At 56.4% G+C, this 116,684-nt stretch overlaps 13 protein-coding genes across 19 annotated transcripts in view; 6 read left to right on the forward strand and 7 right to left on the reverse strand.

Annotated features, from left to right (window-relative positions):
* Positions 1 to 4,130, forward strand: part of LOC141954091 (uncharacterized) — a 9,720-nt gene extending 5,590 nt beyond the window's left edge. The window contains exons 10-14 of one of the 3 annotated variants that reach the window (XM_074893255.1): positions 382 to 491; positions 558 to 815; positions 1,137 to 1,926; positions 2,008 to 2,098; positions 2,220 to 4,130. In XM_074893255.1, the coding sequence (XP_074749356.1) occupies positions 382 to 491; positions 558 to 584 (137 nt within the window). In that variant the 3' untranslated portion in view covers positions 585 to 815; positions 1,137 to 1,926; positions 2,008 to 2,098; positions 2,220 to 4,130. Of the gene's footprint in view, positions 1 to 381; positions 492 to 557; positions 816 to 1,136 lie in introns of all 3 variants that reach the window. The other 2 variants (XM_074893253.1, XM_074893254.1) reach the window with 2 other exon arrangements.
* A 1,842-nt stretch (positions 4,131 to 5,972) lies between these two features.
* Positions 5,973 to 13,341, reverse strand: LOC141954094 (uncharacterized). Its single transcript, XM_074893262.1, has 10 exons — positions 12,726 to 13,341; positions 12,377 to 12,537; positions 11,852 to 11,940; positions 11,124 to 11,615; positions 10,274 to 10,426; positions 9,181 to 9,357; positions 8,596 to 8,828; positions 7,850 to 7,956; positions 7,251 to 7,391; positions 5,973 to 7,184 (listed from the first exon to the last, which is right to left on the reverse strand). Exons 1-9 carry the CDS (start codon positions 12,971 to 12,973, stop codon positions 7,255 to 7,257), a joined length of 1,797 nt encoding a protein of 598 aa, XP_074749363.1. The 5' UTR covers positions 12,974 to 13,341; the 3' UTR covers positions 5,973 to 7,184; positions 7,251 to 7,254.
* A 27-nt stretch (positions 13,342 to 13,368) lies between these two features.
* On the reverse strand, positions 13,369 to 18,835 carry LOC141953925 (uncharacterized). Its single transcript, XM_074892871.1, has 7 exons — positions 18,811 to 18,835; positions 18,101 to 18,486; positions 17,578 to 17,642; positions 16,926 to 16,949; positions 16,375 to 16,419; positions 15,894 to 15,936; positions 13,369 to 13,581 (listed from the first exon to the last, which is right to left on the reverse strand). The coding sequence occupies exons 1-7, from the start codon at positions 18,833 to 18,835 to the stop codon at positions 13,369 to 13,371; spliced, it is 801 nt and encodes a 266-aa protein (XP_074748972.1).
* Positions 18,836 to 20,894: 2,059 nt separating this feature from the next.
* LOC141953926 (uncharacterized) lies at positions 20,895 to 27,564 on the forward strand. The gene is made up of 9 exons (XM_074892872.1): positions 20,895 to 22,098; positions 22,287 to 22,447; positions 22,884 to 22,972; positions 23,209 to 23,700; positions 24,398 to 24,550; positions 25,467 to 25,643; positions 25,996 to 26,228; positions 26,863 to 26,969; positions 27,428 to 27,564. Exons 1-9 carry the CDS (start codon positions 21,851 to 21,853, stop codon positions 27,562 to 27,564), a joined length of 1,797 nt encoding a protein of 598 aa, XP_074748973.1. The 5' UTR covers positions 20,895 to 21,850.
* Positions 27,565 to 32,532: 4,968 nt separating this feature from the next.
* On the reverse strand, positions 32,533 to 40,304 carry LOC141954093 (uncharacterized). The gene is made up of 10 exons (XM_074893261.1): positions 39,903 to 40,304; positions 39,554 to 39,714; positions 39,029 to 39,117; positions 38,301 to 38,792; positions 37,451 to 37,603; positions 36,358 to 36,534; positions 35,773 to 36,005; positions 35,027 to 35,133; positions 34,428 to 34,568; positions 32,533 to 34,196 (listed from the first exon to the last, which is right to left on the reverse strand). The coding sequence occupies exons 1-9, from the start codon at positions 40,148 to 40,150 to the stop codon at positions 34,432 to 34,434; spliced, it is 1,797 nt and encodes a 598-aa protein (XP_074749362.1). The 5' UTR covers positions 40,151 to 40,304; the 3' UTR covers positions 32,533 to 34,196; positions 34,428 to 34,431.
* A 238-nt stretch (positions 40,305 to 40,542) lies between these two features.
* On the reverse strand, positions 40,543 to 45,993 carry LOC141953928 (uncharacterized). Its single transcript, XM_074892873.1, has 7 exons — positions 45,969 to 45,993; positions 45,277 to 45,644; positions 44,753 to 44,817; positions 44,101 to 44,124; positions 43,550 to 43,594; positions 43,069 to 43,111; positions 40,543 to 40,755 (listed from the first exon to the last, which is right to left on the reverse strand). The coding sequence occupies exons 1-7, from the start codon at positions 45,991 to 45,993 to the stop codon at positions 40,543 to 40,545; spliced, it is 783 nt and encodes a 260-aa protein (XP_074748974.1).
* A 7-nt stretch (positions 45,994 to 46,000) lies between these two features.
* Positions 46,001 to 54,698, forward strand: LOC141953929 (uncharacterized). The gene is made up of 12 exons (XM_074892874.1): positions 46,001 to 46,228; positions 46,431 to 46,626; positions 48,367 to 48,432; positions 48,610 to 49,204; positions 49,393 to 49,553; positions 49,990 to 50,078; positions 50,315 to 50,806; positions 51,504 to 51,656; positions 52,555 to 52,731; positions 53,084 to 53,316; positions 53,950 to 54,056; positions 54,515 to 54,698. The coding sequence occupies exons 1-12, from the start codon at positions 46,001 to 46,003 to the stop codon at positions 54,649 to 54,651; spliced, it is 2,634 nt and encodes an 877-aa protein (XP_074748975.1). The 3' UTR covers positions 54,652 to 54,698.
* Positions 54,699 to 61,273: 6,575 nt separating this feature from the next.
* LOC141954111 (uncharacterized) lies at positions 61,274 to 67,375 on the reverse strand. The gene is made up of 9 exons (XM_074893304.1): positions 66,768 to 67,375; positions 66,419 to 66,579; positions 65,894 to 65,982; positions 65,166 to 65,657; positions 64,316 to 64,468; positions 63,241 to 63,417; positions 62,656 to 62,888; positions 61,916 to 62,022; positions 61,274 to 61,457 (listed from the first exon to the last, which is right to left on the reverse strand). Exons 1-9 carry the CDS (start codon positions 67,013 to 67,015, stop codon positions 61,321 to 61,323), a joined length of 1,797 nt encoding a protein of 598 aa, XP_074749405.1. The 5' UTR covers positions 67,016 to 67,375; the 3' UTR covers positions 61,274 to 61,320.
* LOC141954025 (uncharacterized) lies at positions 67,356 to 72,851 on the reverse strand. The gene is made up of 7 exons (XM_074893097.1): positions 72,827 to 72,851; positions 72,135 to 72,502; positions 71,613 to 71,677; positions 70,961 to 70,984; positions 70,410 to 70,454; positions 69,929 to 69,971; positions 67,356 to 67,620 (listed from the first exon to the last, which is right to left on the reverse strand). The coding sequence occupies exons 1-7, from the start codon at positions 72,849 to 72,851 to the stop codon at positions 67,408 to 67,410; spliced, it is 783 nt and encodes a 260-aa protein (XP_074749198.1). The 3' UTR covers positions 67,356 to 67,407.
* A 1,971-nt stretch (positions 72,852 to 74,822) lies between these two features.
* On the forward strand, positions 74,823 to 81,544 carry LOC141954112 (uncharacterized). Its single transcript, XM_074893305.1, has 9 exons — positions 74,823 to 76,050; positions 76,239 to 76,399; positions 76,836 to 76,924; positions 77,161 to 77,652; positions 78,350 to 78,502; positions 79,401 to 79,577; positions 79,930 to 80,162; positions 80,796 to 80,902; positions 81,361 to 81,544. The coding sequence occupies exons 1-9, from the start codon at positions 75,803 to 75,805 to the stop codon at positions 81,495 to 81,497; spliced, it is 1,797 nt and encodes a 598-aa protein (XP_074749406.1). The 5' UTR covers positions 74,823 to 75,802; the 3' UTR covers positions 81,498 to 81,544.
* Positions 81,545 to 84,587: 3,043 nt separating this feature from the next.
* LOC141953803 (uncharacterized) lies at positions 84,588 to 94,889 on the reverse strand. Of its 5 annotated transcripts, none has more exons than XM_074892642.1 (11): positions 93,638 to 94,889; positions 93,289 to 93,449; positions 92,764 to 92,852; positions 92,036 to 92,527; positions 91,186 to 91,338; positions 90,093 to 90,269; positions 89,508 to 89,740; positions 88,762 to 88,868; positions 86,792 to 88,303; positions 85,805 to 85,872; positions 84,588 to 85,134 (listed from the first exon to the last, which is right to left on the reverse strand). In XM_074892642.1, exons 1-9 carry the CDS (start codon positions 93,883 to 93,885, stop codon positions 88,167 to 88,169), a joined length of 1,797 nt encoding a protein of 598 aa, XP_074748743.1. In that variant the 5' UTR covers positions 93,886 to 94,889; the 3' UTR covers positions 84,588 to 85,134; positions 85,805 to 85,872; positions 86,792 to 88,166. The 5 variants fall into 5 exon arrangements, with proteins under 5 accessions (XP_074748743.1, XP_074748744.1, XP_074748742.1 ...); XM_074892643.1 differs by having other exon boundaries at positions 85,436 to 85,872; XM_074892641.1 differs by having other exon boundaries at positions 85,369 to 85,872.
* Positions 94,890 to 97,506: 2,617 nt separating this feature from the next.
* LOC141953857 (peptidyl-prolyl cis-trans isomerase H-like) lies at positions 97,507 to 102,325 on the forward strand. Its single transcript, XM_074892747.1, has 6 exons — positions 97,507 to 97,605; positions 98,057 to 98,121; positions 98,750 to 98,773; positions 99,280 to 99,324; positions 99,763 to 99,805; positions 102,113 to 102,325. The coding sequence occupies exons 1-6, from the start codon at positions 97,540 to 97,542 to the stop codon at positions 102,323 to 102,325; spliced, it is 456 nt and encodes a 151-aa protein (XP_074748848.1). The 5' UTR covers positions 97,507 to 97,539.
* A 31-nt stretch (positions 102,326 to 102,356) lies between these two features.
* On the forward strand, positions 102,357 to 108,468 carry LOC141953856 (uncharacterized). The gene is made up of 9 exons (XM_074892746.1): positions 102,357 to 102,968; positions 103,157 to 103,317; positions 103,754 to 103,842; positions 104,079 to 104,570; positions 105,268 to 105,420; positions 106,319 to 106,495; positions 106,848 to 107,080; positions 107,720 to 107,826; positions 108,285 to 108,468. Exons 1-9 carry the CDS (start codon positions 102,721 to 102,723, stop codon positions 108,419 to 108,421), a joined length of 1,797 nt encoding a protein of 598 aa, XP_074748847.1. The 5' UTR covers positions 102,357 to 102,720; the 3' UTR covers positions 108,422 to 108,468.
* The last annotated feature ends 8,216 nt before the right edge of the window (positions 108,469 to 116,684 follow it).

Raw genomic sequence — 116,684 nt, forward strand, 5'->3', positions numbered from 1 at the left:
AGAGCGGAAGCCTTTTCCATGTAATTCCTGGTGACGTGGAACCAGGAGAGAGAAGTTGCTTGCTTATCCCGCCGAGCATAAAGCAGGTCTTGTTAGGTGGAAACCCAAAACAGGGAGCGGGCTCTCCAGAGAAGAATTTCATAACAATGGTTCCTCTGGAGTTTCTTTTGCGGGCTTTAGAAAGCTAGTTGCCTGATGGTCAGGCATGGAAAATCTTATTTCCTCCGTTGCGTGTGTCCCTTTCATTCTTTCTGGTTTCCTCTGTGGGCTTAAATCTCTCCAGACCTTCACAGCGTCCTGTCGCAGTTGATAGTTGTCCATTGACTTTGTGGGCTCGCTCTGCTCTAGAACTAACATTGGATCTTGCTTTCTCTCTCCCAGCCACCAGCGAACGTAAAACCAGATCTGGTGGGGATTGTCCCCAGACATCTGCTCTTCCGCCAAATGTCAGCGAAGCCTGGGATATCCCTTCTGGGGCAACTCCGCCCGACAGCGACATTTTGACGGAGAGTTATTAAAGTGATAGCGACATTTTGACGGAGAGTTATTAAAGTGATAGCGACATTTTGACGGAGAGTTATTAAAGTGGTGGAAAACACTCAGGAAAGTTGGTGAAAATTCTTTGCCTACCCCGTTCTGGAGAGTGAAAGCAGCCATGGAGGCCTGTAGAAAAAAGGGTTCTGCCACAGGCGGCGCCCGGAACAGCCGCCTCTCCAGGAATGGCTTTGGCAGCTCCGTCGCCCGTGGAGCCCTTGCGGGTGAGCGGTGCGGAGGAGCCCTGGAGTGCAGCTCTGTCGACCTTGCTCCCGCCTCCGGTCAGTGGCATTGTGCGAAGCTCTGCAGGCTCGGGTGAGCCTGACTGCCAAAGCTGCAGCGATGAGGTGCCAGCTGCGACAGGGAGGGGACGGCTCAGGGCTGTGCCCACCGCCTGTGACAGGGCTCTGCTCCCCTCCCGCTAGTGCAGGTACCACTGGGGCAGGAGGCAAGGCGTGATGGGTGCCCCAGCTGCCAAGATATGCAATTGGAACATGTGGAGAAATGACTAAATGGGGGAGCACGGAGATAGATACAAATACGTCCTCTTTAGAAATGACACCCAGGGACAGGATGTTTAATCCGTACCTCCTGCTCTCTAGGTCTACGGAGCTGCCGGCTGGAAGGGAGCAGATGTTAACCCCGACTAGGAGAGGCCCCGCACCACAAGGGCCGGGGGAATACACCGGTGTTCCCCGTGCACAGTCTCCCCTCCCTCGGGCAGAGGGAAAGGACCGCGGGCTCCCTGTGGCACCCGAGGGGCCGTCCGGTCCCACCTCAGGGTGTCCCATTCTCACAGGGTGTGTGTTTCAGGGCATCTCCGGAGCCCTGGATGTGCCTTTCTGGTGACCCACCCCTGCACCCTTCCAGAGACCCCTGACAAGCTCAGCCCTGAGGCGTGGCTTTCTGGAAGCAGGAGGGCAGGCCCAGCCCCAAGTCCCGAGGAAAAACTGAACAAGGCCACGGCTTTGACCTGGCTGCAAAGGAGCTAGAGGGAGCACTGAAAACGTACCAAACGTCCCTGGAGAAAAGCATTAGCCAGGATCCCTGTCTGATCCCATCTCGCAGCGGGTCTTCTGAGAACCTCCAGACCACTCTCCTTCCTCGGCACAGCAGGATGTTGATGTTCTTGAATAAAAGGGCCGAGTCGTTGCCTTCGGTCAAGGGCTGCACAGGGACTTTGATGGCCACTGCAGCTGAAAAGGAAAATGCTCCTTTGAGAACGTAGCGTGGCTGGAAGGAAAATAACTTGTGCTTTGTCTGTGTAACGTGCTCAGAGCGAAGATCGTGGATGAGCAGAGCGTGCAGCTACACGAGAGCAAACTCCAGCTCCCCGGCCACGTGCCCACCTCGCCGCGCACGCCGAGGAGCATCCACGCTCCCAGCACGGAGGTGAGGCTCTGAGAGGGCTCGGGCTCAGCAGACAGCTTGCAGGAGCTGATGTCTCCTGCGAGCGCGGGGTGGTGTTTGTAGCTGCAGCTGAGGGTGCCGGAGAAGAGCTGAATCGATCCTTGGGTTGGGATGGAAAGGGGCAGCAAACACCCCGAGTGCGACGGCTTTATGGGTGAGGAGGGACTCTGGGGAGCTGCAGCTCGGTGCCCTTGGCACACTGCTCCACCCCCGAGCTGCTGTCTGATGAGATCCTGTGACACAAGGACAGAAATTGCACTTTGGCTCTTTTGCAGATTTAAGAGGTGTTAAAAGACCTGAGTTTTAAGTTCGGTTTAAAATTAGGAGAAGTAACACAGAGCAGTGTGCTTGGGCAAGTTACTTCTGTCAGCCAAAAAAGGTCAGAGCAAGCTGACGGATAATGTCGACTAAATTGCACTGAATGGAGATCTGCCTTCCCCAAAACCTCGGGTTGGGATTGACCAAGTTGATGAAGAACTCTGGGGGAAGAAATGAAGGAAAATCCAGGAAAGTCCAAGATTGTGTTCCGACAGCTCCTCAAATAAAAGAGGTGGATTTGGAAGTTTGTTGGTACATTTTGAAATTTGGAGGGAACCCAGTTTGGTTGGAAATGAGCTCTTAAGGGTGAAAGCGCCGTTTGGGGCCTGGCAGAAAGAGCTGTTTGTGTGTTCCACTCTGTTTTATTTCTTTCTGTTTGTTTCACCTGGGCTAGTTCGGTGGGGTTTTTCAGTTTACATTCAGACCCAAAGGACAAAGCTGTGATTTAGAACCTCAGTGGGGCTGGAGTTCATGGGGAGAACTGTCAGTGGAGCCGGGGGAACTGTAAAGACCAAGACTGTACGTTGAAATTCGGGGTCTGACACGCACCTCCTCCTTTGAAAGTCTCTGTTCCTCCTTCCAGGGCTTGAAGAGCGTGAACTTCTCTGAACGCCAGCTCCAGAGTAAGGTGTTGCCATCTGCCCGTAGCAGGTACCGTGGGGCAAACGGAGGAGGCAGGGAATGCCTCTCTGCATGTGGTGAGGGAGAGGTTGAGCACTTTGGCTGCTCCCCCCTGTGCTTTCACCTCCAAGGGTCTTTCTTCTCTCTTGGTTTGGTTTTGGTCAAATTATAGGAAAATGGTATTAAAAAGACTCTGGAACTAGTGGGATGGAGAAGTAAACTCTTCAAAATATGTGGGGGAACGCTGTGGGTTTAGAAATCATCTTGGTGCCCAGTGGTTTTGGAGGAGTGTCTTTACACAGGAGGTGATGAGACTTCGAGGGCCAGTGCTGCCTGGCGCGGTGTGACCGACGTCGCAGGCTGTGCTCAGGAGGGAGCCTGAGCTGCTCCTCCGCTGGTGTAAGCCAGGAGCACCGTGATCTGTGCCAAAGGGGCGAGGGGAAGGCAGAGACACTCTGCGCCTCTGGTCTGTGCGCGTGGCAGGCTTGGTGACAGCCTTGGGGTGCTGTGGAGGGTGCTGGCCGGTCTGGGGGGTGCTGGGGTGGGTGAGGGCCATCAGCTCCTTGGCTGGTGGAAGCGTATTGGAGCCTTATCCCTGCGCTGCCTGCCAGGGATGCTGGGAGGGACGTTGGGGCCGTGCAGGTGGTGGAGGGTCAGGTAGAGTTTGCAGAATGACTTGAGAGAGGAAATTTGTTTTCAGCTTCCCATCACGAGAACCGCCAGACTCGCTCAGCCCCCCGAAGGCCGCGCAAGACACGAAGCCTGCAGGAGGAGCTGAAAGCCAAGACTCCTCCTCCTGCTTATCCCCCTCTCAACCTTCTGAGATCGGCTACTTAAATGTAGCTTCGCCTGGAGACACCACAGCCTCCCAGCTGCAGGAGGAGAGTCAGAGCATCAGCTCCGAGAACTTCTAAAGGGGAAGGGTGTTTGTAAAATGTTAGCTGGACTGCAGGGTTTTGGGCTTCTCTTGCTGGGGGATGACGAGGACTGCAGGGGAGAATTGCCACATTGACCGAGTTGGTAATTTCTGGTTCAGCTGTAGTATTCAACAGCTTTATTTTCAATTTACCCAACTGTAAATGTGTGTGTATGTGTGTGTGAGATCCCACACGGAGGCTGGAATTTGTAGATAAACTCAGGAAAATGGAAGAGGGGTGGGGTGAAGCGTATCTTCCCCTGAACCCTAATTCCTGGTCCAGTCCAAAACTACCAGTTTTGTAAATAAAACTCGGAGAAGTTCCCTTTCACCACGTGCCTGCTTTCCTCCATTCCCCTCGATCTGTGCTCAGAGGCCGGTCATTCCTCTTTTTGCACGCCCTTACCCCTGCATTTTGCTTTGTGCAAGCCTGGGGAGGGGAGCGCGGGGTGTCTGAGCACTGAGGGAGGGGATGAGAAGGTGTGGAGAAGGAGGATTGGGGGAGGGAAAGGAGGGGCTCTGAGAGCGGGGATGGTGGGCAGAGGGGCCAGGAGGCAGATGAAGGGAGATGGAGGGGACGAGGGAAATGGAATAGGAGCAGGAGAAGGGAGGGGAGCTGAGCATGCGGAGAAGGAGAGAGGGTGGGTCTTGAGTGCTCCCTGACAGTGCTGGAGGCTCTGTGAGGATGCTTGGGAGGGGGTGGAAGGAGTCAGCTCATGCGGAAAAGGGGTGTAGCAGGGATCTGTGCATGCAGAGAGGGAAGCAGAAAGGCTCAGAGTGTGAGCTGTGGGGAAGAGGAGGGGTCTGACCGCACGAGTGGGATTGGAAGGTCTGTGCCTACTCAGGAGGGCAGGGGATGAATCGGAATCACAGTTTGCACGAGGGGGAACCAAGGAGATGGCAGTGCTCGGAAGGGGAGAGGTGCTCAGAAAAAATGCATTGGCCTGGAGGGCGTCTGAGCATGCCTGGTGGGGGCTGGAGGGGACCTGATCGGGCACAGAGGGCCACAGTGGGGATAAGAGCGGTCCCCAAGGGAAGAGAGCAGGTCTGCCCCGGGAGGGAACAGCGGATCTCTGAGGAGAGTGACGGGATCTGCGCACACGTAAGATGAGGTTTATTCAAAACCTACTTGGCTCCAACCACAATTACAACAAAATTTTTTTTCCAATCTGCCCTGCTCTTTTGCAGCTGTGCTGACAGCACAGTTAAAGATACTCGCTTGGAATCTGTCATCTTGTTCTCCACTCGGGCTCCTCTGTACAAAACCCATCTCAAAACAATTTCAAATAAGCTTTGCCCAAGGCAGATGGTCCCCTGCAGCTGGAGATTCTCCACTGGTGTGACTTTTCAGCAAGGACTCCTGAAACTTAAGTTATCTTTGAGGGGTTTTTTATTTTCAACTTGACTTTTTTCACCCTGCCAGTCTCCTAATCTTGTGTCTCTGTCAAGGAAGACACCATGTTTGTGTCTGCTCAGGTGAGGTTCAGTGTTGCTTGTCTGTGACTCTTTGGGTCTCGCTGGGGAGAGGGCAGTGGGTGGGAGGAGACAGCTCTGACACGGGCTGTGGGCACCTGGAGGAGGCGCCGGGGAGACCTTATTGCAGCCTTTCAATACTTATGGGGGCTTGTAAGAAAGATGGGGACAAACATTTTAGCAGGGCCTGTAGCAATCGCACAAGGGGTAATGGTTTTAAACGAAAGGAGGGTAGATTCAGACTAGATAGAAGGAAGAAATTCTTTATGATGAGGGTAGTGAACCACTGGCACAGGTTGCCCGGAGAGGCCGTGGATGCCCCGTCCCTGGAAACAGTCAAGGTCAGGCTGGACGGGGCTCTGAGCAACCTGATTGAGTTGAAGATGTCCCAGCTCATTGCAGAGGGGTTGGATTAAGTGACCTTTAAAAGTCCATTCCAAACAGTTCTGTGATTCGAGGATCCCCCCAGAGCCCCCAGCATGTCTTGGGGTGCACAGAAAGACACATCCAGGGGGTTGTGGGTGCCCCACTGAGCGGTCCGGGCTGTCCCCAACAGCACATCGTGGTGACCAGGGTGCCCCTAAAGGTGCACGAAGGAGTCCAGCTTTTCAATCTATCCTAAACAGACAGAGGGACCTCAGGAAAAAGTTCAGGAGTCAGGAGTCCTTGAGAAACAAATACAGAAAAACACAAGCAAAGCTTTTATACATCCATCACAGTTTACTCTTCATAACTGTCAGAAATTCGTTTGTTTGAGCCCTTGCATTCCCTTTCAGTGGCCATCAAAGTCCCTGTGCAGCCCTTGACCCAAGGCAAGGACTCGGCCCTTTTATTCAAGAACATCAACATCCTGCTGTGCCGAGGAAGGAGAGTGGTCTGGAGGTTCTCAGAAGACCCGCTGCGAGATGGGATCAGACAGGGATCCTGGCTAATGCTTTTCTCCAGGGACGTTTGGTACGTTTTCAGTGCTCCCTCTAGCTCCTTTGCAGCCAGGTCAAAGCCGTGGCCTTGTTCAGTTTTTCCTCGGGACTTGGGGCTGGGCCTGCCCTCCTGCTTCCAGAAAGCCACGCCTCAGGGCTGAGCTTGTCAGGGGTCTCTGGAAGGGTGCAGGGGTGGGTCACCAGAAAGGCACATCCAGGGCTCCGGAGATGCCCTGAAACACACACCCTGTGAGAATGGGACACCCTGAGGTGGGGCCGGACGGCCCCTCGGGTGCCACAGGGAGCCCGCGGTCCTTTCCCTCTGCCCGAGGGAGGGGAGACTGTGCACGGGGAACACCGGTGTATTCCCCCGGCCCTTGTGGTGCGGGGCCTCTCCTAGTCGGGGTTAACATCTGCTCCCTTCCAGCCGGCAGCTCCGTAGACCTAGAGAGCAGGAGGTACGGATTAAACATCCTGTCCCTGGGTGTCATTTCTAAAGAGGACGTATTTGTATCTATCTCCGTGCTCCCCCATTTAGTCATTTCTCCACATGTTCCAATTGCATATCTTGGCAGCTGGGGCACCCATCACGCCTTGCCTCCTGCCCCAGTGGTACCTGCACTAGCGGGAGGGGAGCAGAGCCCTGTCACAGGCGGTGGGCACAGCCCTGAGCCGTCCCCTCCCTGTCGCAGCTGGCACCTCCTCGCTGCAGCTTTGGCAGTCAGGCTCACCCGAGCCTGCAGAGCTTCGCACAAGGCCACTGACCGGAGGCGGGAGCAAGGTCGACAGAGCTGCACTCCAGGGCTCCTCCGCACCGCTCACCCGCAAGGGCTCCACGGGCGACGGAGCTGCCAAAGCCATTCCTGGAGAGGCGGCTGTTCCGGGCGCCGCCTGTGGCAGAACCCTTTTTTCTACAGGCCTCCATGGCTGCTTTCACTCTCCAGAACGGGGTAGGCAAAGAATTTTCACCAACTTTCCTGAGTGTTTTCCACCACTTTAATAACTCTCTGTCAAAATGTCGCTATCACTTTAATAACTCTCCGTCAAAATGTCGCTATCACTTTAATAACTCTCCGTCAAAATGTCGCTGTCGGGCGGAGTTGCCCCAGAAGGGATATCCCAGGCTTCGCTGACATTTGGCGGAAGAGCAGATGTCTGGGGACAATCCCCACCAGATCTGGTTTTACGTTCGCTGGTGGCTGGGAGAGAGAAAGCAAGATCCAATGTTAGTTCTAGAGCAGAGCGAGCCCACAAAGTCAATGGACAACTATCAACTGCGACAGGACGCTGTGAAGGTCTGGAGAGATTTAAGCCCACAGAGGAAACCAGAAAGAATGAAAGGGACACACGCAACGGAGGAAATAAGATTTTCCATGCCTGACCATCAGGCAACTAGCTTTCTAAAGCCCGCAAAAGAAACTCCAGAGGAACCATTGTTATGAAATTCTTCTCTGGAGAGCCCGCTCCCTGTTTTGGGTTTCCACCTAACAAGACCTGCTTTATGCTCGGCGGGATAAGCAAGCAACTTCTCTCTCCTGGTTCCACGTCACCAGGAATTACATGGAAAAGGCTTCCGCTCTTTCAGTATCCCAAGCAAAACCCAACCGTAATCCCTAACCCACCCGAGCACTGAAGAATCACACCTGGAGCTGCTTACCTGAGCCCGATGGGTTTACGCTCGGTCCCCTGGTCCCCTGGTCTTGCTCACACTCCGCTTTCTGACTGCCGTTGCTCCTCCTGGCTTCTGCTAGCCTCTCATTAGCCCTGTGAGAAATGCAGGAGCGTGCAAGAACGGCTGTTGCTCATAGTGGCACCAAGTGGTTCCCCAGGTGTGACACTGCACTGCTGGGCTGAGGAACACAGACTTCCGAGCCACCCACACGTGCTGCTGCTCAGGCTTCCAAGCAGTCTGTGCTAGGTCTTTGTCAGACCTTTCCCAGAAGGTAGTAAGGACTCGGGGCTCTTTCCCTCCTCCCACGGTAAACACACACTGAAGGTGCACCGTTATAACGGACAGCAAATAGATTATTTTTGCCTCACAGGCTCCTCTTCTGTCCCCTCTGCCTTTCCCCGTGTGTCTCTCCTCAGCTGGAGGGTAACAGCAGAAGGGGAAGGGAGCTCCTCTTTTGCACCGTATGTGTAGGAAGGGGAGGTGGCTACAGAAAACTGTTAAAAGAAAACTAACTAGAACACCCTCCGGACAGGCCTGGTCAGCTTGGTTACTTCAGGGTCCGTCAAGAGAAACAAAACCAGGCCTCTGCCATGGGAGAGCCCACGGCGGGCTCTGGAGAAGTGCGCACATCATGCTGACCAGATCCAAGAAAGGGACGTGGGTTGGGAAAGCCACGATGAAAAGGGTCCTATTGTACTACGTGGGGAAAAAAAGAAAACGTTGGGACTTACTTATTTAATTTGATTCTGAGAACTCTTGCGATGTCCTCCATCACCCAGAAACGCTTGTCGGAGCTCTTTAATTCTGCCTGTGCACAGGCCAGGAGCAGGGCGGTCGACTCCTGCTTGTCCTTTGCTCTCTCCAGCTCGAGAGCCTGAGCTCTAATGATCTGCTCCAGGTCGTTTCTCCAAGAGGCGACAGCGGTCTTGATCTCTTCTACTCTGGCTTCAGCGGCTGCCTGTACCTACAAGAGAAGATGCAACTTCAAGAAACAGGAAGACAGAGACAATGCCCACCCCTCTCAACAAACCTGCTCTTTCCGCCGCTTTTACAGAAAAGCTCTTAAACAGCCTAAACGCTGTCTGCACGAGGAGCAGCAAAACGGCTGCGTGTTTTTCACGCGCACTGGTGCCACGACACACGACACACAGACTCTGGCGCAGCCTTTTGCAGCTCCCCGGCTTCCCTACGGGAAAGCCAAACCCACAGCACTAACAAAGAGAACCATGTGCCCAAGACAAAACACCTAAAAGTCGTGACCGCAACCACAGATGGACGCAACGCCGACCACAGATACAAATGGAACATGAACTGACCTCCAAAAGTAGACTCAGATATTGCTTCTCTTCCGGCGCTGTTGTGGTGTGACCCGCGCCAGGAGTCGCCAAGCGAGCTGACAGACTTGTCACCGTCTGTCCCATCTCCTTATTTAGAGCTTCGAGCTGCAGAGATTTTTGGGACTGCAGCTCCAGCTGTGCGGAGAGTTCGCACGCCTGTATGTGGGGAAAAACAATCTGCCTTGAGCAGAGGGGTCTCAAATCTCGGTGAAACTCCATCCAACGGATGCATCGAGATCATGGCTGTCAGTGCCCTGAGTTTGTATTTCAACCCAGGGAAAAGGCGCTTGGATTCCTGAAAGTAAGTGCGCCTTTCAAGCCCTTGCCAACAAGACTGCTCCAGCTTCCACCCGTCCCTCCTTTCCAGAAAGGCTCCGTGGCAAAGGCGCTCCACTCCTCCTGCAGCATCATAGCACGTCCGTGCCTCTGGAGATGCTCTTTGGCATTTCACCGCGGTCGCTGCCTTTCATTTGGCTTCCACCACGCTCCTGTCGTGCCCCGTCCCTTCTCCCACGCACACCCCTGTGCTAATGGCTGGGGAGGACAGTGCGGGCGGAGGGACAAGAGCTTCAAGGCCTTCCTTAGAGGGAGGGCGAAGCCTGGCTTATGAGACAATGGCAAACCAAGGTCACTTTCCTTGCCCCCAACCACCACTGCCAGGGAACTAGACACCATCTTTGTGCAGAGATCGACAGAGGAAAAACCTTGCAGGGAGAACAACCAAGGCCAGAGACATCAGGGGGCACGTGGCTTGTGGTTTCATCTCACGGCCACAACGTTTGGACGGTGTGGGAACAGAAGCGAGACTCGGAAGAGCACAGCTGCTTTGTTCTTCCCCACCCACATGCTGCCCCCAAGCCACTGCTTTGCCCCTCAGCCTCGAAACAAGCCCCCTGAAGAGCCGCATCAGCTTTGCAAGGCGAGAGGGCAGCAGAAAGGAGCTAAAAGCACCCTCTAGTCTGACGCTCGTGACGTCCGCAGACAAATCTCTCCTGGATTTGATCCCAGAATATTGTCTGCTGAAGGAAAAGAACACTTCAAAGACATGAACGTGTTGACAGCCTTTGCATACCTTGGCCTTAGCCTTGTCCAGGTCCTCCTGCAAGCGGGAGTTCTCTGCCTTCAGGCGACCGTACTGGTTCGTCAAAGCCTTCAGCGCAGTTTCTGCTGTGTGCTGCTTTCTGACAGCATCAGCGAGCTCTCCTTGCAGCTGTGCCTCTCTTCTCTAGGGAAACAACGGCACAGGAGTACAAATTAAAAGAAGCCCAAGTGCGTAGTTTTACTTCCAGTTACTAGTTCACAGGCCGAGATCACTTTTCTAAGTGCATCGCAAAGCAAAGCCATCGCATCCACGGGCAGAAGAGGGCATCTGCACAGCTGATGGTCTCCAGCCACCCCTGGCGAGTGAAGACAGCTACAGAAATGTCATCTCTTGGGGAAGATTTCTGTCTCCCAGCACGTTCTCCTCAGAAGATGCCGAGACTGTGCCTTTGTGGGGTTTGGCTTGTTCCTTAAGTTAATGCTAAAATCTAACGGGATGCCAACGCGGGAGCTGTCGTTGGACTGCAGCCCTTTCTCCAGCGACCCGAGCCAAGGCTTCCTAGAGCCAGCTCTGTGTATCATCCTTCCCGCCATTGTTCTGCTCCACAAACGAAACCCAACGCGGGCCTCAGCGTTTCTACGTACGTCTGTGTCTATAAACATCTCAAGGCTTGTCAGAACCTTCCGCGATTCCAACAAACCCAGCGCAAAACAGAACCAAGCCGAGCGAAGGACTCCCGCGCACGGACCGTACACCTGCTGACTTTTAGAAGCGCCAGACAGCCTTGGGAACTGCTCTCCTTTAAGTCAGTCTTGGTCAGCGCTCACCTCACCTCTTTCTCTACCTTGTCGGCCTCGCATGTAGAGGCACCACCACTCACCATTTGTTCCAGGCAGCTGTTGTTCTGCGCGTCTCCCAGCTGCTGACGCAGCAAAACGTTTTCACTTTGGAGCTGGGCCAGTTGGTGCTGCAGCTCTTCTGCCTTCTTGATGGCATCTTCTCTCTTCTGCTCTTTAAGAAGGCATGCACCATACCAGTCCAGTGTCTGCCTCTTGCTCTCTTGTAATTCTCTTTCTGTCCAGTCTAAAGCCGATGTCTGTTCCAAGAGGGCATTTTTCAGTTGCTCCACTTCCTTTTCCAGCCCATCAGCTTTTCTTTCGGCTTTGCTCAGCTGCCGAGACAAGCTCTCGTTTTCTTCTCGCATCTCAGCCATGTCCTCATGGAGCTTTCCTTGCACGCGAAGGCATTGGTGACATTCTCTCAGAAACACTTGCCCATCGACCCTTTCAGATGGCTGATGTGTCCCAGGGCTCAGGTGGGAAGGGGATGAATCTGACCCCACCGTCGGTATTTGGGCTCTGGCATCTTCTGCCTGTTCAAAGTTGAAGAACACAAATGGACAGCACTTAGGAAATCAGCTCAAACCAGGAGGAAGCAGCAGCATTTCATACAACCAGGCGAGGACTGTCAGCAGCTTGACAGCAGATTATCAAAGAGTTTTCAATAACTCTGCCTTAGACATTATTCCTGGAAAAGTCTTGCTTTGCAGTAGCATGGAACGTAATCCTAAAAGGAGGACTCGAATTGAAAATCTTTGGTTTGGCATACCTCCTGCCCAAAGCTCTTGCTCTCCTTGACGCCTTCTTCATCTGATGGCGACGTACGGACGGCCGACTCCAAGCAGGCGGCAGGCTCATCTACATTAAAAACACACGTTTTTGAAACCAGAGTGAGCTAACACAGCTCCTTGATGCCTACAGTGCTTTCCCAATCATCGTGCTTGCAGAGACAATCCTAGCACAGCCACACACCCCAAACCCAGGGGGACTTGTCAAAATGCAGATTCCAGACACGTCTCTTCTCCTGCTGGGGAATTCGTCTCCTCTAGCGCACACGCCTTTTCCGTGTGCCAGGGGGATGACGGCATGGCTCAAAGTGATCAGAAATGAGCCCCGAAGGAATGAGCGTCTCGAGAATTCTGCTTTCCAGGGACAAGGCCTGGCAGTGCACTTTTTCCTGGATCATCAGCCACACCACATCATCCTTTCCAAACGGCCCGTCTCCACGGCAAGCCGCCAGAAGGGCAGGCGACAGGCCTTCTCCCCATCCCTCCTCCACACCGGAGAGTCCTACCTGCTCTCCGCAGGGCGGGTGCACGCCGCCTCGCTGCAGCAGCTGCTGCCCCACGGGGAGCGCTGGATGCTGACACCCCTTTGCCTTGGCCTGGAGCAGCTTCTCCCTTCTTCTCCCGCTTGCTGGGGTCCACAGGCCGCGCGCTGCCACTGCGCCTGCGCCTGGAGAGACAAAGAGCAGAGCCAGTCGTAGGCACAGCTCACGGCAAGGAGAAGGGCCTGTTGTTGCCCGCCCTTTCCGTAGTGACCTCCCTCGAGGACGAACACCCACAGGCACAAAGCTAAGCCCCAGGGGAGGAAAAGAGCCCCGGAGCTTCCCAGGCAGCGCCCGCCTGCCTGCGCCCCGTTACCTGTCGGCCTTGTCCCGGCAGTCGGTGTCGCGCTCCTCCACCAGCGGCCGCGCTGGGGCCAAGTTGCCGCTGGTGGCTGCACGGTGCAGCTCGTCCCGGCCCTCCGGCTGGAGCTCATGGCCACCGCTGCTCCTGGAGGACTCGGGACCCTCCCCTGCCCCCATGCTCCTGGCCCTCCCGCACAGCCACCGCCAGATCCTCCTCATGGCCCGGCGGGGATGGGCACTGAACCGCCTCCCCTCGCTCATCCCTGGGGAGCGCTGCCAGGCAGGACTTAGTGGGCACTGCCGGGTGCCGGCTGCCAACAGAGGAGCCAACCCCAAGGAGTGGCAGGGCACGGGCAGCTGCCTGCGGGCTGAGCCACCACCAGCAGCGATGGCAGCACCGGCACCACCAGCACCAGCTCCACCAGCGCTGCCACAAGCACCAGCTCCACTGGCAGCTCCACCAGCACCTGCACCAGCAGCACCAGCTCCACTCGCAGCACCAGCTCCACCAGTGCCACCAGCACCAGCCCACTGGCACAGCACTGGCAGCACCACCAGGTACTGTGTGTGCAGGGCCTGGGACAGAACCCCTTGTTCTGGGGGCCGTGCGCTGACATCATAAAGGGCTCAATGGGGGCTGGGAGTGTCCCGGGTGCTCAGAACCTCTCTGCGTGTACACAGGCCACGTTGCCAAGGGAAACAGCCCCTGGCGCACTGTCTCCAGGGGCACAGGGTTGCCCAAGGCCACCTCTCCAAGGCTCCCACCTCCCTGCACGCTCTGTGGACCCCTCTCCTCCTCTTGCCTGCAAGGCTCGCCGGCGTGGGAGACAGACGGGCTCGGCAGAGCAGGCTCTCGCCAGCAAGGCTCCCTGCAAGCACAAGAGGCGGTGGCTGGACACCCCCATGTCCCTTTTCGTGCTTCCTGGGTTCTCAGCCTGACTTTTGGGACACCCTGGACCCCTTGGTGTGCCTCTCTCTGCATTCCTGGAGCCCTGGCTGTCGCTTTAAGGGCACCCCAAGTCCCCAGGCTCCATTTTGGGAAGGAGAAGTGCAGTGAAGACAGGCTGGAGTGTCTTTGTGTTAGAATCAGGGGGAAGGCCAACAGGGCAGATGTTGTAGTAGGAGTCTACTATAGGCCACCCACCCAGGACAGAGAGGTGGATGAAATATTCTATAGGCACTTGGGTGAAATCTCACGATCGCTTGCCCTTGTTCTCGTGGGGGACTTCAACTTCCCAGACATCTGCTGGAAATACAACACAGCAGAGCGGGACCAGTCCCGAACATTCCTGGAACGTGTGGGGGACAACTTCCTAACACAGCTGGTGAGAGAACCAACCAGAGAAGGTGCCCTGCTGGATCTCCTCCTTGTGAACAGAGAAGGACTGGTGGATGATGTGGCGGCTGGAGGACGACTAGGGCACAGCGATCATGCAATAATAGAGTTCTCTATTCTTAGAGAGACCAGGAAAGGGCTAAGCAGGACTGACATCCTGGACTTCCAAAGGGCTGACTTTGTCTTGTTTAGGCACCAGCTTGACAGGATCCCTTGGGAGATGGTCCTGAAGGGTATAGGGGTCCAGGAAGGCTGGGCGCTCTTTAAGAAGGAAGTGTTTATGGCTCAGGAGCAGGCAGTCCCCAGGTGCTCTAAGAGGAGCAGGCGGCAGAGAAGACCACCCTGGCTGAACAGGGAGCTTTGGCTGCAACTCAAGGAGAAAAGGAGAGTTTACAGCCTTTGGAGGAAGGGACTGGCCACTCACAGTGATTACAAAGAGGCTGTGAGGCTATGCAGGGCAGAAATCAGGAGGTCCAAAGCCCAGCTGGAAATTAATCTGGCTTCAGCAATCAAAGATAACAAGAAATGTTTCTATAAGTATGTCAATAGCAAAAGAAAGACCAGGGAGAGTCTCCACCCCCTGCTGGATGCTGAAGGAAACTTGGTAGCAAGTGATGAGGGGAAGGCTGAGGTCCTTAATGCCTTCTTTGCCTCAGTCTTTAATAACAAGACTAGTTGTATTGAGGGAATCCAGCCCCCTCAGCCAGATGATAGAGACTGGGAGAACGACCCCCCCGCAATCCAGGAGAGAGTCAGTGACCTGCTACATCACATGGACACACACAAGTCTGTGGGACCGGACGGGATACACCCGAGGGTGCTGAAGGAGCTGGCTGGGTGCTCGGCCAACTGGGGGAGCTTCAATAAGGCCAAATGCTGGGTGCTGCCCTTGGGCCACAACAACCCCCAGCAGCGCTACAGGCTTGGGGAGGAGTGGCTGGAGAGCTGCCAGTCAGAGAGGGACCGGGGGGGGGGGTGTTGATTGACAGCCGGCTGAGCAGGAGCCAGCAGTGTGCCCAGGTGGCCAAGAAGGCCAGTGGCATCCTGGCTTGTATCAGCAATAGCGTGGCCAGCAGGGACAGGGAAGGGATCTCACCCCTGTGCTCGGCACTGGTGAGGCCGCCCCTCGATGAGTGGGTTCAGTTTTGGGCCCCTCACTCCAAAAAGGCCATTGAATGACTCGAGCGTGTCCAGAGAAGGGCAACGGAGCTGGTGCAGGGTCTGGAGCACAGGTCTGATGGGGAGCGGCTGAGGGAACTGGGGGGGTTTAGTCTGGAGAAGAGGAGGCTGAGGGGAGACCTCATGGCCCTCTCCAACTCCCTGAAAGGAGGGTGCGGAGAGGGGGGATGAGTCTCTTTAACCAAGTAACAAGCGATAGGACAAGAGGGAATGGCCTCAAGCTGCGCCAGGGAAGGTTTAGACTGGATGTCAGGAAGTATTTCTTTACAGAACGGGTTATTAGGCAGTGGAATGGATTGCCCAGGGAGGTGGTAGAGTCCCCACCCCTGGAGGTGTTTAAGAGTAGGGTTGACATAGCGCTGAGAGATATGGTGTAGATGGGAACTGGCAGTGTTAGGTTAATGGTTGGACTAGATGATCTTCAAGGTCCTTTCCAACCTAGTTGATTCTGTGATTCTGTGAGAAGCTATGCTCACCCAAGATTTGGTTTCAAGTACGTTATAGTCTGTGGCAGTAAGACAGCAGCAATTGTAGGAGGAATCCTCCAGTGACTACTGAGTACCGCAAAAGAGAGCCAACAGATCCCACAGAGCAGCACGGACCCTTGGAAACAGCTGCTTAATGTACCACGTAGGAAAAGCACAAAAGGAATAGAGCAGTACTTACGTTTACAAAGTCACCTCCTTGGATCATGAAATCCTTTATTACCCTAAAGAAGTAAAACAATACTCAGTTCTCAGTAGACAAATGTCTCAAGAAGCTTCGCACGGGGCAAACAGGAGTTCTGCCTCGCTGCACAGCGACAGTTATCAGCCTCTGTGAATGCTACAGTCTAAAATCTGCAACAAAGCTTAACTACTCGTTGCTGTTGGGTAATTTGGGACCCATTGCTGCTCGAGCAGGGATAGTGATTAGAGGACAGATGCCAGAACGTGATCTCTGACCTGACACCCCAGGCACGGGGGATCCCTCCCAGTGACCCCAGCGTACACACCTGACAGACCCCCAAATGCCCCAGAGCTACACAAGGACGGTATCAGCCAAGACCTACAGATGCCTCCCGGACCAATAATGCCCGAGGCAGCTCTCCAAACCACATCTAGCTCAGGCTGCTACTGCAGTGCCTAAACAAAAGCAGAGGAATTACCTGTGGAAAGTGCTTCCTTTATAACCTATAGGGACACCATCCTTCCTGCAAGGAAAGGAAAAGGAAAATCATTGCAACTTACTGCACATCCCAACACAAAACCCTCCCAGGAATTCAGAGTCCCAAAGGCTTGTCCTACACGTTACTACTGCCTTGATATACCACCCCGTGCTGCAGCCTGGCTCCCCGCTGCTGCTACCAGAGGCAAAGGCAAACCTCGAGTGGCCTCTGCCCGCTAAGTGACACGGTTCCCTACAACACCCACACCAGCACCTTTAGGGGATCCCACTGCCATCTGCAGCACGAGCAGGCGGGATTTGCAGACAGGGCTTTTCAGAGCACCCTGAGCACGAACAAAGTCATGCCCAAAGGGAACAATCTGCCACCCCTGCGACGCACCGAGCTCATCACAACTTCGTCAGAGCGGTTTTCTGCAACTCCTTCATGTTGTCCTGGCAGAGTAAGAAACGCTTCCAAGTGAGCCTTCCTCCTGCTCACCCAGCCCTGTTTCTCTGAGTAGGCTACTTTAAAGGACCCCGTAACCCGCTTACCTGAATTCACCCGTACAAAACTGCCTGCAAGACAAAAAAGAGAGCAGAGCGTGAGGCACATCTGCCCCCGGAGGACACAGAGGGCTGCATTCAGCCAACATGCACTGACTGGTGTGCAGGAGTGCCCTTGCTGCACCGGGGATGACCCCAGTGCCACGGAACCGGCAGCAACTCCTCCCTACTGCCATTTTAAAACAGACTGCTCTGCTGCCTGCAGTTGAGGAGCGCAGATATTTAACACCGAGGCCGTGAGGGGCAGTGAACGTGGAGCAGACCCCGTGTTTCACAGAGAACAGGGTACATCCATCTCTGCCGTGGCAGCGGGACGCCCGAGCGGTGCATCCTTCAGTCAGCGCCAAGAGACCTGCGTGGCCCTGCCGTTAAGGTGCGGCCTTTTCCAAGGGCACCGAGCGCTCGAGAAGCTCCGCAGAGGGAGCAGAGCGGGACCGCAGCCCTTCCCCTTCCAGCCAGGTGCCCTTCCCCAGGGGATCGGGGTGCTCACGGCCGCATCTCTCTGGGAACGCAGAGAGGAGCAAAGCAGTGCAGCGCCTCTGGGGGGACTGGCCACTCTGCCACCTGAGCCATTCCTGCGCCCAAAAGTCTTCACAGCCCCCACCCGGGCCGAGCTGCACAAACGCCGCCTGCTCCTCACCTGAAGTTCTCTGCTGTTTTGGGTACGACGTCGGCGAACAGCTCGATCTTCATGCGGCCGACCTCCTGGGGAGACGGGGCCGCATGAGCCCCCTGGGCCCCTCACACACACACACACACACACCCCCCCCCCCAGCCTCCCCCCGCCGCACCCCCCACCCCCTGCCCTGCAGCCCTGCTGCCAGCCCTTCCCCCCGCGCCCCTGCAGCCCCACAGCCCCCGACTGCCCCGCACCTCCCTCCCGCTGCTCCCCTCCGAGCGCTTTCGGTCGCCCCCCGCCAACCCCACGACCAACACTCGACCCCCCCCGCACCCCCCCACGTCGCTCCTACACCCCCAGGGAACCCCGGCACGTCCCCCCGCCCGCCACCCCCCTCCCGGAGCCCCCCCGCGAGCCCCCCCGCTCCGGGCCCCCCCGGCTGCCCCCCGGCCCCTGCGAGCCCCGCACCCCCGCCCCCCCCAGCGAGCCCCCGCAGCCCCTCCCGCTGCCGCCCCCGGCCCCGCCGCGCAGCGCCCGAGCCCACCTGCCCGCCGATGGTGACATCGAAGAAGACCACGGGGTTGGTGGGGTTGGACGCCAGCACCGCCATGGCACGCGCCGCTCCCGGAAGCGGAAGTGCCGCCGGAAGCGGAAGTGCCGCCGGAAGCGGCGGCGGCAGCGGCTCCGGCCCCGGAAGTGCCGGCGGGGCCGGGCGGGGCTGAGGCCTCCCCTGGGCGCGGAGCCCGGCGCTGCCGCGGAGGGCGGGCGGCGGCAGCGGGCAGCGCGGCCCCTCGGCCGGCATCGCAGGGGGCTGGGGGCCCAGCAGCGCGTTCCCTGCGGGCCCAGGCGGCCCCGGCGCCGGCCCTGCGGCCGTTCCTGCCCCGAGGCGCCGGAGGCCGCCGGGAGGGTGTCGGGAGACGTGGCGGAGGGCTTGGAGCAGCGGGGTCCGCGGGCTGGGCCGGGCTGTCCTTCAGCCCTCGCGGGCAGCTCGAAGCTTCCCAGAAGCAAAGCCCTTCTTGGCAGGGCCCCCTCCGTCCCTTGGTGCCCGCCCCGCCGGGGAGAGCCCTGCCTGCGCCCGCCGGGACGGGTCCTGCCGCGGGGACTTGCCCGGGACGCTCGGCAGGGCCGGGCCTCAGCAGGGCCTGGTTCTCCAGCCCCGTGCTGGGCTGGGGCGGCCGCAGGGCGGTGCACGGAGGGCACAGAGGGGTCTCCAGTGCCCAGCGGGAGATGGCCGTGGGCTCTGGCAAGCGGCACCTGAGGAGGAGGTGTTGGCGTGCATCAGGGGGATGAGACAAGGAGACGAACGGGCAGAGTCCAACAGAACTGCTCAGCAGGAATTCTTGGATGAGCAGCGCTGGGGGCGCCCTGGGGATTCTCCGCCATACGGGCTCCCAGGAATTAGCGAGGGACAGCAGTTTACATCCACGCAAATCACACGCATCCATGGGATTTCCTGGAAAGGGGTTTCTCATGACAATGAGTTCCTGGAATTCATTTACATAGTCTGGGCACGCGTAGAGAAAACAGGGTGCGGGTCTTTGGTGGTCGAGGGAAGAAGTAAGCAGTCTTCTTCACGGCGTTCACTAGTTGACCTTCTTTCCAGCGCGTGCGCTGTGAAGTAAAGTCCAGGTGCCGCCTTCCTAAATCAGCAAAATCATTTTCCCTGTAACGGGGTCTCTGTGCGTCTTTGTTCGAGCTCCCCTTATCTCATTCTAGGGGTTGCCCAAGTGTCCGCTGAAGGCCTTGAGTCTGCTCTCGGGGATTTCCGTGGGGAGCCTGACGAGCGTTTCAATCTTACCTAAACAGGCAAAGGGACATCAGGAAAGAGTTGAGGACTCGGGAGTCCTTGAGAAAGAAATGAAGGAAAACACATGCAAAGCTTGTAGACCAGCTGTATTGAGGGAATCCAGCTGTACTGAGGGAATCCAGCCTCCTCAGCCAGAAGACAGAGACTGGGAGAAGGACCCCCCCACAATCCGGGAGGAGACAGTCGGTGACCTACTGCATCACATGGACACACACAAGTCTGTGGGACCGGGCGGGATACACCCGAGGGTGCTGAAGGAGCTGGCTGGGTGCTCGCCAAGCCGCCTTCCATCATTTCCCAGCAGTCCTGGCTGAGCGGGGAGGTCCCGACAGATTGGAGATTGGCCAATGTGACGCCCATCTATAAGAAGGGTCGGAAGGATGATCCGGGAAATTACAGGCCTGTCAGCTTGACTTCGGTGCCCGGGAAGCTGACGGAGCAGCTCATCCTGAGTGCCATCACACAGCACGTGCGGGACAGCCAGATGATCAGGCCCAGTCAGCGGGTGTAGGAAAGGCAGGTCCTGCCTGACAAACCTGATCTCCTCCTACGACAGGGCGACCTGCTTATTGGGTGAGGGAAAGGCTGTGGGTGTTGTCTGCCTTGACTTTAGCGAGGCCTTTGACACCGTTTCCCACAGCATTCTCCTGGCAAAACTGGCTGCTCGAGGCTTGGATGGGCACACGCTGTGCTGGGTAAAAAACTGGCTGGATGGCCGGGCCCAAAGAGTGGTGGTGAACGGAGGTAAATCCAGTTGGCGGCCGGTCACGAGTGGTGTCCCCCAGGGCTGGGTTTTGGGGCCACTCCTGTTTAACATCTTTATTAATGATCTAGACGAGGGGATCGAGTGCACCCTCAGTCAGTTTGCAGACGACACCCAGTTGGGTGGGAGTGTTGATCTGCTCGAGGGTAGGGAGGCTCTGCAGAGAGACCTGGGCAGGCTGGAGCGATGGGCTGAGGCCAACTGGGGGAGTTTCAATAAGGCCAAATGCCGGGTGCTGCCCTTGGGCCACAACAACCCCCAGCAGCTCTACAGGCTTGGGGAGGAGTGGCTGGAGAGCTGCCAGTCAGAGAGGGACCCGGGGCGGGGGGGGGGATGGACAGCTGGCTGAACAGGAGCCAGCAGTGTGCCCAGGTGGCCAAGAAGGCCAGTGGCATCCTGGCTTGTATCAACAATAGCGTGGCCAGCAGGGACAGGGAAGGGATCTCACCCCTGTGCTCGGCACTGGTGAGGCCGCCCCTCGATTTCTGGGTTCAGTTTTGGGCCCCTCACTCCAAAAAGGCCATTGAATGACTCGAGCGTGTCCAGAGAAGGGCAACGGAGCTGGTGCAGGGTCTGGAGCACAGGTCTGATGGGGAGCGGCTGAGGGAACTGGGGGGGTTTAGTCTGGAGAAGAGGAGGCTGAGGGGAGACCTCATGGCCCTCTACAGCTGTAGGAAAGGAGGGTGCAGAGAGGGGGGATGAGTCTCTTGAGCCAAGGAACAAGCGATAGGACAAGAGGGAATGGCCTCAAGCTGCGCCAGGGCAGGGTCAGACTGGCTCTTAGGAAGGATTTCTTTGTAGAAGGGGTTGTTGGGTGTTGGAAGGGGCTGCCCAGGGCAGGGGGAGAGTCCCCATCCCTGGAGGCACGTGCAGGGGGACTGGGCACACCAGAAAGCAAAGCGAGGTGTAGGGGCATCCTGAAATGGAGCCCGGGGACTTGGGGTGCCTTAAAGCGACAGCCAGGGCTCCAGGAATGCAGAGAGAGGCACACCAAGGGGTCCAGGGTGTCCCAAAAGTCAGGCTGAGAACCCAGGAAGCACAAAAAGGGACATGGGGGTGTCCAGCCACCGCCTCTTGTGCTTGCAGGGAGCCTTGCTGGCGAGAGCCTGCTCTGCCGAGCCCGTCTGTCTCCCACGCCGGCGAGCCTTGCAGGCAAGAGGAGGAGAGGGGTCCACAGAGCGTGCAGGGAGGTGGGAGCCTTGGAGAGGTGGCCTTGGGCAACCCTGTGCCCCTGGAGACAGTGCGCCAGGGGCTGTTTCCCTTGGCAACGTGGCCTGTGTACACGCAGAGAGGTTCTGAGCACCCGGGACACTCCCAGCCCCCATTGAGCCCTTTATGATGTCAGCGCACGGCCCCCAGAACAAGGGGTTCTGTCCCAGGCCCTGCACACACATTACCTGGTGGTGCTGCCAGTGCTGTGCCAGTGGGCTGGTGCTGGTGGCACTGGTGGAGCTGGTGCTGCGAGTGGAGCTGGTGCTGCTGGTGCAGGTGCTGGTGGAGCTGCCAGTGGAGCTGGTGCTTGTGGCAGCGCTGGTGGAGCTGGTGCTGCTGGTGCAGGTGCTGGTGGAGCTGGTGCTGGTGGTGCCGGTGCTGCCATCGCTGCTGGTGGTGGCTCAGCCCGCAGGCAGCTGCCCGTGCCCTGCCACTCCTTGGGGTTGGCTCCTCTGTTGGCAGCCGGCACCCGGCAGTGCCCACTAAGTCCTGCCTGGCAGCGCTCCCCAGGGATGAGCGAGGGGAGGCGGTTCAGTGCCCATCCCCGCCGGGCCATGAGGAGGATCTGGCGGTGGCTGTGCGGGAGGGCCAGGAGCATGGGGGCAGGGGAGGGTCCCGAGTCCTCCAGGAGCAGCGGTGGCCATGAGCTCCAGCCGGAGGGCCGGGACGAGCTGCACCGTGCAGCCACCAGCGGCAACTTGGCCCCAGCGCGGCCGCTGGTGGAGGAGCGCGACACCGACTGCCGGGACAAGGCCGACAGGTAACGGGGCGCAGGCAGGCGGGCGCTGCCTGGGAAGCTCCGGGGCTCTTTTCCTCCCCTGGGGCTTAGCTTTGTGCCTGTGGGTGTTCGTCCTCGAGGGAGGTCACTACGGAAAGGGCGGGCAACAACAGGCCCTTCTCCTTGCCGTGAGCTGTGCCTACGACTGGCTCTGCTCTTTGTCTCTCCAGGCGCAGGCGCAGTGGCAGCGCGCGGCCTGTGGACCCCAGCAAGCGGGAGAAGAAGGGAGAAGCTGCTCCAGGCCAAGGCAAAGGGGTGTCAGCATCCAGCGCTCCCCGTGGGGCAGCAGCTGCTGCAGCGAGGCGGCGTGCACCCGCCCTGCGGAGAGCAGGTAGGACTCTCCGGTGTGGAGGAGGGATGGGGAGAAGGCCTGTCGCCTGCCCTTCTGGCGGCTTGCCGTGGAGACGGGCCGTTTGGAAAGGATGATGTGGTGTGGCTGATGATCCAGGAAAAAGTGCACTGCCAGGCCTTGTCCCTGGAAAGCAGAATTCTCGAGACGCTCATTCCTTCGGGGCTCATTTCTGATCACTTTGAGCCATGCCGTCATCCCCCTGGCACACGGAAAAGGCGTGTGCGCTAGAGGAGACGAATTCCCCAGCAGGAGAAGAGACGTGTCTGGAATCTGCATTTTGACAAGTCCCCCTGGGTTTGGGGTGTGTGGCTGTGCTAGGATTGTCTCTGCAAGCACGATGATTGGGAAAGCACTGTAGGCATCAAGGAGCTGTGTTAGCTCACTCTGGTTTCAAAAACGTGTGTTTTTAATGTAGATGAGCCTGCCGCCTGCTTGGAGTCGGCCGTCCGTACGTCGCCATCAGATGAAGAAGGCGTCAAGGAGAGCAAGAGCTTTGGGCAGGAGGTATGCCAAACCAAAGATTTTCAATTCGAGTCCTCCTTTTAGGATTACGTTCCATGCTACTGCAAAGCAAGACTTTTCCAGGAATAATGTCTAAGGCAGAGTTATTGAAAACTCTTTGATAATCTGCTGTCAAGCTGCTGACAGTCCTCGCCTGGTTGTATGAAATGCTGCTGCTTCCTCCTGGTTTGAGCTGATTTCCTAAGTGCTGTCCATTTGTGTTCTTCAACTTTGAACAGGCAGAAGATGCCAGAGCCCAAATACCGACGGTGGGGTCAGATTCATCCCCTTCCCACCTGAGCCCTGGGACACATCAGCCATCTGAAAGGGTCGATGGGCAAGTGTTTCTGAGAGAATGTCACCAATGCCTTCGCGTGCAAGGAAAGCTCCATGAGGACATGGCTGAGATGCGAGAAGAAAACGAGAGCTTGTCTCGGCAGCTGAGCAAAGCCGAAAGAAAAGCTGATGGGCTGGAAAAGGAAGTGGAGCAACTGAAAAATGCCCTCTTGGAACAGACATCGGCTTTAGACTGGACAGAAAGAGAATTACAAGAGAGCAAGAGGCAGACACTGGACTGGTATGGTGCATGCCTTCTTAAAGAGCAGAAGAGAGAAGATGCCATCAAGAAGGCAGAAGAGCTGCAGCACCAACTGGCCCAGCTCCAAAGTGAAAACGTTTTGCTGCGTCAGCAGCTGGGAGACGCGCAGAACAACAGCTGCCTGGAACAAATGGTGAGTGGTGGTGCCTCTACATGCGAGGCCGACAAGGTAGAGAAAGAGGTGAGGTGAGCGCTGACCAAGACTGACTTAAAGGAGAGCAGTTCCCAAGGCTGTCTGGCGCTTCTAAAAGTCAGCAGGTGTACGGTCCGTGCGCGGGAGTCCTTCGCTCGGCTTGGTTCTGTTTTGCGCTGGGTTTGTTGGAATCGCGGAAGGTTCTGACAAGCCTTGAGATGTTTATAGACACAGACGTACGTAGAAACGCTGAGGCCCGCGTTGGGTTTCGTTTGTGGAGCAGAACAATGGCGGGAAGGATGATACACAGAGCTGGCTCTAGGAAGCCTTGGCTCGGGTCGCTGGAGAAAGGGCTGCAGTCCAACGACAGCTCCCGCGTTGGCATCCCGTTAGATTTTAGCATTAACTTAAGGAACAAGCCAAACCCCACAAAGGCACAGTCTCGGCATCTTCCGAGGAGAACGTGCTGGGAGACAGAAATCTTCCCCAAGAGATGACATTTCTGGAGCTGTCTTCACTCGCCAGGGGTGGCTGGAGACCATCAGCTGTGCAGATGCCCTCTTCTGCCCGTGGATGCGATGGCTTTGCTTTGCGATGCACTTAGAAAAGTGATCTCGGCCTGTGAACTAGTAACTGGAAGTAAAACTACGCACTTGGGCTTCTTTTAATTTGTACTCCTGTGCCGTTGTTTCCCTAGAGAAGAGAGGCACAGCTGCAAGGAGAGCTCGCTGATGCTGTCAGAAAGCAGCACACAGCAGAAACTGCGCTGAAGGCTTTGACGAACCAGTACGGTCGCCTGAAGGCAGAGAACTCCCGCTTGCAGGAGGACCTGGACAAGGCTAAGGCCAAGGTATGCAAAGGCTGTCAACACGTTCATGTCTTTGAAGTGTTCTTTTCCTTCAGCAGACAATATCCTGGGAACAAATCCAGGAGAGATTTGTCTGCGGACGTCACGAGCGTCAGACTAGAGGGTGCTTTTAGCTCCTTTCTGCTGCCCTCTCGCCTTGCAAAGCTGATGCGGCTCTTCAGGGGGCTTGTTTCGAGGCTGAGGGGCAAAGCAGTGGCTTGGGGGCAGCATGTGGGTGGGGAAGAACAAAGCAGCTGTGCTCTTCCGAGTCTCGCTTCTGTTCCCACACCGTCCAAACGTTGTGGCCGTGAGATGAAACCACAAGCCACGTGCCCCCTGATGTCTCTGGCCTTGGTTGTTCTCCCTGCAAGGTTTTTCCTCTGTCGATCTCTGCACAAAGATGGTGTCTAGTTCCCTGGCAGTGGTGGTTGGGGGCAAGGAAAGTGACCTTGGTTTGCCGTTGTCTCATAAGCCAGGCTTCGCCCTCCCTCTAAGGAAGGCCTTGAAGCTCTTGTCCCTCCGCCCGCACTGTCCTCCCCAGCCATTAGCACAGGGGTGTGCGTGGGAGAAGGGACGGGGCACGACAGGAGCGTGGTGGAAGCCAAATGAAAGGCAGCGACCGCGGTGAAATGCCAAAGAGCATCTCCAGAGGCACGGACGTGCTATGATGCTGCAGGAGGAGTGGAGCGCCTTTGCCACGGAGCCTTTCTGGAAAGGAGGGACGGGTGGAAGCTGGAGCAGTCTTGTTGGCAAGGGCTTGAAAGGCGCACTTACTTTCAGGAATCCAAGCGCCTTTTCCCTGGGTTGAAATACAAACTCAGGGCACTGACAGCCATGATCTCGATGCATCCGTTGGATGGAGTTTCACCGAGATTTGAGACCCCTCTGCTCAAGGCAGATTGTTTTTCCCCACATACAGGCGTGCGAACTCTCCGCACAGCTGGAGCTGCAGTCCCAAAAATCTCTGCAGCTCGAAGCTCTAAATAAGGAGATGGGACGGATCGAGACAACTCTGTCAGCTCGCTTGGCGACTCCTGGCGCGGGTCACACCACAACAGCGCCGGAAGAGAAGCAATATCTGAGTCTACTTTTGGAGGTCAGTTCATGTTCCATTTGTATCTGTGGTCGGCATTGCGTCCATTTGTGGCTGCGGTCACGACTTTTAGGTGTTTTGTCTCGGGCACGTGGTTCTCTTTGTTAGTGCTGTGGGTTTGGCTTTCCCGTAGGGAAGCCGGGGAGCTGCAAAAGGCTGCGCCAGAGTCTGTGTGTCGTGTGTCGTGGCACCAGTGCGCGTGAAAAACACGCAGCCGTTTTGCTGCTCCTCGTGCAGACAGCGTTTAGGCTGTTTAAGAGCTTTTCTGTAAAAGCGGCGGAAAGAGCAGGTTTGTTGAGAGGGGTGGGCATTGTCTCTGTCTTCCTGTTTCTTGAAGTTGCATCTTCTCTTGTAGGTACAGGCAGCCGCTGAAGCCAGAGTAGAAGAGATCAAGACCGCTGTCGCCTCTTGGAGAAACAACCTGGAGCAGATCATTAGAGCTCAGGCTCTCGAGCTGGAGAGAGCAAAGGACAAGCAGGAGTCGACCGCCCTGCTCCTGGCCTGTGCACAGGCAGAATTAAAGAGCTCTGACAAGCGTTTCTGGGTGATGGAGGACATCGCAAGAGTTCTCAGAATCAAATTAAATAAGTAAGTCCCAACGTTTTCTTTTTTTTCCCCACGTAGTACAATAGGACCCTTTTCATCGTGGCTTTCCCAACCCACGTCCCTTTCTTGGATCTGGTCAGCATGATGTGCGCACTTCTCCAGAGCCCGCCGTGGGCTCTCCCATGGCAGAGGCCTGGTTTTGTTTCTCTTGACGGACCCTGAAGTAACCAAGCTGACCAGGCCTGTCCGGAGGGTGTTCTAGTTAGTTTTCTTTTAACAGTTTTCTGTAGCCACCTCCCCTTCCTACACGTACGGTGCAAAAGAGGAGCTCCCTTCCCCTTCTGCTGTTACCCTCCAGCTGAGGAGAGACACACGGGGAAAGGCAGAGGGGACAGAAGAGGAGCCTGTGAGGCAAAAATAATCTATTTGCTGTCCGTTATAACGGTGCAGTGTGTGTTTACTGTGGGAGGAGGGAAAGAGCCCCGAGTCCTTACTACCTTCTGGGAAAGGTCTGACAAAGACCTAACACAGACTGCTTGGAAGCCCGAGCAGCAGCACGTGTGGGTGGCTCGGAAGTCTGTGTTCCTCAGCCCAACAGTGCAGTGTCACACCTGGGGAACCACTTGGTGCCACTATGAGCAACAGCCGTTCTTGCACGCTCCTGCATTTCTCACAGGGCTAATGAGAGGCTAGCAGAAGCCAGGAGGAGCAACGGCAGTCAGAAAGCGGAGTGTGAGCAAGACCAGGGGACCAGGGGACCGAGCGTAAACCCATTGGGCTCAGGTAAGCAGCTCCAGGTGTGATTCTTCAGTGCTCGGGTGGGTTAGGGATTACGGTTGGGTTTTGCTTGGGATACTGAAAGAGCGGAAGCCTTTTCCATGTAATTCCTGGTGACGTGGAACCAGGAGAGAGAAGTTGCTTGCTTATCCCGCCGAGCATAAAGCAGGTCTTGTTAGGTGGAAACCCAAAACAGGGAGCGGGCTCTCCAGAGAAGAATTTCATAACAATGGTTCCTCTGGAGTTTCTTTCGCGGGCTTTAGAAAGCTAGTTGCCTGATGGTCAGGCATGGAAAATCTTATTTCCTCCGTTGCGTGTGTCCCTTTCATTCTTTCTGGTTTCCTCTGTGGGCTTAAATCTCTCCAGACCTTCACAGCGTCCTGTCGCAGTTGATAGTTGTCCATTGACTTTGTGGGCTCGCTCTGCTCTAGAACTAACATTGGATCTTGCTTTCTCTCTCCCAGCCACCAGCGAACGTAAAACCAGATCTGGTGGGGATTGTCCCCAGACATCTGCTCTTCCGCCAAATGTCAGCGAAGCCTGGGATATCCCTTCTGGGGCAACTCCGCCCGACAGCGACATTTTGACGGAGAGTTATTAAAGTGATAGCGACATTTTGACGGAGAGTTATTAAAGTGGTAGAAAACACTCAGGAAAGTTGGTGAATATTCTTTGCCTACCCCGTTCTGGAGAGTGAAAGCAGCCATGGAGGCCTGTAGAAAAAAGGGTTCTGCCACAGGCGGCGCCCGGAACAGCCGCCTCTCCAGGAATGGCTTTGGCAGCTCCGTCGCCCGTGGAGCCCTTGCGGGTGAGCGGTGCGGAGGAGCCCTGGAGTGCAGCTCTGTCGACCTTGCTCCCGCCTCCGGTCAGTGGCCTTGTGCGAAGCTCTGCAGGCTCGGGTGAGCCTGACTGCCAAAGCTGCAGCGAGGAGGTGCCAGCTGCGACAGGGAGGGGACGGCTCAGGGCTGTGCCCACCGCCTGTGACAGGGCTCTGCTCCCCTCCCGCTAGTGCAGGTACCACTGGGGCAGGAGGCAAGGCGTGATGGGTGCCCCAGCTGCCAAGATATGCAATTGGAACATGTGGAGAAATGACTAAATGGGGGAGCACGGAGATAGATACAAATACGTCCTCTTTAGAAATGACACCCAGGGACAGGACGTTTAATCCGTACCTCCTGCTCTCTAGGTCTACGGAGCTGCCGGGTGGAAAGGAGCAGATGTTAACCCCGACTAGGAGAGGCCCCGCACCACAAGGGCCGGGGGAATACACCGGTGTTCCCCGTGCACAGTCTCCCCTCCCTCGGGCAGAGGGAAAGGACCGCGGGCTCCCTGTGGCACCCGAGGGGCCGTCCGGCCCCACCTCAGGGTGTCCCATTCTCACAGGGTGTGTGTTTCAGGGCATCTCCGGAGCCCTGGATGTGCCTTTCTGGTGACCCACCCCTGCACCCTTCCAGAGACCCCTGACAAGCTCAGCCCTGAGGCGTGGCTTTCTGGAAGCAGGAGGGCAGGCCCAGCCCCAAGTCCCGAGGAAAAACTGAACAAGGCCACGGCTTTGACCTGGCTGCAAAGGAGCTAGAGGGAGCACTGAAAACGTACCAAACGTCCCTGGAGAAAAGCATTAGCCAGGATCCCTGTCTGATCCCATCTCGCAGCGGGTCTTCTGAGAACCTCCAGACCACTCTCCTTCCTCGGCACAGCAGGATGTTGATGTTCTTGAATAAAAGGGCCGAGTCGTTGCCTTCGGTCAAGGGCTGCACAGGGACTTTGATGGCCACTGCAGCTGAAAAGGAAAATGCTCCTTTGAGAACGTAGCGTGGCTGGAAGGAAAATAACTTGTGCTTTGTCTGTGTAACGTGCTCAGAGCGAAGATCGTGGATGAGCAGAGCGTGCGGCTACACGAGAGCAAACTCCAGCTCCCCGGCCACGTGCCCACCTCGCCGCGCACGCCGAGGAGCATCCACGCTCCCAGCACGGAGGTGAGGCTCTGAGAGGGCTCGGGCTCAGCAGACAGCTTGCAGGAGCTGATGTCTCCTGCGAGCGCGGGGTGGTGTTTGTAGTTGCAGCTGAGGGTGCCGGAGAAGAGCTGAATCGATCCTTGGGTTGGGATGGAAAGGGGCAGCAAACACCCCGAGTGCGACGGCTTTATGGGTGAGGAGGGACTCTGGGGAGCTGCAGCTCGGTGCCCTTGGCACACTGCTCCACCCCCGAGCTGCTGTCTGATGAGATCCTGTGACACAAGGACAGAAATTGCACTTTGGCTCTTTTGCAGATTTGAGAGGTGTTAAAAGACCTGAGTTTTAAGTTCGCTTTAAAATTAGGAGAAGTAACACAGAGCAGTGTGCTTGGGCAAGTTACTTCTGTCAGCCAAAAAAGGTCAGAGCAAGCTGACGGATAATGTCGACTAAATTGCACTGAATGGAGATCTGCCTTCCCCAAAACCTCGGGTTGGGATTGACCAAGTTGATGAAGAACTCTGGGGGAAGAAATGAAGGAAAATCCAGGAAAGTCCAAGATTGTGTTCCGACAGCTCCTCAAATAAAAGAGGTGGATTTGGAAGTTTGTTGGTACATTTTGAAATTTGGAGGGAACCCAGTTTGGTTGGAAATGAGCTCTTAAGGGTGAAAGCGCCGTTTGGGGCCTGGCAGAAAGAGCTGTTTGTGTGTTCCACTCTGTTTTATTTCTTTCTGTTTGTTTCACCTGGGCTAGTTCGGTGGGGTTTTTCAGTTTACATTCAGACCCAAAGGACAAAGCTGTGATTTAGAACCTCAGTGGGGCTGGAGTTCATGGGGAGAACTGTCAGTGGAGCCGGGGGAACTGTAAAGACCAAGACTGTACGTTGAAATTCGGGGTCTGACACGCACCTCCTCCTTTGAAAGTCTCTGTTCCTCCTTCCAGGGCTTGAAGAGCGTGAACTTCTCTGAACGCCAGCTCCAGAGTAAGGTGTTGCCATCTGCCCGTAGCAGGTACCGTGGGGCAAACGGAGGAGGCAGGGAATGCCTCTCTGCATGTGGTGAGGGAGAGGTTGAGCACTTTGGCTGCTCCCCCCTGTGCTTTCACCTCCAAGGGTCTTTCTTCTCTCTTGGTTTGGTTTTGGTCAAATTATAGGAAAATGGTATTAAAAAGACTCTGGAACTAGTGGGATGGAGAAGTAAACTCTTCAAAATATGTGGGGGAACGCTGTGGGTTTAGAAATCATCTTGGTGCCCAGTGGTTTTGGAGGAGTGTCTTTACACAGGAGGTGATGAGACTTCGAGGGCCAGTGCTGCCTGGCGCGGTGTGACCCACGTCGCAGGCTGTGCTCAGGAGGGAGCCTGAGCTGCTCCTCCGCTGGTGTAAGCCAGGAGCACCGTGATCTGTGCCAAAGGGGCGAGGGGAAGGCAGAGACACTCTGCGCCTCTGGTCTGTGCGCGTGGCAGGCTTGGTGACAGCCTTGGGGTGCTGTGGAGGGTGCTGGCCGGTCTGGGGGGTGCTGGGGTGGGTGAGGGCCATCAGCTCCTTGGCTGGTGGAAGCGTATTGGAGCCTTATCCCTGCGCTGCCTGCCAGGGATGCTGGGAGGGACGTTGGGGCCGTGCAGGTGGTGGAGGGTCAGGTAGAGTTTGCAGAATGACTTGAGAGAGGAAATTTGTTTTCAGCTTCCCATCACGAGAACCGCCAGACTCGCTCAGCCCCCCGAAGGCCGCGCAAGACACGAAGCCTGCAGGAGGAGCTGAAAGCCAAGACTCCTGCTCCTGCTTATCCCCCTCTCAACCTTCTGAGATCGGCTACTTAAATGTAGCTTCGCCTGGAGACACCACAGCCTCCCAGCTGCAGGAGGAGAGTCAGAGCATCAGCTCCGAGAACTTCTAAAGGGGAAGGGTGTTTGTAAAATGTTAGCTGGACTGCAGGGTTTTGGGCTTCTCTTGCTGGGGGATGACGAGGACTGCAGGGGAGAATTGCCACATTGACCGAGTTGGTAATTTCTGGTTCAGCTGTAGTATTCAACAGCTTTATTTTCAATTTACCCAACTGTAAATGTGTGTGTATGTGTGTGTGAGATCCCACACGGAGGCTGGAATTTGTAGATAAACTCAGGAAAATGGAAGAGGGGTGGGGTGAAGCGTATCTTCCCCTGAACCCTAATTCCTGGTCCAGTCCAAAACTACCAGTTTTGTAAATAAAACTCGGAGAAGTTCCCTTTCACCACGTGCCTGCTTTCCTCCATTCCCCTCGATCTGTGCTCAGAGGCCGGTCATTCCTCTTTTTGCACGCCCTTACCCCTGCATTTTGCTTTGTGCAAGCCTGGGGAGGGGAGCGCGGGGTGTCTGAGCACTGAGGGAGGGGATGAGAAGGTGTGGAGAAGGAGGATTGGGGGAGGGAAAGGAGGGGCTCTGAGAGCGGGGATGGTGGGCAGAGGGGCCAGGAGGCAGATGAAGGGAGATGGAGGGGACGAGGGAAATGGAATAGGAGCAGGAGAAGGGAGGGGAGCTGAGCATGCGGAGAAGGAGAGAGGGTGGGTCTTGAGTGCTCCCTGACAGTGCTGGAGGCTCTGTGAGGATGCTTGGGAGGGGGTGGAAGGAGTCAGCTCATGCGGAAAAGGGGTGTAGCAGGGATCTGTGCATGCAGAGAGGGAAGCAGAAAGGCTCAGAGTGTGAGCTGTGGGGAAGAGGAGGGGTCTGACCGCACGAGTGGGATTGGAAGGTCTGTGCCTACTCAGGAGGGCAGGGGATGAATCGGAATCACAGTTTGCACGAGGGGGAACCAAGGAGATGGCAGTGCTCGGAAGGGGAGAGGTGCTCAGAAAAAATGCATTGGCCTGGAGGGCGTCTGAGCATGCCTGGTGGGGGCTGGAGGGGACCTGATCGGGCACAGAGGGCCACAGTGGGGATAAGAGCGGTCCCCAAGGGAAGAGAGCAGGTCTGCCCCGGGAGGGAACAGCGGATCTCTGAGGAGAGTGACGGGATCTGCGCACACGTAAGATGAGGTTTATTCAAAACCTACTTGGCTCCAACCACAATTACAACAAAATTTTTTTTCCAATCTGCCCTGCTCTTTTGCAGCTGTGCTGACGGCACAGTTAAAGATACTCGCTTGGAATCTGTCATCTTGTTCTCCACTCGGGCTCCTCTGTACAAAACCCATCTCAAAACAATTTCAAATAAGCTTTGCCCAAGGCAGATGGTCCCCTGCAGCTGGAGATTCTCCACTGGTGTGACTTTTCAGCAAGGACTCCTGAAACTTAAGTTATCTTTGAGGGGTTTTTTATTTTCAACTTGACTTTTTTCACCCTGCCAGTCTCCTAATCTTGTGTCTCTGTCAAGGAAGACACCATGTTTGTGTCTGCTCAGGTGAGGTTCAGTGTTGCTTGTCTGTGACTCTTTGGGTCTCGCTGGGGAGAGGGCAGTGGGTGGGAGGAGACAGCTCTGACACGGGCTGTGGGCACCTGGAGGAGGCGCCGGGGAGACCTTATTGCAGCCTTTCAATACTTATGGGGGCTTGTAAGAAAGATGGGGACAAACATTTTAGCAGGGCCTGTAGCAATCGCACAAGGGGTAATGGTTTTAAACGAAAGGAGGGTAGATTCAGACTAGATAGAAGGAAGAAATTCTTTATGATGAGGGTAGTGAACCACTGGCACAGGTTGCCCGGAGAGGCCGTGGATGCCCCGTCCCTGGAAACAGTCAAGGTCAGGCTGGACGGGGCTCTGAGCAACCTGATTGAGTTGAAGATGTCCCAGCTCATTGCAGAGGGGTTGGATTAAGTGACCTTTAAAAGTCCATTCCAAACCGTTCTGTGATTCGAGGATCCCCCCAGAGCCCCCAGCATGTCTTGGGGTGCACAGAAAGACACATCCAGGGGGTTGTGGGTGCCCCACTGAGCGGTCCGGGCTGTCCCCAACAGCACATCGTGGTGACCAGGGTGCCCCTAAGGTGCACGAAGGAGTCCAGCTTTTCAATCTATCCTAAACAGACAGAGGGACCTCAGGAAAAAGTTCAGGAGTCAGGAGTCCTTGAGAAACAAATACAGAAAAACACAAGCAAAGCTTTCATACATCCATCACAGTTTACTCTTCATAACTGTCAGAAATTCGTTTGTTTGAGCCCTTGCATTCCCTTTCAGTGGCCATCAAAGTCCCTGTGCAGCCCTTGACCGAAGGCAACGACTCGGCCCTTTTATTCAAGAACATCAACATCCTGCTGTGCCGAGGAAGGAGAGTGGTCTGGAGGTTCTCAGAAGACCCGCTGCGAGATGGGATCAGACAGGGATCCTGGCTAATGCTTTTCTCCAGGGACGTTTGGTACGTTTTCAGTGCTCCCTCTAGCTCCTTTGCAGCCAGGTCAAAGCCGTGGCCTTGTTCAGTTTTTCCTCGGGACTTGGGGCTGGGCCTGCCCTCCTGCTTCCAGAAAGCCACGCCTCAGGGCTGAGCTTGTCAGGGGTCTCTGGAAGGGTGCAGGGGTGGGTCACCAGAAAGGCACATCCAGGGCTCCGGAGATGCCCTGAAACACACACCCTGTGAGAATGGGACACCCTGAGGTGGGGCCGGACGGCCCCTCGGGTGCCACAGGGAGCCCGCGGTCCTTTCCCTCTGCCCGAGGGAGGGGAGACTGTGCACGGGGAACACCGGTGTATTCCCCCGGCCCTTGTGGTGCGGGGCCTCTCCTAGTCGGGGTTAACATCTGCTCCCTTCCAGCCGGCAGCTCCGTAGACCTAGAGAGCAGGAGGTACGGATTAAACATCCTGTCCCTGGGTGTCATTTCTAAAGAGGACGTATTTGTATCTATCTCCGTGCTCCCCCATTTAGTCATTTCTCCACATGTTCCAATTGCATATCTTGGCAGCTGGGGCACCCATCACGCCTTGCCTCCTGCCCCAGTGGTACCTGCACTAGCGGGAGGGGAGCAGAGCCCTGTCACAGGCGGTGGGCACAGCCCTGAGCCGTCCCCTCCCTGTCGCAGCTGGCACCTCCTCGCTGCAGCTTTGGCAGTCAGGCTCACCCGAGCCTGCAGAGCTTCGCACAAGGCCACTGACCGGAGGCGGGAGCAAGGTCGACAGAGCTGCACTCCAGGGCTCCTCCGCACCGCTCACCCGCAAGGGCTCCACGGGCGACGGAGCTGCCAAAGCCATTCCTGGAGAGGCGGCTGTTCCAGGCGCCGCCTGTGGCAGAACCCTTTTTTCTACAGGCCTCCATGGCTGCTTTCACTCTCCAGAACGGGGTAGGCAAAGAATTTTCACCAACTTTCCTGAGTGTTTTCCACCACTTTAATAACTCTCCGTCAAAATGTCGCTATCACTTTAATAACTCTCCGTCAAAATGTCGCTATCACTTTAATAACTCTCCGTCAAAATGTCGCTATCACTTTAATAACTCTCTGTCAAAATGTCGCTATCACTTTAATAACTCTCTGTCAAAATGTCGCTATCACTTTAATAACTCTCCGTCAAAATGTCGCTATCACTTTAATAACTCTCCGTCAAAATGTCGCTATCACTTTAATAACTCTCCGTCAAAATGTCGCTGTCGGGCGGAGTTGCCCCAGAAGGGATATCCCAGGCTTCGCTGACATTTGGCGGAAGAGCAGATGTCTGGGGACAATCCCCACCAGATCTGGTTTTACGTTCGCTGGTGGCTGGGAGAGAGAAAGCAAGATCCAATGTTAGTTCTAGAGCAGAGCGAGCCCACAAAGTCAATGGACAACTATCAACTGCGACAGGACGCTGTGAAGGTCTGGAGAGATTTAAGCCCACAGAGGAAACCAGAAAGAATGAAAGGGACACACGCAACGGAGGAAATAAGATTTTCCATGCCTGACCATCAGGCAACTAGCTTTCTAAAGCCCGCGAAAGAAACTCCAGAGGAACCATTGTTATGAAATTCTTCTCTGGAGAGCCCGCTCCCTGTTTTGGGTTTCCACCTAACAAGACCTGCTTTATGCTCGGCGGGATAAGCAAGCAACTTCTCTCTCCTGGTTCCACGTCACCAGGAATTACATGGAAAAGGCTTCCGCTCTTTCAGTATCCCAAGCAAAACCCAACCGTAATCCCTAACCCACCCGAGCACTGAAGAATCACACCTGGAGCTGCTTACCTGAGCCCGATGGGTTTACGCTCGGTCCCCTGGTCCCCTGGTCTTGCTCACACTCCGCTTTCTGACTGCCGTTGCTCCTCCTGGCTTCTGCTAGCCTCTCATTAGCCCTGTGAGAAATGCAGGAGCGTGCAAGAACGGCTGTTGCTCATAGTGGCACCAAGTGGTTCCCCAGGTGTGACACTGCACTGCTGGGCTGAGGAACACAGACTTCCGAGCCACCCACACGTGCTGCTGCTCAGGCTTCCAAGCAGTCTGTGTTAGGTCTTTGTCAGACCTTTCCCAGAAGGTAGTAAGGACTCGGGGCTCTTTCCCTCCTCCCACGGTAAACACACACTGAAGGTGCACCGTTATAACGGACAGCAAATAGATTATTTTTGCCTCACAGGCTCCTCTTCTGTCCCCTCTGCCTTTCCCCGTGTGTCTCTCCTCAGCTGGAGGGTAACAGCAGAAGGGGAAGGGAGCTCCTCTTTTGCACCGTACGTGTAGGAAGGGGAGGTGGCTACAGAAAACTGTTAAAAGAAAACTAACTAGAACACCCTCCGGACAGGCCTGGTCAGCTTGGTTACTTCAGGGTCCGTCAAGAGAAACAAAACCAGGCCTCTGCCATGGGAGAGCCCACGGCGGGCTCTGGAGAAGTGCGCACATCATGCTGACCAGATCCAAGAAAGGGACGTGGGTTGGGAAAGCCACGATGAAAAGGGTCCTATTGTACTACGTGGGGAAAAAAAGAAAACGTTGGGACTTACTTATTTAATTTGATTCTGAGAACTCTTGCGATGTCCTCCATCACCCAGAAACGCTTGTCGGAGCTCTTTAATTCTGCCTGTGCACAGGCCAGGAGCAGGGCGGTCGACTCCTGCTTGTCCTTTGCTCTCTCCAGCTCGAGAGCCTGAGCTCTAATGATCTGCTCCAGGTTGTTTCTCCAAGAGGCGACAGCGGTCTTGATCTCTTCTACTCTGGCTTCAGCGGCTGCCTGTACCTACAAGAGAAGATGCAACTTCAAGAAACAGGAAGACAGAGACAATGCCCACCCCTCTCAACAAACCTGCTCTTTCCGCCGCTTTTACAGAAAAGCTCTTAAACAGCCTAAACGCTGTCTGCACGAGGAGCAGCAAAACGGCTGCGTGTTTTTCACGCGCACTGGTGCCACGACACACGACACACAGACTCTGGCGCAGCCTTTTGCAGCTCCCCGGCTTCCCTACGGGAAAGCCAAACCCACAGCACTAACAAAGAGAACCACGTGCCCGAGACAAAACACCTAAAAGTCGTGACCGCAGCCACAAATGGACACAATGCCGACCACAGATACAAATGGAACATGAACTGACCTCCAAACGTAGACTCAGATATTGCTTCTCTTCCGGCGCTGTTGTGGTGTGACCCGCGCCAGGAGTCGCCAAGCGAGCTGACAGACTTGTCACCGTCTGTCCCATCTCCTTATTTAGAGCTTCGAGCTGCAGAGATTTTTGGGACTGCAGCTCCAGCTGTGCGGAGAGTTCGCACGCCTGTATGTGGGGAAAAACAATCTGCCTTGAGCAGAGGGGTCTCAAATCTCGGTGAAACTCCATCCAACGGATGCATCGAGATCATGGCTGTCAGTGCCCTGAGTTTGTATTTCAACCCAGGGAAAAGGCGCTTGGATTCCTGAAAGTAAGTGCGCCTTTCAAGCCCTTGCCAACAAGACTGCTCCAGCTTCCACCCGTCCCTCCTTTCCAGAAAGGCTCCGTGGCAAAGGCGCTCCACTCCTCCTGCAGCATCATAGCACGTCCGTGCCTCTGGAGATGCTCTTTGGCATTTCACCGCGGTCGCTGCCTTTCATTTGGCTTCCACCACGCTCCTGTCGTGCCCCGTCCCTTCTCCCACGCACACCCCTGTGCTAATGGCTGGGGAGGACAGTGCGGGCGGAGGGACAAGAGCTTCAAGGCCTTCCTTAGAGGGAGGGCGAAGCCTGGCTTATGAGACAACGGCAAACCAAGGTCACTTTCCTTGCCCCCAACCACCACTGCCAGGGAACTAGACACCATCTTTGTGCAGAGATCGACAGAGGAAAAACCTTGCAGGGAGAACAACCAAGGCCAGAGACATCAGGGGGCACGTGGCTTGTGGTTTCATCTCACGGCCACAACGTTTGGACGGTGTGGGAACAGAAGCGAGACTCGGAAGAGCACAGCTGCTTTGTTCTTCCCCACCCACATGCTGCCCCCAAGCCACTGCTTTGCCCCTCAGCCTCGAAACAAGCCCCCTGAAGAGCCGCATCAGCTTTGCAAGGCGAGAGGGCAGCAGAAAGGAGCTAAAAGCACCCTCTAGTCTGACGCTCGTGACGTCCGCAGACAAATCTCTCCTGGATTTGTTCCCAGAATATTGTCTGCTGAAGGAAAAGAACACTTCAAAGACATGAACATGTTGACAGCCTTTGCATACCTTGGCCTTGGCCTTGTCCAGGTCCTCCTGCAAGCGGGAGTTCTCTGCCTTCAGGCGACCGTACTGGTTCGTCAAAGCCTTCAGCGCAGTTTCTGCTGTGTGCTGCTTTCTGACAGCATCAGCGAGCTCTCCTTGCAGCTGTGCCTCTCTTCTCTAGGGAAACAACGGCACAGGAGTACAAATTAAAAGAAGCCCAAGTGCGTAGTTTTACTTCCAGTTACTAGTTCACAGGCCGAGATCACTTTTCTAAGTGCATCGCAAAGCAAAGCCATCGCATCCACGGGCAGAAGAGGGCATCTGCACAGCTGATGGTCTCCAGCCACCCCTGGCGAGTGAAGACAGCTCCAGAAATGTCATCTCTTGGGGAAGATTTCTGTCTCCCAGCACGTTCTCCTCGGAAGATGCCGAGACTGTGCCTTTGTGGGGTTTGGCTTGTTCCTTAAGTTAATGCTAAAATCTAACGGGATGCCAACGCGGGAGCTGTCGTTGGACTGCAGCCCTTTCTCCAGCGACCCGAGCCAAGGCTTCCTAGAGCCAGCTCTGTGTATCATCCTTCCCGCCATTGTTCTGCTCCACAAACGAAACCCAACGCGGGCCTCAGCGTTTCTACGTACGTCTGTGTCTATAAACATCTCAAGGCTTGTCAGAACCTTCCGCGATTCCAACAAACCCAGCGCAAAACAGAACCAAGCCGAGCGAAGGACTCCCGCGCACGGACCGTACACCTGCTGACTTTTAGAAGCGCCAGACAGCCTTGGGAACTGCTCTCCTTTAAGTCAGTCTTGGTCAGCGCTCACCTCACCTCTTTCTCTACCTTGTCGGCCTCGCATGTAGAGGCACCACCACTCACCATTTGTTCCAGGCAGCTGTTGTTCTGCGCGTCTCCCAGCTGCTGACGCAGCAAAACGTTTTCACTTTGGAGCTGGGCCAGTTGCTGCTGCAGCTCTTCTGCCTTCTTGATGGCATCTTCTCTCTTCTGCTCTTTAAGAAGGCATGCACCATACCAGTCCAGTGTCTGCCTCTTGCTCTCTTGTAATTCTCTTTCTGTCCAGTCTAAAGCCGATGTCTGTTCCAAGAGGGCATTTTTCAGTTGCTCCACTTCCTTTTCCAGCCCATCAGCTTTTCTTTCGGCTTTGCTCAGCTGCCGAGACAAGCTCTCGTTTTCTTCTCGCATCTCAGCCATGTCCTCATGGAGCTTTCCTTGCACGTGAAGGCATTGGTGACATTCTCTCAGAAACACTTGCCCATCGACCCTTTCAGATGGCTGATGTGTCCCAGGGCTCAGGTGGGAAGGGGATGAATCTGACCCCACCGTCGGTATTTGGGCTCTGGCATCTTCTGCCTGTTCAAAATTGAAGAACACAAATGGACAGCACTTAGGAAATCAGCTCAAACCAGGAGGAAGCAGCAGCATTTCATACAACCAGGCGAGGACTGTCAGCAGCTTGACAGCAGATTATCAAAGAGTTTTCAATAACTCTGCCTTAGACATTATTCCTGGAAAAGTCTTGCTTTGCAGTAGCATGGAACGTAATCCTAAAAGGAGGACTCGAATTGAAAATCTTTGGTTTGGCATACCTCCTGCCCAAAGCTCTTGCTCTCCTTGACGCCTTCTTCATCTGATGGCGACGTACGGACGGCCGACTCCAAGCAGGCGGCAGGCTCATCTACATTAAAAACACACGTTTTTGAAACCAGAGTGAGCTAACACAGCTCCTTGATGCCTACAGTGCTTTCCCAATCATCGTGCTTGCAGAGACAATCCTAGCACAGCCACACACCCCAAACCCAGGGGGACTTGTCAAAATGCAGATTCCAGACACGTCTCTTCTCCTGCTGGGGAATTCGTCTCCTCTAGCGCACACGCCTTTTCCGCGTGCCAGGGGGATGACGGCATGGCTCAAAGTGATCAGAAATGAGCCCCGAAGGAATGAGCGTCTCGAGAATTCTGCTTTCCAGGGACAAGGCCTGGCAGTGCACTTTTTCCTGGATCATCAGCCACACCACATCATCCTTTCCAAACGGCCCGTCTCCACGGCAAGCCGCCAGAAGGGCAGGCGACAGGCCTTCTCCCCATCCCTCCTCCACACCGGAGAGTCCTACCTGCTCTCCGCAGGGCGGGTGCACGCCGCCTCGCTGCAGCAGCTGCTGCCCCACGGGGAGCGCTGGATGCTGACACCCCTTTGCCTTGGCCTGGAGCAGCTTCTCCCTTCTTCTCCCGCTTGCTGGGGTCCACAGGCCGCGCGCTGCCACTGCGCCTGCGCCTGGAGAGACAAAGAGCAGAGCCAGTCGTAGGCACAGCTCACGGCAAGGAGAAGGGCCTGTTGTTGCCCGCCCTTTCCGTAGTGACCTCCCTCGAGGACGAACACCCACAGGCACAAAGCTAAGCCCCAGGGGAGGAAAAGAGCCCCGGAGCTTCCCAGGCAGCGCCCGCCTGCCTGCGCCCCGTTACCTGTCGGCCTTGTCCCGGCAGTCGGTGTCGCGCTCCTCCACCAGCGGCCGCGCTGGGGCCAAGTTGCCGCTGGTGGCTGCACGGTGCAGCTCGTCCCGGCCCTCCGGCTGGAGCTCATGGCCACCGCTGCTCCTGGAGGACTCGGGACCCTCCCCTGCCCCCATGCTCCTGGCCCTCCCGCACAGCCACCGCCAGATCCTCCTCATGGCCCGGCGGGGATGGGCACTGAACCGCCTCCCCTCGCTCATCCCTGGGGAGCGCTGCCAGGCAGGACTTAGTGGGCACTGCCGGGTGCCGGCTGCCAACAGAGGAGCCAACCCCAAGGAGTGGCAGGGCACGGGCAGCTGCCTGCGGGCTGAGCCACCACCAGCAGCGATGGCAGCACCGGCACCACCAGCACCAGCTCCACCAGCACCTGCACCAGCAGCACCAGCTCCACCAGCGCTGCCACAAGCACCAGCTCCACTGGCAGCTCCACCAGCACCTGCACCAGCAGCACCAGCTCCACTCGCAGCACCAGCTCCACCAGTGCCACCAGCACCAGCCCACTGGCACAGCACTGGCAGCACCACCCCTTGTTCTGGGGGCCGTGCGCTGACATCATAAAGGGCTCAATGGGGGCTGGGAGTGTCCCGGGTGCTCAGAACCTCTCTGCGTGTACACAGGCCACGTTGCCAAGGGAAACAGCCCCTGGCGCACTGTCTCCAGGGGCACAGGGTTGCCCAAGGCCACCTCTCCAAGGCTCCCACCTCCCTGCACGCTCTGTGGACCCCTGTCCTCCTCTTGCCTGCAAGGCTCGCCGGCGTGGGAGACAGACGGGCTCGGCAGAGCAGGCTCTCGCCAGCAAGGCTCCCTGCAAGCACAAGAGGCGGTGGCTGGACACCCCCATGTCCCTTTTCGTGCTTCCTGGGTTCTCAGCCTGACTTTTGGGACACCCTGGACCCCTTGGTGTGCCTCTCTCTGCATTCCTGGAGCCCTGGCTGTCGCTTTAAGGGCACCCCAAGTCCCCAGGCTCCATTTTGGGAAGGAGAAGTGCAGTGAAGACAGGCTGGAGTGTCTTTGTGTTAGAATCAGGGGGAAGGCCAACAGGGCAGATGTTGTAGTAGGAGTCTACTATAGGCCACCCACCCAGGACAGAGAGGTGGATGAAATATTCTATAGGCACTTGGGTGAAATCTCACGATCGCTTGCCCTTGTTCTCGTGGGGGACTTCAACTTCCCAGACATCTGCTGGAAATACAACACAGCAGAGCGGGACCAGTCCCGAAGATTCCTGGAACGTGTGGGGGACAACTTCCTAACACAGCTGGTGAGAGAACCAACCAGAGAAGGTGCCCTGCTGGATCTCCTCCTTGTGAACAGAGAAGGACTGGTGGATGATGTGGCGGCTGGAGGACGACTAGGGCACAGCGATCATGCAATAATAGAGTTCTCTATTCTTAGAGAGACCAGGAAAGGGCTAAGCAGGACTGACATCCTGGACTTCCAAAGGGCTGACTTTGTCTTGTTTAGGCACCAGCTTGACAGGATCCCTTGGGAGATGGTCCTGAAGGGTATAGGGGTCCAGGAAGGCTGGGCGCTCTTTAAGAAGGAAGTGTTTATGGCTCAGGAGCAGGCAGTCCCCAGGTGCTCTAAGAGGAGCAGGCGGCAGAGAAGACCACCCTGGCTGAACAGGGAGCTTTGGCTGCAACTCAAGGAGAAAAGGAGAGTTTACAGCCTTTGGAGGAAGGGACTGGCCACTCACAGTGATTACAAAGAGGCTGTGAGGCTATGCAGGGCAGAAATCAGGAGGTCCAAAGCCCAGCTGGAAATTAATCTGGCTTCAGCAATCAAAGATAACAAGAAATGTTTCTATAAGTATGTCAATAGCAAAAGAAAGACCAGGGAGAGTCTCCACCCCCTGCTGGATGCTGAAGGAAACTTGGTAGCAAGTGATGAGGGGAAGGCTGAGGTCCTTAATGCCTTCTTTGCCTCAGTCTTTAATAACAAGACTAGTTGTATTGAGGGAATCCAGCCCCCTCAGCCAGATGATAGAGACTGGGAGAACGACCCCCCCGCAATCCAGGAGAGAGTCAGTGACCTGCTACATCACATGGACACACACAAGTCTGTGGGACCGGACGGGATACACCCGAGGGTGCTGAAGGAGCTGGCTGGGTGCTCGGCCAACTGGGGGAGCTTCAATAAGGCCAAATGCTGGGTGCTGCCCTTGGGCCACAACAACCCCCAGCAGCGCTACAGGCTTGGGGAGGAGTGGCTGGAGAGCTGCCAGTCAGAGAGGGACCGGGGTGGGGGGGTGTTGATTGACAGCCGGCTGAGCAGGAGCCAGCAGTGTGCCCAGGTGGCCAAGAAGGCCAGTGGCATCCTGGCTTGTATCAGCAATAGCGTGGCCAGCAGGGACAGGGAAGGGATCTCACCCCTGTGCTCGGCACTGGTGAGGCCGCCCCTCGATGAGTGGGTTCAGTTTTGGGCCCCTCACTCCAAAAAGGCCATTGAATGACTCGAGCGTGTCCAGAGAAGGGCAACGGAGCTGGTGCAGGGTCTGGAGCACAGGTCTGATGGGGAGCGGCTGAGGGAACTGGGGGGGTTTAGTCTGGAGAAGAGGAGGCTGAGGGGAGACCTCATGGCCCTCTCCAACTCCCTGAAAGGAGGGTGCGGAGAGGGGGGATGAGTCTCTTTAACCAAGTAACAAGCGATAGGACAAGAGGGAATGGCCTCAAGCTGCGCCAGGGAAGGTTTAGACTGGATGTCAGGAAGTATTTCTTTACAGAACGGGTTATTAGGCAGTGGAATGGATTGCCCAGGGAGGTGGTAGAGTCCCCACCCCTGGAGGTGTTTAAGAGTAGGGTTGACATAGCGCTGAGAGATATGGTGTAGATGGGAACTGGCAGTGTTAGGTTAATGGTTGGACTAGATGATCTTCAAGGTCCTTTCCAACCTAGTTGATTCTGTGATTCTCTGAGAAGCTATGCTCACCCAAGATTTGGTTTCAAGTACGTTATAGTCTGTGGCAGTAAGACAGCAGCAATTGTAGGAGGAATCCTCCAGTGACTACTGAGTACCGCAAAAGAGAGCCAACAGATCCCACAGAGCAGCACGGACCCTTGGAAACAGCTGCTTAATGTACCACGTAGGAAAAGCACAAAAGGAATAGAGCAGTACTTACGTTTACAAAGTCACCTCCTTGGATCATGAAATCCTTTATTACCCTAAAGAAGTAAAACAATACTCAGTTCTCAGTAGACAAATGTCTCAAGAAGCTTCGCACGGGGCAAACAGGAGTTCTGCCTCGCTGCACAGCGACAGTTATCAGCCTCTGTGAATGCTACAGTCTAAAATCTGCAACAAAGCTTAACTACTCGTTGCTGTTGGGTAATTTGGGACCCATTGCTGCTCGAGCAGGGATAGTGATTAGAGGACAGATGCCAGAACGTGATCTCTGACCTGACACCCCAGGCACGGGGGATCCCTCCCAGTGACCCCAGCGTACACACCTGACAGACCCCCAAATGCCCCAGAGCTACACAAGGACGGTATCAGCCAAGACCTACAGATGCCTCCCGGACCAATAATGCCCGAGGCAGCTCTCCAAACCACATCTAGCTCAGGCTGCTACTGCAGTGCCTAAACAAAAGCAGAGGAATTACCTGTGGAAAGTGCTTCCTTTATAACCTATAGGGACACCATCCTTCCTGCAAGGAAAGGAAAAGGAAAATCATTGCAACTTACTGCACATCCCAACACAAAACCCTCCCAGGAATTCAGAGTCCCAAAGGCTTGTCCTACACGTTACTACTGCCTTGATATACCACCCCGTGCTGCAGCCTGGCTCCCCGCTGCTGCTACCAGAGGCAAAGGCAAACCTCGAGTGGCCTCTGCCCGCTAAGTGACACGGTTCCCTACAACACCCACACCAGCACCTTTAGGGGATCCCACTGCCATCTGCAGCACGAGCAGGCGGGATTTGCAGACAGGGCTTTTCAGAGCACCCTGAGCACGAACAAAGTCATGCCCAAAGGGAACAATCTGCCACCCCTGCGACGCACCGAGCTCATCACAACTTCGTCAGAGCGGTTTTCTGCAACTCCTTCATGTTGTCCTGGCAGAGTAAGAAACGCTTCCAAGTGAGCCTTCCTCCTGCTCACCCAGCCCTGTTTCTCTGAGTAGGCTACTTTAAAGGACCCCGTAACCCGCTTACCTGAATTCACCCGTACAAAACTGCCTGCAAGACAAAAAAGAGAGCAGAGCGTGAGGCACATCTGCCCCCGGAGGACACAGAGGGCTGCATTCAGCCAACATGCACTGACTGGTGTGCAGGAGTGCCCTTGCTGCACCGGGGATGACCCCAGTGCCACGGAACCGGCAGCAACTCCTCCCTACTGCCATTTTAAAACAGACTGCTCTGCTGCCTGCAGTTGAGGAGCGCAGATATTTAACACCGAGGCCGTGAGGGGCAGTGAACGTGGAGCAGACCCCGTGTTTCACAGAGAACAGGGTACATCCATCTCTGCCGTGGCAGCGGGACGCCCGAGCGGTGCATCCTTCAGTCAGCGCCAAGAGACCTGCGTGGCCCTGCCGTTAAGGTGCGGCCTTTTCCAAGGGCACCGAGCGCTCGAGAAGCTCCGCAGAGGGAGCAGAGCGGGACCGCAGCCCTTCCCCTTCCAGCCAGGTGCCCTTCCCCAGGGGATCGGGGTGCTCACGGCCGCATCTCTCTGGGAACGCAGAGAGGAGCAAAGCAGTGCAGCGCCTCTGGGGGGACTGGCCACTCTGCCACCTGAGCCATTCCTGCGCCCAAAAGTCTTCACAGCCCCCACCCGGGCCGAGCTGCACAAACGCCGCCTGCTCCTCACCTGAAGTTCTCTGCTGTTTTGGGTACGACGTCGGCGAACAGCTCGATCTTCATGCGGCCGACCTCCTGGGGAGACGGGGCCGCATGAGCCCCCTGGGCCCCTCACACACACACACACACACACACCCCCCCCCCAGCCTCCCCCCGCCGCACCCCCCACCCCCTGCCCTGCAGCCCTGCTGCCAGCCCTTCCCCCCGCGCCCCTGCAGCCCCACAGCCCCCGACTGCCCCGCACCTCCCTCCCGCTGCTCCCCTCCGAGCGCTTTCGGTCGCCCCCCGCCAACCCCACGACCAACACTCGACCCCCCCCGCACCCCCCCACGTCGCTCCTACACCCCCAGGGAACCCCGGCACGTCCCCCCGCCCGCCACCCCCCTCCCGGAGCCCCCCCGCGAGCCCCCCCGCTCCGGGCCCCCCCGGCTGCCCCCCGGCCCCTGCGAGCCCCGCACCCCCGCCCCCCCCAGCGAGCCCCCGCAGCCCCTCCCGCTGCCGCCCCCGGCCCCGCCGCGCAGCGCCCGAGCCCACCTGCCCGCCGATGGTGACATCGAAGAAGACCACGGGGTTGGTGGGGTTGGACGCCAGCACCGCCATGGCACGCGCCGCTCCCGGAAGCGGAAGTGCCGCCGGAAGCGGCGGCGGCAGCGGCTCCGGCCCCGGAAGTGCCGGCGGGGCCGGGCGGGGCTGAGGCCTCCCCTGGGCGCGGAGCCCGGCGCTGCCGCGGAGGGCGGGCGGCGGCAGCGGGCAGCGCGGCCCCTCGGCCGGCATCGCAGGGGGCTGGGGGCCCAGCAGCGCGTTCCCTGCGGGCCCAGGCGGCCCCGGCGCCGGCCCTGCGGCCGTTCCTGCCCCGAGGCGCCGGAGGCCGCCGGGAGGGTGTCGGGAGACGTGGCGGAGGGCTTGGAGCAGCGGGGTCCGCGGGCTGGGCCGGGCTGTCCTTCAGCCCTCGCGGGCAGCTCGAAGCTTCCCAGAAGCAAAGCCCTTCTTGGCAGGGCCCCCTCCGTCCCTTGGTGCCCGCCCCGCCGGGGAGAGCCCTGCCTGCGCCCGCCGGGACGGGTCCTGCCGCGGGGACTTGCCCGGGACGCTCGGCAGGGCCGGGCCTCAGCAGGGCCTGGTTCTCCAGCCCCGTGCTGGGCTGGGGCGGCCGCAGGGCGGTGCACGGAGGGCACAGAGGGGTCTCCAGTGCCCAGCGGGAGATGGCCGTGGGCTCTGGCAAGCGGCACCTGAGGAGGAGGTGTTGGCGTGCATCAGGGGGATGAGACAAGGAGACGAACGGGCAGAGTCCAACAGAACTGCTCAGCAGGAATTCTTGGATGAGCAGCGCTGGGGGCGCCCTGGGGATTCTCCGCCATACGGGCTCCCAGGAATTAGCGAGGGACAGCAGTTTACATCCACGCAAATCACACGCATCCATGGGATTTCCTGGAAAGGGGTTTCTCATGACAATGAGTTCCTGGAATTCATTTACATAGTCTGGGCACGCGTAGAGAAAACAGGGTGCGGGTCTTTGGTGGTCGAGGGAAGAAGTAAGCAGTCTTCTTCACGGCGTTCACTAGTTGACCTTCTTTCCAGCGCGTGCGCTGTGAAGTAAAGTCCAGGTGCCGCCTTCCTAAATCAGCAAAATCATTTTCCCTGTAACGGGGTCTCTGTGCGTCTTTGTTCGAGCTCCCCTTATCTCATTCTAGGGGTTGCCCAAGTGTCCGCTGAAGGCCTTGAGTCTGCTCTCGGGGATTTCCGTGGGGAGCCTGACGAGCGTTTCAATCTTACCTAAACAGGCAAAGGGACATCAGGAAAGAGTTGAGGACTCGGGAGTCCTTGAGAAAGAAATGAAGGAAAACACATGCAAAGCTTGTAGACCAGCTGTATTGAGGGAATCCAGCTGTACTGAGGGAATCCAGCCTCCTCAGCCAGAAGACAGAGACTGGGAGAAGGACCCCCCCACAATCCGGGAGGAGACAGTCGGTGACCTACTGCATCACATGGACACACACAAGTCTGTGGGACCGGGCGGGATACACCCGAGGGTGCTGAAGGAGCTGGCTGGGTGCTCGCCAAGCCGCCTTCCATCATTTCCCAGCAGTCCTGGCTGAGCGGGGAGGTCCCGACAGATTGGAGATTGGCCAATGTGACGCCCATCTATAAGAAGGGTCGGAAGGATGATCCGGGAAATTACAGGCCTGTCAGCTTGACTTCGGTGCCCGGGAAGCTGACGGAGCAGCTCATCCAGAGTGCCATCACACAGCACGTGCGGGACAGCCAGATGATCAGGCCCAGTCAGCGGGTGTAGGAAAGGCAGGTCCTGCCTGACAAACCTGATCTCCTCCTACGACAGGGCGACCTGCTTATTGGGTGAGGGAAAGGCTGTGGGTGTTGTCTGCCTTGACTTTAGCGAGGCCTTTGACACCGTTTCCCACAGCATTCTCCTGGCAAAACTGGCTGCTCGAGGCTTGGATGGGCACACGCTGTGCTGGGTAAAAAACTGGCTGGATGGCCGGGCCCAAAGAGTGGTGGTGAACGGAGGTAAATCCAGTTGGCGGCCGGTCACGAGTGGTGTCCCCCAGGGCTGGGTTTTGGGGCCACTCCTGTTTAACATCTTTATTAATGATCTAGACGAGGGGATCGAGTGCACCCTCAGTCAGTTTGCAGACGACACCCAGTTGGGTGGGAGTGTTGATCTGCTCGAGGGTAGGGAGGCTCTGCAGAGAGACCTGGCCAGGCTGGAGCGATGGGCTGAGGCCAACTGGGGGAGTTTCAATAAGGCCAGATGCCGGGTGCTGCCCTTCGGCCACAACAACCCCCAGCAGCTCTACAGGCTTGGGGAGGAGTGGCTGGAGAGCTGCCAGTCAGAGAGGGACCGGGGGGGGGGGGATGGACAGCCGTCTGAACAGGAGCCAGCAGTGTGCCCAGGTGGCCAAGAAGGCCAATGGCATCCTGGCTTGTATCAACAATAGCGTGGCCAGCAGGGACAGGGAAGGGATCTCACCCCTGTGCTCGGCACTGGTGAGGCCGCCCCTCGATGAGTGGGTTCAGTTTTGGGCCCCTCACTCCAAAAAGGCCATTGAATGACTCGAGCGTGTCCAGAGAAGGGCAACGGAGCTGGTGCAGGGTCTGGAGCACAGGTCTGATGGGGAGCGGCTGAGGGAACTGGGGGGGTTTAGTCTGGAGAAGAGGAGGCTGAGGGGAGACCTCATGGCCCTCTACAGCTGTAGGAAATGAGGGTGCAGAGACGGGGGATGAGTCTCTTTAACCAAGTAACAAGCGATAGGACAAGAGGGAATGGCCTCAAGCTGCGCCAGGGCAGGGTCAGACTGGCTCTTAGGAAGGATTTCTTTGTAGAAGGGGTTGTTGGGTGTTGGAAGGGGCTGCCCAGGGCAGGGGGAGAGTCCCCATCCCTGGAGGCACGTGCAGGGGGACTGGGCACACCAGAAAGCAAAGCGAGGTGTAGGGGCATCCTGAAATGGAGCCCAGGGACTTGGGGTGCCTTAAAGCGACAGCCAGGGCTCCAGGAATGCAGAGAGAGGCACACCAAGGGGTCCAGGGTGTCCCAAAAGTCAGGCTGAGAACCCAGGAAGCACAAAAAGGGACATGGGGGTGTCCAGCCACCGCCTCTTGTGCTTGCAGGGAGCCTTGCTGGCGAGAGCCTGCTCTGCCGAGCCCGTCTGTCTCCCACGCCGGCGAGCCTTGCAGGCAAGAGGAGGACAGGGGTCCACAGAGCGTGCAGGGAGGTGGGAGCCTTGGAGAGGTGGCCTTGGGCAACCCTGTGCCCCTGGAGACAGTGCGCCAGGGGCCGTTTCCCTTGGCAACGTGGCCTGTGTACACGCAGAGAGGTTCTGAGCACCCGGGACACTCCCAGCCCCCATTGAGCCCTTTATGATGTCAGCGCACGGCCCCCAGAACAAGGGGTTCTGTCCCAGGCCCTGCACACACAGTACCTGGTGGTGCTGCCAGTGCTGTGCCAGTGGGCTGGTGCTGGTGGCACTGGTGGAGCTGGTGCTGCTGGTGCAGGTGCTGGTGGAGCTGCCAGTGGAGCTGGTGCTTGTGGCAGCGCTGGTGGAGCTGGTGCTGGTGGTGCCGGTGCTGCCATCGCTGCTGGTGGTGGCTCAGCCCGCAGGCAGCTGCCCGTGCCCTGCCACTCCTTGGGGTTGGCTCCTCTGTTGGCAGCCGGCACCCGGCAGTGCCCACTAAGTCCTGCCTGGCAGCGCTCCCCAGGGATGAGCGAGGGGAGGCGGTTCAGTGCCCATCCCCGCCGGGCCATGAGGAGGATCTGGCGGTGGCTGTGCGGGAGGGCCAGGAGCATGGGGGCAGGGGAGGGTCCCGAGTCCTCCAGGAGCAGCGGTGGCCATGAGCTCCAGCCGGAGGGCCGGGACGAGCTGCACCGTGCAGCCACCAGCGGCAACTTGGCCCCAGCGCGGCCGCTGGTGGAGGAGCGCGACACCGACTGCCGGGACAAGGCCGACAGGTAACGGGGCGCAGGCAGGCGGGCGCTGCCTGGGAAGCTCCGGGGCTCTTTTCCTCCCCTGGGGCTTAGCTTTGTGCCTGTGGGTGTTCGTCCTCGAGGGAGGTCACTACGGAAAGGGCGGGCAACAACAGGCCCTTCTCCTTGCCGTGAGCTGTGCCTACGACTGGCTCTGCTCTTTGTCTCTCCAGGCGCAGGCGCAGTGGCAGCGCGCGGCCTGTGGACCCCAGCAAGCGGGAGAAGAAGGGAGAAGCTGCTCCAGGCCAAGGCAAAGGGGTGTTAGCATCCAGCGCTCCCCGTGGGGCAGCAGCTGCTGCAGCGAGGCGGCGTGCACCCGCCCTGCGGAGAGCAGGTAGGACTCTCCGGTGTGGAGGAGGGATGGGGAGAAGGCCTGTCGCCTGCCCTTCTGGCGGCTTGCCGTGGAGACGGGCCGTTTGGAAAGGATGATGTGGTGTGGCTGATGGTCCAGGAAAAAGTGCACTGCCAGGCCTTGTCCCTGGAAAGCAGAATTCTCGAGACGCTCATTCCTTCGGGGCTCATTTCTGATCACTTTGAGCCATGCCGTCATCCCCCTGGCACACGGAAAAGGCGTGTGCGCTAGAGGAGACGAATTCCCCAGCAGGAGAAGAGACGTGTCTGGAATCTGCATTTTGACAAGTCCCCCTGGGTTTGGGGTGTGTGGCTGTGCTAGGATTGTCTCTGCAAGCACGATGATTGGGAAAGCACTGTAGGCATCAAGGAGCTGTGTTAGCTCACTCTGGTTTCAAAAACGTGTGTTTTTAATGTAGATGAGCCTGCCGCCTGCTTGGAGTCGGCCGTCCGTACGTCGCCATCAGATGAAGAAGGCGTCAAGGAGAGCAAGAGCTTTGGGCAGGAGGTATGCCAAACCAAAGATTTTCAATTCGAGTCCTCCTTTTAGGATTACGTTCCATGCTACTGCAAAGCAAGACTTTTCCAGGAATAATGTCTAAGGCAGAGTTATTGAAAACTCTTTGATAATCTGCTGTCAAGCTGCTGACAGTCCTCGCCTGGTTGTATGAAATGCTGCTGCTTCCTCCTGGTTTGAGCTGATTTCCTAAGTGCTGTCCATTTGTGTTCTTCAACTTTGAACAGGCAGAAGATGCCAGAGCCCAAATACCGACGGTGGGGTCAGATTCATCCCCTTCCCACCTGAGCCCTGGGACACATCAGCCATCTGAAAGGGTCGATGGGCAAGTGTTTCTGAGAGAATGTCACCAATGCCTTCGCGTGCAAGGAAAGCTCCATGAGGACATGGCTGAGATGCGAGAAGAAAACGAGAGCTTGTCTCGGCAGCTGAGCAAAGCCGAAAGAAAAGCTGATGGGCTGGAAAAGGAAGTGGAGCAACTGAAAAATGCCCTCTTGGAACAGACATCGGCTTTAGACTGGACAGAAAGAGAATTACAAGAGAGCAAGAGGCAGACACTGGACTGGTATGGTGCATGCCTTCTTAAAGAGCAGAAGAGAGAAGATGCCATCAAGAAGGCAGAAGAGCTGCAGCACCAACTGGCCCAGCTCCAAAGTGAAAACGTTTTGCTGCGTCAGCAGCTGGGAGACGCGCAGAACAACAGCTGCCTGGAACAAATGGTGAGTGGTGGTGCCTCTACATGCGAGGCCGACAAGGTAGAGAAAGAGGTGAGGTGAGCGCTGACCAAGACTGACTTAAAGGAGAGCAGTTCCCAAGGCTGTCTGGCGCTTCTAAAAGTCAGCAGGTGTACGGTCCGTGCGCGGGAGTCCTTCGCTCGGCTTGGTTCTGTTTTGCGCTGGGTTTGTTGGAATCGCGGAAGGTTCTGACAAGCCTTGAGATGTTTATAGACACAGACGTACGTAGAAACGCTGAGGCCCGCGTTGGGTTTCGTTTGTGGAGCAGAACAATGGCGGGAAGGATGATACACAGAGCTGGCTCTAGGAAGCCTTGGCTCGGGTCGCTGGAGAAAGGGCTGCAGTCCAACGACAGCTCCCGCGTTGGCATCCCGTTAGATTTTAGCATTAACTTAAGGAACAAGCCAAACCCCACAAAGGCACAGTCTCGGCATCTTCCGAGGAGAACGTGCTGGGAGACAGAAATCTTCCCCAAGAGATGACATTTCTGGAGCTGTCTTCACTCGCCAGGGGTGGCTGGAGACCATCAGCTGTGCAGATGCCCTCTTCTGCCCGTGGATGCGATGGCTTTGCTTTGCGATGCACTTAGAAAAGTGATCTCGGCCTGTGAACTAGTAACTGGAAGTAAAACTACGCACTTGGGCTTCTTTTAATTTGTACTCCTGTGCCGTTGTTTCCCTAGAGAAGAGAGGCACAGCTGCAAGGAGAGCTCGCTGATGCTGTCAGAAAGCAGCACACAGCAGAAACTGCGCTGAAGGCTTTGACGAACCAGTACGGTCGCCTGAAGGCAGAGAACTCCCGCTTGCAGGAGGACCTGGACAAGGCTAAGGCCAAGGTATGCAAAGTCTTTGAAATGTTCTTTTCCTTCAGCAGACAATATTCTGGGAACAAATCCAGGAGAGATTTGTCTGCGGACGTCACGAGCGTCAGACTAGAGGGTGCTTTTAGCTCCTTTCTGCTGCCCTCTCGCCTTGCAAAGCTGATGCGGCTCTTCAGGGGGCTTGTTTCGAGGCTGAGGGGCAAAGCAGTGGCTTGGGGGCAGCATGTGGGTGGGGAAGAACAAAGCAGCTGTGCTCTTCCGAGTCTCGCTTCTGTTCCCACACCGTCCAAACGTTGTGGCCGTGAGATGAAACCACAAGCCACGTGCCCCCTGATGTCTCTGGCCTTGGTTGTTCTCCCTGCAAGGTTTTTCCTCTGTCGATCTCTGCACAAAGATGGTGTCTAGTTCCCTGGCAGTGGTGGTTGGGGGCAAGGAAAGTGACCTTGGTTTGCCGTTGTCTCATAAGCCAGGCTTCGCCCTCCCTCTAAGGAAGGCCTTGAAGCTCTTGTCCCTCCGCCCGCACTGTCCTCCCCAGCCATTAGCACAGGGGTGTGCGTGGGAGAAGGGACGGGGCACGACAGGAGCGTGGTGGAAGCCAAATGAAAGGCAGCGACCGCGGTGAAATGCCAAAGAGCATCTCCAGAGGCACGGACGTGCTATGATGCTGCAGGAGGAGTGGAGCGCCTTTGCCACGGAGCCTTTCTGGAAAGGAGGGACGGGTGGAAGCTGGAGCAGTCTTGTTGGCAAGGGCTTGAAAGGCGCACTTACTTTCAGGAATCCAAGCGCCTTTTCCCTGGGTTGAAATACAAACTCAGGGCACTGACAGCCATGATCTCGATGCATCCGTTGGATGGAGTTTCACCGAGATTTGAGACCCCTCTGCTCAAGGCAGATTGTTTTTCCCCACATACAGGCGTGCGAACTCTCCGCACAGCTGGAGCTGCAGTCCCAAAAATCTCTGCAGCTCGAAGCTCTAAATAAGGAGATGGGACAGACGGTGACAAGTCTGTCAGCTCGCTTGGCGACTCCTGGCGCGGGTCACACCACAACAGCGCCGGAAGAGAAGCAATATCTGAGTCTACGTTTGGAGGTCAGTTCATGTTCCATTTGTATCTGTGGTCGGCGTTGCGTCCATTTGTGGCTGCGGTCACGACTTTTAGGTGTTTTGTCTCGGGCACGTGGTTCTCTTTGTTAGTGCTGTGGGTTTGGCTTTCCCGTAGGGAAGCCGGGGAGCTGCAAAAGGCTGCGCCAGAGTCTGTGTGTCGTGTGTCGTGGCACCAGTGCGCGTGAAAAACACGCAGCCGTTTTGCTGCTCCTCGTGCAGACAGCGTTTAGGCTGTTTAAGAGCTTTTCTGTAAAAGCGGCGGAAAGAGCAGGTTTGTTGAGAGGGGTGGGCATTGTCTCTGTCTTCCTGTTTCTTGAAGTTGCATCTTCTCTTGTAGGTACAGGCAGCCGCTGAAGCCAGAGTAGAAGAGATCAAGACCGCTGTCGCCTCTTGGAGAAACAACCTGGAGCAGATCATTAGAGCTCAGGCTCTCGAGCTGGAGAGAGCAAAGGACAAGCAGGAGTCGACCGCCCTGCTCCTGGCCTGTGCACAGGCAGAATTAAAGAGCTCTGACAAGCGTTTCTGGGTGATGGAGGACATCGCAAGAGTTCTCAGAATCAAATTAAATAAGTAAGTCCCAACGTTTTCTTTTTTTCCCCACGTAGTACAATAGGACCCTTTTCATCGCGGCTTTCCCAACCCACGTCCCTTTCTTGGATCTGGTCAGCATGATGTGCGCACTTCTCCAGAGCCCGCCGTGGGCTCTCCCATGGCAGAGGCCTGGTTTTGTTTCTCTTGACGGACCCTGAAGTAACCAAGCTGACCAGGCCTGTCCGGAGGGTGTTCTAGTTAGTTTTCTTTTAACAGTTTTCTGTAGCCACCTCCCCTTCCTACACGTACGGTGCAAAAGAGGAGCTCCCTTCCCCTTCTGCTGTTACCCTCCAGCTGAGGAGAGACACACGGGGAAAGGCAGAGGGGACAGAAGAGGAGCCTGTGAGGCAAAAATAATCTATTTGCTGTCCGTTATAACGGTGCAGTGTGTGTTTACTGTGGGAGGAGGGAAAGAGCCCCGAGTCCTTACTACCTTCTGGGAAAGGTCTGACAAAGACCTAACACAGACTGCTTGGAAGCCCGAGCAGCAGCACGTGTGGGTGGCTCGGAAGTCTGTGTTCCTCAGCCCAACAGTGCAGTGTCACACCTGGGGAACCACTTGGTGCCACTATGAGCAACAGCCGTTCTTGCACGCTCCTGCATTTCTCACAGGGCTAATGAGAGGCTAGCAGAAGCCAGGAGGAGCAACGGCAGTCAGAAAGCGGAGTGTGAGCAAGACCAGGGGACCAGGGGACCGAGCGTAAACCCATCGGGCTCAGGTAAGCAGCTCCAGGTGTGATTCTTCAGTGCTCGGGTGGGTTAGGGATTACGGTTGGGTTTTGCTTGGGATACTGAAAGAGCGGAAGCCTTTTCCATGTAATTCCTGGTCACGTGGAACCAGGAGAGAGAAGTTGCTTGCTTATCCCGCCGAGCATAAAGCAGGTCTTGTTAGGTGGAAACCCAAAACAGGGAGCGGGCTCTCCAGAGAAGAATTTCATAACAATGGTTCCTCTGGAGTTTCTTTCGCGGGCTTTAGAAAGCTAGTTGCCTGATGGTCAGGCATGGAAAATCTTATTTCCTCCGTTGCGTGTGTCCCTTTCATTCTTTCTGGTTTCCTCTGTGGGCTTAAATCTCTCCAGACCTTCACAGCGTCCTGTCGCAGTTGATAGTTGTCCATTGACTTTGTGGGCTCGCTCTGCTCTAGAACTAACATTGGATCTTGCTTTCTCTCTCCCAGCCACCAGCGAACGTAAAACCAGATCTGGTGGGGATTGTCCCCGGACATCTGCTCTTCCGCCAAATGTCAGCGAAGCCTGGGATATCCCTTCTGGGGCAACTCCGCCCGACAGCGACATTTTGACGGAGAGTTATTAAAGTGATAGCGACATTTTGACGGAGAGTTATTAAAGTGGTAGAAAACACTCAGGAAAGTTGGTGAATATTCTTTGCCTACCCCGTTCTGGAGAGTGAAAGCAGCCATGGAGGCCTGTAGAAAAAAGGGTTCTGCCACAGGCGGCGCCCGGAACAGCCGCCTCTCCAGGAATGGCTTTGGCAGCTCCGTCGCCCGTGGAGCCCTTGCGGGTGAGCGGTGCGGAGGAGCCCTGGAGTGCAGCTCTGTCGACCTTGCTCCCGCCTCCGGTCAGTGGCCTTGTGCGAAGCTCTGCAGGCTCGGGTGAGCCTGACTGCCAAAGCTGCAGCGAGGAGGTGCCAGCTGCGACAGGGAGGGGACGGCTCAGGGCTGTGCCCACCGCCTGTGACAGGGCTCTGCTCCCCTCCCGCTAGTGCAGGTACCACTGGGGCAGGAGGCAAGGCGTGATGGGTGCCCCAGCTGCCAAGATATGCAATTGGAACATGTGGAGAAATGACTAAATGGGGGAGCACGGAGATAGATACAAATACGTCCTCTTTAGAAATGACACCCAGGGACAGGATGTTTAATCCGTACCTCCTGCTCTCTAGGTCTACGGAGCTGCCGGCTGGAAGGGAGCAGATGTTAACCCCGACTAGGAGAGGCCCCGCACCACAAGGGCCGGGGGAATACACCGGTGTTCCCCGTGCACAGTCTCCCCTCCCTCGGGCAGAGGGAAAGGACCGCGGGCTCCCTGTGGCACCCGAGGGGCCGTCCGGCCCCACCTCAGGGTGTCCCATTCTCACAGGGTGTGTGTTTCAGGGCATCTCCGGAGCCCTGGATGTGCCTTTCTGGTGACCCACCCCTGCACCCTTCCAGAGACCCCTGACAAGCTCAGCCCTGAGGCGTGGCTTTCTGGAAGCAGGAGGGCAGGCCCAGCCCCAAGTCCCGAGGAAAAACTGAACAAGGCCACGGCTTTGACCTGGCTGCAAAGGAGCTAGAGGGAGCACTGAAAACGTACCAAACGTCCCTGGAGAAAAGCATTAGCCAGGATCCCTGTCTGATCCCATCTCGCAGCGGGTCTTCTGAGAACCTCCAGACCACTCTCCTTCCTCGGCACAGCAGGATGTTGATGTTCTTGAATAAAAGGGCCGAGTCCTTGCCTTGGGTCAAGGGCTGCACAGGGACTTTGATGGCCACTGCAGCTGAAAAGGAAAATGCTCCTTTGAGAACGTAGCGTGGCTGGAAGGAAAATAACTTGTGCTTTGTCTGTGTAACGTGCTCAGAGCGAAGATCGTGGATGAGCAGAGCGTGCGGCTACACGAGAGCAAACTCCAGCTCCCCGGCCACGTGCCCACCTCGCCGCGCACGCCGAGGAGCATCCACGCTCCCAGCACGGAGGTGAGGCTCTGAGAGGGCTCGGGCTCAGCAGACAGCTTGCAGGAGCTGATGTCTCCTGCGAGCGCGGGGTGGTGTTTGTAGCTGCAGCTGAGGGTGCCGGAGAAGAGCTGAATCGATCCTTGGGTTGGGATGGAAAGGGGCAGCAAACACCCCGAGTGCGACGGCTTTATGGGTGAGGAGGGACTCTGGGGAGCTGCAGCTCGGTGCCCTTGGCACACTGCTCCACCCCCGAGCTGCTGTCTGATGAGATCCTGTGACACAAGGACAGAAATTGCACTTTGGCTCTTTTGCAGATTTGAGAGGTGTTAAAAGACCTGAGTTTTAAGTTCGCTTTAAAATTAGGAGAAGTAACACAGAGCAGTGTGCTTGGGCAAGTTACTTCTGTCAGCCAAAAAAGGTCAGAGCAAGCTGACGGATAATGTCGACTAAATTGCACTGAATGGAGATCTGCCTTCCCCAAAACCTCGGGTTGGGATTGACCAAGTTGATGAAGAACTCTGGGGGAAGAAATGAAGGAAAATCCAGGAAAGTCCAAGATTGTGTTCCGACAGCTCCTCAAATAAAAGAGGTGGATTTGGAAGTTTGTTGGTACATTTTGAAATTTGGAGGGAACCCAGTTTGGTTGGAAATGAGCTCTTAAGGGTGAAAGCGCCGTTTGGGGCCTGGCAGAAAGAGCTGTTTGTGTGTTCCACTCTGTTTTATTTCTTTCTGTTTGTTTCACCTGGGCTAGTTCGGTGGGGTTTTTCAGTTTACATTCAGACCCAAAGGACAAAGCTGTGATTTAGAACCTCAGTGGGGCTGGAGTTCATGGGGAGAACTGTCAGTGGAGCCGGGGGAACTGTAAAGACCAAGACTGTACGTTGAAATTCGGGGTCTGACACGCACCTCCTCCTTTGAAAGTCTCTGTTCCTCCTTCCAGGGCTTGAAGAGCGTGAACTTCTCTGAACGCCAGCTCCAGAGTAAGGTGTTGCCATCTGCCCGTAGCAGGTACCGTGGGGCAAACGGAGGAGGCAGGGAATGCCTCTCTGCATGTGGTGAGGGAGAGGTTGAGCACTTTGGCTGCTCCCCCCTGTGCTTTCACCTCCAAGGGTCTTTCTTCTCTCTTGGTTTGGTTTTGGTCAAATTATAGGAAAATGGTATTAAAAAGACTCTGGAACTAGTGGGATGGAGAAGTAAACTCTTCAAAATATGTGGGGGAACGCTGTGGGTTTAGAAATCATCTTGGTGCCCAGTGGTTTTGGAGGAGTGTCTTTACACAGGAGGTGATGAGACTTCGAGGGCCAGTGCTGCCTGGCGCGGTGTGACCGACGTCGCAGGCTGTGCTCAGGAGGGAGCCTGAGCTGCTCCTCCGCTGGTGTAAGCCAGGAGCACCGTGATCTGTGCCAAAGGGGCGAGGGGAAGGCAGAGACACTCTGCGCCTCTGGTCTGTGCGCGTGGCAGGCTTGGTGACAGCCTTGGGGTGCTGTGGAGGGTGCTGGCCGGTCTGGGGGGTGCTGGGGTGGGTGAGGGCCATCAGCTCCTTGGCTGGTGGAAGCGTATTGGAGCCTTATCCCTGCGCTGCCTGCCAGGGATGCTGGGAGGGACGTTGGGGCCGTGCAGGTGGTGGAGGGTCAGGTAGAGTTTGCAGAATGACTTGAGAGAGGAAATTTGTTTTCAGCTTCCCATCACGAGAACCGCCAGACTCGCTCAGCCCCCCGAAGGCCGCGCAAGACACGAAGCCTGCAGGAGGAGCTGAAAGCCAAGACTCCTCCTCCTGCTTATCCCCCTCTCAACCTTCTGAGATCGGCTACTTAAATGTAGCTTCGCCTGGAGACACCACAGCCTCCCAGCTGCAGGAGGAGAGTCAGAGCATCAGCTCCGAGAACTTCTAAAGGGGAAGGGTGTTTGTAAAATGTTAGCTGGACTGCAGGGTTTTGGGCTTCTCTTGCTGGGGGATGACGAGGACTGCAGGGGAGAATTGCCACATTGACTGAGTTGGTAATTTCTGGTTCAGCTGTAGTATTCAACAGCTTTATTTTCAATTTACCCAACTGTAAATGTGTGTGTATGTGTGTGTGAGATCCCACACGGAGGCTGGAATTTGTAGATAAACTCAGGAAAATGGAAGAGGGGTGGGGTGAAGCGTATCTTCCCCTGAACCCTAATTCCTGGTCCAGTCCAAAACTACCAGTTTTGTAAATAAAACTCGGAGAAGTTCCCTTTCACCACGTGCCTGCTTTCCTCCATTCCCCTCGATCTGTGCTCAGAGGCCGGTCATTCCTCTTTTTGCACGCCCTTACCCCTGCATTTTGCTTTGTGCAAGCCTGGGGAGGGGAGCGCGGGGTGTCTGAGCACTGAGGGAGGGGATGAGAAGGTGTGGAGAAGGAGGATTGGGGGAGGGAAAGGAGGGGCTCTGAGAGCGGGGATGGTGGGCAGAGGGGCCAGGAGGCAGATGAAGGGAGATGGAGGGGACGAGGGAAATGGAATAGGAGCAGGAGAAGGGAGGGGAGCTGAGCATGCGGAGAAGGAGAGAGGGTGGGTCTTGAGTGCTCCCTGACAGTGCTGGAGGCTCTGTGAGGATGCTTGGGAGGGGGTGGAAGGAGTCAGCTCATGCGGAAAAGGGGTGTAGCAGGGATCTGTGCATGCAGAGAGGGAAGCAGAAAGGCTCAGAGTGTGAGCTGTGGGGAAGAGGAGGGGTCTGACCGCACGAGTGGGATTGGAAGGTCTGTGCCTACTCAGGAGGGCAGGGGATGAATCGGAATCACAGTTTGCACGAGGGGGAACCAAGGAGATGGCAGTGCTCGGAAGGGGAGAGGTGCTCAGAAAAAATGCATTGGCCTGGAGGGCGTCTGAGCATGCCTGGTGGGGGCTGGAGGGGACCTGATCGGGCACAGAGGGCCACAGTGGGGATAAGAGCGGTCCCCAAGGGAAGAGAGCAGGTCTGCCCCGGGAGGGAACAGCGGATCTCTGAGGAGAGTGACGGGATCTGCGCACACGTAAGATGAGGTTTATTCAAAACCTACTTGGCTCCAACCACAATTACAACAAAATTTTTTTTCCAATCTGCCCTGCTCTTTTGCAGCTGTGCTGACGGCACAGTTAAAGATACTCGCTTGGAATCTGTCATCTTGTTCTCCACTCGGGCTCCTCTGTACAAAACCCATCTCAAAACAATTTCAAATAAGCTTTGCCCAAGGCAGATGGTCCCCTGCAGCTGGAGATTCTCCACTGGTGTGACTTTTCAGCAAGGACTCCTGAAACTTAAGTTATCTTTGAGGGGTTTTTTATTTTCAACTTGACTTTTTTCACCCTGCCAGTCTCCTAATCTTGTGTCTCTGTCAAGGAAGACACCATGTTTGTGTCTGCTCAGGTGAGGTTCAGTGTTGCTTGTCTGTGACTCTTTGGGTCTCGCTGGGGAGAGGGCAGTGGGTGGGAGGAGACAGCTCTGACACGGGCTGTGGGCACCTGGAGGAGGCGCCGGGGAGACCTTATTGCAGCCTTTCAATACTTATGGGGGCTTGTAAGAAAGATGGGGACAAACATTTTAGCAGGGCCTGTAGCAATCGCACAAGGGGTAATGGTTTTAAACGAAAGGAGGGTAGATTCAGACTAGATAGAAGGAAGAAATTCTTTATGATGAGGGTAGTGAACCACTGGCACAGGTTGCCCGGAGAGGCCGTGGATGCCCCGTCCCTGGAAACAGTCAAGGTCAGGCTGGACGGGGCTCTGAGCAACCTGATTGAGTTGAAGATGTCCCAGCTCATTGCAGAGGGGTTGGATTAAGTGACCTTTAAAAGTCCATTCCAAACAGTTCTGTGATTCGAGGATCCCCCCAGAGCCCCCAGCATGTCTTGGGGTGCACAGAAAGACACATCCAGGGGGTTGTGGGTGCCCTACTGAGCGGTCCGGGCTGTCCCCAACAGCACATCGTGGTGACCAGGGTGCCCCTAAGGTGCACGAAGGAGTCCAGCTTTTCAATCTATCCTAAACAGACAGAGGGACCTCAGGAAAAAGTTCAGGAGTCAGGAGTCCTTGAGAAACAAATACAGAAAAACACAAGCAAAGCTTTCATACATCCATCACAGTTTACTCTTCATAACTGTCAGAAATTCGTTTGTTTGAGCCCTTGCATTCCCTTTCAGTGGCCATCAAAGTCCCTGTGCAGCCCTTGACCCAAGGCAAGGACTCGGCCCTTTTATTCAAGAACATCAACATCCTGCTGTGCCGAGGAAGGAGAGTGGTCTGGAGGTTCTCAGAAGACCCGCTGCGAGATGGGATCAGACAGGGATCCTGGCTAATGCTTTTCTCCAGGGACGTTTGGTACGTTTTCAGTGCTCCCTCTAGCTCCTTTGCAGCCAGGTCAAAGTCGTGGCCTTGTTCAGTTTTCCCTCGGGACTTGGGGCTGGGCCTGCCCTCCTGCTTCCAGAAAGCCACGCCTCAGGGCTGAGCTTGTCAGGGGTCTCTGGAAGGGTGCAGGGGTGGGTCACCAGAAAGGCACATCCAGGGCTCCGGAGATGCCCTGAAACACACACCCTGTGAGAATGGGACACCCTGAGGTGGGGCCGGACGGCCCCTCGGGTGCCACAGGGAGCCCGCGGTCCTTTCCCTCTGCCCGAGGGAGGGGAGACTGTGCACGGGGAACACCGGTGTATTCCCCCGGCCCTTGTGGTGCGGGGCCTCTCCTAGTCGGGGTTAACATCTGCTCCCTTCCAGCCGGCAGCTCCGTAGACCTAGAGAGCAGGAGGTACGGATTAAACATCCTGTCCCTGGGTGTCATTTCTAAAGAGGACGTATTTGTATCTATCTCCGTGCTCCCCCATTTAGTCATTTCTCCACATGTTCCAATTGCATATCTTGGCAGCTGGGGCACCCATCACGCCTTGCCTCCTGCCCCAGTGGTACCTGCACTAGCGGGAGGGGAGCAGAGCCCTGTCACAGGCGGTGGGCACAGCCCTGAGCCGTCCCCTCCCTGTCGCAGCTGGCACCTCCTCGCTGCAGCTTTGGCAGTCAGGCTCACCCGAGCCTGCAGAGCTTCGCACAAGGCCACTGACCGGAGGCGGGAGCAAGGTCGACAGAGCTGCACTCCAGGGCTCCTCCGCACCGCTCACCCGCAAGGGCTCCACGGGCGACGGAGCTGCCAAAGCCATTCCTGGAGAGGCGGCTGTTCCGGGCGCCGCCTGTGGCAGAACCCTTTTTTCTACAGGCCTCCATGGCTGCTTTCACTCTCCAGAACGGGGTAGGCAAAGAATATTCACCAACTTTCCTGAGTGTTTTCTACCACTTTAATAACTCTCCGTCAAAATGTCGCTATCACTTTAATAACTCTCCGTCAAAATGTCGCTGTCGGGCGGAGTTGCCCCAGAAGGGATATCCCAGGCTTCGCTGACATTTGGCGGAAGAGCAGATGTCCGGGGACAATCCCCACCAGATCTGGTTTTACGTTCGCTGGTGGCTGGGAGAGAGAAAGCAAGATCCAATGTTAGTTCTAGAGCAGAGCGAGCCCACAAAGTCAATGGACAACTATCAACTGCGACAGGACGCTGTGAAGGTCTGGAGAGATTTAAGCCCACAGAGGAAACCAGAAAGAATGAAAGGGACACACGCAACGGAGGAAATAAGATTTTCCATGCCTGACCATCAGGCAACTAGCTTTCTAAAGCCCGCGAAAGAAACTCCAGAGGAACCATTGTTATGAAATTCTTCTCTGGAGAGCCCGCTCCCTGTTTTGGGTTTCCACCTAACAAGACCTGCTTTATGCTCGGCGGGATAAGCAAGCAACTTCTCTCTCCTGGTTCCACGTCACCAGGAATTACATGGAAAAGGCTTCCGCTCTTTCAGTATCCCAAGCAAAACCCAACCGTAATCCCTAACCCACCCGAGCACTGAAGAATCACACCTGGAGCTGCTTACCTGAGCCCGATGGGTTTACGCTCGGTCCCCTGGTCCCCTGGTCTTGCTCACACTCCGCTTTCTGACTGCCGTTGCTCCTCCTGGCTTCTGCTAGCCTCTCATTAGCCCTGTGAGAAATGCAGGAGCGTGCAAGAACGGCTGTTGCTCATAGTGGCACCAAGTGGTTCCCCAGGTGTGACACTGCACTGTTGGGCTGAGGAACACAGACTTCCGAGCCACCCACACGTGCTGCTGCTCGGGCTTCCAAGCAGTCTGTGTTAGGTCTTTGTCAGACCTTTCCCAGAAGGTAGTAAGGACTCGGGGCTCTTTCCCTCCTCCCACAGTAAACACACACTGCACCGTTATAACGGACAGCAAATAGATTATTTTTGCCTCACAGGCTCCTCTTCTGTCCCCTCTGCCTTTCCCCGTGTGTCTCTCCTCAGCTGGAGGGTAACAGCAGAAGGGGAAGGGAGCTCCTCTTTTGCACCGTACGTGTAGGAAGGGGAGGTGGCTACAGAAAACTGTTAAAAGAAAACTAACTAGAACACCCTCCGGACAGGCCTGGTCAGCTTGGTTACTTCAGGGTCCGTCAAGAGAAACAAAACCAGGCCTCTGCCATGGGAGAGCCCACGGCGGGCTCTGGAGAAGTGCGCACATCATGCTGACCAGATCCAAGAAAGGGACGTGGGTTGGGAAAGCCACGATGAAAAGGGTCCTATTGTACTACGTGGGGAAAAAAAGAAAACGTTGGGACTTACTTATTTAATTTGATTCTGAGAACTCTTGCGATGTCCTCCATCACCCAGAAACGCTTGTCAGAGCTCTTTAATTCTGCCTGTGCACAGGCCAGGAGCAGGGCGGTCGACTCCTGCTTGTCCTTTGCTCTCTCCAGCTCGAGAGCCTGAGCTCTAATGATCTGCTCCAGGTCGTTTCTCCAAGAGGCGACAGCGGTCTTGATCTCTTCTACTCTGGCTTCAGCGGCTGCCTGTACCTACAAGAGAAGATGCAACTTCAAGAAACAGGAAGACAGAGACAATGCCCACCCCTCTCAACAAACCTGCTCTTTCCGCCGCTTTTACAGAAAAGCTCTTAAACAGCCTAAACGCTGTCTGCACGAGGAGCAGCAAAACGGCTGCGTGTTTTTCACGCGCACTGGTGCCACGACACACGACACACAGACTCTGGCGCAGCCTTTTGCAGCTCCCCGGCTTCCCTACGGGAAAGCCAAACCCACAGCACTAACAAAGAGAACCACGTGCCCGAGACAAAACACCTAAAAGTCGTGACCGCAGCCACAAATGGACGCAACGCCGACCACAGATACAAATGGAACATGAACTGACCTCCAAACGTAGACTCAGATATTGCTTCTCTTCCGGCGCTGTTGTGGTGTGACCCGCGCCAGGAGTCGCCAAGCGAGCTGACAGACTTGTCACCGTCTGTCCCATCTCCTTATTTAGAGCTTCGAGCTGCAGAGATTTTTGGGACTGCAGCTCCAGCTGTGCGGAGAGTTCGCACGCCTGTATGTGGGGAAAAACAATCTGCCTTGAGCAGAGGGGTCTCAAATCTCGGTGAAACTCCATCCAACGGATGCATCGAGATCATGGCTGTCAGTGCCCTGAGTTTGTATTTCAACCCAGGGAAAAGGCGCTTGGATTCCTGAAAGTAAGTGCGCCTTTCAAGCCCTTGCCAACAAGACTGCTCCAGCTTCCACCCGTCCCTCCTTTCCAGAAAGGCTCCGTGGCAAAGGCGCTCCACTCCTCCTGCAGCATCATAGCACGTCCGTGCCTCTGGAGATGCTCTTTGGCATTTCACCGCGGTCGCTGCCTTTCATTTGGCTTCCACCACGCTCCTGTCGTGCCCCGTCCCTTCTCCCACGCACACCCCTGTGCTAATGGCTGGGGAGGACAGTGCGGGCGGAGGGACAAGAGCTTCAAGGCCTTCCTTAGAGGGAGGGCGAAGCCTGGCTTATGAGACAACGGCAAACCAAGGTCACTTTCCTTGCCCCCAACCACCACTGCCAGGGAACTAGACACCATCTTTGTGCAGAGATCGACAGAGGAAAAACCTTGCAGGGAGAACAACCAAGGCCAGAGACATCAGGGGGCACGTGGCTTGTGGTTTCATCTCACGGCCACAACGTTTGGACGGTGTGGGAACAGAAGCGAGACTCGGAAGAGCACAGCTGCTTTGTTCTTCCCCACCCACATGCTGCCCCCAAGCCACTGCTTTGCCCCTCAGCCTCGAAACAAGCCCCCTGAAGAGCCGCATCAGCTTTGCAAGGCGAGAGGGCAGCAGAAAGGAGCTAAAAGCACCCTCTAGTCTGACGCTCGTGACGTCCGCAGACAAATCTCTCCTGGATTTGTTCCCAGAATATTGTCTGCTGAAGGAAAAGAACATTTCAAAGACTTTGCATACCTTGGCCTTAGCCTTGTCCAGGTCCTCCTGCAAGCGGGAGTTCTCTGCCTTCAGGCGACCGTACTGGTTCGTCAAAGCCTTCAGCGCAGTTTCTGCTGTGTGCTGCTTTCTGACAGCATCAGCGAGCTCTCCTTGCAGCTGTGCCTCTCTTCTCTAGGGAAACAACGGCACAGGAGTACAAATTAAAAGAAGCCCAAGTCTGTAGTTTTACTTCCAGTTACTAGTTCACAGGCCGAGATCACTTTTCTAAGTGCATCGCAAAGCAAAGCCATCGCATCCACGGGCAGAAGAGGGCATCTGCACAGCTGATGGTCTCCAGCCACCCCTGGCGAGTGAAGACAGCTCCAGAAATGTCATCTCTTGGGGAAGATTTCTGTCTCCCAGCACGTTCTCCTCGGAAGATGCCGAGACTGTGCCTTTGTGGGGTTTGGCTTGTTCCTTAAGTTAATGCTAAAATCTAACGGGATGCCAACGCGGGAGCTGTCGTTGGACTGCAGCCCTTTCTCCAGCGACCCGAGCCAAGGCTTCCTAGAGCCAGCTCTGTGTATCATCCTTCCCGCCATTGTTCTGCTCCACAAACGAAACCCAACGCGGGCCTCAGCGTTTCTACGTACGTGTGTGTCTATAAACATCTCAAGGCTTGTCAGAACCTTCCGCGATTCCAACAAACCCAGCGCAAAACAGAACCAAGCCGAGCGAAGGACTCCCGCGCACGGACCGTACACCTGCTGACTTTTAGAAGCGCCAGACAGCCTTGGGAACTGCTCTCCTTTAAGTCAGTCTTGGTCAGCGCTCACCTCACCTCTTTTTCTACCTTGTCGGCCTCGCATGTAGAGGCACCACCACTCACCATTTGTTCCAGGCAGCTGTTGTTCTGCGCGTCTCCCAGCTGCTGACGCAGCAAAACGTTTTCACTTTGGAGCTGGGCCAGTTGGTGCTGCAGCTCTTCTGCCTTCTTGATGGCATCTTCTCTCTTCTGCTCTTTAAGAAGGCATGCACCATACCAGTCCAGTGTCTGCCTCTTGCTCTCTTGTAATTCTCTTTCTGTCCAGTCTAAAGCCGATGTCTGTTCCAAGAGGGCATTTTTCAGTTGCTCCACTTCCTTTTCCAGCCCATCAGCTTTTCTTTCGGCTTTGCTCAGCTGCCGAGACAAGCTCTCATTTTCTTCTCGCATCTCAGCCATGTCCTCATGGAGCTTTCCTTGCACGTGAAGGCATTGGTGACATTCTCTCAGAAACACTTGCCCATCGACCCTTTCAGATGGCTGATGTCTCCCAGGGCTCAGGTGGGAAGGGGATGAATCTGACCCCACCGTCGGTATTTGGGCTCTGGCATCTTCTGCCTGTTCAAAGTTGAAGAACACAAATGGACAGCACTTAGGAAATCAGCTCAAACCAGGAGGAAGCAGCAGCATTTCATACAACCAGGCGAGGACTGTCAGCAGCTTGACAGCAGATTATCAAAGAGTTTTCAATAACTCTGCCTTAGACATTATTCCTGGAAAAGTCTTGCTTTGCAGTAGCATGGAACGTAATCCTAAAAGGAGGACTCGAATTGAAAATCTTTGGTTTGGCATACCTCCTGCCCAAAGCTCTTGCTCTCCTTGACGCCTTCTTCATCTGATGGCGACGTACGGACGGCCGACTCCAAGCAGGCGGCAGGCTCATCTACATTAAAAACACACGTTTTTGAAACCAGAGTGAGCTAACACAGCTCCTTGATGCCTACAGTGCTTTCCCAATCATCGTGCTTGCAGAGACAATCCTAGCACAGCCACACACCCCAAACCCAGGGGGACTTGTCAAAATGCAGATTCCAGACACGTCTCTTCTCCTGCTGGGGAATTCGTCTCCTCTAGCGCACACGCCTTTTCCGTGTGCCAGGGGGATGACGGCATGGCTCAAAGTGATCAGAAATGAGCCCCGAAGGAATGAGCGTCTCGAGAATTCTGCTTTCCAGGGACAAGGCCTGGCAGTGCACTTTTTCCTGGATCATCAGCCACACCACATCATCCTTTCCAAACGGCCCGTCTCCACGGCAAGCCGCCAGAAGGGCAGGCGACAGGCCTTCTCCCCATCCCTCCTCCACACCGGAGAGTCCTACCTGCTCTCCGCAGGGCGGGTGCACGCCGCCTCGCTGCAGCAGCTGCTGCCCCACGGGGAGCGCTGGATGCTGACACCCCTTTGCCTTGGCCTGGAGCAGCTTCTCCCTTCTTCTCCCGCTTGCTGGGGTCCACAGGCCGCGCGCTGCCACTGCGCCTGCGCCTGGAGAGACAAAGAGCAGAGCCAGTCGTAGGCACAGCTCACGGCAAGGAGAAGGGCCTGTTGTTGCCCGCCCTTTCCGTAGTGACCTCCCTCGAGGACGAACACCCACAGGCACAAAGCTAAGCCCCAGGGGAGGAAAAGAGCCCCGGAGCTTCCCAGGCAGCGCCCGCCTGCCTGCGCCCCGTTACCTGTCGGCCTTGTCCCGGCAGTCGGTGTCGCGCTCCTCCACCAGCGGCCGCGCTGGGGCCAAGTTGCCGCTGGTGGCTGCACGGTGCAGCTCGTCCCGGCCCTCCGGCTGGAGCTCATGGCCACCGCTGCTCCTGGAGGACTCGGGACCCTCCCCTGCCCCCATGCTCCTGGCCCTCCCGCACAGCCACCGCCAGATCCTCCTCATGGCCCGGCGGGGATGGGCACTGAACCGCCTCCCCTCGCTCATCCCTGGGGAGCGCTGCCAGGCAGGACTTAGTGGGCACTGCCGGGTGCCGGCTGCCAACAGAGGAGCCAACCCCAAGGAGTGGCAGGGCACGGGCAGCTGCCTGCGGGCTGAGCCACCACCAGCAGCGATGGCAGCACCGGCACCACCAGCACCAGCTCCACCAGCACCTGCACCAGCAGCACCAGCTCCACCAGCGCTGCCACAAGCACCAGCTCCACTGGCAGCTCCACCAGCACCTGCACCAGCAGCATCAGCTCCACTCGCAGCACCAGCTCCACCAGTGCCACCAGCACCAGCCCACTGGCACAGCACTGGCAGCACCACCCCTTGTTCTGGGGGCCGTGTGCTGACATCATAAAGGGCTCAATGGGGGCTGGGAGTGTCCCGGGTGCTCAGAACCTCTCTGCGTGTACACAGGCCACGTTGCCAAGGGAAACGGCCCCTGGCGCACTGTCTCCAGGGGCACAGGGTTGCCCAAGGCCACCTCTCCAAGGCTCCCACCTCCCTGCACGCTCTGTGGACCCCTGTCCTCCTCTTGCCTGCAAGGCTCGCCGGCGTGGGAGACAGACGGGCTCGGCAGAGCAGGCTCTCGCCAGCAAGGCTCCCTGCAAGCACAAGAGGCGGTGGCTGGACACCCCCATGTCCCTTTTCGTGCTTCCTGGGTTCTCAGCCTGACTTTTGGGACACCCTGGACCCCTTGGTGTGCCTCTCTCTGCATTCCTGGAGCCCTGGCTGTCGCTTTAAGGGCACCCCAAGTCCCCAGGCTCCATTTTGGGAAGGAGAAGTGCAGTGAAGACAGGCTGGAGTGTCTTTGTGTTAGAATCAGGGGGAAGGCCAACAGGGCAGATGTTGTAGTAGGAGTCTACTATAGGCCACCCACCCAGGACAGAGAGGTGGATGAAATATTCTATAGGCACTTGGGTGAAATCTCACGATCGCTTGCCCTTGTTCTCGTGGGGGACTTCAACTTCCCAGACATCTGCTGGAAATACAACACAGCAGAGCGGGACCAGTCCCGAAGATTCCTGGAACGTGTGGGGGACAACTTCCTAACACAGCTGGTGAGAGAACCAACCAGAGAAGGTGCCCTGCTGGATCTCCTCCTTGTGAACAGAGGAGGACTGGTGGATGATGTGGCGGCTGGAGGACGACTAGGGCACAGCGATCATGCAATAATAGAGTTCTCTATTCTTAGAGAGACCAGGAAAGGGCTAAGCAGGACTGACATCCTGGACTTCCAAAGGGCTGACTTTGTCTTGTTTAGGCACCAGCTTGACAGGATCCCTTGGGAGATGGTCCTGAAGGGTATAGGGGTCCAGGAAGGCTGGGCGCTCTTTAAGAAGGAAGTGTTTATGGCTCAGGAGCAGGCAGTCCCCAGGTGCTCTAAGAGGAGCAGGCGGCAGAGAAGACCACCCTGGCTGAACAGGGAGCTTTGGCTGCAACTCAAGGAGAAAAGGAGAGTTTACAGCCTTTGGAGGAAGGGACTGGCCACTCACAGTGATTACAAAGAGGCTGTGAGGCTATGCAGGGCAGAAATCAGGAGGTCCAAAGCCCAGCTGGAAATTAATCTGGCTTCAGCAATCAAAGATAACAAGAAATGTTTCTATAAGTATGTCAATAGCAAAAGAAAGACCAGGGAGAGTCTCCACCCCCTGCTGGATGCTGAAGGAAACTTGGTAGCAAGTGATGAGGGGAAGGCTGAGGTCCTTAATGCCTTCTTTGCCTCAGTCTTTAATAACAAGACTAGTTGTATTGAGGGAATCCAGCCCCCTCAGCCAGATGATAGAGACTGGGAGAACGACCCCCCCGCAATCCAGGAGAGAGTCAGTGACCTGCTACATCACATGGACACACACAAGTCTGTGGGACCGGACGGGATACACCCGAGGGTGCTGAAGGAGCTGGCTGGGTGCTCGGCCAACTGGGGGAGCTTCAATAAGGCCAAATGCTGGGTGCTGCCCTTGGGCCACAACAACCCCCAGCAGCGCTACAGGCTTGGGGAGGAGTGGCTGGAGAGCTGCCAGTCAGAGAGGGACCGGGGGGGTGTTGATTGACAGCCGGCTGAGCAGGAGCCAGCAGTGTGCCCAGGTGGCCAAGAAGGCCAGTGGCATCCTGGCTTGTATCAGCAATAGCGTGGCCAGCAGGGACAGGGAAGGGATCTCACCCCTGTGCTCGGCACTGGTGAGGCCGCCCCTCGATGAGTGGGTTCAGTTTTGGGCCCCTCACTCCAAAAAGGCCATTGAATGACTCGAGCGTGTCCAGAGAAGGGCAACGGAGCTGGTGCAGGGTCTGGAGCACAGGTCTGATGGGGAGCGGCTGAGGGAACTGGGGGGGTTTAGTCTGGAGAAGAGGAGGCTGAGGGGAGACCTCATGGCCCTCTGCAACTCCCTGAAAGGAGGGTGCGGAGAGGGGGGATGAGTCTCTTTAACCAAGTAACAAGCGATAGGACAAGAGGGAATGGCCTCAAGCTGCGCCAGGGAAGGTTTAGACTGGATGTCAGGAAGTATTTCTTTACAGAACGGGTTATTAGGCAGTGGAATGGATTGCCCAGGGAGGTGGTAGAGTCCCCACCCCTGGAGGTGTTTAAGAGTAGGGTTGACATAGCGCTGAGAGATATGGTGTAGATGGGAACTGGCAGTGTTAGGTTAATGGTTGGACTAGATGATCTTCAAGGTCCTTTCCAACCTAGTTGATTCTGTGATTCTCTGAGAAGCTATGCTCACCCAAGATTTGGTTTCAAGTACGTTATAGTCTGTGGCAGTAAGACAGCAGCAATTGTAGGAGGAATCCTCCAGTGACTACTGAGTACCGCAAAAGAGAGCCAACAGATCCCACAGAGCAGCACGGACCCTTGGAAACAGCTGCTTAATGTACCACGTAGGAAAAGCACAAAAGGAATAGAGCAGTACTTACGTTTACAAAGTCACCTCCTTGGATCATGAAATCCTTTATTACCCTAAAGAAGTAAAACAATACTCAGTTCTCAGTAGACAAATGTCTCAAGAAGCTTCGCACGGGGCAAACAGGAGTTCTGCCTCGCTGCACAGCGACAGTTATCAGCCTCTGTGAATGCTACAGTCTAAAATCTGCAACAAAGCTTAACTACTCGTTGCTGTTGGGTAATTTGGGACCCATTGCTGCTCGAGCAGGGATAGTGATTAGAGGACAGATGCCAGAACGTGATCTCTGACCTGACACCCCAGGCACGGGGGATCCCTCCCAGTGACCCCAGCGTACACACCTGACAGACCCCCAAATGCCCCAGAGCTACACAAGGACGGTATCAGCCAAGACCTACAGATGCCTCCCGGACCAATAATGCCCGAGGCAGCTCTCCAAACCACATCTAGCTCAGGCTGCTACTGCAGTGCCTAAACAAAAGCAGAGGAATTACCTGTGGAAAGTGCTTCCTTTATAACCTATAGGGACACCATCCTTCCTGCAAGGAAAGGAAAAGGAAAATCATTGCAACTTACTGCACATCCCAACACAAAACCCTCCCAGGAATTCAGAGTCCCAAAGGCTTGTCCTACACGTTACTACTGCCTTGATATACCACCCCGTGCTGCAGCCTGGCTCCCCGCTGCTGCTACCAGAGGCAAAGGCAAACCTCGAGTGGCCTCTGCCCGCTAAGTGACACGGTTCCCTACAACACCCACACCAGCACCTTTAGGGGATCCCACTGCCATCTGCAGCACGAGCAGGCGGGATTTGCAGACAGGGCTTTTCAGAGCACCCTGAGCACGAACAAAGTCATGCCCAAAGGGAACAATCTGCCACCCCTGCGACGCACCGAGCTCATCACAACTTCGTCAGAGCGGTGTTCTGCAACTCCTTCATGTTGTCCTGGCAGAGTAAGAAACGCTTCCAAGTGAGCCTTCCTCCTGCTCACCCAGCCCTGTTTCTCTGAGTAGGCTACTTTAAAGGACCCCGTAACCCGCTTACCTGAATTCACCCGTACAAAACTGCCTGCAAGACAAAAAAGAGAGCAGAGCGTGAGGCACATCTGCCCCCGGAGGACACAGAGGGCTGCATTCAGCCAACATGCACTGACTGGTGTGCAGGAGTGCCCTTGCTGCACCGGGGATGACCCCAGTGCCACGGAACCGGCAGCAACTCCTCCCTACTGCCATTTTAAAACAGACTGCTCTGCTGCCTGCAGTTGAGGAGCGCAGATATTTAACACCGAGGCCGTGAGGGGCAGTGAACGTGGAGCAGACCCCGTGTTTCACAGAGAACAGGGTACATCCATCTCTGCCGTGGCAGCGGGACGCCCGAGCGGTGCATCCTTCAGTCAGCGCCAAGAGACCTGCGTGGCCCTGCCGTTAAGGTGCGGCCTTTTCCAAGGGCACCGAGCGCTCGAGAAGCTCCGCAGAGGGAGCAGAGCGGGACCGCAGCCCTTCCCCTTCCAGCCAGGTGCCCTTCCCCAGGGGATCGGGGTGCTCACGGCCGCATCTCTCTGGGAACGCAGAGAGGAGCAAAGCAGTGCAGCGCCTCTGGGGGGACTGGCCACTCTGCCACCTGAGCCATTCCTGCGCCCAAAAGTCTTCACAGCCCCCACCCGGGCCGAGCTGCACAAACGCCGCCTGCTCCTCACCTGAAGTTCTCTGCTGTTTTGGGTACGACGTCGGCGAACAGCTCGATCTTCATGCGGCCGACCTCCTGGGGAGACGGGGCCGCATGAGCCCCCTGGGCCCCTCACACACACACACACACACACCCCCCCCCCAGCCTCCCCCCGCCGCACCCCCCACCCCCTGCCCTGCAGCCCTGCTGCCAGCCCTTCCCCCCGCGCCCCTGCAGCCCCACAGCCCCCGACTGCCCCGCACCTCCCTCCCGCTGCTCCCCTCCGAGCGCTTTCGGTCGCCCCCCGCCAACCCCACGACCAACACTCGACCCCCCCCGCACCCCCCCACGTCGCTCCTACACCCCCAGGGAACCCCGGCACGTCCCCCCGCCCGCCACCCCCCTCCCGGAGCCCCCCCGCGAGCCCCCCCGCTCCGGGCCCCCCCGGCTGCCCCCCGGCCCCTGCGAGCCCCGCACCCCCGCCCCCCCCAGCGAGCCCCCGCAGCCCCTCCCGCTGCCGCCCCCGGCCCCGCCGCGCAGCGCCCGAGCCCACCTGCCCGCCGATGGTGACATCGAAGAAGACCACGGGGTTGGTGGGGTTGGACGCCAGCACCGCCATGGCACGCGCCGCTCCCGGAAGCGGAAGTGCCGCCGGAAGCGGCGGCGGCAGCGGCTCCGGCCCCGGAAGTGCCGGCGGGGCCGGGCGGGGCTGAGGCCTCCCCTGGGCGCGGAGCCCGGCGCTGCCGCGGAGGGCGGGCGGCGGCAGCGGGCAGCGCGGCCCCTCGGCCGGCATCGCAGGGGGCTGGGGGCCCAGCAGCGCGTTCCCTGCGGGCCCAGGCGGCCCCGGCGCCGGCCCTGCGGCCGTTCCTGCCCCGAGGCGCCGGAGGCCGCCGGGAGGGTGTCGGGAGACGTGGCGGAGGGCTTGGAGCAGCGGGGTCCGCGGGCTGGGCCGGGCTGTCCTTCAGCCCTCGCGGGCAGCTCGAAGCTTCCCAGAAGCAAAGCCCTTCTTGGCAGGGCCCCCTCCGTCCCTTGGTGCCCGCCCCGCCGGGGAGAGCCCTGCCTGCGCCCGCCGGGACGGGTCCTGCCGCGGGGACTTGCCCGGGACGCTCGGCAGGGCCGGGCCTCAGCAGGGCCTGGTTCTCCAGCCCCGTGCTGGGCTGGGGCGGCCGCAGGGCGGTGCACGGAGGGCACAGAGGGGTCTCCAGTGCCCAGCGGGAGATGGCCGTGGGCTCTGGCAAGCGGCACCTGAGGAGGAGGTGTTGGCGTGCATCAGGGGGATGAGACAAGGAGACGAACGGGCAGAGTCCAACAGAACTGCTCAGCAGGAATTCTTGGATGAGCAGCGCTGGGGGCGCCCTGGGGATTCTCCGCCATACGGGCTCCCAGGAATTAGCGAGGGACAGCAGTTTACATCCACGCAAATCACACGCATCCATGGGATTTCCTGGAAAGGGGTTTCTCATGACAATGAGTTCCTGGAATTCATTTACATAGTCTGGGCACGCGTAGAGAAAACAGGGTGCGGGTCTTTGGTGGTCGAGGGAAGAAGTAAGCAGTCTTCTTCACGGCGTTCACTAGTTGACCTTCTTTCCAGCGCGTGCGCTGTGAAGTAAAGTCCAGGTGCCGCCTTCCTAAATCAGCAAAATCATTTTCCCTGTAACGGGGTCTCTGTGCGTCTTTGTTCGAGCTCCCCTTATCTCATTCTAGGGGTTGCCCAAGTGTCCGCTGAAGGCCTTGAGTCTGCTCTCGGGGATTTCCGTGGGAGCCTGACGAGCGTTTCAATCTTACCTAAACAGGCAAAGGGACATCAGGAAAGAGTTGAGGACTCGGGAGTCCTTGAGAAAGAAATGAAGGAAAACACATGCAAAGCTTGTAGACCAGCTGTATTGAGGGAATCCAGCTGTACTGAGGGAATCCAGCCTCCTCAGCCAGAAGACAGAGACTGGGAGAAGGACCCCCCCACAATCCGGGAGGAGACAGTCGGTGACCTACTGCATCACATGGACACACACAAGTCTGTGGGACCGGGCGGGATACACCCGAGGGTGCTGAAGGAGCTGGCTGGGTGCTCGCCAAGCCGCCTTCCATCATTTCCCAGCAGTCCTGGCTGAGCGGGGAGGTCCCGACAGATTGGAGATTGGCCAATGTGACGCCCATCTATAAGAAGGGTCGGAAGGATGATCCGGGAAATTACAGGCCTGTCAGCTTGACTTCGGTGCCCGGGAAGCTGACGGAGCAGCTCATCCAGAGTGCCATCACACAGCACGTGCGGGACAGCCAGATGATCAGGCCCAGTCAGCGGGTGTAGGAAAGGCAGGTCCTGCCTGACAAACCTGATCTCCTCCTACGACAGGGCGACCTGCTTATTGGGTGAGGGAAAGGCTGTGGGTGTTGTCTGCCTTGACTTTAGCGAGGCCTTTGACACCGTTTCCCACAGCATTCTCCTGGCGAAACTGGCTGCTCGAGGCTTGGATGGGCACACGCTGTGCTGGGTAAAAAACTGGCTGGATGGCCGGGCCCAAAGAGTGGTGGTGAACGGAGGTAAATCCAGTTGGCGGCCGGTCACGAGTGGTGTCCCCCAGGGCTGGGTTTTGGGGCCACTCCTGTTTAACATCTTTATTAATGATCTAGACGAGGGGATCGAGTGCACCCTCAGTCAGTTTGCAGATGACACCCAGTTGGGTGGGAGTGTTGATCTGCTCGAGGGTAGGGAGGCTCTGCAGAGAGACCTGGCCAGGCTGGAGCGATGGGCTGAGGCCAACTGGGGGAGTTTCAATAAGGCCAAATGCCGGGTGCTGCCCTTGGGCCACAACAACCCCCAGCAGCTCTACAGGCTTGGGGAGGAGTGGCTGGAGAGCTGCCAGTCAGAGAGGGACCCGGGGCGGGGGGGGGGATGGACAGCTGGCTGAACAGGAGCCAGCAGTGTGCCCAGGTGGCCAAGAAGGCCAGTGGCATCCTGGCTTGTATCAACAATAGCGTGGCCAGCAGGGACAGGGAAGGGATCTCACCCCTGTGCTCGGCACTGGTGAGGCCGCCCCTCGATGAGTGGGTTCAGTTTTGGGCCCCTCACTCCAAAAAGGCCATTGAATGACTCGAGCGTGTCCAGAGAAGGGCAACGGAGCTGGTGCAGGGTCTGGAGCACAGGTCTGATGGGGAGCGGCTGAGGGAACTGGGGGGGTTTAGTCTGGAGAAGAGGAGGCTGAGGGGAGACCTCATGGCCCTCTACAGCTGTCGGAAAGGAGGGTGCAGAGACGGGGGATGAGTCTCTTGAGCCAAGGAACAAGCGCCAGGCCAAGAGGGAATGGCCTCAAGCTGCGCCAGGGCAGGGTCAGACTGGCTCTTAGGAAGGATTTCTTTGCAGAAGGGGTTGTTGGGTGTTGGAAGGGGCTGCCCAGGGCAGGGGGAGAGTCCCCATCCCTGGAGGCACGTGCAGGGGGACTGGGCACACCAGAAAGCAAAGCGAGGTGTAGGGGCATCCTGAAATGGAGCCCAGGGACTTGGGGTGCCTTAAAGCGACAGCCAGGGCTCCAGGAATGCAGAGAGAGGCACACCAAGGGGTCCAGGGTGTCCCAAAAGTCAGGCTGAGAACCCAGGAAGCACAAAAAGGGACATGGGGGTGTCCAGCCACCGCCTCTTGTGCTTGCAGGGAGCCTTGCTGGCGAGAGCCTGCTCTGCCGAGCCCGTCTGTCTCCCACGCCGGCGAGCCTTGCAGGCAAGAGGAGGACAGGGGTCCACAGAGCGTGCAGGGAGGTGGGAGCCTTGGAGAGGTGGCCTTGGGCAACCCTGTGCCCCTGGAGACAGTGCGCCAGGGGCCGTTTCCCTTGGCAACGTGGCCTGTGTACACGCAGAGAGGTTCTGAGCACCCGGGACACTCCCAGCCCCCATTGAGCCCTTTATGATGTCAGCGCACGGCCCCCAGAACAAGGGGTGGTGCTGCCAGTGCTGTGCCAGTGGGCTGGTGCTGGTGGCACTGGTGGAGCTGGTGCTGCGAGTGGAGCTGGTGCTGCTGGTGCAGGTGCTGGTGGAGCTGCCAGTGGAGCTGGTGCTTGTGGCAGCGCTGGTGGAGCTGGTGCTGGTGGTGCCGGTGCTGCCATCGCTGCTGGTGGTGGCTCAGCCCGCAGGCAGCTGCCCGTGCCCTGCCACTCCTTGGGGTTGGCTCCTCTGTTGGCAGCCGGCACCCGGCAGTGCCCACTAAGTCCTGCCTGGCAGCGCTCCCCAGGGATGAGCGAGGGGAGGCGGTTCAGTGCCCATCCCCACCGGGCCATGAGGAGGATCTGGCGGTGGCTGTGCGGGAGGGCCAGGAGCATGGGGGCAGGGGAGGGTCCCAAGTCCTCCAGGAGCAGCGGTGGCCATGAGCTCCAGCCGGAGGGCCGGGACGAGCTGCACCGTGCAGCCACCAGCGGCAACTTGGCCCCAGCGCGGCCGCTGGTGGAGGAGCGCGACACCGACTGCCGGGACAAGGCCGACAGGTAACGGGGCGCAGGCAGGCGGGCGCTGCCTGGGAAGCTCCGGGGCTCTTTTCCTCCCCTGGGGCTTAGCTTTGTGCCTGTGGGTGTTCGTCCTCGAGGGAGGTCACTACGGAAAGGGCGGGCAACAACAGGCCCTTCTCCTTGCCGTGAGCTGTGCCTACGACTGGCTCTGCTCTTTGTCTCTCCAGGCGCAGGCGCAGTGGCAGCGCGCGGCCTGTGGACCCCAGCAAGCGGGAGAAGAAGGGAGAAGCTGCTCCAGGCCAAGGCAAAGGGGTGTCAGCATCCAGCGCTCCCCGTGGGGCAGCAGCTGCTGCAGCGAGGCGGCGTGCACCCGCCCTGCGGAGAGCAGGTAGGACTCTCCGGTGTGGAGGAGGGATGGGGAGAAGGCCTGTCGCCTGCCCTTCTGGCGGCTTGCCGTGGAGACGGGCCGTTTGGAAAGGATGATGTGGTGTGGCTGATGATCCAGGAAAAAGTGCACTGCCAGGCCTTGTCCCTGGAAAGCAGAATTCTCGAGACGCTCATTCCTTCGGGGCTCATTTCTGATCACTTTGAGCCATGCCGTCATCCCCCTGGCACACGGAAAAGGCGTGTGCGCTAGAGGAGACGAATTCCCCAGCAGGAGAAGAGACGTGTCTGGAATCTGCATTTTGACAAGTCCCCCTGGGTTTGGGGTGTGTGGCTGTGCTAGGATTGTCTCTGCAAGCACGATGATTGGGAAAGCACTGTAGGCATCAAGGAGCTGTGTTAGCTCACTCTGGTTTCAAAAACGTGTGTTTTTAATGTAGATGAGCCTGCCGCCTGCTTGGAGTCGGCCGTCCGTACGTCGCCATCAGATGAAGAAGGCGTCAAGGAGAGCAAGAGCTTTGGGCAGGAGGTATGCCAAACCAAAGATTTTCAATTCGAGTCCTCCTTTTAGGATTACGTTCCATGCTACTGCAAAGCAAGACTTTTCCAGGAATAATGTCTAAGGCAGAGTTATTGAAAACTCTTTGATAATCTGCTGTCAAGCTGCTGACAGTCCTCGCCTGGTTGTATGAAATGCTGCTGCTTCCTCCTGGTTTGAGCTGATTTCCTAAGTGCTGTCCATTTGTGTTCTTCAACTTTGAACAGGCAGAAGATGCCAGAGCCCAAATACCGACGGTGGGGTCAGATTCATCCCCTTCCCACCTGAGCCCTGGGACACATCAGCCATCTGAAAGGGTCGATGGGCAAGTGTTTCTGAGAGAATGTCACCAATGCCTTCACGTGCAAGGAAAGCTCCATGAGGACATGGCTGAGATGCGAGAAGAAAACGAGAGCTTGTCTCGGCAGCTGAGCAAAGCCGAAAGAAAAGCTGATGGGCTGGAAAAGGAAGTGGAGCAACTGAAAAATGCCCTCTTGGAACAGACATCGGCTTTAGACTGGACAGAAAGAGAATTACAAGAGAGCAAGAGGCAGACACTGGACTGGTATGGTGCATGCCTTCTTAAAGAGCAGAAGAGAGAAGATGCCATCAAGAAGGCAGAAGAGCTGCAGCACCAACTGGCCCAGCTCCAAAGTGAAAACGTTTTGCTGCGTCAGCAGCTGGGAGACGCGCAGAACAACAGCTGCCTGGAACAAATGGTGAGTGGTGGTGCCTCTACATGCGAGGCCGACAAGGTAGAAAAAGAGGTGAGGTGAGCGCTGACCAAGACTGACTTAAAGGAGAGCAGTTCCCAAGGCTGTCTGGCGCTTCTAAAAGTCAGCAGGTGTACGGTCCGTGCGCGGGAGTCCTTCGCTCGGCTTGGTTCTGTTTTGCGCTGGGTTTGTTGGAATCGCGGAAGGTTCTGACAAGCCTTGAGATGTTTATAGACACAGACGTACGTAGAAACGCTGAGGCCCGCGTTGGGTTTCGTTTGTGGAGCAGAACAATGGCGGGAAGGATGATACACAGAGCTGGCTCTAGGAAGCCTTGGCTCGGGTCGCTGGAGAAAGGGCTGCAGTCCAACGACAGCTCCCGCGTTGGCATCCCGTTAGATTTTAGCATTAACTTAAGGAACAAGCCAAACCCCACAAAGGCACAGTCTCGGCATCTTCCGAGGAGAACGTGCTGGGAGACAGAAATCTTCCCCAAGAGATGACATTTCTGGAGCTGTCTTCACTCGCCAGGGGTGGCTGGAGACCATCAGCTGTGCAGATGCCCTCTTCTGCCCGTGGATGCGATGGCTTTGCTTTGTGATGCACTTAGAAAAGTGATCTCGGCCTGTGAACTAGTAACTGGAAGTAAAACTACGCACTTGGGCTTCTTTTAATTTGTACTCCTGTGCCGTTGTTTCCCTAGAGAAGAGAGGCACAGCTGCAAGGAGAGCTCGCTGATGCTGTCAGAAAGCAGCACACAGCAGAAACTGCGCTGAAGGCTTTGACGAACCAGTACGGTCGCCTGAAGGCAGAGAACTCCCGCTTGCAGGAGGACCTGGACAAGGCTAAGGCCAAGGTATGCAAAGTCTTTGAAATGTTCTTTTCCTTCAGCAGACAATATTCTGGGAACAAATCCAGGAGAGATTTGTCTGCGGACGTCACGAGCGTCAGACTAGAGGGTGCTTTTAGCTCCTTTCTGCTGCCCTCTCGCCTTGCAAAGCTGATGCGGCTCTTCAGGGGGCTTGTTTCGAGGCTGAGGGGCAAAGCAGTGGCTTGGGGGCAGCATGTGGGTGGGGAAGAACAAAGCAGCTGTGCTCTTCCGAGTCTCGCTTCTGTTCCCACACCGTCCAAACGTTGTGGCCGTGAGATGAAACCACAAGCCACGTGCCCCCTGATGTCTCTGGCCTTGGTTGTTCTCCCTGCAAGGTTTTTCCTCTGTCGATCTCTGCACAAAGATGGTGTCTAGTTCCCTGGCAGTGGTGGTTGGGGGCAAGGAAAGTGACCTTGGTTTGCCGTTGTCTCATAAGCCAGGCTTCGCCCTCCCTCTAAGGAAGGCCTTGAAGCTCTTGTCCCTCCGCCCGCACTGTCCTCCCCAGCCATTAGCACAGGGGTGTGCGTGGGAGAAGGGACGGGGCACGACAGGAGCGTGGTGGAAGCCAAATGAAAGGCAGCGACCGCGGTGAAATGCCAAAGAGCATCTCCAGAGGCACGGACGTGCTATGATGCTGCAGGAGGAGTGGAGCGCCTTTGCCACGGAGCCTTTCTGGAAAGGAGGGACGGGTGGAAGCTGGAGCAGTCTTGTTGGCAAGGGCTTGAAAGGCGCACTTACTTTCAGGAATCCAAGCGCCTTTTCCCTGGGTTGAAATACAAACTCAGGGCACTGACAGCCATGATCTCGATGCATCCGTTGGATGGAGTTTCACCGAGATTTGAGACCCCTCTGCTCAAGGCAGATTGTTTTTCCCCACATACAGGCGTGCGAACTCTCCGCACAGCTGGAGCTGCAGTCCCAAAAATCTCTGCAGCTCGAAGCTCTAAATAAGGAGATGGGACAGACGGTGACAAGTCTGTCAGCTCGCTTGGCGACTCCTGGCGCGGGTCACACCACAACAGCGCCGGAAGAGAAGCAATATCTGAGTCTACGTTTGGAGGTCAGTTCATGTTCCATTTGTATCTGTGGTCGGCGTTGCGTCCATTTGTGGCTGCGGTCACGACTTTTAGGTGTTTTGTCTCGGGCACGTGGTTCTCTTTGTTAGTGCTGTGGGTTTGGCTTTCCCGTAGGGAAGCCGGGGAGCTGCAAAAGGCTGCGCCAGAGTCTGTGTGTCGTGTGTCGTGGCACCAGTGCGCGTGAAAAACACGCAGCCGTTTTGCTGCTCCTCGTGCAGACAGCGTTTAGGCTGTTTAAGAGCTTTTCTGTAAAAGCGGCGGAAAGAGCAGGTTTGTTGAGAGGGGTGGGCATTGTCTCTGTCTTCCTGTTTCTTGAAGTTGCATCTTCTCTTGTAGGTACAGGCAGCCGCTGAAGCCAGAGTAGAAGAGATCAAGACCGCTGTCGCCTCTTGGAGAAACAACCTGGAGCAGATCATTAGAGCTCAGGCTCTCGAGCTGGAGAGAGCAAAGGACAAGCAGGAGTCGACCGCCCTGCTCCTGGCCTGTGCACAGGCAGAATTAAAGAGCTCTGACAAGCGTTTCTGGGTGATGGAGGACATCGCAAGAGTTCTCAGAATCAAATTAAATAAGTAAGTCCCAACGTTTTCTTTTTTTCCCCACGTAGTACAATAGGACCCTTTTCATCGTGGCTTTCCCAACCCACGTCCCTTTCTTGGATCTGGTCAGCATGATGTGCGCACTTCTCCAGAGCCCGCCGTGGGCTCTCCCATGGCAGAGGCCTGGTTTTGTTTCTCTTGACGGACCCTGAAGTAACCAAGCTGACCAGGCCTGTCCGGAGGGTGTTCTAGTTAGTTTTCTTTTAACAGTTTTCTGTAGCCACCTCCCCTTCCTACACGTACGGTGCAAAAGAGGAGCTCCCTTCCCCTTCTGCTGTTACCCTCCAGCTGAGGAGAGACACACGGGGAAAGGCAGAGGGGACAGAAGAGGAGCCTGTGAGGCAAAAATAATCTATTTGCTGTCCATTATAACGGTGCAGTGTGTGTTTACCGTGGGAGGAGGGAAAGAGCCCCGAGTCCTTACTACCTTCTGGGAAAGGTCTGACAAAGACCTAACACAGACTGCTTGGAAGCCCGAGCAGCAGCACGTGTGGGTGGCTCGGAAGTCTGTGTTCCTCAGCCCAACAGTGCAGTGTCACACCTGGGGAACCACTTGGTGCCACTATGAGCAACAGCCGTTCTTGCACGCTCCTGCATTTCTCACAGGGCTAATGAGAGGCTAGCAGAAGCCAGGAGGAGCAACGGCAGTCAGAAAGCGGAGTGTGAGCAAGACCAGGGGACCAGGGGACCGAGCGTAAACCCATCGGGCTCAGGTAAGCAGCTCCAGGTGTGATTCTTCAGTGCTCGGGTGGGTTAGGGATTACGGTTGGGTTTTGCTTGGGATACTGAAAGAGCGGAAGCCTTTTCCATGTAATTCCTGGTGACGTGGAACCAGGAGAGAGAAGTTGCTTGCTTATCCCGCCGAGCATAAAGCAGGTCTTGTTAGGTGGAAACCCAAAACAGGGAGCGGGCTCTCCAGAGAAGAATTTCATAACAATGGTTCCTCTGGAGTTTCTTTCGCGGGCTTTAGAAAGCTAGTTGCCTGATGGTCAGGCATGGAAAATCTTATTTCCTCCGTTGCGTGTGTCCCTTTCATTCTTTCTGGTTTCCTCTGTGGGCTTAAATCTCTCCAGACCTTCACAGCGTCCTGTCGCAGTTGATAGTTGTCCATTGACTTTGTGGGCTCGCTCTGCTCTAGAACTAACATTGGATCTTGCTTTCTCTCTCCCAGCCACCAGCGAACGTAAAACCAGATCTGGTGGGGATTGTCCCCGGACATCTGCTCTTCCGCCAAATGTCAGCGAAGCCTGGGATATCCCTTCTGGGGCAACTCCGCCCGACAGCGACATTTTGACGGAGAGTTATTAAAGTGATAGCGACATTTTGACGGAGAGTTATTAAAGTGGTAGAAAACACTCAGGAAAGTTGGTGAATATTCTTTGCCTACCCCGTTCTGGAGAGTGAAAGCAGCCATGGAGGCCTGTAGAAAAAAGGGTTCTGCCACAGGCGGCGCCCGGAACAGCCGCCTCTCCAGGAATGGCTTTGGCAGCTCCATCGCCCGTGGAGCCCTTGCGGGTGAGCGGTGCGGAGGAGCCCTGGAGTGCAGCTCTGTCGACCTTGCTCCCGCCTCCGGTCAGTGGCCTTGTGCGAAGCTCTGCAGGCTCGGGTGAGCCTGACTGCCAAAGCTGCAGCGAGGAGGTGCCAGCTGCGACAGGGAGGGGACGGCTCAGGGCTGTGCCCACCGCCTGTGACAGGGCTCTGCTCCCCTCCCGCTAGTGCAGGTACCACTGGGGCAGGAGGCAAGGCGTGATGGGTGCCCCAGCTGCCAAGATATGCAATTGGAACATGTGGAGAAATGACTAAATGGGGGAGCACGGAGATAGATACAAATATGTCCTCTTTAGAAATGACACCCAGGGACAGGATGTTTAATCCGTACCTCCTGCTCTCTAGGTCTACGGAGCTGCCGGCTGGAAGGGAGCAGATGTTAACCCCGACTAGGAGAGGCCCCGCACCACAAGGGCCGGGGGAATACACCGGTGTTCCCCGTGCACAGTCTCCCCTCCCTCGGGCAGAGGGAAAGGACCGCGGGCTCCCTGTGGCACCCGAGGGGCCGTCCGGCCCCACCTCAGGGTGTCCCATTCTCACAGGGTGTGTGTTTCAGGGCATCTCCGGAGCCCTGGATGTGCCTTTCTGGTGACCCACCCCTGCACCCTTCCAGAGACCCCTGACAAGCTCAGCCCTGAGGCGTGGCTTTCTGGAAGCAGGAGGGCAGGCCCAGCCCCAAGTCCCGAGGAAAAACTGAACAAGGCCACGGCTTTGACCTGGCTGCAAAGGAGCTAGAGGGAGCACTGAAAACGTACCAAACGTCCCTGGAGAAAAGCATTAGCCAGGATCCCTGTCTGATCCCATCTCGCAGCGGGTCTTCTGAGAACCTCCAGACCACTCTCCTTCCTCGGCACAGCAGGATGTTGATGTTCTTGAATAAAAGGGCCGAGTCCTTGCCTTGGGTCAAGGGCTGCACAGGGACTTTGATGGCCACTGAAAGGGAATGCAAGGGCTCAAACAAACGAATTTCTGACAGTTATGAAGAGTAAACTGTGATGGATGTATGAAAGCTTTGCTTGTGTTTTTCTGTATTTGTTTCTCAAGGACTCCTGACTCCTGAACTTTTTCCTGAGGTCCCTCTGTCTGTTTAGGATAGATTGAAAAGCTGGACTCCTTCGTGCACCTTAGGGGCACCCTGGTCACCACGATGTGCTGTTGGGGACAGCCCGGACCGCTCAGTGGGGCACCCACAACCCCCTGGATGTGTCTTTCTGTGCACCCCAAGACATGCTGGGGGCTCTGGGGGGATCCTCGAATCACAGAACGGTTTGGAATGGACTTTTAAAGGTCACTTAATCCAACCCCTCTGCAATGAGCTGGGACATCTTCAACTCAATCAGGTTGCTCAGAGCCCCGTCCAGCCTGACCTTGACTGTTTCCAGGGACGGGGCATCCACGGCCTCTCCGGGCAACCTGTGCCAGTGGTTCACTACCCTCATCATAAAGAATTTCTTCCTTCTATCTAGTCTGAATCTACCCTCCTTTCGTTTAAAACCATTACCCCTTGTGCGATTGCTACAGGCCCTGCTAAAATGTTTGTCCCCATCTTTCTTACAAGCCCCCATAAGTATTGAAAGGCTGCAATAAGGTCTCCCCGGCGCCTCCTCCAGGTGCCCACAGCCCGTGTCAGAGCTGTCTCCTCCCACCCACTGCCCTCTCCCCAGCGAGACCCAAAGAGTCACAGACAAGCAACACTGAACCTCACCTGAGCAGACACAAACATGGTGTCTTCCTTGACAGAGACACAAGATTAGGAGACTGGCAGGGTGAAAAAAGTCAAGTTGAAAATAAAAAACCCCTCAAAGATAACTTAAGTTTCAGGAGTCCTTGCTGAAAAGTCACACCAGTGGAGAATCTCCAGCTGCAGGGGACCATCTGCCTTGGGCAAAGCTTATTTGAAATTGTTTTGAGATGGGTTTTGTACAGAGGAGCCCGAGTGGAGAACAAGATGACAGATTCCAAGCGAGTATCTTTAACTGTGCCGTCAGCACAGCTGCAAAAGAGCAGGGCAGATTGGAAAAAAAATTTTGTTGTAATTGTGGTTGGAGCCAAGTAGGTTTTGAATAAACCTCATCTTACGTGTGCGCAGATCCCGTCACTCTCCTCAGAGATCCGCTGTTCCCTCCCGGGGCAGACCTGCTCTCTTCCCTTGGGGACCGCTCTTATCCCCACTGTGGCCCTCTGTGCCCGATCAGGTCCCCTCCAGCCCCCACCAGGCATGCTCAGACGCCCTCCAGGCCAATGCATTTTTTCTGAGCACCTCTCCCCTTCCGAGCACTGCCATCTCCTTGGTTCCCCCTCGTGCAAACTGTGATTCCGATTCATCCCCTGCCCTCCTGAGTAGGCACAGACCTTCCAATCCCACTCGTGCGGTCAGACCCCTCCTCTTCCCCACAGCTCACACTCTGAGCCTTTCTGCTTCCCTCTCTGCATGCACAGATCCCTGCTACACCCCTTTTCCGCATGAGCTGACTCCTTCCACCCCCTCCCAAGCATCCTCACAGAGCCTCCAGCACTGTCAGGGAGCACTCAAGACCCACCCTCTCTCCTTCTCCGCATGCTCAGCTCCCCTCCCTTCTCCTGCTCCTATTCCATTTCCCTCGTCCCCTCCATCTCCCTTCATCTGCCTCCTGGCCCCTCTGCCCACCATCCCCGCTCTCAGAGCCCCTCCTTTCCCTCCCCCAATCCTCCTTCTCCACACCTTCTCATCCCCTCCCTCAGTGCTCAGACACCCCGCGCTCCCCTCCCCAGGCTTGCACAAAGCAAAATGCAGGGGTAAGGGCGTGCAAAAAGAGGAATGACCGGCCTCTGAGCACAGATCGAGGGGAATGGAGGAAAGCAGGCACGTGGTGAAAGGGAACTTCTCCGAGTTTTATTTACAAAACTGGTAGTTTTGGACTGGACCAGGAATTAGGGTTCAGGGGAAGATACGCTTCACCCCACCCCTCTTCCATTTTCCTGAGTTTATCTACAAATTCCAGCCTCCGTGTGGGATCTCACACACACATACACACACATTTACAGTTGGGTAAATTGAAAATAAAGCTGTTGAATACTACAGCTGAACCAGAAATTACCAACTCAGTCAATGTGGCAATTCTCCCCTGCAGTCCTCGTCATCCCCCAGCAAGAGAAGCCCAAAACCCTGCAGTCCAGCTAACATTTTACAAACACCCTTCCCCTTTAGAAGTTCTCGGAGCTGATGCTCTGACTCTCCTCCTGCAGCTGGGAGGCTGTGGTGTCTCCAGGCGAAGCTACATTTAAGTAGCCGATCTCAGAAGGTTGAGAGGGGGATAAGCAGGAGGAGGAGTCTTGGCTTTCAGCTCCTCCTGCAGGCTTCGTGTCTTGCGCGGCCTTCGGGGGGCTGAGCGAGTCTGGCGGTTCTCGTGATGGGAAGCTGAAAACAAATTTCCTCTCTCAAGTCATTCTGCAAACTCTACCTGACCCTCCACCACCTGCACGGCCCCAACGTCCCTCCCAGCATCCCTGGCAGGCAGCGCAGGGATAAGGCTCCAATACGCTTCCACCAGCCAAGGAGCTGATGGCCCTCACCCACCCCAGCACCCCCCAGACCGGCCAGCACCCTCCACAGCACCCCAAGGCTGTCACCAAGCCTGCCACGCGCACAGACCAGAGGCGCAGAGTGTCTCTGCCTTCCCCTCGCCCCTTTGGCACAGATCACGGTGCTCCTGGCTTACACCAGCGGAGGAGCAGCTCAGGCTCCCTCCTGAGCACAGCCTGCGACGTCGGTCACACCGCGCCAGGCAGCACTGGCCCTCGAAGTCTCATCACCTCCTGTGTAAAGACACTCCTCCAAAACCACTGGGCACCAAGATGATTTCTAAACCCACAGCGTTCCCCCACATATTTTGAAGAGTTTACTTCTCCATCCCACTAGTTCCAGAGTCTTTTTAATACCATTTTCCTATAATTTGACCAAAACCAAACCAAGAGAGAAGAAAGACCCTTGGAGGTGAAAGCACAGGGGGGAGCAGCCAAAGTGCTCAACCTCTCCCTCACCACATGCAGAGAGGCATTCCCTGCCTCCTCCGTTTGCCCCACGGTACCTGCTACGGGCAGATGGCAACACCTTACTCTGGAGCTGGCGTTCAGAGAAGTTCACGCTCTTCAAGCCCTGGAAGGAGGAACAGAGACTTTCAAAGGAGGAGGTGCGTGTCAGACCCCGAATTTCAACGTACAGTCTTGGTCTTTACAGTTCCCCCGGCTCCACTGACAGTTCTCCCCATGAACGCCAGCCCCACTGAGGTTCTAAATCATAGCTTTGTCCTTTGGGTCTGAATGTAAACTGAAAAACCCCACCGAACTAGCCCAGGTGAAACAAACAGAAAGAAATAAAACAGAGTGGAACACACAAACAGCTCTTTCTGCCAGGCCCCAAACGGCGCTTTCACCCTTAAGAGCTCATTTCCAACCAAACTGGGTTCCCTCCAAATTTCAAAATGTACCAACAAACTTCCAAATCCACCTCTTTTATTTGAGGAGCTGTCGGAACACAATCTTGGACTTTCCTGGATTTTCCTTCATTTCTTCCCCCAGAGTTCTTCATCAACTTGGTCAATCCCAACCTGAGGTTTTGGGGAAGGCAGATCTCCATTCAGTGCAATTTAGTCGACATTATCCGTCAGCTTGCTCTGACCTTTTTTGGCTGACAGAAGTAACTTGCCCAAGCACACTGCTCTGTGTTACTTCTCCTAATTTTAAAGCGAACTTAAAACTCAGGTCTTTTAACACCTCTCAAATCTGCAAAAGAGCCAAAGTGCAATTTCTGTCCTTGTGTCACAGGATCTCATCAGACAGCAGCTCGGGGGTGGAGCAGTGTGCCAAGGGCACCGAGCTGCAGCTCCCCAGAGTCCCTCCTCACCCATAAAGCCGTCGCACTCGGGGTGTTTGCTGCCCCTTTCCATCCCAACCCAAGGATCGATTCAGCTCTTCTCCGGCACCCTCAGCTGCAACTACAAACACCACCCCGCGCTCGCAGGAGACATCAGCTCCTGCAAGCTGTCTGCTGAGCCCGAGCCCTCTCAGAGCCTCACCTCCGTGCTGGGAGCGTGGATGCTCCTCGGCGTGCGCGGCGAGGTGGGCACGTGGCCGGGGAGCTGGAGTTTGCTCTCGTGTAGCCGCACGCTCTGCTCATCCACGATCTTCGCTCTGAGCACGTTACACAGACAAAGCACAAGTTATTTTCCTTCCAGCCACGCTACGTTCTCAAAGGAGCATTTTCCTTTTCAGCTGCAGTGGCCATCAAAGTCCCTGTGCAGCCCTTGACCCAAGGCAACGACTCGGCCCTTTTATTCAAGAACATCAACATCCTGCTGTGCCGAGGAAGGAGAGTGGTCTGGAGGTTCTCAGAAGACCCGCTGCGAGATGGGATCAGACAGGGATCCTGGCTAATGCTTTTCTCCAGGGACGTTTGGTACGTTTTCAGTGCTCCCTCTAGCTCCTTTGCAGCCAGGTCAAAGCCGTGGCCTTGTTCAGTTTTCCCTCGGGACTTGGGGCTGGGCCTGCCCTCCTGCTTCCAGAAAGCCACGCCTCAGGGCTCAGCTTGTCAGGGGTCTCTGGAAGGGTGCAGGGGTGGGTCACCAGAAAGGCACATCCAGGGCTCCGGAGATGCCCTGAAACACACACCCTGTGAGAATGGGACACCCTGAGGTGGGGCCGGACGGCCCCTCGGGTGCCACAGGGAGCCCGCGGTCCTTTCCCTCTGCCCGAGGGAGGGGAGACTGTGCACGGGGAACACCGGTGTATTCCCCCGGCCCTTGTGGTGCGGGGCCTCTCCTAGTCGGGGTTAACATCTGCTCCCTTCCAGCCGGCAGCTCCGTAGACCTAGAGAGCAGGAGGTACGGATTAAACATCCTGTCCCTGGGTGTCATTTCTAAAGAGGACGTATTTGTATCTATCTCCGTGCTCCCCCATTTAGTCATTTCTCCACATGTTCCAATTGCATATCTTGGCAGCTGGGGCACCCATCACGCCTTGCCTCCTGCCCCAGTGGTACCTGCACTAGCGGGAGGGGAGCAGAGCCCTGTCACAGGCGGTGGGCACAGCCCTGAGCCGTCCCCTCCCTGTCGCAGCTGGCACCTCCTCGCTGCAGCTTTGGCAGTCAGGCTCACCCGAGCCTGCAGAGCTTCGCACAAGGCCACTGACCGGAGGCGGGAGCAAGGTCGACAGAGCTGCACTCCAGGGCTCCTCCGCACCGCTCACCCGCAAGGGCTCCACGGGCGACGGAGCTGCCAAAGCCATTCCTGGAGAGGCGGCTGTTCCGGGCGCCGCCTGTGGCAGAACCCTTTTTTCTACAGGCCTCCATGGCTGCTTTCACTCTCCAGAACGGGGTAGGCAAAGAATATTCACCAACTTTCCTGAGTGTTTTCTACCACTTTAATAACTCTCCGTCAAAATGTCGCTATCACTTTAATAACTCTCCGTCAAAATGTCGCTGTCGGGCGGAGTTGCCCCAGAAGGGATATCCCAGGCTTCGCTGACATTTGGCGGAAGAGCAGATGTCCGGGGACAATCCCCACCAGATCTGGTTTTACGTTCGCTGGTGGCTGGGAGAGAGAAAGCAAGATCCAATGTTAGTTCTAGAGCAGAGCGAGCCCACAAAGTCAATGGACAACTATCAACTGCGACAGGACGCTGTGAAGGTCTGGAGAGATTTAAGCCCACAGAGGAAACCAGAAAGAATGAAAGGGACACACGCAACGGAGGAAATAAGATTTTCCATGCCTGACCATCAGGCAACTAGCTTTCTAAAGCCCGCGAAAGAAACTCCAAAGGAACCATTGTTATGAAATTCTTCTCTGGAGAGCCCGCTCCCTGTTTTGGGTTTCCACCTAACAAGACCTGCTTTATGCTCGGCGGGATAAGCAAGCAACTTCTCTCTCCTGGTTCCACGTCACCAGGAATTACATGGAAAAGGCTTCCGCTCTTTCAGTATCCCAAGCAAAACCCAACCGTAATCCCTAACCCACCCGAGCACTGAAGAATCACACCTGGAGCTGCTTACCTGAGCCCGATGGGTTTACGCTCGGTCCCCTGGTCCCCTGGTCTTGCTCACACTCCGCTTTCTGACTGCCGTTGCTCCTCCTGGCTTCTGCTAGCCTCTCATTAGCCCTGTGAGAAATGCAGGAGCGTGCAAGAACGGCTGTTGCTCATAGTGGCACCAAGTGGTTCCCCAGGTGTGACACTGCACTGTTGGGCTGAGGAACACAGACTTCCGAGCCACCCACACGTGCTGCTGCTCGGGCTTCCAAGCAGTCTGTGTTAGGTCTTTGTCAGACCTTTCCCAGAAGGTAGTAAGGACTCGGGGCTCTTTCCCTCCTCCCACAGTAAACACACACTGAAGGTGCACCGTTATAACGGACAGCAAATAGATTATTTTTGCCTCACAGGCTCCTCTTCTGTCCCCTCTGCCTTTCCCCGTGTGTCTCTCCTCAGCTGGAGGGTAACAGCAGAAGGGGAAGGGAGCTCCTCTTTTGCACCGTACGTGTAGGAAGGGGAGGTGGCTACAGAAAACTGTTAAAAGAAAACTAACTAGAACACCCTCCGGACAGGCCTGGTCAGCTTGGTTACTTCAGGGTCCGTCAAGAGAAACAAAACCAGGCCTCTGCCATGGGAGAGCCCACGGCGGGCTCTGGAGAAGTGCGCACATCATGCTGACCAGATCCAAGAAAGGGACGTGGGTTGGGAAAGCCGCGATGAAAAGGGTCCTATTGTACTACGTGGGGAAAAAAAGAAAACGTTGGGACTTACTTATTTAATTTGATTCTGAGAACTCTTGCGATGTCCTCCATCACCCAGAAACGCTTGTCAGAGCTCTTTAATTCTGCCTGTGCACAGGCCAGGAGCAGGGCGGTCGACTCCTGCTTGTCCTTTGCTCTCTCCAGCTCGAGAGCCTGAGCTCTAATGATCTGCTCCAGGTTGTTTCTCCAAGAGGCGACAGCGGTCTTGATCTCTTCTACTCTGGCTTCAGCGGCTGCCTGTACCTACAAGAGAAGATGCAACTTCAAGAAACAGGAAGACAGAGACAATGCCCACCCCTCTCAACAAACCTGCTCTTTCCGCCGCTTTTACAGAAAAGCTCTTAAACAGCCTAAACGCTGTCTGCACGAGGAGCAGCAAAACGGCTGCGTGTTTTTCACGCGCACTGGTGCCACGACACACGACACACAGACTCTGGCGCAGCCTTTTGCAGCTCCCCGGCTTCCCTACGGGAAAGCCAAACCCACAGCACTAACAAAGAGAACCACGTGCCCGAGACAAAACACCTAAAAGTCGTGACCGCAGCCACAAATGGACGCAACGCCGACCACAGATACAAATGGAACATGAACTGACCTCCAAACGTAGACTCAGATATTGCTTCTCTTCCGGCGCTGTTGTGGTGTGACCCGCGCCAGGAGTCGCCAAGCGAGCTGACAGACTTGTCACCGTCTGTCCCATCTCCTTATTTAGAGCTTCGAGCTGCAGAGATTTTTGGGACTGCAGCTCCAGCTGTGCGGAGAGTTCGCACGCCTGTATGTGGGGAAAAACAATCTGCCTTGAGCAGAGGGGTCTCAAATCTCGGTGAAACTCCATCCAACGGATGCATCGAGATCATGGCTTTCAGTGCCCTGAGTTTGTATTTCAACCCAGGGAAAAGGCGCTTGGATTCCTGAAAGTAAGTGCGCCTTTCAAGCCCTTGCCAACAAGACTGCTCCAGCTTCCACCCGTCCCTCCTTTCCAGAAAGGCTCCGTGGCAAAGGCGCTCCACTCCTCCTGCAGCATCATAGCACATCCGTGCCTCTGGAGATGCTCTTTGGCATTTCACCGCGGTCGCTGCCTTTCATTTGGCTTCCACCACGCTCCTGTCGTGCCCCGTCCCTTCTCCCACGCACACCCCTGTGCTAATGGCTGGGGAGGACAGTGCGGGCGGAGGGACAAGAGCTTCAAGGCCTTCCTTAGAGGGAGGGCGAAGCCTGGCTTATGAGACAACGGCAAACCAAGGTCACTTTCCTTGCCCCCAACCACCACTGCCAGGGAACTAGACACCATCTTTGTGCAGAGATCGACAGAGGAAAAACCTTGCAGGGAGAACAACCAAGGCCAGAGACATCAGGGGGCACGTGGCTTGTGGTTTCATCTCACGGCCACAACGTTTGGACGGTGTGGGAACAGAAGCGAGACTCGGAAGAGCACAGCTGCTTTGTTCTTCCCCACCCACATGCTGCCCCCAAGCCACTGCTTTGCCCCTCAGCCTCGAAACAAGCCCCCTGAAGAGCCGCATCAGCTTTGCAAGGCGAGAGGGCAGCAGAAAGGAGCTAAAAGCACCCTCTAGTCTGACGCTCGTGACGTCCGCAGACAAATCTCTCCTGGATTTGATCCCAGAATATTGTCTGCTGAAGGAAAAGAACACTTCAAAGACATGAACATGTTGACAGCCTTTGCATACCTTGGCCTTAGCCTTGTCCAGGTCCTCCTGCAAGCGGGAGTTCTCTGCCTTCAGGCGACCGTACTGGTTCGTCAAAGCCTTCAGCGCAGTTTCTGCTGTGTGCTGCTTTCTGACAGCATCAGCGAGCTCTCCTTGCAGCTGTGCCTCTCTTCTCTAGGGAAACAACGGCACAGGAGTACAAATTAAAAGAAGCCCAAGTGCGTAGTTTTACTTCCAGTTACTAGTTCACAGGCCGAGATCACTTTTCTAAGTGCATCGCAAAGCAAAGCCATCGCATCCACGGGCAGAAGAGGGCATCTGCACAGCTGATGGTCTCCAGCCACCCCTGGCGAGTGAAGACAGCTACAGAAATGTCATCTCTTGGGGAAGATTTCTGTCTCCCAGCACGTTCTCCTCGGAAGATGCCGAGACTGTGCCTTTGTGGGGTTTGGCTTGTTCCTTAAGTTAATGCTAAAATCTAACGGGATGCCAACGCGGGAGCTGTCGTTGGACTGCAGCCCTTTCTCCAGCGACCCGAGCCAAGGCTTCCTAGAGCCAGCTCTGTGTATCATCCTTCCCGCCATTGTTCTGCTCCACAAACGAAACCCAACGCGGGCCTCAGCGTTTCTACGTACGTCTGTGTCTATAAACATCTCAAGGCTTGTCAGAACCTTCCGCGATTCCAACAAACCCAGCGCAAAACAGAACCAAGCCGAGCGAAGGACTCCCGCGCACGGACCGTACACCTGCTGACTTTTAGAAGCGCCAGACAGCCTTGGGAACTGCTCTCCTTTAAGTCAGTCTTGGTCAGCGCTCACCTCACCTCTTTCTCTACCTTGTCGGCCTCGCATGTAGAGGCACCACCACTCACCATTTGTTCCAGGCAGCTGTTGTTCTGCGCGTCTCCCAGCTGCTGACGCAGCAAAACGTTTTCACTTTGGAGCTGGGCCAGTTGGTGCTGCAGCTCTTCTGCCTTCTTGATGGCATCTTCTCTCTTCTGCTCTTTAAGAAGGCATGCACCATACCAGTCCAGTGTCTGCCTCTTGCTCTCTTGTAATTCTCTTTCTGTCCAGTCTAAAGCCGATGTCTGTTCCAAGAGGGCATTTTTCAGTTGCTCCACTTCCTTTTCCAGCCCATCAGCTTTTCTTTCGGCTTTGCTCAGCTGCCGAGACAAGCTCTCGTTTTCTTCTCGCATCTCAGCCATGTCCTCATGGAGCTTTCCTTGCACGTGAAGGCATTGGTGACATTCTCTCAGAAACACTTGCCCATCGACCCTTTCAGATGGCTGATGTCTCCCAGGGCTCAGGTGGGAAGGGGATGAATCTGACCCCACCGTCGGTATTTGGGCTCTGGCATCTTCTGCCTGTTCAAAGTTGAAGAACACAAATGGACAGCACTTAGGAAATCAGCTCAAACCAGGAGGAAGCAGCAGCATTTCATACAACCAGGCGAGGACTGTCAGCAGCTTGACAGCAGATTATCAAAGAGTTTTCAATAACTCTGCCTTAGACATTATTCCTGGAAAAGTCTTGCTTTGCAGTAGCATGGAACGTAATCCTAAAAGGAGGACTCGAATTGAAAATCTTTGGTTTGGCATACCTCCTGCCCAAAGCTCTTGCTCTCCTTGACGCCTTCTTCATCTGATGGCGACGTACGGACGGCCGACTCCAAGCAGGCGGCAGGCTCATCTACATTAAAAACACACGTTTTTGAAACCAGAGTGAGCTAACACAGCTCCTTGATGCCTACAGTGCTTTCCCAATCATCGTGCTTGCAGAGACAATCCTAGCACAGCCACACACCCCAAACCCAGGGGGACTTGTCAAAATGCAGATTCCAGACACGTCTCTTCTCCTGCTGGGGAATTCGTCTCCTCTAGCGCACACGCCTTTTCCGTGTGCCAGGGGGATGACGGCATGGCTCAAAGTGATCAGAAATGAGCCCCGAAGGAATGAGCGTCTCGAGAATTCTGCTTTCCAGGGACAAGGCCTGGCAGTGCACTTTTTCCTGGATCATCAGCCACACCACATCATCCTTTCCAAACGGCCCGTCTCCACGGCAAGCCGCCAGAAGGGCAGGCGACAGGCCTTCTCCCCATCCCTCCTCCACACCGGAGAGTCCTACCTGCTCTCCGCAGGGCGGGTGCACGCCGCCTCGCTGCAGCAGCTGCTGCCCCACGGGGAGCGCTGGATGCTGACACCCCTTTGCCTTGGCCTGGAGCAGCTTCTCCCTTCTTCTCCCGCTTGCTGGGGTCCACAGGCCGCGCGCTGCCACTGCGCCTGCGCCTGGAGAGACAAAGAGCAGAGCCAGTCGTAGGCACAGCTCACGGCAAGGAGAAGGGCCTGTTGTTGCCCGCCCTTTCCGTAGTGACCTCCCTCGAGGACGAACACCCACAGGCACAAAGCTAAGCCCCAGGGGAGGAAAAGAGCCCCGGAGCTTCCCAGGCAGCGCCCGCCTGCCTGCGCCCCGTTACCTGTCGGCCTTGTCCCGGCAGTCGGTGTCGCGCTCCTCCACCAGCGGCCGCGCTGGGGCCAAGTTGCCGCTGGTGGCTGCACGGTGCAGCTCGTCCCGGCCCTCCGGCTGGAGCTCATGGCCACCGCTGCTCCTGGAGGACTCGGGACCCTCCCCTGCCCCCATGCTCCTGGCCCTCCCGCACAGCCACCGCCAGATCCTCCTCATGGCCCGGCGGGGATGGGCACTGAACCGCCTCCCCTCGCTCATCCCTGGGGAGCGCTGCCAGGCAGGACTTAGTGGGCACTGCCGGGTGCCGGCTGCCAACAGAGGAGCCAACCCCAAGGAGTGGCAGGGCACGGGCAGCTGCCTGCAGGCTGAGCCACCACCAGCAGCGATGGCAGCACCGGCACCACCAGCACCAGCTCCACCAGCGCTGCCACAAGCACCAGCTCCACTGGCAGCTCCACCAGCACCTGCACCAGCAGCACCAGCTCCACTCGCAGCACCAGCTCCACCAGTGCCACCAGCACCAGCCCACTGGCACAGCACTGGCAGCACCACCAGGTACTGTGTGTGCAGGGCCTGGGACAGAACCCCTTGTTCTGGGGGCCGTGCGCTGACATCATAAAGGGCTCAATGGGGGCTGGGAGTGTCCCGGGTGCTCAGAACCTCTCTGCGTGTACACAGGCCACGTTGCCAAGGGAAACGGCCCCTGGCGCACTGTCTCCAGGGGCACAGGGTTGCCCAAGGCCACCTCTCCAAGGCTCCCACCTCCCTGCACGCTCTGTGGACCCCTGTCCTCCTCTTGCCTGCAAGGCTCGCCGGCGTGGGAGACAGACGGGCTCGGCAGAGCAGGCTCTCGCCAGCAAGGCTCCCTGCAAGCACAAGAGGCGGTGGCTGGACACCCCCATGTCCCTTTTTGTGCTTCCTGGGTTCTCAGCCTGACTTTTGGGACACCCTGGACCCCTTGGTGTGCCTCTCTCTGCATTCCTGGAGCCCTGGCTGTCGCTTTAAGGCACCCCAAGTCCCTGGGCTCCATTTCAGGATGCCCCTACACCTCGCTTTGCTTTCTGGTGTGCCCAGTCCCCCTGCACGTGCCTCCAGGGATGGGGACTCTCCCCCTGCCCTGGGCAGCCCCTTCCAACACCCAACAACCCCTTCTGCAAAGAAATCCTTCCTAAGAGCCAGTCTGACCCTGCCCTGGCGCAGCTTGAGGCCATTCCCTCTTGGCCTGGCGCTTGTTCCTTGGCTCAAGAGACTCATCCCCCGTCTCTGCACCCTCCTTTCCGACAGCTGTAGAGGGCCATGAGGTCTCCCCTCAGCCTCCTCTTCTCCAGACTAAACCCCCCCAGTTCCCTCAGCCGCTCCCCATCAGACCTGTGCTCCAGACCCTGCACCAGCTCCGTTGCCCTTCTCTGGACACGCTCGAGTCATTCAATGGCCTTTTTGGAGTGAGGGGCCCAAAACTGAACCCACTCATCGAGGGGCGGCCTCACCAGTGCCGAGCACAGGGGTGAGATCCCTTCCCTGTCCCTGCTGGCCACGCTATTGTTGATACAAGCCAGGATGCCACTGGCCTTCTTGGCCACCTGGGCACACTGCTGGCTCCTGTTCAGCCAGCTGTCCATCCCCCCCCCCGCCCCGGGTCCCTCTCTGACTGGCAGCTCTCCAGCCACTCCTCCCCAAGCCTGTAGAGCTGCTGGGGGTTGTTGTGGCCCAAGGGCAGCACCCGGCATTTGGCCTTATTGAAACTCCCCCAGTTGGCCTCAGCCCATCGCTCCAGCCTGGCCAGGTCTCTCTGCAGAGCCTCCCTACCCTCGAGCAGATCAACACTCCCACCCAACTGGGTGTCATCTGCAAACTGACTGAGGGTGCACTCGATCCCCTCGTCTAGATCATTAATAAAGATGTTAAACAGGAGTGGCCCCAAAACCCAGCCCTGGGGGACACCACTCGTGACCGGCCGCCAACTGGATTTACCTCCGTTCACCACCACTCTTTGGGCCCGGCCATCCAGCCAGTTTTTTACCCAGCACAGCGTGTGCCCATCCAAGCCTCGAGCAGCCAGTTTTGCCAGGAGAATGCTGTGGGAAACGGTGTCAAAGGCCTCGCTAAAGTCAAGGCAGACAACACCCACAGCCTTTCCCTCACCCAATAAGCAGGTCGCCCTGTCGTAGGAGGAGATCAGGTTTGTCAGGCAGGACCTGCCTTTCCTACACCCGCTGACTGGGCCTGATCATCTGGCTGTCCCGCACGTGCTGTGTGATGGCACTCAGGATGAGCTGCTCCGTCAGCTTCCCGGGCACCGAAGTCAAGCTGACAGGCCTGTAATTTCCCGGATCATCCTTCCGACCCTTCTTATAGATGGGCGTCACATTGGCCAATCTCCAATCTGTCGGGACCTCCCCGCTCAGCCAGGACTGCTGGGAAATGATGGAAGGCGGCTTGGCGAGCACCCAGCCAGCTCCTTCAGCACCCTCGGGTGTATCCCGCCCGGTCCCACAGACTTGTGTGTGTCCATGTGATGCAGTAGGTCACCGACTGTCTCCTCCCGGATTGTGGGGGGGTCCTTCTCCCAGTCTCTGTCTTCTGGCTGAGGAGGCTGGATTCCCTCAGTACAGCTGGATTCCCTCAATACAGCTGGTCTACAAGCTTTGCATGTGTTTTCCTTCATTTCTTTCTCAAGGACTCCCGAGTCCTCAACTCTTTCCTGATGTCCCTTTGCCTGTTTAGGTAAGATTGAAACGCTCGTCAGGCTCCCCACGGAAATCCCCGAGAGCAGACTCAAGGCCTTCAGCGGACACTTGGGCAACCCCTAGAATGAGATAAGGGGAGCTCGAACAAAGACGCACAGAGACCCCGTTACAGGGAAAATGATTTTGCTGATTTAGGAAGGCGGCACCTGGACTTTACTTCACAGCGCACGCGCTGGAAAGAAGGTCAACTAGTGAACGCCGTGAAGAAGACTGCTTACTTCTTCCCTCGACCACCAAAGACCCGCACCCTGTTTTCTCTACGCGTGCCCAGACTATGTAAATGAATTCCAGGAACTCATTGTCATGAGAAACCCCTTTCCAGGAAATCCCATGGATGCGTGTGATTTGCGTGGATGTAAACTGCTGTCCCTCGCTAATTCCTGGGAGCCCGTATGGCGGAGAATCCCCAGGGCGCCCCCAGCGCTGCTCATCCAAGAATTCCTGCTGAGCAGTTCTGTTGGACTCTGCCCGTTCGTCTCCTTGTCTCATCCCCCTGATGCACGCCAACACCTCCTCCTCAGGTGCCGCTTGCCAGAGCCCACGGCCATCTCCCGCTGGGCACTGGAGACCCCTCTGTGCCCTCCGTGCACCGCCCTGCGGCCGCCCCAGCCCAGCACGGGGCTGGAGAACCAGGCCCTGCTGAGGCCCGGCCCTGCCGAGCGTCCCGGGCAAGTCCCCGCGGCAGGACCCGTCCCGGCGGGCGCAGGCAGGGCTCTCCCCGGCGGGGCGGGCACCAAGGGACGGAGGGGGCCCTGCCAAGAAGGGCTTTGCTTCTGGGAAGCTTCGAGCTGCCCGCGAGGGCTGAAGGACAGCCCGGCCCAGCCCGCGGACCCCGCTGCTCCAAGCCCTCCGCCACGTCTCCCGACACCCTCCCGGCGGCCTCCGGCGCCTCGGGGCAGGAACGGCCGCAGGGCCGGCGCCGGGGCCGCCTGGGCCCGCAGGGAACGCGCTGCTGGGCCCCCAGCCCCCTGCGATGCCGGCCGAGGGGCCGCGCTGCCCGCTGCCGCCGCCCGCCCTCCGCGGCAGCGCCGGGCTCCGCGCCCAGGGGAGGCCTCAGCCCCGCCCGGCCCCGCCGGCACTTCCGGGGCCGGAGCCGCTGGCGCCGCCGCTTCCGGCGGCACTTCCGCTTCCGGCGGCACTTCCGCTTCCGGGAGCGGCGCGTGCCATGGCGGTGCTGGCGTCCAACCCCACCAACCCCGTGGTCTTCTTCGATGTCACCATCGGCGGGCAGGTGGGCTCGGGCGCTGCGCGGCGGGGCCGGGGGCGGCAGCGGGAGGGGCTGCGGGGGCTCGCTGGGGGGGGCGGGGGTGCGGGGCTCGCAGGGGCCGGGGGGCAGCCGGGGGGGCCCGGAGCGGGGGGGCTCGCGGGGGGGCTCCGGGAGGGGGGTGGCGGGCGGGGGGACGTGCCGGGGTTCCCTGGGGGTGTAGGAGCGACGTGGGGGGGTGCGGGGGGGGTCGAGTGTTGGTCGTGGGGTTGGCGGGGGGCGACCGAAAGCGCTCGGAGGGGAGCAGCGGGAGGGAGGTGCGGGGCAGTCGGGGGCTGTGGGGCTGCAGGGGCGCGGGGGGAAGGGCTGGCAGCAGGGCTGCAGGGCAGGGGGTGGGGGGTGCGGCGGGGGGAGGCTGGGGGGGGTGTGTGTGTGTGTGTGAGGGGCCCAGGGGGCTCATGCGGCCCCGTCTCCCCAGGAGGTCGGCCGCATGAAGATCGAGCTGTTCGCCGACGTCGTACCCAAAACAGCAGAGAACTTCAGGTGAGGAGCAGGCGGCGTTTGTGCAGCTCGGCCCGGGTGGGGGCTGTGAAGACTTTTGGGCGCAGGAATGGCTCAGGTGGCAGAGTGGCCAGTCCCCCCAGAGGCGCTGCACTGCTTTGCTCCTCTCTGCGTTCCCAGAGAGATGCGGCCGTGAGCACCCCGATCCCCTGGGGAAGGGCACCTGGCTGGAAGGGGAAGGGCTGCGGTCCCGCTCTGCTCCCTCTGCGGAGCTTCTCGAGCGCTCGGTGCCCTTGGAAAAGGCCGCACCTTAACGGCAGGGCCACGCAGGTCTCTTGGCGCTGACTGAAGGATGCACCGCTCGGGCGTCCCGCTGCCACGGCAGAGATGGATGTACCCTGTTCTCTGTGAAACACGGGGTCTGCTCCACGTTCACTGCCCCTCACGGCCTCGGTGTTAAATATCTGCGCTCCTCAACTGCAGGCAGCAGAGCAGTCTGTTTTAAAATGGCAGTAGGGAGGAGTTGCTGCCGGTTCCGTGGCACTGGGGTCATCCCCGGTGCAGCAAGGGCACTCCTGCACACCAGTCAGTGCATGTTGGCTGAATGCAGCCCTCTGTGTCCTCCGGGGGCAGATGTGCCTCACGCTCTGCTCTCTTTTTTGTCTTGCAGGCAGTTTTGTACGGGTGAATTCAGGTAAGCGGGTTACGGGGTCCTTTAAAGTAGCCTACTCAGAGAAACAGGGCTGGGTGAGCAGGAAGAAGGCTCACTTGGAAGCGTTTCTTACTCTGCCAGGACAACATGAAGGAGTTGCAGAACACCGCTCTGACGAAGTTGTGATGAGCTCGGTGCGTCGCAGGGGTGGCAGATTGTTCCCTTTGGGCATGACTTTGTTCGTGCTCAGGGTGCTCTGAAAAGCCCTGTCTGCAAATCCCGCCTGCTCGTGCTGCAGATGGCAGTGGGATCCCCTAAAGGTGCTGGTGTGGGTGTTGTAGGGAACCGTGTCACTTAGCGGGCAGAGGCCACTCGAGGTTTGCCTTTGCCTCTGGTAGCAGCAGCGGGGAGCCAGGCTGCAGCACGGGGTGGTATATCAAGGCAGTAGTAACGTGTAGGACAAGCCTTTGGGACTCTGAATTCCTGGGAGGGTTTTGTGTTGGGATGTGCAGTAAGTTGCAATGATTTTCCTTTTCCTTTCCTTGCAGGAAGGATGGTGTCCCTATAGGTTATAAAGGAAGCACTTTCCACAGGTAATTCCTCTGCTTTTGTTTAGGCACTGCAGTAGCAGCCTGAGCTAGATGTGGTTTGGAGAGCTGCCTCGGGCATTATTGGTCCGGGAGGCATCTGTAGGTCTTGGCTGATACCGTCCTTGTGTAGCTCTGGGGCATTTGGGGGTCTGTCAGGTGTGTACGCTGGGGTCACTGGGAGGGATCCCCCGTGCCTGGGGTGTCAGGTCAGAGATCACGTTCTGGCATCTGTCCTCTAATCACTATCCCTGCTCGAGCAGCAATGGGTCCCAAATTACCCAACAGCAACGAGTAGTTAAGCTTTGTTGCAGATTTTAGACTGTAGCATTCACAGAGGCTGATAACTGTCGCTGTGCAGCGAGGCAGAACTCCTGTTTGCCCCGTGCGAAGCTTCTTGAGACATTTGTCTACTGAGAACTGAGTATTGTTTTACTTCTTTAGGGTAATAAAGGATTTCATGATCCAAGGAGGTGACTTTGTAAACGTAAGTACTGCTCTATTCCTTTTGTGCTTTTCCTACGTGGTACATTAAGCAGCTGTTTCCAAGGGTCCGTGCTGCTCTGTGGGATCTGTTGGCTCTCTTTTGCGGTACTCAGTAGTCACTGGAGGATTCCTCCTACAATTGCTGCTGTCTTACTGCCACAGACTATAACGTACTTGAAACCAAATCTTGGGTGAGCATAGCTTCTCAGAGAATCACAGAATCAACTAGGTTGGAAAGGACCTTGAAGATCATCTAGTCCAACCATTAACCTAACACTGCCAGTTCCCATCTACACCATATCTCTCAGCGCTATGTCAACCCTACTCTTAAACACCTCCAGGGGTGGGGACTCTACCACCTCCCTGGGCAATCCATTCCACTGCCTAATAACCCGTTCTGTAAAGAAATACTTCCTGACATCCAGTCTAAACCTTCCCTGGCGCAGCTTGAGGCCATTCCCTCTTGTCCTATCGCTTGTTACTTGGTTAAAGAGACTCATCCCCCCTCTCCGCACCCTCCTTTCAGGGAGTTGGAGAGGGCCATGAGGTCTCCCCTCAGCCTCCTCTTCTCCAGACTAAACCCCCCCAGTTCCCTCAGCCGCTCCCCATCAGACCTGTGCTCCAGACCCTGCACCAGCTCCGTTGCCCTTCTCTGGACACGCTCGAGTCATTCAATGGCCTTTTTGGAGTGAGGGGCCCAAAACTGAACCCACTCATCGAGGGGCGGCCTCACCAGTGCCGAGCACAGGGGTGAGATCCCTTCCCTGTCCCTGCTGGCCACGCTATTGCTGATACAAGCCAGGATGCCACTGGCCTTCTTGGCCACCTGGGCACACTGCTGGCTCCTGCTCAGCCGGCTGTCAATCAACACCCCCCGGTCCCTCTCTGACTGGCAGCTCTCCAGCCACTCCTCCCCAAGCCTGTAGCGCTGCTGGGGGTTGTTGTGGCCCAAGGGCAGCACCCAGCATTTGGCCTTATTGAAGCTCCCCCAGTTGGCCGAGCACCCAGCCAGCTCCTTCAGCACCCTCGGGTGTATCCCGTCCGGTCCCACAGACTTGTGTGTGTCCATGTGATGTAGCAGGTCACTGACTCTCTCCTGGATTGCGGGGGGGTCGTTCTCCCAGTCTCTATCATCTGGCTGAGGGGGCTGGATTCCCTCAATACAACTAGTCTTGTTATTAAAGACTGAGGCAAAGAAGGCATTAAGGACCTCAGCCTTCCCCTCATCACTTGCTACCAAGTTTCCTTCAGCATCCAGCAGGGGGTGGAGACTCTCCCTGGTCTTTCTTTTGCTATTGACATACTTATAGAAACATTTCTTGTTATCTTTGATTGCTGAAGCCAGATTAATTTCCAGCTGGGCTTTGGACCTCCTGATTTCTGCCCTGCATAGCCTCACAGCCTCTTTGTAATCACTGTGAGTGGCCAGTCCCTTCCTCCAAAGGCTGTAAACTCTCCTTTTCTCCTTGAGTTGCAGCCAAAGCTCCCTGTTCAGCCAGGGTGGTCTTCTCTGCCGCCTGCTCCTCTTAGAGCACCTGGGGACTGCCTGCTCCTGAGCCATAAACACTTCCTTCTTAAAGAGCGCCCAGCCTTCCTGGACCCCTATACCCTTCAGGACCATCTCCCAAGGGATCCTGTCAAGCTGGTGCCTAAACAAGACAAAGTCAGCCCTTTGGAAGTCCAGGATGTCAGTCCTGCTTAGCCCTTTCCTGGTCTCTCTAAGAATAGAGAACTCTATTATTGCATGATCGCTGTGCCCTAGTCGTCCTCCAGCCGCCACATCATCCACCAGTCCTCCTCTGTTCACAAGGAGGAGATCCAGCAGGGCACCTTCTCTGGTTGGTTCTCTCACCAGCTGTGTTAGGAAGTTGTCCCCCACACGTTCCAGGAATCTTCGGGACTGGTCCCGCTCTGCTGTGTTGTATTTCCAGCAGATGTCTGGGAAGTTGAAGTCCCCCACGAGAACAAGGGCAAGCGATCGTGAGATTTCACCCAAGTGCCTATAGAATATTTCATCCACCTCTCTGTCCTGGGTGGGTGGCCTATAGTAGACTCCTACTACAACATCTGCCCTGTTGGCCTTCCCCCTGATTCTAACACAAAGACACTCCAGCCTGTCTTCACTGCACTTCTCCTTCCCAAAATGGAGCCTGGGGACTTGGGGTGCCCTTAAAGCGACAGCCAGGGCTCCAGGAATGCAGAGAGAGGCACACCAAGGGGTCCAGGGTGTCCCAAAAGTCAGGCTGAGAACCCAGGAAGCACGAAAAGGGACATGGGGGTGTCCAGCCACCGCCTCTTGTGCTTGCAGGGAGCCTTGCTGGCGAGAGCCTGCTCTGCCGAGCCCGTCTGTCTCCCACGCCGGCGAGCCTTGCAGGCAAGAGGAGGACAGGGGTCCACAGAGCGTGCAGGGAGGTGGGAGCCTTGGAGAGGTGGCCTTGGGCAACCCTGTGCCCCTGGAGACAGTGCGCCAGGGGCCGTTTCCCTTGGCAACGTGGCCTGTGTACACGCAGAGAGGTTCTGAGCACCCGGGACACTCCCAGCCCCCATTGAGCCCTTTATGATGTCAGCGCACGGCCCCCAGAACAAGGGGTTCTGTCCCAGGCCCTGCACACACAGTACCTGGTGGTGCTGCCAGTGCTGTGCCAGTGGGCTGGTGCTGGTGGCACTGGTGGAGCTGGTGCTGCGAGTGGAGCTGGTGCTGCTGGTGCAGGTGCTGGTGGAGCTGCCAGTGGAGCTGGTGCTTGTGGCAGCGCTGGTGGAGCTGGTGCTGGTGGTGCCGGTGCTGCCATCGCTGCTGGTGGTGGCTCAGCCCGCAGGCAGCTGCCCGTGCCCTGCCACTCCTTGGGGTTGGCTCCTCTGTTGGCAGCCGGCACCCGGCAGTGCCCACTAAGTCCTGCCTGGCAGCGCTCCCCAGGGATGAGCGAGGGGAGGCGGTTCAGTGCCCATCCCCGCCGGGCCATGAGGAGGATCTGGCGGTGGCTGTGCGGGAGGGCCAGGAGCATGGGGGCAGGGGAGGGTCCCGAGTCCTCCAGGAGCAGCGGTGGCCATGAGCTCCAGCCGGAGGGCCGGGACGAGCTGCACCGTGCAGCCACCAGCGGCAACTTGGCCCCAGCGCGGCCGCTGGTGGAGGAGCGCGACACCGACTGCCGGGACAAGGCCGACAGGTAACGGGGCGCAGGCAGGCGGGCGCTGCCTGGGAAGCTCCGGGGCTCTTTTCCTCCCCTGGGGCTTAGCTTTGTGCCTGTGGGTGTTCGTCCTCGAGGGAGGTCACTACGGAAAGGGCGGGCAACAACAGGCCCTTCTCCTTGCCGTGAGCTGTGCCTACGACTGGCTCTGCTCTTTGTCTCTCCAGGCGCAGGCGCAGTGGCAGCGCGCGGCCTGTGGACCCCAGCAAGCGGGAGAAGAAGGGAGAAGCTGCTCCAGGCCAAGGCAAAGGGGTGTCAGCATCCAGCGCTCCCCGTGGGGCAGCAGCTGCTGCAGCGAGGCGGCGTGCACCCGCCCTGCGGAGAGCAGGTAGGACTCTCCGGTGTGGAGGAGGGATGGGGAGAAGGCCTGTCGCCTGCCCTTCTGGCGGCTTGCCGTGGAGACGGGCCGTTTGGAAAGGATGATGTGGTGTGGCTGATGATCCAGGAAAAAGTGCACTGCCAGGCCTTGTCCCTGGAAAGCAGAATTCTCGAGACGCTCATTCCTTCGGGGCTCATTTCTGATCACTTTGAGCCATGCCGTCATCCCCCTGGCACACGGAAAAGGCGTGTGCGCTAGAGGAGACGAATTCCCCAGCAGGAGAAGAGACGTGTCTGGAATCTGCATTTTGACAAGTCCCCCTGGGTTTGGGGTGTGTGGCTGTGCTAGGATTGTCTCTGCAAGCACGATGATTGGGAAAGCACTGTAGGCATCAAGGAGCTGTGTTAGCTCACTCTGGTTTCAAAAACGTGTGTTTTTAATGTAGATGAGCCTGCCGCCTGCTTGGAGTCGGCCGTCCGTACGTCGCCATCAGATGAAGAAGGCGTCAAGGAGAGCAAGAGCTTTGGGCAGGAGGTATGCCAAACCAAAGATTTTCAATTCGAGTCCTCCTTTTAGGATTACGTTCCATGCTACTGCAAAGCAAGACTTTTCCAGGAATAATGTCTAAGGCAGAGTTATTGAAAACTCTTTGATAATCTGCTGTCAAGCTGCTGACAGTCCTCGCCTGGTTGTATGAAATGCTGCTGCTTCCTCCTGGTTTGAGCTGATTTCCTAAGTGCTGTCCATTTGTGTTCTTCAACTTTGAACAGGCAGAAGATGCCAGAGCCCAAATACCGACGGTGGGGTCAGATTCATCCCCTTCCCACCTGAGCCCTGGGACACATCAGCCATCTGAAAGGGTCGATGGGCAAGTGTTTCTGAGAGAATGTCACCAATGCCTTCGCGTGCAAGGAAAGCTCCATGAGGACATGGCTGAGATGCGAGAAGAAAACGAGAGCTTGTCTCGGCAGCTGAGCAAAGCCGAAAGAAAAGCTGATGGGCTGGAAAAGGAAGTGGAGCAACTGAAAAATGCCCTCTTGGAACAGACATCGGCTTTAGACTGGACAGAAAGAGAATTACAAGAGAGCAAGAGGCAGACACTGGACTGGTATGGTGCATGCCTTCTTAAAGAGCAGAAGAGAGAAGATGCCATCAAGAAGGCAGAAGAGCTGCAGCACCAACTGGCCCAGCTCCAAAGTGAAAACGTTTTGCTGCGTCAGCAGCTGGGAGACGCGCAGAACAACAGCTGCCTGGAACAAATGGTGAGTGGTGGTGCCTCTACATGCGAGGCCGACAAGGTAGAGAAAGAGGTGAGGTGAGCGCTGACCAAGACTGACTTAAAGGAGAGCAGTTCCCAAGGCTGTCTGGCGCTTCTAAAAGTCAGCAGGTGTACGGTCCGTGCGCGGGAGTCCTTCGCTCGGCTTGGTTCTGTTTTGCGCTGGGTTTGTTGGAATCGCGGAAGGTTCTGACAAGCCTTGAGATGTTTATAGACACAGACGTACGTAGAAACGCTGAGGCCCGCGTTGGGTTTCGTTTGTGGAGCAGAACAATGGCGGGAAGGATGATACACAGAGCTGGCTCTAGGAAGCCTTGGCTCGGGTCGCTGGAGAAAGGGCTGCAGTCCAACGACAGCTCCCGCGTTGGCATCCCGTTAGATTTTAGCATTAACTTAAGGAACAAGCCAAACCCCACAAAGGCACAGTCTCGGCATCTTCCGAGGAGAACGTGCTGGGAGACAGAAATCTTCCCCAAGAGATGACATTTCTGGAGCTGTCTTCACTCGCCAGGGGTGGCTGGAGACCATCAGCTGTGCAGATGCCCTCTTCTGCCCGTGGATGCGATGGCTTTGCTTTGCGATGCACTTAGAAAAGTGATCTCGGCCTGTGAACTAGTAACTGGAAGTAAAACTACGCACTTGGGCTTCTTTTAATTTGTACTCCTGTGCCGTTGTTTCCCTAGAGAAGAGAGGCACAGCTGCAAGGAGAGCTCGCTGATGCTGTCAGAAAGCAGCACACAGCAGAAACTGCGCTGAAGGCTTTGACGAACCAGTACGGTCGCCTGAAGGCAGAGAACTCCCGCTTGCAGGAGGACCTGGACAAGGCTAAGGCCAAGGTATGCAAAGTCTTTGAAATGTTCTTTTCCTTTAGCAGACAATATCCTGGGAACAAATCCAGGAGAGATTTGTCTGCGGACGTCACGAGCGTCAGACTAGAGGGTGCTTTTAGCTCCTTTCTGCTGCCCTCTCGCCTTGCAAAGCTGATGCGGCTCTTCAGGGGGCTTGTTTCGAGGCTGAGGGGCAAAGCAGTGGCTTGGGGGCAGCATGTGGGTGGGGAAGAACAAAGCAGCTGTGCTCTTCCGAGTCTCGCTTCTGTTCCCACACCGTCCAAACGTTGTGGCCGTGAGATGAAACCACAAGCCACGTGCCCCCTGATGTCTCTGGCCTTGGTTGTTCTCCCTGCAAGGTTTTTCCTCTGTCGATCTCTGCACAAAGATGGTGTCTAGTTCCCTGGCAGTGGTGGTTGGGGGCAAGGAAAGTGACCTTGGTTTGCCGTTGTCTCATAAGCCAGGCTTCGCCCTCCCTCTAAGGAAGGCCTTGAAGCTCTTGTCCCTCCGCCCGCACTGTCCTCCCCAGCCATTAGCACAGGGGTGTGCGTGGGAGAAGGGACGGGGCACGACAGGAGCGTGGTGGAAGCCAAATGAAAGGCAGCGACCGCGGTGAAATGCCAAAGAGCATCTCCAGAGGCACGGACGTGCTATGATGCTGCAGGAGGAGTGGAGCGCCTTTGCCACGGAGCCTTTCTGGAAAGGAGGGACGGGTGGAAGCTGGAGCAGTCTTGTTGGCAAGGGCTTGAAAGGCGCACTTACTTTCAGGAATCCAAGCGCCTTTTCCCTGGGTTGAAATACAAACTCAGGGCACTGACAGCCATGATCTCGATGCATCCGTTGGATGGAGTTTCACCGAGATTTGAGACCCCTCTGCTCAAGGCAGATTGTTTTTCCCCACATACAGGCGTGCGAACTCTCCGCACAGCTGGAGCTGCAGTCCCAAAAATCTCTGCAGCTCGAAGCTCTAAATAAGGAGATGGGACAGACGGTGACAAGTCTGTCAGCTCGCTTGGCGACTCCTGGCGCGGGTCACACCACAACAGCGCCGGAAGAGAAGCAATATCTGAGTCTACGTTTGGAGGTCAGTTCATGTTCCATTTGTATCTGTGGTCGGCGTTGCGTCCATTTGTGGCTGCGGTCACGACTTTTAGGTGTTTTGTCTCGGGCACGTGGTTCTCTTTGTTAGTGCTGTGGGTTTGGCTTTCCCGTAGGGAAGCCGGGGAGCTGCAAAAGGCTGCGCCAGAGTCTGTGTGTCGTGTGTCGTGGCACCAGTGCGCGTGAAAAACACGCAGCCGTTTTGCTGCTCCTCGTGCAGACAGCGTTTAGGCTGTTTAAGAGCTTTTCTGTAAAAGCGGCGGAAAGAGCAGGTTTGTTGAGAGGGGTGGGCATTGTCTCTGTCTTCCTGTTTCTTGAAGTTGCATCTTCTCTTGTAGGTACAGGCAGCCGCTGAAGCCAGAGTAGAAGAGATCAAGACCGCTGTCGCCTCTTGGAGAAACAACCTGGAGCAGATCATTAGAGCTCAGGCTCTCGAGCTGGAGAGAGCAAAGGACAAGCAGGAGTCGACCGCCCTGCTCCTGGCCTGTGCACAGGCAGAATTAAAGAGCTCTGACAAGCGTTTCTTGGTGATGGAGGACATCGCAAGAGTTCTCAGAATCAAATTAAATAAGTAAGTCCCAACGTTTTCTTTTTTTCCCCACGTAGTACAATAGGACCCTTTTCATCGTGGCTTTCCCAACCCACGTCCCTTTCTTGGATCTGGTCAGCATGATGTGCGCACTTCTCCAGAGCCCGCCGTGGGCTCTCCCATGGCAGAGGCCTGGTTTTGTTTCTCTTGACGGACCCTGAAGTAACCAAGCTGACCAGGCCTGTCCGGAGGGTGTTCTAGTTAGTTTTCTTTTAACAGTTTTCTGTAGCCACCTCCCCTTCCTACACGTACGGTGCAAAAGAGGAGCTCCCTTCCCCTTCTGCTGTTACCCTCCAGCTGAGGAGAGACACACGGGGAAAGGCAGAGGGGACAGAAGAGGAGCCTGTGAGGCAAAAATAATCTATTTGCTGTCCGTTATAACGGTGCACCTTCAGTGTGTGTTTACCGTGGGAGGAGGGAAAGAGCCCCGAGTCCTTACTACCTTCTGGGAAAGGTCTGACAAAGACCTAACACAGACTGCTTGGAAGCCCGAGCAGCAGCACGTGTGGGTGGCTCGGAAGTCTGTGTTCCTCAGCCCAACAGTGCAGTGTCACACCTGGGGAACCACTTGGTGCCACTATGAGCAACAGCCGTTCTTGCACGCTCCTGCATTTCTCACAGGGCTAATGAGAGGCTAGCAGAAGCCAGGAGGAGCAACGGCAGTCAGAAAGCGGAGTGTGAGCAAGACCAGGGGACCAGGGGACCGAGCGTAAACCCATCGGGCTCAGGTAAGCAGCTCCAGGTGTGATTCTTCAGTGCTCGGGTGGGTTAGGGATTACGGTTGGGTTTTGCTTGGGATACTGAAAGAGCGGAAGCCTTTTCCATGTAATTCCTGGTGACGTGGAACCAGGAGAGAGAAGTTGCTTGCTTATCCCGCCGAGCATAAAGCAGGTCTTGTTAGGTGGAAACCCAAAACAGGGAGCGGGCTCTCCAGAGAAGAATTTCATAACAATGGTTCCTCTGGAGTTTCTTTCGCGGGCTTTAGAAAGCTAGTTGCCTGATGGTCAGGCATGGAAAATCTTATTTCCTCCGTTGCGTGTGTCCCTTTCATTCTTTCTGGTTTCCTCTGTGGGCTTAAATCTCTCCAGACCTTCACAGCGTCCTGTCGCAGTTGATAGTTGTCCATTGACTTTGTGGGCTCGCTCTGCTCTAGAACTAACATTGGATCTTGCTTTCTCTCTCCCAGCCACCAGCGAACGTAAAACCAGATCTGGTGGGGATTGTCCCCAGACATCTGCTCTTCCGCCAAATGTCAGCGAAGCCTGGGATATCCCTTCTGGGGCAACTCCGCCCGACAGCGACATTTTGACGGAGAGTTATTAAAGTGATAGCGACATTTTGACGGAGAGTTATTAAAGTGGTAGAAAACACTCAGGAAAGTTGGTGAATATTCTTTGCCTACCCCGTTCTGGAGAGTGAAAGCAGCCATGGAGGCCTGTAGAAAAAAGGGTTCTGCCACAGGCGGCGCCCGGAACAGCCGCCTCTCCAGGAATGGCTTTGGCAGCTCCGTCGCCCGTGGAGCCCTTGCGGGTGAGCGGTGCGGAGGAGCCCTGGAGTGCAGCTCTGTCGACCTTGCTCCCGCCTCCGGTCAGTGGCCTTGTGCGAAGCTCTGCAGGCTCGGGTGAGCCTGACTGCCAAAGCTGCAGCGAGGAGGTGCCAGCTGCGACAGGGAGGGGACGGCTCAGGGCTGTGCCCACCGCCTGTGACAGGGCTCTGCTCCCCTCCCGCTAGTGCAGGTACCACTGGGGCAGGAGGCAAGGCGTGATGGGTGCCCCAGCTGCCAAGATATGCAATTGGAACATGTGGAGAAATGACTAAATGGGGGAGCACGGAGATAGATACAAATACGTCCTCTTTAGAAATGACACCCAGGGACAGGATGTTTAATCCGTACCTCCTGCTCTCTAGGTCTACGGAGCTGCCGGCTGGAAGGGAGCAGATGTTAACCCCGACTAGGAGAGGCCCCGCACCACAAGGGCCGGGGGAATACACCGGTGTTCCCCGTGCACAGTCTCCCCTCCCTCGGGCAGAGGGAAAGGACCGCGGGCTCCCTGTGGCACCCGAGGGGCCGTCCGGCCCCACCTCAGGGTGTCCCATTCTCACAGGGTGTGTGTTTCAGGGCATCTCCGGAGCCCTGGATGTGCCTTTCTGGTGACCCACCCCTGCACCCTTCCAGAGACCCCTGACAAGCTCAGCCCTGAGGCGTGGCTTTCTGGAAGCAGGAGGGCAGGCCCAGCCCCAAGTCCCGAGGAAAAACTGAACAAGGCCACGGCTTTGACCTGGCTGCAAAGGAGTTAGAGGGAGCACTGAAAACGTACCAAACGTCCCTGGAGAAAAGCATTAGCCAGGATCCCTGTCTGATCCCATCTCGCAGCGGGTCTTCTGAGAACCTCCAGACCACTCTCCTTCCTCGGCACAGCAGGATGTTGATGTTCTTGAATAAAAGGGCCGAGTCCTTGCCTTGGGTCAAGGGCTGCACAGGGACTTTGATGGCCACTGAAAGGGAATGCAAGGGCTCAAACAAACGAATTTCTGACAGTTATGAAGAGTAAACTGTGATGGATGTATAAAAGCTTTGCTTGTGTTTTTCTGTATTTGTTTCTCAAGGACTCCTGACTCCTGAACTTTTTCCTGAGGTCCCTCTGTCTGTTTAGGATAGATTGAAAAGCTGGACTCCTTCGTGCACCTTTAGGGGCACCCTGGTCACCACGATGTGCTGTTGGGGACAGCCCGGACCGCTCAGTGGGGCACCCACAACCCCCTGGATGTGTCTTTCTGTGCACCCCAAGACATGCTGGGGGCTCTGGGGGGATCCTCGAATCACAGAACTGTTTGGAATGGACTTTTAAAGGTCACTTAATCCAACCCCTCTGCAATGAGCTGGGACATCTTCAACTCAATCAGGTTGCTCAGAGCCCCGTCCAGCCTGACCTTGACTGTTTCCAGGGACGGGGCATCCACGGCCTCTCCAGGCAACCTGTGCCAGTGGTTCACTACCCTCATCATAAAGAATTTCTTCCTTCTATCTAGTCTGAATCTACCCTCCTTTCGTTTAAAACCATTACCCCTTGTGCGATTGCTACAGGCCCTGCTAAAATGTTTGTCCCCATCTTTCTTACAAGCCCCCATAAGTATTGAAAGGCTGCAATAAGGTCTCCCCGGCGCCTCCTCCAGGTGCCCACAGCCCGTGTCAGAGCTGTCTCCTCCCACCCACTGCCCTCTCCCCAGCGAGACCCAAAGAGTCACAGACAAGCAACACTGAACCTCACCTGAGCAGACACAAACATGGTGTCTTCCTTGACAGAGACACAAGATTAGGAGACTGGCAGGGTGAAAAAAGTCAAGTTGAAAATAAAAAACCCCTCAAAGATAACTTAAGTTTCAGGAGTCCTTGCTGAAAAGTCACACCAGTGGAGAATCTCCAGCTGCAGGGGACCATCTGCCTTGGGCAAAGCTTATTTGAAATTGTTTTGAGATGGGTTTTGTACAGAGGAGCCCGAGTGGAGAACAAGATGACAAATTCCAAGCGAGTATCTTTAACTGTGTCGTCAGCACAGCTGCAAAAGAGCAGGGCAGATTGGAAAAAAAATTTTTGTTGTAATTGTGGTTGGAGCCAAGTAGGTTTTTGTGGTGGTTTAGTCCCTGCCGGGGTCTGAGACCACGCGGCCACTGCCCCTCCCCCACGAAGGGAGTGAAATACAAAGCCCCGGGGCTGAGATAAGGAGAGGTTTAATACAACAGTGCAACAGAAACTCCACAAACAACAACAATAACAACAACAACAATAACAATGAACAGAGCAAAATCTCTCCCAATACAGCAGTGAGAACAGAGCGATGGCATAACACACGTGTTAACCGACCGTCTCGCTTCGGCGCCCAGATGTGACGTCCGCATGGTATCTGAATAACCCGGCTAGAGCTCCCCCCCACTGCTGGGGAAACTTAACCCTAATCTGGCTAAACCAGGACATAATCCACCCCTTTATTCTATACCATGTGCGTCACATCCAGTTGCCATTTAGCAATTAGCATTAACAAAGAAAAATTAACAAAAGCACAGTATAACTCACGGTGTGTTTTCACCCACAATCAAGTCCCCTTGTGGCACGCATCGGACCTCTCCATCCTTCTGCATCACCCACCAGGTGCACCCAGGTCCTTGAGCAAAAGCAATCCCGTGGATGGGTTTGCCTTTGCCCGGCGCAGGACTAGCCCAGACCATTTTTCCCAGCAGATCCCTCATGCGCACCACAGGGACTTTATCCCCGTCCACAACACGTGGAAGTTTTGACTGAGCCGGGCCAGCTCCATTGGCAGATCCTCTTTTGTTCACTAACCAAGTGGCCTTTGTCAGATGTGTGTCCCAGTGTTTGAAGGTTCCACCCCCCATTGCTCTCAACGTAGTTTTTAACAGTCCATTGTAGCGCTCGATCTTCCCAGAGGCTGGTGCGTGGTAGGGGATGTGGTAGACCCACTCGATGCCGTGTTCTTCTGCCCAGGCATCTATGAGGTTATTTCGGAAGTGAGTCCCATTGTCCGACTCAATCCTCTCTGGGGTGCCGTGTCGCCACAGGACTCGCTCTTCAAGGCCCAGGATGGTGTTCCGGGTGGTGGTGTGGGACACTGGATAAGTTTCGAGCCATCCAGTGGTTGCTTCCACCATTGTGAGCACGTGGCGCTTGCCTCGGCGGGTCTGTGGCAGTGTGATGTAGTCGATCTGCCAGGCCTCTCCATATTTATATTTCATCCATCGATCTTCATTCCGCTGGGGCTTCACCTGTTTGGCTTGTTTGATCGCAGCACACGTCTCACATCCATGGATGATCTCTGCGATGGTGTCAATGGTGAGGTCCACCCCTCGATCTCGAGCCCACTTGTGTGTTGCATCTCTGCCTTGGTGTCCCGAGGTCTCATGGGCCCACCGGCCCATGAACAGTTCACCTTTACGCTGCCAGTCCAAGTCCACCTGAGCCACTTCGATCTTAGCAGCCTGGTCCGCCTGCTGGTTGTGTTGATGTTCATCAGTGGCCCGACTCTTGGGTATATGGGCGTCCACATGGCGCACCTTCACAATGAGGTTCTCCACCCGGGCTGCAATATCCTGCCATACTTCAGCGGCCCAGACGGGTCTGCCCTTGCGTTGCCAGTTGCTCTGTTTCCATTGCTGCAACCACATCCACAGGGCACTTGCCACCACCCACGAGTCAGTGTAGAGATAGAGCCTCGGCCACTTTTCTCGCTCAGCAATCTCCAAAGCCAATTGGGTGGCTTTCACCTCTGCGAACTGGCTCGATTCACCTTGTCCCTCAACAACTTCAGTGGTTTCTCATGTGGGATACCACACCGCAGCCTTCCGTCGTCGATGTTTTCCCACAATGTGACAAGACCCATCAGTGAACAGGGCATATCGCTTCTCCTCCTCTGGCAGCTCGGTATATGGTGGGGCCTCCACAGCACGTTTCACCTCGTGTTCTGGTGACATCCCAGAATCTTTGCTCTCTGGCCAGTTTATGATCATTTCCACTAATCCTGGGGGGGTCGAGGTTCCCTATTCGAGCCTGTTGTGTTATCAACGCAACCCATTTACTCCACGTGGCATCTGTTGCATGATGTGTTGAGGGAGCCTTTCCTTTGAACATCCATCCCAGCACCGGCAGTTGGGGTGCCAGGAGGAGCTGTGTCTCAGTGCCGACCACTTCTGAGGCAGCTCGAATTCCTTCATACGCTGCCAGTATCTCCTTCTCAGTCAGGGTATAGTTAGCTTCAGATCCCTTGTATCCCCGGCTCCAAAAGCCTAGAGGTCGGCCTCGGGATTCCCCAGGTGCTCTCTGCCAAAGGCTCCAGGAGGGGCCATTCTCCCCGGCTGCGGTGTAGAGCACGTTCTTAATCTCCTGCCCTGCCTGGACTGGCCCGAGGGCCACTGCCTGAGTAATCTTCTGCTTAATTTGTTCAAAGGCTTGTTGTTCCTCAGGGCCCCATTTAAAATCGTTCTTCTTGTGGGTTACGTGGTAGAGAGGGCTCACAATCAGGCTGTAGTTTGGGATGTGCATCCTCCAGAACCCCACAGCGCCCAGGAAAGACTGAGTCTCCTTTTTGGTGGTTGGTGGGGCCATGGCTGTTATCTTGTTTATCACCTCCACTGGGATGTGGCGACGCCCATCTTGCCATTTTATTCCTAGGAACTGAATCTCCCTTCCAGACCCCTTAACTTTCTGTCGCTTGATGGCAAAACCAGCCTTCAGAAGGATTTCAATTACCTTCTTTCCTTTCTCAAAGACTTCCTCAGCTGTGTCCCCCCATACAATGATATCATCAATGAACTGCAGGTGTTCTGGAGACCCACCTTTCTCCAGTGCAGTATGGACCAGTCTATGGCAAATGGTGGAGCTGTGTTTCCACCCCTGGGGCAATCGATTCCAGGTGTGCTGGATACCCCTCCAAGTGAACGCAAACTGTGGCCTGCACTCTGGTGCTATTGGGATGGAGAAAAACGCATTAGCGATGTCAATCGTGGCGCACCACTTGGCTGCCTTCGACTCCAGCTCATACTGGAGCTCTAGCATGTCCGGCACTGCAGCACTCATCGCTGGCGTAACTTCATTCAGGCCACGGTAGTCCACGGTCAGACTCCATTCGCCATTAGGCTTTCTCACTGGCCATATAGGGCTGTTGAAAGGTGAGTGAGTCTTGCTGATCACCTTCTGGCTTTCTAGTCGACGGATCAGCTGATGGATGGGGACCAGGGAATCTCAGTTAGTGCGGTACTGCCGCCGGTGCACCGTCTTGGTGGCAATTGGCACTCGCTGCTCTTCAACCTTAAGCAACCCCACCACCGAGGGATCCTCTGAGAGGCCGGGTAAGGTGGACAATTGCTCAACCTCCTACAGGGCAGCTATACCAAAGGCCCACTGGTACCCTTTTGGGTCTTTAAAGTACCCTCTCCTAGGTAGTCTATACCTAGGATGCACGGGGCATCTGGGCCAGTCACAATGGGGTGCTTATGCCAGTCCTTCCCAGTTAAGCTTACTTCAGCCTTGTAAGAGTCGGTCAGAAGATCAGCATTGTCTCAACATTGTCATCAGGGACATGGACAGTGAGGTACCTGACAACGGCCTGTTTGGAGCGCAGTTGCCGATCCCTGGAGTGGAATGTGGTGCTGTACCGGGTCTGGCTGAGCCAGAATTGGTTTTCCCCTGTAGCAGCCCTCATGGTGCTGTGTTTTATGTTGGGATCTGGCAGGGTGTTGATAGCACACTGGTGTTGTGGCTACTGCTGAGTAGTGCTTACACAGCACCAAGGCTCTTTCTGACATTTCCCCCCCAAAGTGGGACGGGGTGGGCAAGATCTTGGGAGGGGACACAACCAGGACAGCTGACCCGAACTGACCAAAGGGATATTCCAGACCATATGACGTCTGCTCAGTATAAAGCTGGGAGAAAGGAGGAAGGGGGTGGGGTCACCCTTGGTCCTCCAAGGCAACCACTACGCGTATTGGAGACCTTCTTCCTGAGAAGGCCCGACATCGCCTGTTAATGGGAAGTAGAGAATAAATCTGGTTTTTTTTGCTTCCGCGCGTGGACCTTAGCTTCGCTTTGCTTGTATTAAAACTGCTGTTGTTTTACCCACAAGGGTTGTTTTGTTATCTTATTTTCTTTCCCTTCTTTGCCCTATTGAGAAAAAAAGGGGAAAGGGGGGGAAGTGATAGAGCGACTTGGTGGGTACCTGGCATATAGCCAAGGTCAAACCACCGCAGGTGCAAAGGCTCCTGAATGCAGAACTGTGTGGCACAGGCAGTGCAGTGCTGTTCTCCTGAGCGCTGACCCGAGTGGTGCAGGCAGTGCAGTGCTGTTCTCCTGAGCACCGACCCATGTGGTGCAGGCAGTGCAGTGCTGTTCTCCTGAGCACTGACCCGAGTGGTGCAGGCAGTGCAGTGCTGTTCTTCGGTGCCTGAGCCGTGCAGTACAAAGAGTGCTGTGCTATTGTTCGGTACCTGGGCCTAGCCGGAGCTGTTAGAGATAATTGCATAGCCATTGTCAAAAAAGATGGATCGCAGCTGTTGCCATAACATCGATGAAGAAACTTTGCTTCATTATAATACCAAAACATACCTCCTGGTTGAAGGTTACCCACCTCCAAGACTGACCACACCTCGGACACTCCCCCTGTGCACGCGTGATGGCCTCACTTGAGAAGGGTGGAGAAATGATAAATTGAATTCTGAGAAGGGCGGAGACCCCTGAGGCAGAGGAGGAGCAAGGTGTGTTACTGAGCATAAAAGATGACTTCTGGACAACGAAAATGGGAAGCTTCCCCACCAAGGACCACGACGATCGACGACGCAGCATCAGCTGGACCCGGGACCGTTAGGGTGTCGTGAGATCAGCGGTGGTAGCTATAACCTCTCTCCCTCCTCTCTCTAAACTTAACTCTACTTTCCTCCTTTCTTTCACCCATCTCTATTGCGTGCTGCTTCACAGGCAACACGATAAAGTTTCACTGTTTGATTACTGCTATCCCCTTTGGTGTTGGTCACCTTAATTTTGCACTTTCGAGATCGTAGCAAACGAACCATCACGAGTCCACCGAGTGGACCGTGACACACGGCTACCCACAGATCCAGATGAAGTCCGATGCACCCGGCCCATGTGGAGGACTTTGGCACGGAGCACACCCTCATCATATGCCAGTGCATTAGCAGTAATGGACTGGACAGACAAAGAGGGACCAACAGTGAATGAACTGGCTCGCCGACTATGACAATATGAAGAAAGTGTCTCTTCCCCCATCATCGCGGCTGTGAACAAATTATCTCAAGATTTCCAGCAACTTAAAGAGAACATGTCCTACTCCCCACCTGCACGGACCAGAATCTCGGCTATTAGGAGCAATCATTTCTCTACTCGAGAGAACCGGTACACACCACGGGGGAAGCCGTGGCATCGCCTGCGTGACCATGGAGAAGACATGAAGAAATGGGATGGAAAACCTACCTACCTCCTAGAAAAGCGAGGATGTGAGCTGGAGGGAAGAACAAGTACAGAACGTGGTCCTTTCAGGAGAAATGCTGCTCCGGTTTCTAGTAATCAAGTGCCCAAACAGAGCAGAAAGTTCGACTTTGCTCATGATCCTATGAGAAGAACTTCTGACTTGTATTCACAAGAAGTGAGTGATCAAGATGAGGCTGAAACCCGTGCACACCACACTAACCCATTTGTCGTTAGCAGGTATTATGACCAACATTAGAGGGGCCCTGCCTCCAGCCAGGCGGAGGACGGGGACAACCGAGTTCACCTGACTGTGTGGATTCGATGGCCTGGCACGTCTGACCCCCAGCAGTCCAAGGCTCTAGTGGACACTGGTGCGCAATGCACCCTAATGCCATCAAATTATAAAGCAGCAGAACCCGTTTGTATTTCAGGAGTGACGGGGGGGTCTCAACAGCTGACTGTATTGGAGGCCGAGGTGAGCCTAAGTGGAAAAGAGGGGGAAAAACACCCCATTGTGACTGGCCCAGACGCTCCATGTATTCTTGGCCTAGATTATCTCAGAAGAGGGTATTTTAAGGACCCAAAAGAGTATCGGTG

The sequence above is a fragment of the Strix uralensis genome, chromosome 23, assembly GCF_047716275.1.
Source record: "Strix uralensis isolate ZFMK-TIS-50842 chromosome 23, bStrUra1, whole genome shotgun sequence".
Classification (NCBI taxonomy): domain Eukaryota; kingdom Metazoa; phylum Chordata; class Aves; order Strigiformes; family Strigidae; genus Strix; species Strix uralensis.

Excerpts from the sequence above, each read along its gene's own strand:
- LOC141954094 (XM_074893262.1), bottom strand. The coding sequence starts at position 12,973 with ATGAGCGAGGGGAGGCGGTTCAGTGCCCATCCCCGCCGGGCCATGAGG. Across the intron at positions 7,957-8,595 it reads CTCAGAATCAAATTAAATAA|GGCTAATGAGAGGCTAGCAG; the intron begins GTAAGTCCCAAC and ends CATTTCTCACAG. Across the intron at positions 7,392-7,849 it reads CGTAAACCCATCGGGCTCAG|CCACCAGCGAACGTAAAACC; the intron begins GTAAGCAGCTCC and ends TCTCTCTCCCAG.
- LOC141953925 (XM_074892871.1), bottom strand. The coding sequence starts at position 18,835 with ATGCACGCCAACACCTCCTCCTCAG. Across the intron at positions 18,487-18,810 it reads CGCCAACACCTCCTCCTCAG|CCCTCCGCCACGTCTCCCGA; the intron begins GTGCCGCTTGCC and ends CGCTGCTCCAAG. Across the intron at positions 15,937-16,374 it reads AAAGGAAGCACTTTCCACAG|GGTAATAAAGGATTTCATGA; the intron begins GTAATTCCTCTG and ends TTACTTCTTTAG.
- LOC141953926 (XM_074892872.1), top strand. The coding sequence starts at position 21,851 with ATGAGCGAGGGGAGGCGGTTCAGTGCCCATCCCCGCCGGGCCATGAGG. Across the intron at positions 22,099-22,286 it reads TGCCGGGACAAGGCCGACAG|GCGCAGGCGCAGTGGCAGCG; the intron begins GTAACGGGGCGC and ends TTGTCTCTCCAG. Across the intron at positions 24,551-25,466 it reads TGGACAAGGCTAAGGCCAAG|GCGTGCGAACTCTCCGCACA; the intron begins GTATGCAAAGGC and ends CCCCACATACAG.
- LOC141954093 (XM_074893261.1), bottom strand. The coding sequence starts at position 40,150 with ATGAGCGAGGGGAGGCGGTTCAGTGCCCATCCCCGCCGGGCCATGAGG. Across the intron at positions 38,793-39,028 it reads GCAAGAGCTTTGGGCAGGAG|GCAGAAGATGCCAGAGCCCA; the intron begins GTATGCCAAACC and ends AATTTTGAACAG. Across the intron at positions 36,006-36,357 it reads ATCTGAGTCTACGTTTGGAG|GTACAGGCAGCCGCTGAAGC; the intron begins GTCAGTTCATGT and ends CTTCTCTTGTAG.
- LOC141953928 (XM_074892873.1), bottom strand. The coding sequence starts at position 45,993 with ATGCACGCCAACACCTCCTCCTCAG. Across the intron at positions 44,818-45,276 it reads ATGTCACCATCGGCGGGCAG|GAGGTCGGCCGCATGAAGAT; the intron begins GTGGGCTCGGGC and ends CCGTCTCCCCAG. Across the intron at positions 44,125-44,752 it reads AAAACAGCAGAGAACTTCAG|GCAGTTTTGTACGGGTGAAT; the intron begins GTGAGGAGCAGG and ends TTTGTCTTGCAG.
- LOC141953929 (XM_074892874.1), top strand. The coding sequence starts at position 46,001 with ATGAGACAAGGAGACGAACGGGCAGAGTCCAACAGAACTGCTCAGCAG. Across the intron at positions 51,657-52,554 it reads TGGACAAGGCTAAGGCCAAG|GCGTGCGAACTCTCCGCACA; the intron begins GTATGCAAAGTC and ends CCCCACATACAG. Across the intron at positions 52,732-53,083 it reads ATCTGAGTCTACGTTTGGAG|GTACAGGCAGCCGCTGAAGC; the intron begins GTCAGTTCATGT and ends CTTCTCTTGTAG.
- LOC141954111 (XM_074893304.1), bottom strand. The coding sequence starts at position 67,015 with ATGAGCGAGGGGAGGCGGTTCAGTGCCCATCCCCGCCGGGCCATGAGG. Across the intron at positions 65,983-66,418 it reads ACCCGCCCTGCGGAGAGCAG|ATGAGCCTGCCGCCTGCTTG; the intron begins GTAGGACTCTCC and ends TTTTTAATGTAG. Across the intron at positions 61,458-61,915 it reads CGTAAACCCATCGGGCTCAG|CCACCAGCGAACGTAAAACC; the intron begins GTAAGCAGCTCC and ends TCTCTCTCCCAG.
- LOC141954025 (XM_074893097.1), bottom strand. The coding sequence starts at position 72,851 with ATGCACGCCAACACCTCCTCCTCAG. Across the intron at positions 71,678-72,134 it reads ATGTCACCATCGGCGGGCAG|GAGGTCGGCCGCATGAAGAT; the intron begins GTGGGCTCGGGC and ends CCGTCTCCCCAG. Across the intron at positions 70,455-70,960 it reads TTTTGTACGGGTGAATTCAG|GAAGGATGGTGTCCCTATAG; the intron begins GTAAGCGGGTTA and ends CTTTCCTTGCAG.
- LOC141954112 (XM_074893305.1), top strand. The coding sequence starts at position 75,803 with ATGAGCGAGGGGAGGCGGTTCAGTGCCCATCCCCACCGGGCCATGAGG. Across the intron at positions 76,925-77,160 it reads GCAAGAGCTTTGGGCAGGAG|GCAGAAGATGCCAGAGCCCA; the intron begins GTATGCCAAACC and ends AACTTTGAACAG. Across the intron at positions 80,903-81,360 it reads CGTAAACCCATCGGGCTCAG|CCACCAGCGAACGTAAAACC; the intron begins GTAAGCAGCTCC and ends TCTCTCTCCCAG.
- LOC141953803 (XM_074892644.1), bottom strand. The coding sequence starts at position 93,885 with ATGAGCGAGGGGAGGCGGTTCAGTGCCCATCCCCGCCGGGCCATGAGG. Across the intron at positions 93,450-93,637 it reads TGCCGGGACAAGGCCGACAG|GCGCAGGCGCAGTGGCAGCG; the intron begins GTAACGGGGCGC and ends TTGTCTCTCCAG. Across the intron at positions 88,869-89,507 it reads CTCAGAATCAAATTAAATAA|GGCTAATGAGAGGCTAGCAG; the intron begins GTAAGTCCCAAC and ends CATTTCTCACAG.
- LOC141953857 (XM_074892747.1), top strand. The coding sequence starts at position 97,540 with ATGGCGGTGCTGGCGTCCAACCCCACCAACCCCGTGGTCTTCTTCGAT. Across the intron at positions 98,122-98,749 it reads AAAACAGCAGAGAACTTCAG|GCAGTTTTGTACGGGTGAAT; the intron begins GTGAGGAGCAGG and ends TTTGTCTTGCAG. Across the intron at positions 99,806-102,112 it reads AAGGAGGTGACTTTGTAAAC|GGAGCCTTGCTGGCGAGAGC; the intron begins GTAAGTACTGCT and ends TTGTGCTTGCAG.
- LOC141953856 (XM_074892746.1), top strand. The coding sequence starts at position 102,721 with ATGAGCGAGGGGAGGCGGTTCAGTGCCCATCCCCGCCGGGCCATGAGG. Across the intron at positions 102,969-103,156 it reads TGCCGGGACAAGGCCGACAG|GCGCAGGCGCAGTGGCAGCG; the intron begins GTAACGGGGCGC and ends TTGTCTCTCCAG. Across the intron at positions 107,081-107,719 it reads CTCAGAATCAAATTAAATAA|GGCTAATGAGAGGCTAGCAG; the intron begins GTAAGTCCCAAC and ends CATTTCTCACAG.